Raw genomic sequence first — 110,935 nt, forward strand, 5'->3', positions numbered from 1 at the left:
CTTAGCTCATCTTTTTTTTTTTTTTTTTTTGTGGGAATAGGTCCAAGAAAGGGTTGATTTCACAGCACTCAGCTATATGACTTCATTCCTGGCCGAAGATGATCCTATATGTTGTGCGTGCATACACTATTTTCTGATACTATTATTGAATTCTAATTTTCTGGTTAGGGGTCCCCACCGAATTGCTAAATATATGTGTGGACGTTGAACAACTCCGTCGAAAAGTCTTAAGTTGTTATGTAGAATGAACCTTCATTTGAATTTAGGGTTTATAAATAAGTGATGTTGAAATTTGAACTCAGTCCCTTTGACTATTCTAAAGAATAGAACTGTAATAAAAAAAATTTACTCTAGTTAATTTAGTTTAGATCTTGTTCTTCAAATGTCTAGAGAACATTGGTTTGGATTACAAATATAGGGAAAAATCTCCATTTCATGTTGGATTGCTAAAAACATATATTTTACATTGGCTTGCACGAGCTAGTGTCAGATTCCATATTAGGCAGGTTCCTTTTTTTCTTTTTCTTTTTTTTGGGAAGCTATTCCACAAAGTGTAAGTTCAAAAGCAACCTAATCTGCCAAATTTTTATTCTTTCCTTGCTTTGTTACTGATCAAGAAACTATAGAGGAACCGCTCCCAGTGCATATCCTAGTGGTGCAAAGGATAAGGACGAAGTATACTCAGCCTTGCCGACAGTCGCAGTGTGAAGGTTCGATTCTTGAAATATGGATTGAGACTATTTGTGGGCACCAATGTACAGGCAGCTCTTGTTTTCTACTCTGTTAGGACACATCTCGCGATTAACTTCTCTCATAATACTCCAATGGCGAGGCGGTGGGAGACCCTTAAGGTTGGGGTTCAACCTTTTTTTTTAAAGAAACTACAGAGGAACCAAATCAATTTCTTCTTCAGTAAGTTAGATTCAAGCAAAGACCATCTTTGATCATTATCTTACTTGTACAGTTACATCCAACTACTAAGAGAAGAAGTAGCTAGGTTGATGAGTGATCGATTTTGACGACCCAAAATCAGATATTCTTTGTATGGTTCGGCTTTGTTTGAGTTTTACGTCGTTTTTCTTGTTGGGTTCTTTAGTATCACTATAGCTCAATTCCAGCTATTACCAATAAAATGTATAGGGGTTATAAGCTATTTTACTATATTTGTAATTAGAGACAAAAATCAAGTTTTTGTAAAGCAAGTGCCTACTTATTTTCTTCCTGTAGCCACTTAAATTGAAATTGCAAGTGCCAAGAATATTGTTGACCAAGTATTTGTCCTTCTATTTGCTGTTGAGATTTGATGTGGTTTTCAAGATGGTGAGGGGATTCTTGTACATCCAAAAGATATGATATCCTATCTTGGCAAATTACAATTGTACTATGATAATAATGCATTATATTGGGCATCATTCCACGAAATCTGGCTAAAGAACACAGTGTAGTTTTGTCTAATATCGTAATTCGAGACTCAAGCTTTCTCGAGTAGCGATATAAATTTGTTCATGTGGGGTACAATTAATGAAACTTTGGTTATAGAGTTCACTGGTACCTGCAGTAATAAAAATCGTTATGATTTTTAGATTTATGCAAAAATTTAATTTCGAATAAAGAGAAGTTTATTAAGAAATTTTGAATGCAATTAACAAATTAAATCCATTTAAATATCTATAAATTGAGGTGTAACGTCTGATTTTGTGCTTTTACATAGACAGTAAAGAATGACTTGATATCAAATACTAAAGTTGTCTGTGGACTGAGAAAGTCGTAGCGGATATCATAAAAGAGTCTATAAATTATGATGTTCGCAAATCTTCAAGCAAACCATTATTATTAAACCCAATATGAATACAACAATGACCAACACAATGAAATTTTAATATATAAAGCCTAAAAGTCTTGTCTAGCGTCCTAGATTCCTAGCACTAAAATATACCAATATGAAATGAATATGATAATATGCTTTTGTGTATTAAATATACTAGTGGAATAGTCGAGTTTGACAACATATTATGTAATTACGAGGATCATACAACATAATAATGAGAATGTAGAGCAGTGTGAAAGGATAATGTACATTATTATTCTACATCTAAGATATATAGTTATTAATCTAATTCCTACTTTCGTTATAGTGAAATGAGATTTAATATACTATTAGAGCATCTTCAATATATTTTATGGCATCAGTTAAGGTAAAATTTAAACTGAAAGACTTACAATCTACATGATACAGACAATTTAATTCAAATTTCATCTTCATCTGATTCTCTTTATAATTTAAATTTTGTTTTTGATATTTATTTAATTGGAGAGAGGGGGGGGGGGCGACAAACAAACATAGGGAGGGAGGGAGAGAGAGAGAGAGAGAGAGAGAGAGAGAGGAAAATGAAAAGGGGATAGAAAAAGATAGGGAAGTATTAAGAGCCTGTTTGAGAGTAATTTTGAGAATTAATTTTTTGATCGTTAGGAAAAAAGTGGGTCTACCTGTGAGAGAAGAAGTCAAATATGACGGCTGAAATAGTGAAATAACGGTAAAAAAAAAATCAATTTTTTGAGTGATAAAAAAGGTCCTAAATTTTGGTGACACTCTCGATATAGATGGTCCTCGTCGAGATGACTTTTGACAATGTCTACATTTTCTTTTCTTTTTTTCCCCTCTCTTTATCTAGACATAGTCTTGAACATATTGCACTGAAAATGAATTTTTGTCAACATTGTCTATTTTAGCTTATATGACAATATTTTTAGTACAATCCGCATAAGCATTAGATATATTCTTACAAATGAGTGTCTTTTAATCTACCCAAAACATCTTCCAGCCACTTATTAAGCCGTCTTGTAGAATTTTTTAATTTTATTATCTCACAAAATTCTTGTAACCTGTCTCTATTTTTGTGCATTATATTCCTTCCACAAATATGTTGCAGAATGGTTCAGATCCAGGGCCGAGGTGGCATGACCTCGGCCCTCGATCTTGCAGCACATTGGGCTCGCAATTTCAAATCAGGGTCACCTCGGCTCTTGGCTCCAAACACGGGCTTTAATTCCGGGATGAGAAGCATTATTCTTCCTTCCAGGGACATGTTTCATTAATAATCGAACCTAAATTTCTCAAAATTATTATTTTATGATCGAAGCGAAAAAGTGAGAACTTGAGTCCCTACTTCTGTACATGTCTATGGTGATTGAAAATTCTTTACTGTTATTGTCTGTACATCTTTTTTTGCTTTTTCATCGTGTTGATTTTTGGATTCAATAAAAGCCCTTGTGTCATATCAAGTTATCATGTTGCAAGACTTGTTTATGGTCCATTTTCATTTGTTTTCAGAGGCTAACAAATATTTATGGTTGTCATTTCTCAATATCTTTTTCCTGTTTTAGAATATAATTAATGTCAATATTCTTTGAGGCATTCATGCCAAATTTAGGAAAGGCAATTGTTTTTCAACATAATTCACTACTTTCATTATTCTTTACGAGAAAATCTAACATATATATACAAGTTGTAATGAATCCATATATTCTCATTTCGAGTGATTAGTGTTTTGCTTTTGAGATACAGAAATCTTTAACGATACCCATTATTATGAATAGAAAAAAAATAAAATTGTTTAGCAGTGCTTAACATCCACTACTTGAAAGACTTATGTCGGACCATAACCCTTGACAACATTATATCATTTTCATTTAATTAATCTTAACCACAACTTTGTCTTAATACAATGATTGTTTCTGCCCAAAATCTCTAAAATGGATGGTCAGTTTAAAGTTTCCTTGTTCGCCATCGACCAATACTACGAGCAAAATTACTCACTATAACTATTAGATTAGATATAATTGAACATGATTAAAGCAACGTAATATAAAATAGTTTTCATATTATCGTATAGTGCACGATAACTATACTGATAAAAATTATTTTAACTTCTGTTTGATACTTAATATTATTATTAAACTATCTTATCTAACTTGTTAAACATATTATTTGTGGTTTTCCTTATTCAACAAATTTTTGTTCGTGTGCAACTTGAATTCAAGCAACTAGGGGAAAACAAAAGGCCTTGGTACACGAATTGCACTAGCAATACAATGTCAACCATGAACGTGAACACATATAATTAGTAGCTTTTGATTGGCTGCACAATTAGGATTTTGAATCAATTTAAATTCTGTGCAATATCGTGTAATTTTGAATAATATCGTACATTTTTTGTACGCTTTCATATAATTTCGTTCAATTTCATGCATTTTTATCCAATTGCATACAATTTCGTATATTGGTGCACAATATCGTACATATTGTAAATGTGAGTATAAGTAACACAAAAATTATGTGTTGATAGGTCAAAAAATGTTGGGCAAAACTGTGAAAATGTCAAAATGGAGGCCAATTCTATTCTTAGCTTTAGTAGCATTTGACTATGATGTTGACGTCATTCCTCGGCCTCTTTGTGACCGTAGAATACTGTTGAACATGGTGCTTACAAGAATTGAATGATCGGTATTTGTTAGGAATTAATAAAGTGCGTTAGTACAATTATATATTTTTTGTTTGACGCACCATTTGTCTAATGCGCGCAATTATGTGTTACATATTGGCATATACACAAGAATATATTAATTCTGGTGAAATAAAGAGAATAACGTCGTTGAAGTTACGTACTATAAATTCTTAACGTAAGATGAAAATGAGAGAAATTGAAACCTAAGAAGAAACTACATATGATGAGAATAAGAGCTTGTTTTACTAAGTTGGAAAATAAAGTTACTTTTTTTAAAGTTTTTCTCTTGTTTTTAAATATGTTTGAATAATTTATTTTTTTAACTTTTAAGTATTAGAAAAATCATTATTCTCAAAAAAAATAAAAAATAATTTATTGACAACTTATAAGTAAATTTACAAAAAATTAAACTTTTGAGAAATCCTTATTATGTTCCCCTTAATGCTTACATTATGCTGATTATGTCCTTCTGTCCCTAGCTAACTTTTACAGTAAGCCTTTAATTTCTTATGATGCATTATGCTCATTTTGTCAAACATGTTTTGCTTAATTTTTTAATCTTGTTTGTCGAGGAAAACTAGGTTTTTCTTACTTATAATATTTAGGTGCATTGAGTGAATTAATTAGTGCCTTAGATTAAATATTCTTCAACTAGAATCATTAATAAGGAATCCACCAAATGCAAGAGCTACTAGATATTCAAGTTCTCCAAAATTGATGTCAAGGTAGAAATATAATATTGCAGTTTCAATATTACAATTGATACACACCTTAAAGAGTATAGTATGTTAAATAGATAATAGTCTCTATAAATTAAAAGCATTCAAAACATATAAATCAATTAATTACTTGAGAATCAATATTTATTAATTTATTATAAAGATATTGAATGTGCATTGTATTTCTTCCATTTTGAATGTCCATTTCACTATGCCTCCATTTGATTCCAATATTTTAAAACTTTTTTTTTTTAAAATTCATTTTCAATTACACGTTTTATGAGATTCATAACTTTTATCCACTTTTCAATTATAATTTTCATCAACTTTTATAAAAATCGAGTAAAATTTTGATTTTTATCCAAACCAATTAGGGGTTAGGTTTGATATTGTTACGTTTAGAAAATAAATTAATTAATTTTTGTTAATTATTAAGACATGGATGCAATAAATTTGGAAGTCAAACTTTAAGAAAGCATCTAGTTCAAACATGTTCGACAAACAACATTAGAGGTGACAAAAGGGCCAAATAACTCCTTTGCTCAGCTCGTCAAAGCTCGGCCCACGAATGACTTAGACTTGTTTCGGGACAAGCTTGAGCACCAGCCAAGCAGGGTGAGCCTAAAGTTCACGAGCCTATAAAAAATGTGAACAAAAAATTAAACACGAGCTTGTGGTTCAAGCTTAGCTTACCCATTGCCATCCTTAGAAAACATCAAGGTACGTAGTGAGTTTAAACCGTTTTTAAGAAACTAAGTCCCTGTTTCTCGCTCATTATTTCACATTTTATCACATTATTTTTTCTACAGTATTCATTTTTAACCACATTCTTCATTAAAATAATATTAATGCAAATAAAAAAATTTCCTTCTTTTTAAATATACACTCTCCATCAATCTACTATTCTATAATATATTTTTCAAAATTAAAGGGGCTCAAACACACCCAACAGCACAAAAGACAAAAATTGGATTAATGAAGGTCATGTCTAATTCTTGATATTAAGTCTCAATTTGGTACAAATTAAAATCCAAATTTCAATTTAAGTCAAAGCCAACAACTAATTTTAATCATACATTTTTTGGGACCACACATTTTAACAACTTTAATTAAAATTTATTAAAATTTGATTTTTATCCCCTCCAAATAGGGCTTAAGAATGATGTGACATTGTACCAAACATCCTATTCTGTGAACCCTAGAAATCTTTGGACTCTAATAAGGTTTGTAATGAACTATCCACATCTTCAATAACATGAATAGACATTGAGACCACTTAATTTTCAGTGTCTTTCACGTGACTAGATAAGGGATACAATGTGCTCAAATTGAATTTATGCTTAGAAAGTTCCCTTAAAAAATGGCTTTTAGAGCACGCATGTTTTTCTTTCAAGACTTTCGGTGCCACTCTTTATATATCTATTTATCTATGTATATAAATGTGCACATACACTCTAAGATCAAGTCTGACTAGCACTCCTTTAGAAAGTATCTGATATTGAGGAAAAAAAAAAAGAGTGATTTATGTGTAAATAGATTATCAATTAACATTAAAATATAATTCAACAATAATATAAGCATAAGAAGGGAGTTAGAAAGTAAGATTTAGGGAATCACATTAAAAATGTTGTTCTAAAATCGTGTTGCCTCCTCTTTGTATGAATATTTTCGACACTATGGGTCTCTAAAATAAAATTCATATAGCTCATAACTGATTCTTCTATGAGCATGATAACAGAAGGATAAAGGACGGATTTTTATTAAATTGTCAAAAGTATAAGAATATAATATGAAAATATAGCCATTCAACACTCACAATTAATCCATTCAAAATAAGTTACACTTAAAAATTAAGGGTTTTAAGTTTATATCAAACATTATTTCAAAATCAAAATTCAAAATTCAAAAGGTTTTAATTTTAAAATTTAAAACTTTTATTTTTATGTTACAACAATTCCCACAAGTCTTAAATTATCAACATAGATAACTTATAATAGTGACAACGTTATAATGTATAATAGGTGTATATGTCTTTCGAATTTTAACATTACCTGATGATCATACACTCTTATTTTGACTATACTTAGAATCTACAGGGAATAGCTTGATCCCATAGTCACGACTTCATGAAAACTCTTATATTGGTGAGTTCTCAAAGGGTGCATGCATCCGCACCTTATGAGAATTCTCGCAATTGTACTCATTCAAGGTTTAACCCTTCATGTCGTCACATCATTAGTGTTATCACCATAAGGATGAAAACAAATAAAAAAGTTCTATTACGAGCTATTTCTATTACATTAAACTTTCTTCATGAAATCACCAATAATCACAAAGATCGGATTACTCCCAAAGATGACTCTCTTATGAGTTTAAGGCACATCCTTCTCAATGATTTATTTATGTCAACCATGGATTTCAATTTATTCATGTCCTTTTTGAACAATAATATAGTACCATCAATTTGCAAAATTTTTATTCTCCATCTCCACATTTGCTAAGTTTTCTAAGAAATTTTTGAAATATTAGTATCACATATTTAAGTATAATAAAATAAACACATGAAATTTCTAATATTGATATTTTAGAATATGCATCCATTCAACTCTAATATTTCATGTGCAGGTCTAATACTTTTCAAGAGTCAGTTATACATCTAATAATAATAATAATAATAATAATAATAATAATAATAATAATAAGTGTATCTACCTGAAATTTTAAACCTCCAAATTCCAAAGATATTCGGCTTGAATTAAGTAAATATATGATCTTCACTATTGCAATTTATCTTCATACCGCATACTTACATTTTAGAAATTAGACTAACTGGGAAGGTCTTACTTTGTAGAGTTTACTTGGATCCAAAACCTTGAAGGCAAGTCAATCAATATCTTTACTATACAATTCTAAAAAAGGTTGAACCCCAACCTTAAGGGCCCCCACCGACCCTGCTCTGGGCCATCGTGGAGGAGGTAAATCGCAGGATGTGCCTCCCAGGAGTCAGGGTGGAGAGCACATGGATAGGCCAAGGTTGTTAACCCATATAGTAACTCCCGCTTGCAACAAAGCCAATTCCACCTTGCGGGGAATCGAACCCTGCACACTGCCGCGCTGAGCCCTATCCGCCCTCCCCTTTGCCACTGAGAGATATGCCCTGGGGGCGTTTACTATACAATTCTAATTTTTATCATGAGTTAAATGTATATTTTGCTTTCTTACACCATATATAATCATCAATATGTCACTCCCTTCTCTCTCTCTCTCTCTCTCTCTCTCTCTCTCTCTCTAGTTACTAATTTTATATGTAAAGCCTATTAATATATAGATCAACTGATATGAAATAAAAATATCTCCAACATTAGAGTGTCAATTAAAAATATCTCCAATTTTCTAACATCAATTATTTAAGTGTTAGTTACAATATTTTATACTAGCTAAATATACAACTTCTCTTTGAAATATTGGCTCATAATTTTATTACCAATTGACTAATTAAGTAAATAAAATTTAAAATGAACAGCATGTTTTAGCATAATTTGTTCAATAAATTTCTATTTCCACACATATGCACGTAGGTAATTTCATAATATCGTTAACAAACTTATATCACGATCAATGATTTACCTTGACATAAAAATAATTGCAAAAAAGACAAAATTATTACATGCAAGGAACACAAGAAAATACCACTAATGATTGCATAAATCACATAATCTTACCTTCAACTTCGAGCAAATCAATTTGAAAAATATATTTCCTTTTAGCTGTCTTCAAGTAATCAACAACTTGTAATCAAATGGTAAATAATGACAGTCTGTATGTGAAAACATATGTCCGTGTACACCTCCTCTTTGCTTCTGGAGACAAAAAATCAATTGCATAGTTATATTATGAAAAGAGGTCTAAACGATGTGAATACTTCATTGTGCACATTACACAGTCGTGTGGATCTTAGGATAAATACTAAATAATTAATACACGATACCATTCAGGAGATGTATACTCAAATCTTTTTTCATGAGTTTTTCCAATTTGCTAATTTTTAATTAATTCTCATTTTGAAAATTTCTTTTGGCCATTACATGTCAAAGCTTTGCTTATTGAAATGGAGTTAAATGCCCTTGCAATAAGCATAGGTCACATGACCTCTCCACTATGACTTGCCTATGACGTGTCCTACATATCGTTTTAGTCATGTATTTGTAATCATTTATGCATTCAAAAAAAATTAAGAAACGGGAAGAAAAACAAAACACCACCTGTTTAGTAGAGGCACCACAAGCAACCGGAATTATTTACATAAAAACACCATACGAAAAATGAGCGGTTTGTATGTAGATAAATTATCAATTAAGACAACAAATTTAATAACATAAAAATATAATTCAAAAATAATGTAAACATAAGAAGAAAGCGAAAAAACAAGTATTAGTAAGTCACGTCAAGGACGTTGTTTTAAAGTTCGTGTTGCCTCTCTTCGTGCAAATATTTTCGACACTACATAGCTCACAACAGACTCTTTGTTTATAGGCACGATCATAGGAGATAAAAAAAGAGTCATTATCGAGTTGTCAAAAATATAATAATATAGTATGAAAATATAGAAAGTGTTCTATGGAGTTGTATTTTCATGGTTATGACTATAGCCATCACTCCATTTTACAGGGATATATTCAACCCTCACAATTGATCTATTCAAAATAAGGTTACACTTAAAAATTACGAGTTTTAATTTTTTATTAAATCTGATTTTAAAATCAAAACCGAAAATTAAAAAGGTTCTAATTTTGAATTGTAAAACTTTTGTTTTTTTATGTTACTAAGCTTCAAACTATCCAAAAATCAACTATAATTTGCCAAGCTAGAAAGTTCCAACTTGAGGCATGAAAGGAGAAGAACGAGCTAAATCGATGCTACATAGTGTGCTAAGCTTAACATAGAGTACCATATAAACCCCATGCGTGTGCAACATGCACAACCAAGTCAATCTTCACTACATCCAAAAACTTCAATAAGTAATAGTACTAGAAACTCTAATAAATACGTTTAAAATATTCTTTTGAAAATCATTTCGAGCGAACAAGTTACAACATTTCTTTAATAATTAAGAGAGAGCAAAACAATATATAAAAATTGCAAAACCAACTTATAGAAGAGTTTCTTTTTATTCTTACTTTTCATTCTTCGTCCTTGGCCAAAAAAAGGGGGGAAAAGGAGAATTGTTCATGGAGTCACATTTATAAAGATATGAGTGGGAGACATGATAGGACCCCTAAAAGTGGAAGAAAAATATCCAATTTGGGAGGTTCAAATCATATCATACATATATTAACCACATACACATAATAAGGCATATCAAGAATTTGTCGGTAAATATGGGGCCGTTGCTATTGAATGAGTTATGACTACAACTTGAGGGTTAATATCACGACAGGTGGTTGGATTCCAAGGTGCTATCCTATTATCAATGATTAACAGGCTGCCCTGTTGAAGAACGACCAAAGATATGGTCTATGATTCTTGTGTGTATTTGCAGTTATGGAACTTGGATCATCAAATATTAAGCAATTCAAATAAATTTTGGCTCGGGACGTTCTAGTTTTCTGTATATTTTATGGAAGTAACGGTAGAATTATCGCGAAAATGAGGGATTGGGTGGAAAACGAAAATTTCTTGAGCACGATTAGATCTTCGCCTTAATAAATTTCTCATTGGACGAGTACCCGTACACCACCAGCATATTCTCTTCATTTCCTAAAGAACATGTTCAGCATGCACCATTAGACAACAGCCCACAGAACAATAAAAAAGATTTTAACTTTTTTTTTCTTCCTCGATGATAATATACAATGTTGTCCAACGCTGCACCACCAAATATGCCACAAAACAAAAAGAAGAGCTTTACATTCCATTTTTCAGTGCACATTACATAAAAAGATTATAGATAGCACGTTTGGGTCATGTGTTCATTCATACATGAATTATACAGAACATGATAAGCGAACACAACATTCAGGAAAACATCTGAAGGTACATTTCCACATTTTATAGAAGAATTATTTAACATGTCGTCTAGTTGACTCTACTCCACTACAGCAGCAAAAAGCTCCTCGAGAAAACCACCTCGAGTTCCAACAGGTGGAAAATTTTCCAAAATAAAACTGAGAACTAACTCAAAACTGGGAATCCAATTATGATGGAGCAGCAGTTGACGACTTCACCTTCTTTGGTGCAGGATTACCTCCAGATAATACCACGTAAAAATAGAAGCACAGCATTGCAGCACTGCCACGTAGTAATGCAAAAGAAAAACTCGTTAAAAGAAGGATAAAGCATAAATTGTCGAATGTCCAACAAGAAATGCAATGGCGACATCATAATATACCTGATGCTAGCATTAAAGCCTGCTGGGAAGATTTTCCTGGTCTGCAACCATGTTAACATTTTTCAGTTAATTATGGAATATACGAGGTAGAAGTTAGAATGATATAATCTCGACATGTCATGTATTACCAATGTATAGGTCTGAAAATTCTTCCACAATAGGGAGGCAGAGAGTACTGCATAGTGAGAAGGAAAAATATTAAAAATTACTACTCAAAAAAAGAGAAACTAATTTAATGTCGAACATTCTACATGGATAATTCCTATTTAAAAATAAATAATTTCAACTAGTTTTTTCTCTAAATCTAATAACAAATAAGAATCGACATTTTATTACCTAAACAGATTAAAGTCTCCCTTTTGTCCCTTTTTTTCTCGGGATGCACATCACATTGGATCATTAACTTAAAAAATTTGGAGCAGTTATTGTTTTCTTCATTTTTATGCATAAATGGAAGACTCTCACCCTCAGGACCATTAAAATTGTAGAACAGTTCAATCGGCATAAACAAAAAATCATATTTTACTTGCTCCATATAAGTGGACATGTGTGAGCTTGCTCGAGATTCCTAAAATTACTACAACCCGAATCCCAAGTGGTTTTGAGAATACAGCAACAAAGTTCGAATTTAATTTCTAATTTTGATAATCAGACAGCAGATCTCAAGAAACTAGGCATTATGTAACATATTTGGCTGAAAGTTGTTGATAGGCGAATATAAATATATGCAGCCTTGGCAGAGGGTACTGAAGATAGTAATGGTCCAAGTGAAGATTATTTTGATGTGCTAATTCAAAAAATAAATATGCCAAATTTACCAAAGATGCTAAATGGGTGATAGTAATCTATATTTGACAATGGAGCAATCAAAAAAAAAAAAAAAAATTCTCCTTCATTTTACTGCGATCCTTCCCTCTTCTATTCTTAAACTCTCATGTCATGATGTGTAGCACTCCAGCCAGAGAAATTTCATAATGCACATGGAGTCGCGGAACGATTTGGTTATTCCCCGGCTCCAAACGACATTCCTTAATTTTGATGTTAGAATTCGGCAGGATTCTACAATAGTTGCTAGGTGAACCAACCCATTCATTAACCTTTTAGGTGCTTGGGAGTTTTTTCCCACTAGTTTTGACCCTTTTTGGGTGACGCCATTTATGAGACGTAGAGAAAACCAATGCTTAATAGTTTTTAGGGCACCAAAAACCAAGATAGTATAATTTGGCTCGTATTTCTCAACCCACCGAATCGTTGGTTTTTGGTTGTTTTTCAAACTTTCTTCCAATTTTATCCTCTCTAAAATAATTATTTTACAAGAAAAAAATTCAATTATAAGCAAAAAAATTGCTTATAAATAGAAAACACAATAACTAAAAAATTAATTATAAGCAAAAAAATACCTTTATAACTCAAAAATTACTTATGAATAAAAACTCACTTATAAGACAAAAGTTCACTTTTACATTAATTAAAAAAAAATGAAAGTAGAAAATATTACTAATAAGACAAAAATTCACTTATAAAATATAAAAAGTTACAAATGTAAAATTAACTTATAAATAGAAAAAATTACTTATAAATTAAGAATTTAATTATAAGTAAATATGTTACTTTTCACGTTAAAAATTTACTTACATGTCAAAAATTACTTATTAAGTAAAATATCACTTATGAGTAAAAAAAAATTCATACAAGAAATTATAAATGAAAATTTCACTAAGTGATGTATACATTTGCTCAATATTGTTTGCACATACCTTTTCTACATATAGGCATATATGTAATTTTATTCATTTAAATTTTTTTTAGAACCAATGAATGATAAACTTTCAAGTATAGGTTGGACTATTTAAAAATACTACTAAAAACCACAAAAAATGGGACCCTCATAAATGCCGAAAAACAGTACTTTAATAAACCCCATAACTAGTATCCAAAACTCTCAAGCAAAGTTCCCAATTTTTCCTACGGATTCTGGCCTTCTTTTAGCTTTAAGGTTTTTCATTTTTATGTTGTGTTTTTTTACATTTATTTCTTTTCTTTTTTCTTATTTTATTTCTTCTTCTTCTTCTTATTAATATTTATGTTTACCTTTTCTGGGGTGGGGGTTCATAAGATGCTCAATAATTCAAAATAGTCATTAGGTAGACCTGTAATCAATAAGAAAGCATCTCTCCAGCTTATATAAATGCTACAGTGTGCCAATCACAAGATGAAGACAATATTCACTCTCCCTCTAATTATTTTCTATGAGACAGTTCAACAAGGTTGTGAGCAAATAATGGCATTGTATTCAAGTTTCACCACTAACGATAATACGTATTAGGCTTTGAATGAAATAATTGAATAAGATGGAATGTGAAAGTATGTGCTGAAGATAAAATATGATGAGGTAATTTGACATAGTATAAGAACACGCAAATGTCAAGTTTTAAGTTCTCATCATCACCCATGTATAAATATTACATGGTCAGACCTCCGCTAGAAAAGACTATTGCTTTTGACAAGGCATGTTCAAACAGAAAAAATGAAAGAAAGAAGATCTCCAGCTCTCTGATAGTTTTAAGCTTTTCGATGAGGTAGTTTAACGTTGTATCAAAGGAGATAATCAAGTCTCACTACCACGTATAAGAAAATTGCATGCATCAGGCCTTAGAAAATGAAATGACTCGTGCCACCTTGTGAGGGGCGTGATGGTAAAAAATAAAAAATAATTAAATCTTTTAGATGAGGTGATTCAAAATTGTATATAGTATTAAGTATGAAAAAAAGGAGATTTGACTATAGTAATATTCTATTTCAATTCGTGAAATTGCAATTTTTCGGATAATTGTCATTGAATCAACCAAAATTTGGAGATAAAGACATTTCATTGAAGACCTCGCATCAGACAAGTATAATCCTATAGTAAGTTAGCCAAATCAAACAGCATCCAATGATTCACAGATATCTCAAGTGGTCCAACAATAGAGTTAAGAAAAGGAGGACTGATGATGGAAAATCAGTGCATTCACCTGGTTTGCAATAAGCCAACTCGTTTAGACCCAATTTAAGAAATTAAATAAACTGCCAGTAGAAAGGACAATGCCCATCTCACACTTGAGCTGTACAGTAAGAAATCACAATATGGATGGTACTAATAGTTAAAACCATGCAGATACAGATTAATTTCCTACGACAATTGTTGTCTCGACAAAAGCAAACAAGGGCCAAGAGAGAAAAAAGAACATCATAATACATTAGAGAGAAGTACACCACTGGAGACTTGCAGCTACATTTCAGCAATTGGAAATTAACTAGAAGAAATGAACTTCTACTGGATGAAACACAAAAACCAGACATTATTATCATTTTTTAACAGGAAAAATGTAATTACCTGCTTGACCTAGTATGAACGGTAAGCTGGATTTTCCTTGTCTCCACACCTTCATGCTAACAGTGCTGAGGACCAATAGAGAAGCCCCAAAGAGAACAGCAGTACTTAAAGTAGCAAGGTTTCTGCTAAAAATAAAGCCAACAAGCCCTCCACCCAAAACAAGCCCACCTGCAGTAAATCAACAAAAAGGCATGCTTGAGTAGAAAGAATATTGTTGACTAAATACCAGTAAATAGTTAAGAAAGAAAAAATTGCAGTTCAGTCCATAATTTAATGGAAAAAACGACAAATCTACACTAATACTGGACGACCAGATCAATGTGTATCAGTTCAACCTTCCTGCATTTTATGCTTTGAAAAGATGAGACTCATCAGTTAGAATTCATATTAGAAAATGCTTTAACCATCTGAGCAAAGACTCAAGCGCACAAAGCATAGAGTATAACACACATTACCCATGAAGAAAATAAAATGGTACTCAATACAGAGTTTTTATTAATAAAAGATGACGAAAAATAAATGCAAGCACATTCATAAGAACACACGTATCGAGTTTCATTATTCTATTTAATTTGCTTATCTTTATTTTATAATTATTTGTTTGAGGAAAGGTGGGAGGTTGAGGTTTCAAAAGATGACTCATTTTTGGCATGGCAGTAGGGTCTAAAATTTATCTCAATGCATATTTAATGGATATATCAATAGCCTGAACACACTACAAATGAATGGTTAGTCCTAGATAAGCTAACATACGTTAATATCCACATCATCAAGTAAACTTAATGCATTCAATTAATCAATTTAAATAGTAATTTTGGTCTATTACTTCACAAAAAGTAACCACAGTAGTAGTCATATCGAGATTATTGAAAGGTTTGGAGCTAAATTTTTTAAGGTCATCGATGCTCAAGAGAAATGAAATATAAGCCAAAATAAGAGGCTGGATGTAGGAGAGCCCAAAACATCTTCAGTTGTCCTAAATTCTAAGCTTCATTAACAACTGGATCATAAAAAATATGCCAAATAATAAATGTAAGTCCTGTTTGAGCCTCATTCTACTAAAAATTCATTTTTTTCAAAACTTATTTTCAACCATACATTCTTCAATAAAATAATATTACATGTAAACCCAAAACTTTTCCTTAATTTTTGACCACACATTTTTCATCAATCCACTATTCAAAATGCATTCTTTTCCCAAAAATGGGGCTCAAACAAGGGCTTAATGTGCCCATTGGATGACTACAAAAAGTTTTTGGAATATCATTTTAGATGTAAAAATGAGAATTTGGAAATAGAACACCTGAAAAGGCTTCTGGTGCTAGGCCAAGGCATGGTTTTGAAAAACTATTGGAGGCTCGCGTCTTGAATCTCGCCTCAGGTGAGTTATCATAAAATGCCTCAAAACCAGCACCTTATATGCTATTTGTGAGGCTTAAGCCTCAAGCCTGAACCTCAAACAAACTAAGGTGTTCCCAAGTTTACCTTGCATTTTTCAAACATTTAATTATTGACCTTAGCTCTTTGAGTTATTTATTTATAACCTAAAATGATGTACAGGTTCTAGTATTTTTCTACCTACATGTAAGGAAAATACATTAAATTTGAGGATGATGACAAAGAATGAAAAGAAACTTGTAATCAGGTTGATGACAACGCGATTCCCTTAAAAAGATCAGCAATGATATGAGAAATTTTGAATTGTCTCCCCTTTTAGTAATAGATTAAAATTTTGTTAGATGATTAATATTTTTAAACTTATTATTTTCTACTTTCTTGATCTATTTTATGTTTATCTGCAAGTTAGACCTTTAATTTTGTAATTATTTTATTTTGGATATTTTTAAAAGGGTTTATGAATACAAATGAAGGCAGGGAGTAGCACTAGTCCTATCCAATAGTGAAATCCTGCAAATAAAGCAAAAAGGCTCCCACAGAAAGTACATAATGGAAATATGCAACCACATAACAAGTTACTGCTCTATACTGAGGCTTACACCTCAAGGCTTATGCCTCGCCTCATAGCAATAAAACACCTTAGTGCCCAATGAAGCATTTTTAAACATTGGGCTAAGGTACAAAGCATATGACACGTCTTCCAACTCTTCTAAATAAAGAAAACTCAAAGTCCGGATACTCACCAAAGGGAATCCCAAGACAAAAATCATGAATCTTTGCTGCCCTTTTCGGTTGACTGACAACTTGTTCTTTTGTGTGCTCGTTCATTGCTTCTCCTGCAACATGTTCTTGTGTAATGGGATGTGATTTTTCCATACATCCATTAAGTGATTTAGAGTCATATGCTGTGTAATGTGGAGCGGTCTTAGTCTCTGAGTTGGATACATCTGTGCTATGTCCATCAATGCTCCTAACAATAAATACCTAAAGACAAAAACATCTGAGGTTGACATCATTGTCAAGCGATTATAGCATACATATTCATTCACAGACAAGCATGTACATATAACATGTATAAATGCATAAGCACAAACTTGATAGGACAGAATGAGCTTGTAAAAAATTGTTTTACAATTTTAATGGATATGATCCATAGATCTCGAAATAAATTCAGAGGTAAATGTCATTTTGCAATGAAGGGAACCAAATTCAAAAAAACATTGAGGTCCAGTTAGACAGGAGAATTTAAGGACCAAGCGAATTTCTCAAGATACAACTCAGAATCGCCACATGTTTCCATTGAAACATCAAATCATGTCCATTTCAGAAAGATATGCAAGGAGGTGCGTGGAACCTAAAAGATTCTCCACAATAAACATTTATCAACCCTGACTAGAAACAATCACTCTGAACCATGGAAACTATTAGCACGAACAAGTGATTATAATCATAAAAATAGGTTTCCCTAAAATATATCCCTAAGGAGTCGCTCCTCCAGAATCAAGGAGCTCAATTATATCCAAAGTTATTACTTCTCCATTGCATTTCTGAAACAGTCCAAAGAAGTTTTCAAAAGTTTCCAACTTAGCTTAAAAGTTTCTTGGGTTCAAATCTCCAAACCACTCCGTGGCCTTAAAAGTGTGCAGTATCAGAGTAAATCCTAAAATGGTTTCATTTGATACACTGTCAGCTTACATCACCACCATTTAAGAATAGTAAAAATACTAATAGCAATTTTAAACTTTGACTGGAATTACTGTTTTATAATCAATGCATTTACAACCAAGGAATCATGTACACATCAAAATTTGTTCTATAATATAAATCACCTGGAAGTTTTTATACCATGACCCATTACTCGCTGCAAGCTTCACGAACCCGTGCATCGGCACATGGGGACTAAAAAATGTCAAGGCCGACACCGGTACTCTTCATCCACCCAGGGGTGGGGGGAAGGGACGGAAGGTCTGCGCTTTAGCCCAGGCCTCCCAAGCCCAATTAAAATTTATAAAGATATTTAAAAAAAGAAAAATGAAAAATCCCCCTGGCTCTGCCCCAGCATCCACTAACCAATACCAAACAAGTCTTTTACTTTCTTTTTCTTTTGAAGACAGACTTATAATGAAACGGATCATTCGATTAAAAATGAGATCATATAAAACAAACCCACCAACATGTACAGTAAAAGCATCAGTAAACTCTACAATTCAACTCCGACCAAATACCAAAAATCGAAAGGTTCAACTTTTCTTTTATGCTTTTTCCGCAAACCCAAAATAGAACATAGAACAAAATACTGAATATTAAACCCGAATCATGTTAAACTCAATTAAGCATACATACCCATAAACTTTCAACAAATTTCCGCTTATTTTCTCATTGAATCAACTACAAATAAATAAAACTCACGTTCCGGGAAGGAACAAACACAGGAAAAAAATAAAAATAAAAACTGTACCTTGTTAGAGCGGGCGTAGGATCTGGTTCGGATCCGTACACTGCGGTTAATGGAAGAGAAGCATGACAGCTGAGAAATCGCCGACGACATGATTTTCTTCTTCAATCTTTGTCTGGTTTTTCTGGGAATTGAATTGAAAGTGAAAGAGAGAAGAGGAGGAAGAAGCAAAATTGTCCCCCGTTCAACGAAAGAAAATTTTCTTACAATAATTAACAACGTGGTAAGCACGAGGCAAATTGGACTTGGACTGAATTTTGGGCGAATTACACTTTACACCCTCCAACTATGACTCATATGATTGCCCAGTAAAAAATTCGTAATCTCATAGTACAGAGTGTTCAATACTCTCCGTCACGATCTAACTTACATGTTTAATTTAATAATCCTTAATTGAGACCAAGACTATAATTAAATAATAGCGGAGAATATAAGTTTTGCGCTCCAAAATACTATAATTTTTCCCCATTTAAAGACATATAAGATACAAAGCATAATTACCTCGTGTTCGATAAAAAAATATTGAGATTATAAGTTGGTGAATCATATGAAATGTACAAGTGAGAAATGAAAAATAGTCATGAATCCAATAAAAATGTGTAACCTAAATAAAGTTTGACCAGTTTAAAATTCCAAAAGGCTTTCTCAAATAAGGGCTTAGCTCCCCAATTCATGTTGTATAAATAGGCCTTGTAAAGGGGTCGGCGGAAGACACAAGTAAATGTAATCGTATCCATTATGTAGATAATCGAAGTTTAGAATGTTTTTTTATTTTGGTTATTCAAAATGTCAAAAAGGTAGAGCGACACATGAAATATTACAAAAAATTGCCAAAATTTCAAAGATGTTATATGTGTGTGTGCATGAGCACGTGTGTATTAAGTAATGATGATGATCTCCTAAATGATTGTATACATATGTGTGGACGAGCACGTTCATTCACATTATACATCATTTCTAAAACTTTGCTTGCAAGATGTCATCTTAAAGCGAGGTTTTAAAACTCATCTTAAAAAAAAAAAATGTTGAACCCCAACTTTGAGGGCTCTCACCGCCTTGCTCCTAAAATTTTGTGAGGGAGGTAAATCGAGGAATGTGCCCCAACAGGCCAGGAAACAAAAGCTGCATGTACACTGCGCCTACAAGAAGTCCAATTTCATATCTCAGGAATCGAACCCCTATACTGCAGCTGCCAGCAAGACGTGAAATAACCTGACTCTTGTCCTTTACACCACTGGGCTATGCCTTGATTTTAAAACTCATCTTATTCTTATGACACGTTATGCATCCTTATCTATTGTCAAAGGGTTGAGCATCTTCAGTAAATTCATTAGTTGCAGTCGTATATAGCTTTGCGACAAACTACCAATTATTTTTATTCAATTATAATTATGAGGATTATTATACTTTTATTTAGAGTAACATGTCTTATTAGCTATCAGAAAACTACTTATTTTTTAGTATTGGATATAATAATTTTAAGTTATCACTTAAAAATTATGATTGTACGTGTGCTATTTTATATGCCATGTTAATTATAAACAAGCCACGCTCTCTTATAGCTCATTCTTGTATGTTCAAAAAATTAGAGGTATGTACTAGTCATGTAACAAAACATTGCAATGTTGGACCATTCTTCGGCCAAAAATAAAAGCTCAATTAACACATCCATACCTATAGCATTTATTCTTCCAGCTCATTGACCATCCTGCCTCTTGGTGGGGTGGGGGGGGGGGGTAAGAGAGATTTCTTATATCTAGCTTGAAATTCATTAAATGGACAAACAATAGTTCGCTTGGTGTTCGAGTGGGGAATGTAGTAGTTATTTCAACTTTCCTAGTCAAGTATGGTCGAAGTATAGAGTTTTAGTAATTCGACATATTTATAGTAATATGTAGTATTTTAAGTTTTTAATAATTTTGTCGAGTCGGTTTTATTTTTTGATATCGTATTTGATCAATTTAATTATTCTTTAAATTCTTATCAGATGTCATGGCAAAATTTAGCAAACGTTAAAATCAATATATTTGAAGTATGCGCAAAGGTAGACTTGTTTCTTTATTTAATGGTCGTTATACCCTCATCAACATGCAAGATTGAGTAGCATCTTGGATAGTTGAGTCAACATTTTGAAAAGTCTTTTAAATAAGTTTAATTTACTCTATGGTTGTTATAGTATAGTCAACGTGCAATATTATGTGACATCTTGAGTTGATATAGATAACATATTCAACATTTTGAAAAAGATGATTACCGCCTTAAATTTAATACTTGGTTAAATTAAGTAAATAATGACAACATGATCCTTCGACAAAAAACTCAAGCATTTTTGTTAGTTTCCTAAACTCAAAAAGGGTTTTCTACTAACACAACATCCAATAGGAAGAAAACTATTATGCAGAGAGCTCTCAATTAAGGTTAGAGAGAGATGCTCTCAACTCTAGTGAGAGAAACTCCCACTTTGAGTGCCTTGACTTGGATTGGTTTTTCTCTTGGGATTCTTCATGTATTTTAGTTTGATTTTAATCATTAATGGTGAAAATTGAATTATTACGTATTGATTCTGCTTATGGACTACTCTTTGTGAGTATTGGATTTCGTTTAGCTGCCATTTTCGTCTTCTACAAAGCTCCAAATTCAGGTACTGTTTTCGGCCAGGTTAGTTCCCTTCCTTTCGGTTTTGGGTTCATCGTCCCCTGCTGGTCGGCTGGGGCTAGTTTCTGGTCCTTTGGACCCCAGCTGGGTTCTATTCGGTTCAGCTTGGTGCATTGCTGTTCGGATTCTTATTGCTGCTGGAGTTTTCTGTTTTGCTGAGTTTGTTTTCTGGCCAGTTGGGGTTTAGTTTTCAGCATGCTGGATTTTTGAATCTTGTTTCTAGTTCAGTTGACACCCCCATTGGTGCTGCTTTTATTTGTTTGTGTTTCGTGCTGGGTGTTTCTTGCTTGCTGGTCGTACTTCATCCTCTCCATCTCCAGTTGGTTTTCTGTCCAGTTTTGGACATTTTTCTTGCTGGGTATTCAGGTCAGTTTTGGTTTTGCAAGGATTTCATTGCTGTTTCGTCCAGTTAGTTGTCTTGCAGTGTTGTATTCTTCTTCAGTGGACCGTGTTCTTGGTGTTCATGTTGGCTATGGAATTGTTTCACGCGGGTTCGTCGCTAACAATTAAAAAGGGATCAGATGATTGTGTAAGGGACAAACCTCTTGAAACAAAGTCTCAAAAATGGGTGTTCTTTATTGGCGATGACTTTACAATCGAAAAGTAAAAATAGAATGCCTCCAAGGGGCGCAAGCACACGAGTTACTGAAAGAAGTGTTTAAATCTAAAGTAAGAAATTTAAAATTACATGTTCTCTGTTCGAGAGTTTTTTGATTCGGGCCTTTTGCTCTATGTCTTTTCTTCCTTTTATACTCCCTGGATGATCTCTTTGTGATCAGCCGCCTAAAAACTGCTTGATCGTTCTATAACTGCCCACTTTCCTCGTAATGGCCAACTTGTCATGGAACTGCCTTTTCCAACTGCTGCCATTACTCTTTGTCGTTCAACCGTCTTCAATTGAATTCCTTGAATCGTGGAACGTGATAGGGCTGCTTTAATAACTGCTTTGATAACTGCGCTTCTTGATAACCACAACACTTCATGTTTGCTAAGACCTTGGGCGACTCGAAGATTTGGGCGAGAATAGAGTAGCAGTTCTGGGCGACTGCATGGCACTCCATTCGCTCAGATCCTGGGCGACTTGCAAGCTTGGGCGATGGTGTTACCGCGTTCATGGGCTTCCCTATTTGGGCCTTCATCCTGAATTGTCTGATTGGGTTTCGTTCTTTGGGCTATCTGATTTGGGGATCCTCCAATTGTGCTTCATTCCTTGGGCCGTTCGATTTGGGCTGAATTTTTATGTGTCTACAATTACCCCCCAATATGGCAGAATTAGTACCAATTATTAAATTTTGCCATATTCACTTTGTGTTTCGAGCAACATTCGAAATTCCCAAGAATTTCAATCATTGTTTTCTTCCATAGCTTGAAAAGGTGCGACATTTTGCAAACCCTTATAACCCCTAAATATGCAATTTCACTGCACTATTAAATTACGCCTCACTTTTTTCACGTTTCTCTCCCACAATTTACTATTCATCTATTTGCTTCCCTGCTACGTAACTCTGAAAAACTCCGTTTCGTCCCTAATGGCTACTTCACAATCTCAATTTGGTGACTCCTTTAGTTTTGATGACTATCAGAAACTCCTTAATCGTCCATACATAACTCCAAACTTTCTCGCACCTACCAATGTCGAACTCAATGAGTTCTACCTAGGTCCTTTCTTCAACAATGCAGAGGCAGTCGAACAAGCGATAGTGGGCCAACTGTTTCCTTGTACTCAAGGCCCTCCATTTCTAAACTCTCTGCCGCTGGGGCCACTTCGCGAAAGAGGTATTTGCACTTGGCCTAAATCTGATGTAGTTTTCCATAGGTGGCATGCTCGCCTTATGGACCATGGTCCTACTAAGGCACTTTTTGATAATGCTAGGATTTTTGATTTGTTAGAAATCTCTCTTCAACCCCTTACTTTTGATTCAGCACTTTTTTCGGTCGCTTTAAGTTTTTGGTCTTCCGAGTACAATACCTTTGTTTTCCCTCTTGGCCCCATGTCTATTACTTTAAGGGATGTTGGGGCCCTAGTGAATCTGCCACCTTTGGGCGATACCATTTTTCCTGGTATCTTGGTTTGTGGTGGCGCCCCAAAGTTTGGTAAAAACCTCACCGAGTCTTATTCAAGCCTGCAAACCCTTCATAACCACTCGAGCGCTGAACCTTCCCATACTGAGCGAGTGGCATTTCTTTTGGTTTGGCTTTGTAAACATATTTTATGTGTACCAAGGATAAAGCCTTCCCGGAACTATTTACCCATAGCACACGAATTGTCGCGTGGTAGGCCTCTGAATTTATGTTCTTTCTTTTTGGCTGCCCTCTATAGAGGCATGGCTTCTCTTCAATCTCAATTGAAGAATGGTGCATCTCCCACTGGCAGTGGACCTCTTTGGTTCACTCAAATGTGGTTGAGATCCTATTTTCCATCGCTTGGTGTTCCATCATTTTCTCGTCCTTCTGCTAGCTGCTATGGGCTAGCCATTGAGCCCCTGGCCCCTGTAAATATGTCTAGAAGGGACATTTTTTCATTCTTTTATTCTTTGGATTCAATCCCTTCTTTCTTTCCTTTTCCTCCCCTTTTGACTCCAGACTATGTGCATCCTCCCTCCACTATAGACAGCACGAGCACCTCTCTGCTCATTTGGATCCAGTTTTTAACCGGGAGGAAGTTATTTCATGATATTTTGACTGGGACCAATGCCAAGGCTGGGGTAGAAATATATGCTCCCCAATTTTTTGCTCGCCAACTTGGTTTCGGCCAAACCTGGCATGTTCCTCCTTGCTATTCAAGAAACTTGATATACCGCTTCCATATCATTAATAAGGCGGAGGCAGAGGTAGAGGCTATAAATGCTCACAATCTTCTTTTGACGAGCCATTTTTCATTAGCCCCCTTCAATTCTAGTTGTGCCATCCATCCCCTTTTTGAACAACTCTGGCCGTCAGTGAAGCGCAGATTATTTGCGACTGATGCCAATCATGCCTTTCATTCACTGGACCAGCCACGCATTTCTTCCCCTCTTCCTGTTTTAGTCACCCCTTTGTCCATCCGGAGTCATCCTCCTCGTCGCGCTAAACAGTCTGCTCGTCCATCTTCTTCTCTTCCTGCCAAGCCTACTGCAGCCAAAAGTGCCTCGAGCCGCAAACTGCCAGCCTCAGCATCTCCCATTCTGGAGGATGATGTTGATGATGATGATGACACCCCTCTTATCATCAGGAGGAAGGTTATTAAATTGGTTTACTCACAAGCATACTTTTCCATACTTGAAACTTTTCTATGTGCTGATGGTTTATTTGGACTTCTTAGAAAAGTTCAGCCTCTCATTTGAAGGCTTTGGTATCGGCAGCTCCTGCTCCATCATCCTCCGCTGAGGCTGCTTCATCCATACCAGCTGATGAAGGGACTACGCTTAAAGAGACATCTTCAGTCCCAGAATCCTCATCACAACCAATGGATGAGCCACCTTCTTCCCAGGGCGTCAACCCCCCAAACGTCGAGGCAGAAGGTAATTCAATTTTTTGATGCTTTACCCTTGCTTGTGCTGTTGGTTTCTGATTTGTTGCTTTTGAGTTCTGCAGATGCTCCTATGAGTCTGCCCGTTGTGACAACATCTTCTCGCTCAGACAAGGGAAAGTCCTCACGAATGGTTGAGCCACAGGTGGCAGACTTGGCTGAGGATATGCCATCTTCCAAGATTATTGATGAGGTAATCTTTGCTTCACTTTTATTTCCATCTCGTTCGTTGTAGTGAGAATCTTCAATATTGGCAATTTTCTTTGCAAGATGCTGATAAGATTGTGCGTTCCATCCAAGACTTGTTCGCTTCCTGGGGGCAAGTCAAGACATCTCGCCCTGCTCCAGCTGGTCGTCCTGCTACTTCTTCAGAGGAAGATATGAAGTTCCTCAAGCAGTCGATATTTGAGTACGTGTCCTTCATGGATATGGACATTGGTAAGGTTAGTGCTGCCAGACATAAGGATAAGTTTGAGCATTTGAATGCGAAGTTGGAGCAAGCACTGACACTTCCGTCGCTCAATCTTTCTGCTGATTTTAAAGCGACGTTGAAAGTTATCCATTCCGAGATCCTCTCCTTGCTGTCCAAGAATGTTGAACTGAAGGTCAAAAGTACTCAATGTCTTCGCGGCGTATCTAAAAAAGAGTCTTTGCATCTGGAGATCAACAAAGCTGAGGATGAGTTGAAAGAAATCTCTTCCGAAGTCATGATTGAAGACTCTTTGATGGCTAGTTTGACTGCTCAGATGAAGGAACTTCAAGCCAAAATGGACGACTACAAGGCGAGAATGGCTGCTAAAAAGCGTAACGCCTCCCAGGAAATTGAGCGAACTAAGTCTTTGGTCGAACAGTACAAGAAGTTGGAAGTTGATGATGATGTCGTGGCCGAATTGAACATCACTTCCTCTCGGCAGAACGAGGACTGGGAAAAACATAGGGAAAGAATTCGTTCGGTATGGGGCGGATTGTAATTAAGACATATAACGCTTTAACTTTTTCTTTTTGTAATTTCGCATTTGACTTTCTTTTTGTAACCTTGTTCATCATTAATGAACATCTATGTTAACTTCTTGTGCATTTATTTGACGTTTGTCTTTTAATCGCCAATCCTTCAAGCATTTAACTGCTTTGTGCTAAAAATCTTGAACATTTTCTCTTGATATTTTCACCTCTTTTCCCAAGACTTTGGGTTACTTAATTCCATTTACTAGGCAAAATGTGGCTGCTCATATTCTGTCTCTTCATCTCCACCCCCCTATAAATGCGCGTATGCTTCGCACTTTTCATCTTCCATCTTCATTTTCATTCTCTTCTTCAAAATCAATTTGCTGCCATTGTTTGGCATTCTGACAATCAATCCAAAACCTTCGTCTTCTATAAAGATGGATTGTTTGGTCCGCCCATTTTACTACTTGTCTTGATGTCACCTTTGGTATGGAAGATATAGGAAATATTTTTTGGCCAGCAGCGAAGTTTTTCCCATCAAAGTTTTTCCCATCGTCTCTTTGTTCTTTACAAGGGGTTCGATGATAGAGACAATTTTTGGGATGCTTGCGGGCCACCTTGCTTGCTGAGAGTGCTTCTCAGCCTCTTTGCCCGCCATTGCAGCGATGCATTTAGAAAGGTGGTGCGAGGCCAGTCCACCCTCTTACTCGGCGATCGACCGGGAGATTAGCTTACTTTTAATTATAGTTTGTAGAGCATCTATTATTTGTATTTTGCATCTTTGTAATGAACGTTGGATAATAAAGGATTTTATTTGAACGTATTTCGCTCTGACGTTGTTATCCTTAATCGTTCAACATGTTTTGATTACGCTTTTATCTGTCCACTTTCCCATAAAGAAGGAACATATTTTTTCAAATATTTGCCGTTAATGAATCTCACGTGCTTGGTACCATCTAAATCTTCCAAATGATATGCTCCATTGCGCAACACACTGTTTACTTTGTATGGTCCTTCCCAATTGGGCGACCACTTTCCGTACTTTGGGTCCTTGCTATCCAAAGGGAGTATCGTCTTCCAAACTAATTCGCCCAACTGAACGACTTGGCTATGACTTTTTTATTATAAAACTTAGCCATTCTTTGTTTTTGAACTTGCAATCGATCTAAGACGTCCAACTTTAATTCGTCTAACCCCAATAAATTTTGAACTAGTGATTCGGTATACTCATCATCATTTAACTTATATTGCAAGCACACTCTAATCGATTGCACGTTGATTTTCATAGGCAAAACGGTCTCCTGTCCATAAGTAAGTTGGAAATGAGTAATTTCGGTACTTGACCGAGGTGATATTCTATAAGCTCATAAGGCTTTATTCAGACATTCGTGCCAATTTCTGGCATTTTCATCTATCATCTTTCTGATGATATTTTTTAGAATCTTATTAGAAGACTCTGCTTGCCCGTTGGATTGAGCGTAATATGGTATGGAGTTTACTAATTTAACCCCAAACTCGCTCAAAAATTTGTTCACTTGATCCCCATTCAAAGATGTTCCGTGATCTACCATCAACGTTTGTGGAATTCCAAACCTATAAATGATGTGGTCACGGATAAACTCTATGACATTCTTTTGGGTGATCTCTTTCAAAGGTACCACCTCTACCCACTTGGTGAAATAGTCGGTTGCAACTATAACAAAAGTATGTTGTTTGGACGATGGGGGATAAATCTACCCTATCAGGTCTATCGCCCAACCCTTGAACGGCCAAGGTTTAATAATAGGTGTCATCTCTCGTGCTGGCGCCCTTTGTATTGGACCATACTTTTGGCATGCTAAACAACTCTTTGCATACTGAACGCATAATTCTTCCATCTTTGGCCAAAAATATCCACTCCTAATAATTAACCATCTCATCATTTGGCCAGCTTGATGAGCTCCACATATCCCTTCGTGCACCTCAGTCATGATCGCTCTGGCTTCTTGCAAACTTACACACTTTAGCAATACACCATCAGAGCGTTTCTTAAACAACTCTTCATCTATTAGTGTATAGTTCAGCAAACACAGCTTCATTTTCCTACTAATCCCTCCATCAGGTTCTTTAAGGAACCTTTTAATCTCTATTCTCCAATCCATTGTATCTCCATCTTGTATGCAGTGAAGTTCAATCCTTCTCGCCCTTCTTTGAGTCACGGGCAATATGGTTCCATACTCACAAATAGACTTCCAATTCAAAACCTTTGAGTACCCTGAGGCCATTTGGGCCAACTCATTTGCCACGTCGTTATATATCCTATTAACGTATTGAAGTTCTACTTGGTCGAATTCTTCTAACAATTCTTGGGCGATCTCATGTTGACTTATAATGGAATCACTTTAGCATTTAAAATCACCAATTAATTGGTGAATTACCAATTGAGAATCGCCCCTAACGATCACATTTTTTACTCCCATATCTATCATTAGTTCTAGGCCTACGATTAAGGCTTCATATTCGGCCTGATTGTTGGTGCACATCCTGTCTAAAGTGAACGCGAACTTGTAGCAAATCCCTAAAGGATTAATCAATGCTACTCCTACTCCTGCACCTTTAGAGATTTTTGACCCATCAAAATACAACACCCAAGGTTTGAGCTCGAACGAATTGATTTCTAATTCCATTTCTTCAGGCATGTCAAGGCATGGATGATCGGCTAGAAAGTTAGCCAAAGCCTGATTTTTGACTGCCTTTTGAGGTATATATTGTAGCTCGAATTCTGATAAAGCTAATGTCCAAAGGCCTACCCTTTGGTGTAAAATAGGGCGCGAGAATATATACTTAACTAAATTTACTTTAGAAATTAAATAAACGGTTACGGGCCGTAAATAGGCCCTTAATTTTGTATATGTGAAATACAATGCAAGACATAATTTTTCGATAGCAGAGTAATTACATTCACATTTTGTTAACCGTCTACTTAAATAGTAAATTGCCCTTTCTTCACCAAATTGGTCTTCCTGTGCGACCATTCCAGCTATTGATTTTTTTCAGCCGATACGTTCACTTTCATTGGCCGTCCTTGGATTGGTAACACTAACACTGGTGGACTTGATAAATATGTCTTCAGGCTTTTAAAAGCCTTTTGATGTTCTTCTTTCCAGACGAATTCGTCCTGATTTTTCAGCTTTAAGAGCGGCGAAAAGACTTTAGTTCGTCCTGCACAGTTAGAAATAAAGCGTCTTAAAAAGTTTACTTGGCCTAGAAACCTTTGCAATTCTTTTTTGTTGCTAGGTGGTTTGGCCTCTAAAATGGCCTTCGCTTTATTTTTTTCAAGTTCAATCCCTCTTTTGTGTACCAAGAAATTAAGAAAGTTCCTTGCATTAATACCAAATGCACATTTCAAGGGATTCAACTTTAACTTATATTACTTCATTCGCTCAAACGAACATCTTAACTGTTCGAAATGGTCCTCTTCTTTAATGGATTTGACCACTATGTCATCTACATATACTTCAACAAACTTGCCTATATATCATGAAAGATTAAATTCATTGCCCTTTGATAAGTTGCTCCTACATTTTTTAGGCCGAAAGGCATGACCACCCATTCAAAACATCCTAGAGACCCAGGGCATCTAAAGGCAATTTTGTGTATGTCTTCTTCAGCTATATAAATTTGATTGTATACTGAATACCCATCCATGAAAGAATACATGACGTGTCCGACAGTCGAGTCTACTAAAGAATCCACCGTGGGCATTGGATACTCATCTTTGGGTGTAGCTATGTTTAAATTCCTAAAATCTATGCGCACCCTTAGTTTACCATTCTTTTTTAGTACTGGTACGATATTGGACAACCATTCGACATACCTGGCTGTTCTAATAAAGCCTGCTTTCAATAATCGCTCTATCTCTTTCTTAATCTCAGGGAGTACATTAGGAGCAAAACATCTAAGAGGCTGCCTATGAGGTTTAAAATTAGGCTTAGTTGGTAACCTATGTTCCACCAAGTCTCTATCTAAACGAGGCATTTGTTCATATTCCCAAGCAAAACAATCTTTATACTCCTTTAGCAAAGCGATTAATTTATCACTAACCTCTTAATCGAGCATCTGGCTGATGAATGTTGGACGATCTTCTCCTTCATTGTCAATATTTACTTTCATCAGAGGGTCTTGTGCTTGAGCGTATCCAGGTTTGATGATCCGCATCACTTCGTCGTCCAGTTCCCTTGTAAGTACTTCTTCTTCTAAACAGTTCACCTTGTTGATTTCTCGGCCAATATTTTGTTCTAACTCAAATACTGCTAATTTGTCTTTCAGCGCTTTCAGGGCTGTCTCTTCTTTCACCTTGTCATTGCATTCCTTATTGAAAGCTATTAATTTGGCTTTAAAGGCCTGAATATCGACCGTTTGCTCTTGTTGCTTAGAACTCATTCAAGACTCCTTAATTATTCTTTTGCCAATTACTGACTCTTCTAGGGCCACTATATTTGGCCTCATCTGTCTGAACATTTCAGTGAGTGCGTCCACTGAAAATGGCTCTTCGCTTTGCACGATAACTTGAGTTTATTCCCCATCTTGTACTACCCTGACAGGTCCATAGTTTCCTTCGTACATGAATTTTTCCACCGAGTTTGCTTCTGCGATAAAAGGCCTATGATCGGCCTGTACCACCTCTACTTCGCCCTTGTTATTCAAAAAAATCAGGCATTGATGGAGCGATGAGGGTATACAGCGACTTCCGTGTATCCAATCTCTTCCTAGTAACACATTGTAACTAATAGGACCATCTATTACAAAGAAGACTGTGGTCCTAGTAGTTTTCCCTATTGTTATGTCCAATGGCATAACTCCCTTAGCTGAAGTTGCTCCTCCATTGAAACTCGTAAGGATGACTTCTGTTGGAATTATGTCACCCTCTGTCTTTGCAAATTTCCTCATCATCCTAGATGGAATGGTGTTTATAGCTGCTCCATTGTCGACAAGCACTTTTGCCACAGGGATGCTGTTAACTAGAGCTTTAACGTACAATGGCCTCAAGTGTTTAGTCATTTTCATGGCTAGCCGTTTAAAAATAACCTTTTCGATAGCTTCTATTTCTATGTCATGCTTGTTTTCTGTCGAATTATCCCCCTGTGATAAGTCGACGTGCAACATATCGCGTTGAGCCTCTGTCTCCTGAATTTCCTCCTTACTGTTTTCTAATGCTTCCTCATCAGTTACCCAACCTATGGGAGGAGGCATTATTCTTGGAGGTGATCCATACTTTTCAGAGCGAGGCACTCTCTTCTTCCTTTTGGGCGTCCCGTACAGTACGTAGAAATCGAAAGGACGCCCAGATGGTTCTCCCAACAAGTCTACTTCGTGAACTCCCTCTCGATGTAGTTGCTTCAACAGAGTATTGTGCGATACTCCTCTCCTTCTTCTTTCTATTTCTAGGTTGATTTCTTCTTCGATGTCTGTCATCTCGTCGTCTTCTTCATCATTGTAGGCCTCTCTAGAAGTCTGGCCTTCTTCACATTCCAGCACGCAAACATCTCCTTCTATGTCCTCCATTTCTTCTTCTTCTTTTGCTTTATTCTTGAATTCATTGGCCAGTAAGTAATTATTAACCACGACAAGAGGTAACATACCGAACTGGATAGTAAGGGGTTGATCTGGATCTTCTCCATCCCTTCTGTCTCGCTCAAACTTTGATCTCCCAGAAGAAGTTTCTGACAGTTCTTTCATTGATTCATCTGTACCGGTCTCTTCACTATCTTTGAGAACATTTTGATTGGCTACCTTGAGTAGTTTAGGCGCTTTAGGATGTGGCACTCCCTGTTGCTGCCTCATCATTCGTCCATAGTTTCGTTGGAAACGCCTTTGTTGGGTCCTAGTCATCTCATCGAAGGGTATTGCCCTTCCTACGTTATACTGGAATGAATGCCATACATTTGGCCGGCGAGGTTGCAGCCTGAATGTTCTCCCATTATCTACTGGCCTGAACTGACTCTCAAAAGGCGGTCCTCTATAGAATGATGTACCTCGCCCTCTACCAGGCTGAGTGTTTGGGAAGAAAGTAGGGCGATGGGGATGCTGCCATATCCCTGGTTTCTCCGTGTTCCCACTCACTTCTCTTTTACATCTTGCACACAGGACGTCTTCGTCCTTTTTTGGCTCTTTCCCCTTGATTCGTTCAAAGACACTAGGATATGGTCCAGGGTCCTCTTCTCCATCATCTATAACCAACTTGAATTTTGGCAACTTGTTTTTGAAACCAGACGTCACCATGTTCACTCCAAGTGGCTGTGGAAAAGGATTTTCATCCATTGCCATCTTCTTCTTATCGTCGAATGTAATTCGTCCTGATTCAATGGCATCATGCAATACATGGCGAAAACACAAGCAATTGTTAGTCAAATGTGACCATGCATTATGTCACTTACAATACTTTTTACCTTTAATTTGTTCAGGGTTTGGCAATTTATGCTTATCGCTCAGTTTTATTTGCGTATCCCTATATAATTTATCAAATATAAGGTCAGCTTTGTTACATCGAACGAGAACGTTCTAGCCTTTATGTTTCCATCTTTCATGGGCTCATCTTTGCCCGATGGTCTAGGCTTAGCCATTATAGGACAAGTATACGTGTCTCCTTTGACCAATTCGGTCAAACACATTTCGGCTTGATTGTATGACTCGTCGCTGATGGTATGAACGTCAAAATTTGGGTCTTTGTAATAAGTCACTTTACTAGAATTTTTCATCTACTCTTCTTCTCTTATCAGTCGTTCATACCTAATCACATTCGCACTCAACTGAAAAAGGTCAGGAAATTCCTTGTCTTGGAATTTCTTTTTTAAATCAAAGCTCAAACAGCCCTGAGCAATTTTGACAAATTCTTTTTTGAGCAGAGGTACAAAACACTTGCTTCTTGCTATCTTGAACCTTTGGAGAAAACTTTCTACCTATTCGTTTGGCATTTGACGTAGATTCGCCAAATCAGCTAAAGTGACTTCAGACTCAGTTTTATAAAATTGAGCGTGGAATAATTGTTCCGATTGTTGCCATGTTTGAACAGAGTTCACTGGCAAGTTGATGAACCAGGAAAAAGCTACTCCTGTTAATGAACTAGGGAAAAACCTCATTTTATGGTAATCAGTTACATCACCACTTTGCAATGTGAATCGCCCTATGTGTTCTAGAGTAGACACCTCTCCTAAACCGGTAAACAGTGAGAATTCTAGCACTTTATACCCTCTAGGCCATGGATATGCTTGGTCTACCCAATCAGGATATGGCTTTGTGTAAGTCGGCCTAATGACAGGACGCATCCAAAAAGCCATCTAATCCTGTACGATTTCCATAATCTGATTCCTCAACATGACGTTGGGGTCATATGAAATTCCTACAGGTTGGTTGACTGGTTGATTTGCATGAGGCCTGATGTTTGGTCCTTGATTGGCAACAAAGTTACCATGATTAGGGCCATTACCATTAGCCTGAACATCTATTCCTTCATTAACAAGTGGGGTATTCTGTCCATTGTTTAGGACATTATCTCTTACATTTGGATTATCCCCCAAGTTAGGCGTACCACTACCATTGTTCTGATTTGGCACTGCACCACCCCTTTGGTTTGAAGTAGAGGGACCAGAAAGTGGTTCTATCCCTTGATTCGGATTTAGAACTGAGGGATTATGTCCCACAATTGTCCTAGTTTGAAAGTGGTTTGCAAGAGGCATAACCGGTTGACATATTTGGCCTACTAACTTATTCATTATTTCGTTCAAAGTGTTTAGTTGTTTGGCCATGTTGTCATAATGTGCATTCCCATTTTGGGTAAATCTTTCCATATTATGAATACTTCGAAGATTTACCTGTTCAACGACATCTTGTATGAGTTCTCCAAGTAGCGCACACATAGTTCGAGGACTCAACTCTGTCATTGGTTCGTAACGACTGTTATTGCTCTGATTCTGCCCATCTGTTCGTGGAGAGGCATGCTGCTCCTCATATCGCTCGATCACAGACTGGATTCCTCCCTGACTTGCTACTTCCTTATCGAATCTCTGAGGCATATTGTTTCACTTTTTGTATTTTCAACACCAAATACCACTGTCCAACTGGGCGTGCCAAATTATTTCGCGCGGGTTCGTCGCTAACAATTGAAAAGAGATCAGACGATTGTGTAAGGGACAAACCTCTTGAGACAAAATCCCAAAAAAGGGTGTTCTTTATTGGCGATGACTTTACAATCGGAAAGTAAAAACAGAATGCCTCCAAGGGGCGCAAGCACACGAGTTACTGAAAGAAGTGTTTAAATCTAAACTAAGAAATTTAAAATTACATGTTCTCTGTTCGAGAGTTTTTTGATTCGGGCCTTTTGCTCTATGTCTTTTCTTCCTTTTATACTCCCTGGATGATCTCTTTGTGATCAACCGCCTAAAAACTGCTTGATCATTCTATAACTGCCCAATTTCCTCGTAATGGCCAACTTGTCATGAAACTGCCTTTTCGAACTGCTACCATTACTCTTTGTCGTTCAACCTTCTTCAATTGAATTCCTTGAATCGTGGAACGTGATAGGGCTACTTTAATAACTGCTTTGATAACTGCGCTTCTTGATAACCACAACACTTCATGTTTGCTAAGACCTTGGGCGACTCGAAGGTTTGGGCGAGAATAGAGTAGCAGTTCTGGGAGACTGCATGGCACTCCATTCGCTCAGATCCTGGGCGACTTGCAAGCTTAGGCGATGGTGTTACCGCGTTCATGGGCTTCCCTATTTGGGCCTTCATCCTGAATTGTCTGATTGGGCTTCGTTCTTTGGGCTATCTGATTTGGAGATCCTCCAATTGGGCTTCATTCCTTAGGCCGTTTGATTTGGGCTGAATTTTTATGTGTCAACAGGAGTGTATGTATTGTGTAAGCAATTATGCATGTCACTCTTGATTGATTTTTGAATTTGGTCAGACCCTCACCAAACTCCCTGGCCGTTCAGAGTAATTCTCTGCCTTGCGGCTTCCTACTTCCGTTTTTTTTCTACTTTGGTGAAATATTTTCAGGTGGTAGGTGGCTGACCCGTTGACTGCTGCTTTGGGCCGGGTTTCACTTGGTTTCTGGTCGGGTTTTAGGTCCCTCTTTGGGCCAGTGTGTGGGCTTTTGTTGGGTGGGTAATCTGATTGGTTGGGCCGTGTTCTCCAGCTCTTTTGTTGCTGACCCGATTGACTCCTATCTGGGCCGGGTTTCATTGGTATTTGGACGGGTTTTGGGCTGCTCAATTTTTGTTGGATGGTTGGCCTGTGTTGGACGGTTGGCCTGGCTGGTCTTTATTTTTTCTTTCTGGGCTGGTTATTCATTTATTGTTCGGCCTCTTTGCTGGACTCTCTTGGGCCCCTCTTGGTTGGATTGAGGTGCTTCCTTTGGGCCTTGTTGGGACCATTTTCTGGGCCTTTGCTGGACTTTTTTTTGGATTTCTTTGGGCCTGTAATTGGTCTTCTACTTGGGCCTTTTTTTTCCCTATTTGGGCCGTTTTCCTGGGATTTTCTTTGGGCCTTTTCTGGGCCTACTTTTTGGGCCGTTTTGCTAGATTTTCTGGGCTACTTTGGACCTTCTCTGGGCCTTTTATTTGGGCCATTTTTGCAGTGATTTCTGGGCTTCTTTGGACCTTTCTGGGCCTTTCATTTGGGCCGTCTTCGCTGGGAATTCTGGGCAGTATTTTTGGCAGGCACGTATTGGGCCATTCCTGCTGGATTTCTTTGGATCAGCCTCTATCTTATTTTGATGTCAATTTCCAGGTTTGTGATTCTGCTGGAATCATTTTTGGCTTGCTTGTCCATTTGATCTTCCCTTTGACGTCTAATTCATTTTGGCTGGGTATTCATTTCTGCTGGGCTTTTATTTGACGTCAAATTCCTTGGCTGGGTGATTATTTTTGTTGGTTTGCTGGGAAAAATTTCTGGATTTTTGCTTTCGAATTATGGGTAAGAACAAGGTTAAAAGTGGACGTCCCCCTCTTATTATTAAACCTGGTCGTATGCCTCTTGTTGAGGACATTGTTGGTGCATCCCCATCGAAGGTTTTATTGGGGGAGAATAAGGTGACAAATTTGCCTTCACCGAGCGTTTCTTTAACTCTTGGTGAGGAGGATACGGAATCTGACCAATTTGATTTTGAATCAAATTCGGTTAAAGTAATGAATAACAATGCTGAAAATGTGAAGAGTATTGATGGAGGTATCGAGAAAAAAACCCCATGGGTTAAACTTTTCAAGGATAACCGCAAAATTGAGGAAAATATCAAGTTGGAAACCTACCATAACCAATCAAACAAGGTTGTGTTGGGGGAATGTGATGAAAATGATATTGAGAATGCATGGGGATATGGTTTGGTTGGATACTTTGCCGGTAGGTTTCCAGGGAAAGTCGCGTTACTCAAATTATGTGATTCTTGGAAGGTCGACTATAAATATTACGTTCATGCTAGTGGTTGGTTGGTTTTCAAGTTTGAGACCGCTAGCGAAAGATTAAGTGTGTTACATAGTGGGCCATACTTAGTCTATGGGAGACCGCTCATGCTTAAAATGATGTCGCGTTACTTCGATTTCGACAACAAAGATGTTAGCACAATGCCGGTGTGGATTAACTTGCCGGGACTTCCCTTGGAATTTTGGTACACTAATGCATTGAGTAAGATTGTCTCTATGGTTGGGAAACCAATCTCAATGGATAAAGTGACCGCTACTAGGGGTCGTATCTCCTTTGCAAGAGCGCTTGTGGAAGTTGATGCTTTCATTGATCTTGTTCGGGAGGTAAAGGTTAGACTCCCAAATGGAAAGTTGAGGGAGCAAGAAATTGTATTTGAACATGAACCAAAGTTTTGTGGTTCTTGTAAGGTTTTTGGTCACTCGACCAAGTGGTGCAACAACAAAAATTCTGATGGGGAGAAAGGCAAAGGAAAGGTTGCTGTTTCCTATCTAAAGAAGGTTGGAAACGATGGAAAATCAACCCTAATTGCTCAAAAATCAGTTGTTAGTACTGCAGGTATGTCACAACAAATTGGGGAACTAAATGACTTGGCTAGGGAAGGCGAAAATGACCACCAACTTGGTCGAAAATCTGGGCAAAATTCTGGACAGCATGTTCATCGAAATTCTGGGCAGATTGTTGAGCAGAATATGGGCCAGAATGATCATGCTGGAACTTCTGAAAACAGGCAGAGTTTCGGCCCTCCAAATCTGGAAAATATTTGCAGCATTCCGGGGGTAAATATTGGTGAAAATGGGGCAGCAAATGATGTAGTAAATCCCCCTTTTATTGAGGTTAGAAACAGGAAGAAAGGTGCTGTCCAAAACAGCAAATCTGTTGTGAATAACCCCCCTTGCTGTCGGAAAATCGCAATGCCCTGCCCACTAAGGGGCCGGCTGTTTTGGAGGGTGGAAATCCTATGTCCATGCTGGTTTCAAACCCAAAAGAAAGGCTTAAAGCTAAAGTTGATGATGATGGGAAGTTGGCGAAAAAAACTGGTAAGAAGAAGGGCATTGCCCTCCCTTCATTAACATGAAGATTGCCTCGTGGATATAAGGGACTTTAACCCGCCCCTCAAACACAATGGGGTTAAAGACTTGATGAGACGTAATGACATTGACGTCATGGGGATTTTGGAAACAAAATTGGATCACTCGAAGCTTTCAAGAGTCATGAGAAATAAATTTGGTGGTTTCAACTTTGCTAATAATTTCGCCTATCATGATGCGGGGCGGATTTTGATTCTATGGGATTTCTTGAAGGTTGATTTGGATGTGGTGGAGACCACGGCACAACTTATTTATTGCTCTATTACTTGCAAGGTAACCTCGCGTACCTTCTTTGTTACTTTTGTATATGCATTCAATACTATTGTGCCTCGTAGGCCCCTTTGGCATGATCTTCAAGTTTTTGGTCTCAATTGCTCTTTGCCATGGTTGGTTCTTGGGGATTTCAACAATGTGCTTAACTTTGATGAAAAGAGTAATGGGCCCGATGTCACGCCTTATGAGATTAAAGATTTTTACATGTGTTGCCAAAATATTGGACTTTCGGACTTGAGATCGATTGGATGCTTCTTTACTTGGACTAATAATTCCGTTTGGAGTAAACTTGATCATGCTATGGTAAATGAGGCATGGATGCTTGAGAGCTTTGATAGTTTTGCAAACTTCCTCCCCCCGGGATGCCTTTCCGATCACTGCCCTTGCATTGTCACTTTGTTTGGGGAAGTAGAAAGAAAGAGAAGGCCGTTTAAATTCTTCAACATGTGGACTCGGCATGAAGAGTTCCTTGATTTGGTGTCTCTTGGTTGGGGTAAAGCTTTTGTTGGCACAAAGCAATTTTTTCTTTGCAAGAAACTCCATTGCCTCAAAGGATTGCTTAAGAAGATGAATGAGAAACATTTTGCTCACATTTCCTCTAGGGCCGAAAATGCTTCCAAGAAACTTGATTTGGCACATGTTGAATTGCACAATGACCTAGAAAATCCTCATCTTAAATGTGAAGTTGTTCGTTTGAGAAAAGAGGCAAATACTCTTTGTGAAGCGGAAAGGAGTTTCTATTATCAAAAAGCAAAGTGTGTGCATTTGAAGAATAGTGACAAATGTACTAAGTATTTTCATTCTTTGGCCAAGAGGAATGTCAAGAGGAATTTCATCCCGGCTATACTTAAGAGAGACGGGTTTTATTCTACCTCTCTTGAGGAGGTTGGCACCGAATTCACACATTTCTATAGTGAATTATTGGGGAGAAAAACTGTTGGACAGCATGCTAATGTGGATGTTATAAGGAACGGACCGATGTTGTCGGAGGAGAATGCTTCTTTACTTGTTCGGGATATTATGAGGCAAGAGATCAAAGAAGCTCTTTTTAGCATTGGGGATGATAAAGTCCCGGGCCCGGATGGATTTACTTCTTGTTTCTTCAAAAAATCATGGGACATTGTTGGTAATGATTTTATGGATGCTATTGAGGAATTTTTTGTTTCGAGATCTCTTCGCAAGCAAATTAATCACACCATCTTAGCCTTGGTACCTAAGGGTACTCACTCCTCTTCGGTGGGGGATTATAGGCCTATTGCATGTTGCAACGTCTTTTACAAGGTAATCACTAAGATTCTTGCCTCTCGTTTGAAGCCTATGCTTGACTCTATTGTGGACCAAGCTCAATCCGCATTTGTTGAGGGTCGGAGTATGATTGAAAATATTCACTTGGCATAAGAACTTTTGAGACAATATAACCGTAAGAGGGTTGCTCCACGGTGCCTCCTCAAAATTGATCTTACTAAGGCCTTTGATTCGGTGAATTGGGAGTTTCTTGAAGAAGTTCTTAAAGGGTTGGGGTTTCCCAATATCTTTGTTGATTGGATTATGGAATGTGTGACTTCTCCATCTTATTCCATAGCGATAAATGGGGATCTTCATGGTTTTTTCAACGGCAAAAGAGGTCTTCGACAAGGTGATCCACTCTCCCCTTACTTGTTTATTCTTTGCCTTGAATACCTATCTAGATCGTTAAAGGTGGCTACTTCGAACAGTAATTTCAACTATCACCCCAAGTGTGCTCAATTGAAGATCACACACTTGGCTTTTGCGGATGACTTGATGTTATTTGCTAGAGGGGATGTCATGTCTTTGGATATTTTATTGAATTGCCTTTCGGATTTTGGAGGCATGTCGGGATTGAATATAAATGTTGGGAAATCTTGCATCTACACCGCGGGTATTCATGATAAAGATTTGGAGGATATTCTTGCTCTCACAAATCTCCCTATTAGCTCCATGCCGTTTAGGTACTTGGGAGTACCACTTGCGGCGGAAAAATTGAAAGTTGGGTGTTATGATGTGCTCACAAATAAAATCTCATCTTATATTGGTTCTTGGTCGACTTCCTCTCTATCATATGCAGGTAGGACTGAGTTTGTGCGAGCCGTCCTCCAAGGTGTGGAATGTTTTTGGCTTTCTATCCTCCCTATCCCGGCTACGGTAATTTCTAAAATCAATAGTCTTTGTCGTAGCTTCCTTTCGGGGGGGGGGGTAAGAAACCTTTTGTTGCTTGGAACACTATTCTCTATGATTCTCTTGCTAATGGTGTCTATTAGTACTTTCATCATTGATCTTTTTTTTTGCACGTTTTTGGACATTGATTTGCCCGGGTATGCCCGGAGTACTTGTATTTGATTATGGACATTGTCTAGCCCGGGTATGCCCGGTGTATTTGTACATGGTACATTTTTTATCTATACATTTACATTTACCGATAAAAAAAAAAAAACTATTATGCAGGCTTGATATTTGAGTCGAAGCCCGTACTAAAGGCTGCAATCACCTCACATTCAGGATTATATAGAATGCATCTATTACTTTTTGAATGGTCCAACATTGCGATGTTTTGAAAGAAAAAAAAATAAAATAAAACTAAACTCTATCGAGCATTAGGATTTAGGCACTTTGAAAATTCCATTTATGTAGTGACTTTTTATTGCAACAAGCCAAAACAACTTTAACAGTTTTGGGTCAAAATTTCTATAGGTGTAGCTACATTTCCAATTGTCCCCACGTCTTAAGAGGGAAAAGAAGAAGAAGAAAGCAACATGTGAATTAAGGTCATTTTTATTGGCTCAAATATAACTATAGCAAAAAAGAAATGGGTACTTGAAAACGTCATTAGGTGTAGATCGAACTGAATAAGGATTATATAAAATGCATCTATTACTTTTCATTTCAAAAATGCTATTAATTTATTTGAGACTTGATACAATTCATAATAAACTTATTTGTCAATTGTACTTTTGGGGGTATAATATGAATAATATTAAACTAAAAATTATTTTATTGATTTATAAATACGAAGAAAGTTATCAAATAACTAAGAAGAAGGATATCCTTCCCCTTGACCTCCGACCTAAAGCATTTTCGGTGAAAAAAATATTATTATAAACATCAGTAGGTCAGTGTCCTTGCACGTAGTCCAAGGCGATATCACCGTAGTGATGCCATATCACTCATATCTTGCATGGCTCCATATGTTTATGCCGCCATTTACTCATGAGCCACGACTTTAAGGATCGAAATTCAACCATCTCGATCATGGAGGCTATCGTTATGAGCCAGTTTATTGAGAGTCCAATTATTGCCTTGAAGAAGGAAGGCGATGAACCTACAAGAAGTTAATTTGTCTTCCAGGCTGTCGTCGATGTGGCATTGGGTTGTTTTCTAAAAACCTCAGAAGTTGGTGATCATTGAGGTGGCTGCATTTTACTTTAATTAAAAGAAATCTAGATCCTGCCTGTTTTCAATAAGTAGCTAATAAAAAAATGAAGATGCCTGGCCTCCCTTTAGTTCATAAACTCCTCTTTCTTTATCCTATTTCGTGTATTAAACAACTAGCCTAGTCATCTCATAGGCATTTGTTGACAAGGTGATAGGATGTCATTGCATCGCATCAACACACAGACATTTGTGGAAGGCGCTCCCAGCTCATTTTTTGACGTAACATTTTACTTAACTAACAATCTGTTGACCTGCGTAGATAGAGACTAAACAATTCTCTATTGGATATGTTACTAGGAAGCTCCACGCTTCACAAGGCATTGAAGAATTATGGTAAAGAACTTGGAAAAGAATTAAATGCTGAGCAATTGAGGAATTTTTTTCTTGAAAAGCATAACGTGAACCCATATGCTTGGAAAATGTTCCTCATAAATATTTGCCAGAAGTTAAATCATTTTTCTGAGTGTTTGAGCGCCATTTTTATAAAATAATAATAATAATAATAAAATATATTTTAAAATAGTAGATTGATGAGAAATGTGTGATGAAAAATAAGAAATTTTTGTTGATTTATGTGTAATATTATTTTAATGAATAATATGTGGTTGGAACGAAAAGAGAAAAATGTATTTTGGGAAGAATAATATATCTACATATTTTATGAGATTCATAAATATTATTCACTTATTCACCATTTTATTTCCATATATTTGCAAGTGTATTATTGTTAATACCTTTTAGATGAATCAATCCGACTTCTTCATGATTAAATTGACTTAAAAATTCATGAAAGTAATAAATTCGAAGAACTATTTTCATGTCATGATTTGGTAAACATCAAGTTAGAACAATAACGAAAGAACCCTTAAGGTTATATTTGATATGCTAGATGACTAAACTAATTAGAAATAAAGATAACCGAATAAATAAATAAAACACGTGAAGTGTTTGTTAGTTGTGTAGACTATGACTATCTAACTAAATCACACACAATATATTTCAAAATTTTCTCTCGACAAGTATCTTTTATATATATAATGATGGATTATAAGTAAAACTTATAAAATTCAAATTTTTCTTTTTATTTTTCCGATAGAGTGAGAATCTACTTTTTAAATTGTCCTCTACCCAATACAATACCCTTTTCCGATTCTCATACGTTTACCTTATTCACAATAGAGTTGCTACATGTATTGAGGATTTTGTCGAGGTTTATACGGGGAGACATTTGTTATATTTTTTTATTGAAAATTGTAAAAGAAGTTTTGCCGATTAGGTGCTGTCGTCTGACAAAAAATCCCATGTACAAGGAAAACAACTGTATTCACAAACCGATACGAAGACAATCTTACTACTACCAGCATAACAACCATGCCATTAAAATAATAATTTCACAATCACATGTCAAAGTGTTTAGTCCTTATCAAAGAAGAAGCGGACCAATATCTAATTTATTCACAAAATCGGGGGCCATAAATGTAAACAAAAACAAAACAGTAACAGCTGATTATCTGTGCTGTTTTGCCAGTCTAGTTTTCTGTGTTTCTCACAAAACACCGTTTTGAAACGTTTTCCTAGTTACCCTTTATGATCACTTTTTGAGACCCTCTCCCTCCCCCTTCCCCTCTCCCTCTCTATTTAATTCTTTCTCAATCACACCATTTTAAGGTCTCAAACAAGAAATTTTCGATTCCTAATCCAGATAAATATCTTTGTATTCAAATTTTCTGTGTATTTTAAATAGAAAATAACTAGGCCAAAATATTTGGAACTGCGGCTTCTGTGGATTAAACACGCCTTTTTGGCTGCTTCTGGAATCTTGAAGAAAAATCTCAAGTACCCGTTTGTTTTTCCTGTGATTTTAGTGCGAATTTTGTTCGTTGGCGGTTTAATTTCTTTTTGTGGTTTTTTATTTTTTTGAATAATTAACGCGTAAATTTTTGTTGCTCTTTGTTTTAGATTTCTGGATTTTGCCGATGGAGAATTGGCGGAGTCAAAAGTGGGATAATCATAGACAGGAACCTCGCAGAAGCAAATCACCGCAGTATAAGAAGCCACCCCGTGGTTCGTTTAACATTTTGGTTTTGAATTTTGACTATTTTTATTTTTGTTTCTCTGTTTGCATGTTATGGTTTTCAAAATCAGGCACAACCTGTGAGCTTCTTGAACGGTTTCTTATATTGTTTGAAAAGTATTTTTCGTTTCTTTGTCTTCTCGAAGGTTCTGAAATTTGAAATTTGCCTATAGTTCATGCTTTATAAATAAGACGATATACCTAATTCTTTACATACACTCACAATAGGGGTGTGGGACCACATGTTGGGATTATTTTATTCACGCAGGTCCACATGCTTGTGAGAGTAGGTAAACCAAATTATGTACACTTAGAATTATCCTAAAATATCAAGTCTTTTTCTGGATTTGTATCCTGAGTTTCTTGCTTTCTGCATGTGCATTTTTTCGTGTCGTATTTTGGTTATGAAATTGTGTAATTTGAATAGCAAGTTTTCTAGAATTGTTTCTTTGATTTCTAGATTGCATTTTTTTCATGCCTTATTTTGGTAATGAGGTCATCTATTCTGTTTATTGCTCCTTTTATGCACTATTTACCTCATTTTTCATACACTGGTCCTGGTTAGCTTGTTAAAGGAAGATGTTTGCAGCCCTTCGGGGTAAAACTTTGTCAAATCTTATGGAAATGCTAGTCTTACTGCCATATGTGAACTATGATGGTCTTCCACTCTTTTTAGTCCATAAGAAATTTAGGATTTATGGATTACTCTTGAAATTTTTGGCGTTTGCTGCCAATTGGCCTTTTAAAATTTTAAAGTTGCCAATAGTTTGTTCATAGATTCGGAGAATATATTTTCTGATTTAAATTTGGCATGTTATAGACTCCTGCACGACTATTATAAATTCTTGGATGTAAATTGGTTATTTTATACTGAGAAACTTGTGAGGTAGCTTGAAATTCCCTTGATTTTGTAAATTATGTATTTATTTTCATAGATTCAAATTAGTAAAACGAGGCAGATAAAGGGTGAAGATGAAAATATTATGCTCAAATGTTTGTAAAGCATGAATAGATACCCCTGCATTTGTATGTAATGATAAGCTATTTTGTCTTTGGTATAATTTCTGCTTATTCCTTTAATGCATTTGTTACTATAAGTTCTTGGATTTAATATGTCTATTTTAGGCAATAGCTAGAAATTTTCCAAGATTTTGTGAATTATGTATTTATTTCAATAGATTCAAATTAGTAAAATATGGCAGGTAAAGTGCGAAGATAAATCATACTCAAATGTTTGTAAAACTCGAATGGATACCTCTACATTTGCACGTAATGACGAGCTGTATTTGTCTTTGGTGTTATTTTCCTTGAATGCATTCGCTAGCTCTATTTTGCTGTTCCATTGTTGTCTATTATGCTTCAAATGTATCTATATCAATTTCTTAGTTAGTAGGAAAAATTAAATAAAAGAAACTTCTATTTTCATACATTTATGTGTGGAGTTGGTCTTTCTTTATCTTTTCATATCTGAAATTCATATGCTTTACACTACCTCCTGCAGGTAGTTGGCAGCCAAGAGTGCCTTTATGGGAGAAAGAATTCTGCAAAGTGATTGGTTCAATAGATTGGGAAACATTTTTGCACATGAAGAAATTCATTCATCTATACAATAATGTGCTTGAATGGAATGATTCTGCTGGGGAAGAGGCATTTAGAAATGCCAAGAAACGATTCTGGGCAAAAAGGCAGGGCCTCCCCTGTGATGCATTGTTACCGGATCCAGATCTTTACATTGATGAAATAAATTGGAGTTTGGAAATTGATGCGGAGGTGCTATTGGAGTTTGAATGCAATCCCGAAATTCCCAAGGCAGGTGAAAACCACGAGACAGTCGTAATTTTTGGCGATTCTTTCCTTGCAAACCAAGCATTCTTATCGACTGGCTGGGGTGACAATGAAGAGAATTTTAAAATACCAACTAATGAATCTCCTGCCAATTATGGTATTTTAGAGTTGCATGACTGGGATGGAACTGCAAATGGATGCACTGATTATCGCAATAATACATGGTACGTTAGCGATGTCAGTGGAGCTGTTGGACATATGCCGTGGGAAGGTGATTCGAATAATAACTGGGGTTGGAATCATTCGAATGGTCATGACAATTATGAAGTGAAACCTGTGAAACCCATTAAACCCAAATATTTTGAAGACAAGAAAGCAGACAATGTTCAGGGATCAAGGGACGACAACAATATGGGGAGAGTTGATGATGCTGGTAGATACTTATCAAGATACAGAACTCCAAGATTCCAGGTCAATGAGCACCATAAAAATCACCTATGGTGGAAGGACAGAGGTCGAAGAAGATAACCATTTTTTGAGAGAAACATTCAGCTTCACATAAAGGAAGGAGAAAATAGTGGAATATGGTGAATATATAACAGCTGAGCAAACATGGAGTCGGTTGAACCCTGTTTTCTTGAATGCAAAATAGACTTGATTTATTTCATTTCATTTATTATGCATCTTTAAGTAGTGTATATAGTACTAAACTCAGCAAAGTCTGCTGTATAGAGTTTCTTTTGGAGCGTGTTCTGTCATGTAGTTTCCTACAAAATTTTGAAGATAATTTTCTGGTATTGAGGGAGATTGTATTACAAGTCATTACTGTTTTGTCTGTCTATATATATAATTATACTATTTCCATCTCTAACAGTAATAGAATATTTTGGTGTTCGATGTAATAAAATATATTGATGTTAGTAATGGAATATTCTGGTGTTCGAAATATGTCTTTTTCTCCTACTCAAGGTCATAAGCACGACTCTTCCGGCTGGATACAACAATATAGGAAGAGATCGTTCTTGGGGTCGATAAATTTTGCATGAGGGTTGTTTGGCACTTAGGATAAAGTTTCTATTAAGTTGGATACCATCAATCAATTTAAGAGCCACTGGCGAAAGTAGGACTTGACTTTTAGGATGAAACGGAGGATAATAAGTATGTTTTTGTACACTTATTTAGGTTACAAACATGACTTAAATACGAGCAAAATGATTGAATTACGACTTAATCTTGTACATTTGTGAATTGTAGGAAACAACGATGAACATGGTGAAATTCAGGAGAAAACACGCGAAAAAGGACTAAAGTGACGCAAAGTAAAAGTTCAGGGACCAAAAGTGCAAATATTCAAAAGTTGATCCGATGAACAAATCGAGAAATCAATTAGGCCAATTACCAACTGATGATATCGTGGGGTGATGAAATGAAAAGAATGAAGAGGAGATGATAAGAAGTGAAGGATGCAAGTTGGAGGACCAAAACACAATTTCTCCATAGTTGATAGTACTATGCGACCGTATAGTACTATCCTCTATGTGGTTGCATAATACCATACCGAAACAAAATATGGTTGAAAAAATTCTTCTATGCAACCGCATAGAATTGCTTTATGCGGTCGCATAGAACAAAAAATTTAAAAAAAATTTGGTTTCCTTTTTTGTTTCGAAACTCTTATGAAAACAAGATTTTAGGGTCCTATAAATACAAAAACTTGACCAGAACGAAGGGGACGTCGATTTTACATGTTTTTGGAAGATTTTGAAGAAGAAACAAGAGATAAACACTGTGCCAATTGAAGATCGAAGTGAATATTGATTCGGGTGATGTCGTTTTTTCAAATACTTTTAAGTTCTGTTCTTTTTAGCATGTTAGGCTAAATTTATTACTATTAGGAGATCGATGAACCTTGTAATACCACGTTTAATTATTGTCTTGGATCTTTGACGTATGTAAACACCAATTCCGGAATTGATTGATTTATTTCGTTTTTATTTTCATATAATTATTGTGCACGTGATTATATGAATGTGGTGACCTGTTTTATACATTCGAAAGAAGGAAAATAAGTTCGACATAGTATAAACGACATAGTATAAATCGTCATAGGGTCCGATAGAGGATAGAAATATACCTCTATGCCTTGTGTGAATCAATTGATATTCGTGAATTATAATGCATGTCGTTATATTAGTATTTATCATAGAAATATAGTCGAATCATATATTGGGATAGGTTTGGCATTGCTCGAGAGAGATTGCTAAATTAAAATAGGAATATCGATTCATCTTTTGTGAAATTGTGTGTCAAATTTGCATAAATGACTATTGAACAGGTATTATTTGGGGATTCGTGATCCTAGTGAGTTAGAACATCCATTAATTCTATAAAATTTTAGTTAAACTGCATCCAAGTTACTTTGAATTTAGTATAATCCTTAGTCAATAATTGCACCAACGATTACATTTTGTTAGTCAAAGTACAAAAATGCAATTTGCTTGTCGTGTTTCGGTTAAGGTCATAATAGATTAATTCGAACTAATTCAATCCTTGTGGGATCGATACTTGGACTTATAGTCTATTTTACTACTTGTTAACGAACCGTACACTTGCGGTAGATTTAAAATCGAAACAAATAATTTAGCGAACAAGTTTTTAGCGCCGTTGCCAGGGATTGAAATTTAGTTTTAATTTTATCTTTTGTGACACTAATTTGAACTTATCTAGATTAGTAGTAATTCGTTTACTACGTTTAGTTTATTAATACTTCAATTTAATTTTGTATTGATTTTGTAATCTCAGGGCTTGTATGCAAGGAGTACCTGATCAAGATTTGGTTTCCATAAATCCAGAGATCGAACGCACATTCCATCATAGGCAAAGAGAAGCAAGAGCGGCACAACAAATGGCTAACGAGCAAAATCGATCGACAATTCCACGCAACGAAGGCATGGCAGTTGAAGATGATGGGAATATAGTACTTGGGGACTTCATGGCTCCATTGGTGGTCCAAAGTCAATCTAGCATTGTGTATCCTCCATTTGGGCAACCGAACTTCCAGCTGAAAACAAATGTGATTCAAATGTTTCAGAATGAGCATCAATACCACGGGATGGCTAGTGAAAACCCACATACACACATATCCCGATTTCTAGATATGTGCCAACACTTTAGGTACCAGGGTATCTCGGACGATGTTATAAGACTGCGGTTGTTTCCATACACCTTGCGGGATAAGGCACTTGAATGGCTGGATTCGCTTCCCGTTGCAAGCATCACCACTTGGAGCGAGCTAGCCCACAAATTCTGCACCAAGTTCTTCTCGCCAGCAAAGGTAGCAAAAATGCGGCATGATATCTCTATTTTCAACCAAGGTGAGTCTGAATCATTTGAAGAGGCATGGAATCGTTTCAAGAATATGTTAAGGAAGTGCCCGCAACATGGTTTTAACAAGAAGACACAGATCCGATCTTTCTACACTGGACTACTTTCATCCTTCAAGAGCATGGTGGATTCCTCATCTGACGGGTCTATCTCCACGAGAACAATTGATAGAGCATGGGAGCTATTTGAGAGAATGGCAACAAATTTAGCCATGTGGTCTATAGATCGAGTGGTTCAGAAGAGATTGCCAGGGGTTTATGAAGTAGATACTTATTCTGCACTATCTGCAAAGATAGACTCTTTGTTCCATAAGGTTGAGAGCATTTCACAAACCGCCACTGCTAAACAAGTCAAGAAGCTGAGTTGTGAAGAATGTGGAGCAGACCACAATACTGTTAATTGTCCAATTCTCGCACAAGGGGTCGAACATGCAGATTTTGTGCAATGGGGTCAACGCCAACAAAACAACCCACATTCGAAAACCTTCAATCAGGGCTGGAGAAAACATCCAAACTTCTCATAGAGCAATCAGAATCAAAACAAACCACAAGGTCAATATCAGCAGCAGGATAAAAAGCTACCATTGGAAGAGATGTTTGAAAAGTTCATGGTAACAACCAACCAGTATATGGAAGCCAACAATCAGTTTATGCGAAAGACAGATGCAACTCTTCAAGACCAGAGTGCAGCAATCAAAAATTTGGAGACACAAATGGGACAGATGGCAATCTCCATTACGGGTAGAGTACCAGGAAATCTGTCCAGCAACACTGAAATCAACCCTAAAGAGCACGCAAAGGCTATAACAACCAGAAGTGGAGTACAACTACCGGAGATACATGTCAAAAGATCGGTAGCTAGCAAGAAATCAGCACCAACCTCGGATAACGAAATTGTGGAACAAACTGAACAAACAATAGGGAATGTGGGCAAAGAGAATTCCAATACATCACGGGATGCCATTTCTATCACCCCTCATAAGCCTCCTATTCCGTTTCCACAGAGATTGAAAAAGCACAAATTGAATCAGCAATACAGTAAATTTCTTGAAGTCTTCAAGAACTACATATCAACATTCCATTTGCCGAAACACTTGTTCAGATGCCAAGTTATGCAAAATTCCTGAAGGATATCCTCTCCAACAAGCGAAAGATAGAAGAACACGAAACAGTAATGCTAATTGAGGAGTGCAGTGCCAGAATCCAGAGGAAGTTGCCTCCAAAACTAAAGGATCCAGAGAGTTTTACTGTACCTTGCACTATTGGAAATTGTCACTTTGATAAAGCATTGTGTGATCTAGGAGCAAGTATTAATTTAATGCCTCTCTCTGTTTTCAGGAAACTCGGCTTGGGAGAAGCTAAAGCCACAACGGTTACATTACAATTACCAGATAGATCCCTCACACATCCAAGAGGGATTATTGAAGACATATTGGTCAAAGTGGAGAAGTTCATATTTCCAGCTGATTTCCTTATCTTGGATATGGAGGAAGATAAGGATGTTCCACTTATATTGGGGCGACCTTTCCTGGCTACTGGAAGAGTGATTGTTGATATTTAGAAAGGGCAGCTTATATTGAGGCTTGGCAAAGAGCAAATCTCGTTCAACGTGTTCAAGGCAATGAAATTCCCGACTGAGTCAGACAGCCATTTCCAGATCGATGTAATTGACAAAATAATTCAAGATACATTTCGGCTACATCATCCTTCCGATGCTTACGAGGCGTGCATTGCACATTTTCAATCCACTCACACTGATTCGAGTGAGATTGAAATATGTGCACGATTCTTGGAGACTAATCCGCCATACATACGCAGACGTTACTTCGAAGAACTGGGAACCAGGACTACACAGTCAGTGCCATCTATTCAGCAACCTCCCAAATTGGAACTCAAGCAACTGCCACCACACGTGAGATATGCTTACCTGGGGGAATCTTCTACACTTCCGGTTATTATTTCAAGTACTGTCAGTGAAGTGAAGGAAGAGAAATTACTTCGGGTGTTAAGGGAAAACAAAACAGCCATTGGATGGTCAATTGCAAATATCAAGGGGATCAGTCCGTCGCTATGTATGCACAAAATACTCATGGAGGAAAAATTCAAAACAAGCATTGATGGTCAGCGGAGATTGAATCCACACATGAAGAAAGTGGTTAGGGCTGAGGTATTGAAGTTGCTCAACGCAGGCATCAGCTATCCAATATCAAATAGTGCTTGGATCAGTACAGTACAAGTTGTTCCCAAGAAAAGGGGTATCACAGTGATAGAAAACGAGAAAAACGAGTTGATTCCTACATGGACAGTGACTGGATGGAGAGTTTGCATTGATTACCGCAAACTAAACGCTGCTACTCGAAAAGATCACTTTCCACTACCATTCATTGATCAAATGCTGGAAAGACTAGCTGAGCATTCACATTATTATTTTCTGGATGGATATTTCGAGTATAATCAGATTTCAGTAGCACCTGACGATCAGGAGAAGACAACTTTTACTTGCCCCTACGGTACCTTTGCATACCGTAGGATGCCGTTTGGTTTACGCAATGCTTCTGCAACTTTTCAGCGCTGCATAATGGCTATCTTCTCATATATAATTGAGAAATTCATCGAGGTCTTCATGGACGATTTCTCAGAGTTCGGGTCTTCATTTGATGAGTGCTTGGAGCATTTGAGTCTTGTGCTACAGCGGTGTACGGAGACTAACTTGGTATTGAATTGGGAGAAATGCCACTTTATGGTGCAGGAAGGCATCGTGCTAGGACACAGAATCTCAGCAAAGGGTATTGAAGTGGACAGAGCAAAGATTCAGGTGATCGAGAAATTACCGCCACCTACATCTATGAATGGTTTTTGTAGTTTCCTCGGGCCTGCCGGTTTCTACAGAAGGTTCATCAAGGATTTCTCAAAGATTACTAAACCGTTGTGCGGTCTGTTGATGAAGGAATCCACATTTGAGTTAACAGATGAGTGTCTACTTGCTTTTAACACCTTGAAGGAGAAGTTGATTTTTGCACCAGTGATCATTACGCTAGATTGGAATCTACCGTTTGAATTAATGTGCGACGCCAGTGATTATGTTGTTGGGGCTGTCTTAGGACAACGAAAAAATAAGATATTTCACGTGATTTACTATGCAAGTAAGACCTTGAACGAAGCTCTACTCAATTATACAACTACAGAAAAAGAGCTCCTTACCGTAGTCTACGCCTTTAACAAATTTTGGTCATATCTCGTGGGATCAAAGGTTATCGTTTACACAGATCACGCAGCTATCAAGTACTTAATGGAAAAGAAGGACGCAAAGCCCCGTCTCATTCGTTGAATACTGTTGTTTCAAGAGTTTGACTTGAAAATCAGGGATAAGAAAGATAGTGAAAATGTAGTGGCAGACCACTTATCTCAACTCGAGACCACAGAATAGATAGAAACAGTGGAAATCAACGAAGTCTTCCCAGATGAACAGATTTTTGGTTTGGGGGAGGCACCCTAGTATGCCGACATCGTTAACTACTTAGCCAGATCTATCATGCCGCCTGATTACTCCAGTCACCAGAAGAAGAAATTTTTCTCTGAATTGAAATATTATTTCTGGGAGGATCACATCCTATACAGGCGAGGTGCAGATCAAATTGTTCGTCGCTGTGTACCTGAGGAAGAAGTAAAATCCTTCAATCAAGTTTTTATTGGCCTACACTATTTAGAGATGCCTTTGAATTCATGAAAAGGTGTGACCGATGTCAACGCACCGGAAATATATCCAGGAGAAATGAAATGCCTTTGAATAGTATCCTGGAGGTGGAACTATTCGACGTCTGGAGGATCGACTTCATGGGGCCATTTAACCCATCCTTCTCTAACCAATACATATTAGTGGCTGTGGACTACGTATCAAAGTGGGTAGAGGCCGTTGCACTACCTACCGATGATGGGAAGGTGGTGATTGAGTTTCTAAAGAAACATATTTTTACCCGCTTTGGAACACCTAGGGCTATAATCAGTGATGGGGGCAAACATTTCTGCAATCGTCAGTTCGAACAATTGTTGGCTAAATATCATCCCCAAACCAGCGGACAGGTCGAAGTGTCCAATAGACAATTAAAGCGAATACTTGAAGTCACAGTAAGTTCATCACGAAAGGATTGGTCTAAGAAATTGGACGACGCCTTGTGTGCCTATAGGACTGCATTCAAGACCCCTATAGGAATGTTACCATATCGACTGGTTTTCGGGAAAGCATGCCACTTACCCCTTGAGATAGAACATCACGCTTACTGGGCAATGAAGAAATTGAATTTGGATTTGAAGGCTGTGGGTGAAAAACGTCTCCTACAACTTAATAAGCTGGATGAACTCAGAATGAAAGCCTACGAGAATTCAAGAATCTACAAAGAGCGTACCAAGAAATGGCATGACATGTACATTCAGAGGCGTGAATTTATGGTGGGGCAGAAAGTACTACTCTACAACTCTAGGCTTAAGCTGTTTCCAGGAAAACTGTGATCGATGTGGTCTGGTCCGTATACTGTTACATAGATTTTTCCACATGGGGCAGTTGAAATCATTCACGACAGCAAGGGGACATTCAAGGTCAATGGACAGCGTCTAAAGCATTATTGGGGCGGCAATTTTTCAAAGGAAAAGTCTACCGTTCATCTTCGATCATCAGAATGAAGCAACACGGTAAAGTCGAGCTATCGACCATAATCTAGCGCTGGTGGGAGGCAACCCACTGTATCCTTTTATTAGCTTATTTTTCACATTATTTTTTGAAATTATTTCATTTCTGCATTTGCATTTTTTTTAGGGTCATGAGTTATTCATGCATGTTAATTGGATTGAACTATCATCCCCATAATTTTCTAGGCATTACATACATGGTAGTTGAGTTTGAAACGATGTTGGGTGTTTGGGAGCATGGTTCACGCTTTTCTAGATAAATAAATAAATAATTTTTTATGAGGAAAATACTTTTTTTCTGCATTTCAGTGTTCATTAAAAAAAAAAAAATTGGTCTATGCGATCCCATAGACATAATGTCTATGCGACCGCATAGATAGTTACCGAACACAAAAGTGGGAATATTCTTACTACTATGCGACCGCATAGCTTAGTACTATGCGGCCGCATAGTAGATCTCAGTCATGGTTTTAACCCATGACCGAGACATTCTTCCCCATTTTTCCCCTAATTTCCTCCCACACCATCCTCTCCACTCTCCAACACACATCAACACGCCGAGCTTCACTCGATTCCTCACCCCATTTACTCCATCAATCAACATTCCACGCATCCCGTGCGAAGGCTAGGTACGTTCCTCTTTTCTTCTTCTATGTATTTGTTTTCTCTAATTTGTTTCGCCATGAGAATATGCTATTTAAGCTTGTTTGTGGAGAATGGGCATTAGGTAGTCGTTGAATTTGTGAATGTTGAACTTGATTTGTGTTTTGGATGGGTGGCACATCACATTTTAGGTATTTTGTAAGCTTCCAATGCATGTATGTTATATGTTCGATAAAATGTCTAGTCGAGCTTTGTAGTGCATTATGTGATATCTCGCAATTGTTTTTCCAAATACGTACCCTATCATGCACATTGTGATCAATTACCATCAAAATTGAGTCGAAACACTCACGCACCAACCACTCACACATTAAGGCACACGTGTTAGGTTCACGTCACCTCATCGCACCCACTTCGTCCCTTGCGTTAGATACCCGTACGACATCCAATGATGAATATGTGTTACTCCACACTACATACTTTCATATGCCCGGAGGTTGCTCGGGAAAACTTCAACTTTTCTCGATGATGTCCGGGGACGAACATGCACACTTAATCATCGGGTTACTTGATCCATTTTGGTTGTTTACACTTGTGTTTGTGTGTAACTTGTCGTTTTGCTTTCCCTGGACGTTCTTGAGCATGTTTTTCTTAACATTTGCATGTTATTACTTTCACAACCACTTGAACGACCATGCATCACATCACTTCCACCTTGCAACGCATAAGCACATGGCATGTCACAGCACCTTACGTCCCATACTTTCTGCCATTAATTGGCATACCAAACGAAGTCCATTTGCTTTGAAATTTGAATATGTGATAGATCTCATTGAATACTCTCATATGCCTGGAGCTTGCCTAGGGGAATATCGATATTTTTCGATGATGTCCGGGGTCGAACATGTGCACTCGATCATGGATATGATTTTTTTTACATGTGTTTGTTTCGGCCTAACTTTCCTATTTTTTTACCTCAACATTCTCTTTATACTTCCCTCTTTGTCATACTTTGATACGTGCACACCATGGTATTCTATATGCTCGTTGAAGCAAGTTTGGGGGGTTTGTAAACTATTTGTCTCGCTTACCTCATTCCCCCTATCGTTTTTTATTACTGCAGTTTACTGACTACTGTACCTCTAACTTTGCAGGATGCCCCCAAAGCGTACATCAAAGGGAAAGGAGAAAATTGGTTCCACATCTGGCACAACCCGGACTAGGGAGCCCGAAGGGGGAGTCCGGCGTTTTCTTTCTTCCGACCAAGCAGCACGCTATGCCAATATTATCCGGGAATGGGCACTTATCCCCGAAAGACCAGTTAAATTGGATGATTTCCCAAGTTTTGAACCGGTTTATCTAGTCCACAACTGCGGGTGGGAAAAGGTGATTGAAAGACCACACCCCGTCTATGAAAACTTGGTGCGGGAATTCTATGCAAATTTCAATGCTGAAATAGACACACCGGGATCCGACCATCTGCATCAGACTACTATCATCTCACCTGGACAAATGTAGTCCCAGTCCCGCATGATTTCAACTGGGTTGAAGTGGTCGAAGTTTTATTGGGCCGAAAAAATGCTTGGCCGCTCCCTACTGCTGATTGGTATCAGATAGACCTCACTCCGTCTATAGCCATCCTTTGGTTATTCATCTGCCACGTCATCGAGCCAATCTCCCATCGGACGACATTCACCGATCAGAAGGCAGGTTTTATTTACCACTTAGTTCGGAGGAACAAAATTGACTTGGCCACCTATATTTACAATCAGATACACGTTATAGGCGTATGGGGTGACAGGCACACATCACTGATATTCCTGAGCCTGATAAGTGGAATTTGTAGAGCAGCTGGCATTCAAGTTCAGCCAGGGGAGGCATCGGAGAAACCAAGTCCTTTTATCAAACACCTCACACTCGAGGCCCAGGATCGCGCCAGGATTAAACATCAGCAGAAATTGGAAAACGAGCGCCGACGACAGCAACAGGCTACAGAGGGACAAGCAGCTGCGGACTTTGAAATGCCACAGGCTCCACCACCACCAGTTGACGTGGACACCCAGTTATTACGGCAGATGTTTGCTACTATGACTGGACACGGTCGAGACATGCAGCAGCTCCAGCAATCCTTTGGGGCACTGACTACCACAATTCAGCAGGTACAGACAGATATGGCATCTGCACGAAACTTCGCATCAACTGCCAGCAGTGAATCCATCGCAGCACGCCGATAGATGAGTACCTTTGATGGGCGTTTGGGCATGTACGTTAGTCGGATGGACGGTATACAGTGGCAGGTGAACGAGTTTTGGGACCGTCTAGGAAATTTGGAGACGAGGGTTCAGGCCATGTAGATAGAGCAAACCCAGCAGTCTACCATATTGAGGGAGATCTTGTCTCGCCTTCCCTCTCCTCCTGGCGATGATGATGCCGAGCCCAACTTTCCATCCCAGCCGCCGTTTTGATCAGGTGAGTATTGTTTATCCCATTTAGATTCTTCATCTTCATTTTGTCCTTAAAAATTATGTCGTTAATCTTTTGTTAATCTTACATTGAGGACAATGTATTAACTAAGTTTGGGGAGGGTGACATAGCAATTTATTTCACACCTTTATCTGTTCATCATTATCTGTTTTCATTACTGCATAATGCACGCATGATGAGTGAAAAAAAAATTGGATTCTATTCAGTTTGTTTTAATTCTCTTCATGCATGCTTGTGTGGGTTTAATAACCTCGTTCGCTATGATATTATTATTGGACTAGTTTAAACTGCAAAACTTTGGATCTGGTGTTAATTAGACTAACTGATACTTGTTGGTACAACATATGACATTATCTATGCACGCTATTCATGCTTGACATGTTAGGTGAGTTAATGGATTTTGAGCATAAAGTAGGAAAAAAATGATAACCCTCTATTGAGTTAACCCATAAACTACCTAAAGACAGTTTGGTGATGGTTAAGCTATTATAGGAAAGCATTGACATGAGTGGAAGCTCCGTGCATGAAATTTATTGTGTGGACTGTATAGACCAGAGGGGTGAAGATTAGGTGAAAATCTTAAATTAGGGGTTGGTTTTGGAAACTAAATGTCTAGAAAAAAAAGACAAAGGACACAATTTTTATATGTGAGAATAAAACATTTCTTTTCATGCCTTTAAGACTCGAGCAAGTAAGCCTGTAAGGATATTTCAAAATCTGGTGCCCTAAAACCAACTGGTTTGGAATCACCGGCCCAAAACTCGTTATATGGGTCATATAGAAAGCAAGAGGGAAAGGAGTTAATAAAAAGTCATCTTATCAAGTATTTATAACTCGAGTGAATAAGTCTGCAAGGGTTTAAAACCTGGTGCCCTACAACCAACTGGTTTGGGAGTCACCGGCCTAAAGCTCGTTACATGGGTTATATAGAAAGCAAATGAGAAGATGAAAATCAATCAAAAAGTAAAGAAAGGTGAGAAAAATAAAAGAGAGACAAAACATGACAAAAAGCCCTTAGACATTTGGTTGAAGAGACTGTACCTCTGAGGTGAGACAAGTAATCTAGTTTGATCTTGACTGTCAAAGCAATTAAATCTAGGAGAGCCTTCGCTTTTTGAAATGTAGACTTGTGATAGTAATGCTACATCCGAACTACGAAAGGGTGAGGACTACAACTATATAAATTCCTAATCTTAAAACACAACCCTGGGACAATTGAGCGAAAAGAATAAGTTTGGGGGGATTGTGTATCTCTCGAGCGAGTAAGGATATATTTGACCACTTGGGGTTAGGACTCAGATTCATCATAAATATGATATGTTGGCATGAATTCACACACACACGTCAGTTTGCATTAAACAGGTAAAGGTTGATGTCATGTTTGTACAGATAAATTTTTAAATACTCGGTCCAATTCTGAGCCACAACAGGGTATTAAGCCATGTTTGTTCAGAATTAAGTCACTATCTTGTTTGAGAACAAACAATAGTTCAAGTTTGGGGGTTTGATAAGTGTGTTTTTGCACACTTATTTAGGTTACAAACATGACTTAAATACGAGCAAAATGATTGAATTGTGACTTAATCTTATATATTTGTGAATTGTAGGAAACAACGATGAACATGGTGAAATTCAGGAGAAAAGACACGAAAAAAGACTAAAGTGACGCAAAGTAAAGTTCAGGGACCAAAAGTGCAAATATCCAAAAGTTGATCTGATGAACAAATCGAGAAATCAATTAGGCCAATTACCAACTGATGATATCATGGGGTGATGAAATGAAAAGAATGAAGAGAAGATGCTAAGAAGTGAAGGATGCAAATTGGAGGACCACACGTAATTTCTCCATAGTTGATAGTACTATGCGACCAAATTATGGTTGAAAAATTTCTTCTATGCGACCGCATAGAATTGCTCTATGCGGTCGCATAGAACAAAAATTAAAAAAAAAATCTGGTTTCCTTTTTCTTCCGAAACTCTTATGAAAACAAGATTTTAGGGTCCTATAAATACAAAAACTCGATCAGAATGAAGGGGACGCCATTTTTACATGTTTTTGGAAGATTTTGAAGAAGAAACAAGAGATAAACACCGTGCCAATTGAAGATCGGAGTGAATATTGATTCGAGTGATGTCGTTTCTTCAAATACTTTTAAGTTCTGTTCTTTTTAGCATGTTAGGATAAATTTATTACTACTAGGAGATCGATGAACCTTGTAATACCACGTTTAATTGTTGTTTTGGATCTTTGACGTATGTAAACACCAATTCCGAAATTGATTGATTTATTTCGTTTTTATTTTCATATAATTATTGTGCACGTGATTATATGAATGTGGTGACCTGTTTTATGCATTCGAAAGAAGGAAAATAGGTTCGACATAGTATAAATCGTCATAGGGTCCGATAGAGGATAGAAATATACCTCTATGCCTTGTGTGAATCAATTGATATTCGTGAATTATAATGCATGTCGGTATATTAGTATTCGTCATAAAAATATAATCGAATCATATATTGGGATAAGTTTGGCATTGCTCAAGAGAGATTGCTAAATTAAAATAGGAATATCGATTCATCTTTTGTGGAATTGTGTGTCAAATTTGCATAAATGACTATTGGATAGGTATTGTTCGGGGATTCGTGATCCTAGTGAGTTAGAACATCCATTAATTCTATAAATTTTTTGTTAAATTGCATCCAAGTTACTTTGAATTTAGTATAATCCTTAGTCAATAATTGCATCAACGATTACATTTTGTTAGTTAAAGTACAAAAACACAATTTGCTTTTCGTGTTTCGGTTAAGGTCATAATAGATTAATTCGAATTAATTTAATCCTCGTGGGATCGATACTTGGACTTATAGTCCATTTTACTACTTGTTAACGAACCGTACACTTGCGATGGATTTAAAATCGAAACAAATAATTTACCGAATAGAGGACTTGGTGACGAGTGATTTTCTAAATATCATCAGTCACGATAGACGCATCTTTATTAGTTAATCAAGATGGTGAAACCGATATGAATTGCATGGATTGGGAATAATTGCACGGTTAATACAGAAGCTCATCTATCATTAGCTTCACGTCAATCGAGCACAAAAGTAGTACATACGACAATTGCGACTTCTAAATACTTCTACGCACTACATGATGTCAAAGCAAACATTATACTTTTTCTATCCAATATTTGATCACGATGATATAGGGAATCAAGTGAACTGGATAGTAACTAGTCACGATCACTCTCGCGAAACGATTTGTGCTAGACGTGCCCCATGTTTCACATAATATCCTACAAAATCTGATGTGGCATCAAAATCAAAATATCGCTGAAGAAATGTCAAAATATCGCTGAAGTTTAAAAGGAGATTTTCTTGTAATTGTAAAACCTTAATCCTGCCCATTTGACCGCGATTTGCAATCCCCAACCCCAAGTCTCTTTTCCAAATTCCCCCAGTGATCGAGAAATGGAACGAGAGGAAAATTCTTCCGACCACACCGGTAACATTAATGCCGACGATGATATAATGGTGAACCCGACATGGTTATCTCCATCTTTTGTGGTGGACCCAAGACCCATTTATTATAGAGATTAATATGAAATGGAAGGAGGCAACTCCGACGGCGGCAACATCGATTCTGGCAAAAACATGAGTAACATTTCTTCTTCATAATCTTGATATCGCTGATGTGAGCTCATGTTCTATATGAATTTGTGTTCTTCCCTGAGTTCAGATGAATGATTTCGTATTATGGTGCCTTTCCTTACTACCATAGCATTTTTCTCAAACTTCTGGCAAATCTGGTGCAGATATGACTTCGAACAACACTTATAGTTAAACATTTTTGAGTGAATTTTAATCTTACCTAAAATCTGTTGCTATATATGGTGCTAAAATGGAACAGTTAGAACAAAAATCTGCTACTATATTTACTTTTATATTTAGTTTCTGGGCAATTAGAACATAAATAGAAAATAGGGACAAGAATAAGGGTACGGTTGGTTTCAAAGTTTGGAAGTCTATCCATTGTGACGTGATTGACAGTGGCCTTTAAGAGTGGAAAATGATAATTTTTGAACTGTCTAATTGTTGTGAACACATTCTAAATTGGAACAAAAGCTTTGAAATATATGGAGATGCAAACCCAGCCTACCCCATCCCTATTATCTAATTGTAGTTTATGCTAAATTGACAAGCTGTTGGCTTTATATTCTAATGTCAATGTTGGCATGTTTGTGCAAATACTTGGAAATGATTATTGTTCCTCTTGTCAAAAATGTAGGTTGGAATTGATTATTGTTCCTCTTGTCATAAATGTAGGTATTTTGGAAATCCCTTCATCCGAAGACGACAATCCGAATGACATGAGTTTACGAGAAGGAACTGATATTATTGTGCCTAGTGTTGGAATGAAGTTCCAAGATGAGAATGAGGTGTTCGAATTTTACAAGAACTACGCGTACCAAGTTGGATTTCCGGTGAGGAAAAGAAATTCAAAGAAGGGTGAGGATGGTGTTGTACGTTATGTAACTTTTACATGTAGTCGGGAGGGCCGTCGAACTAGTGGTTCAAATGCAGTCATGAAGCCTCAACCAACAATGTAAATAGGCTGTAAAGCAAGATTGACAGCATGTTCAGAACTTAGTGGCGCATGGCGTATTAACACTGTCCATCTGGAGTATAATCACAAGATAAGCCCATTGAAATCAAGGCTATATCGCTGCAATCGAGAAATCAGTGCACGCGCGAGAAGACGGCTTGAAATAAATGACGTAGCTGGTATACTATTACATAAGAGTTTTAACTCGGCCGTAGTTGAAGCCGGTGGTTACGAAATTATTACGTGCGTTGAGAAGGATTGTAGAAATTTCATTGACAAAGTCCGACGGTTAAGACTGGGTGAAGGAGATACTCTTGCAATACAAGTGTATTTTACAAGGATGCAAGCAACCAATCCTAGATTCTTCATTAGCATAGACTTGGATGATGAGGCCCAGTTGAGGAACGTGTTTTGGGCAGATAACGGGTGTAGGCAAGCGTGTAAGGAATTCGGTGATATAGTTACATTTGACACCACGTACTTGACCAACAAGTACGAGATGCCTTTCGCTCCTTTCGTTGGGGTAAACCATCATGGACAATCAACCCTACTTGGATGTGGTTTGCTATCAAATGAAGACGCAAGGACTTTTGTATATTCCGAACACGGCTTGAATTAGTACTCCAGACCAAGTTAGATATGAGCAAATGTGCAATGCTTTTGCGAAGTTAGCTGACTTGGTAGCACACGACGAGTCACGGTCACGTGGTATCATGGATTGTATTGAAATCCAAACAAATGATTCATCGATGTTGAAGTATAGCAACGTGGGCTCTCAACGCTTGGATGAAGCCGAAAAGTGTTCTGGCGGAATCATCTTGGACCCGAAATAAAAAGTAAGGGAGCTCCTAAAAAACTTCGCCGAAAGAGACATCTAGAAGCTGTTTCCAGAAAATCGAAAATCTGTCGTAAGGTATGATTTCAAGCAAAAATATTTATTTTGATAATCATTGTACATATTGAATTGAGTATATTCTCCATGACTTACAGAATTCGACTACAACGAACGGGCAAAAAGACAAAGTTTCATCATCATTCAATGTTAAGGTATTTTAGCATGAGATTATATAACACCAACTTAGCTAACTACCCTTTTGAAATATTTGTAAATGATAATTGCAATTCCATTTGGTAGGAGGTCGGCACGCAGGAGAGTGTTGGAGATTTTGATGTAGTGGTATAAGGCATCTAGCAGATTTTCAATTGATTTTGATGTAGGCGTATAAGGCATCTACCAGATTTTGATGTGGGTCTGGTGGTGGGGTGGAAAAGAACGATATCAAGATTGTAATGAATCTAATGATGCATATCATAGCTATGGGTACTGTTTTGAGAAGGGCTGGTAATTGTGTTGAGAAGTAGCAAAAAAAAAGGCCCTTTGTTTTGATATGTGTTTATATATCAATATCTTATTAGCATTGTTTTAATTACTGCTCGAAATTTGGATAAGCTCATTTATCAGTTTTGTGTATATGTTGGAATGTTCAGCTGTGTTTTGCCTCAATGCTAATCCCAATTCGCACTCTGGGCAAGTTTTTCAACAGCCCTTCACTATCATATTGGAAGCACAATTTTCTTGGAATTAAGTGATTTTACCACTAGCATAATCTCTTTTTTTGGTTTAGCGGGTTAATGGAGGATTAGTTTGCTGATGTTAATATTAAAATTATTTGATTAATAAAGTGTTTGTTTGAGTTATTAATTTACTAAGTCAATTTGCTGAATCTGCAATATCACTTGTACAACAGGTTCAAGGAGAAACCGCAGCAAGGCCATGAATTTTAAAATTGCATAATTGGGTGTATCCATAGAAATTATGAAAAACTTGATTGAGAACGCTTGTAATAGTTCACTACATACAACACAAACCGTTCTAGATCAAGACATCTTAACAAAAAATTTGCTTCTATGACCACCATCACAGGAATTTTAAGTACAATAAGTTGAATGAAATCTCCACGTTTCTCTCCTCGGTTATTTTTGCACACGTTCTCAACATACGGAACAAATCATCGATCGTTTCACTTCCGTTGGTAGTGCCACTTGATTCACCTTGCAATGGATACTCTTTGTAGAGCGGAGTGTTAGAAAACTTGAAAAGCCTACAATCGCGGGTGCAACAATGGAACAACATCCCTTTATTGTCTTGCCACCCTACAAGAATGACATATTCATCTGTGTATGACATATTCCTCTGTTCTTTTTGGCCATGGAACAATCCTAATCCAAAAAGAAAAAAAAAACCCACTTGTTCAGAAATTGAAAGCACGAACAAAACAAAGGAATAAATCTAACAAGCAGGTTGGTGTGAAACTCAACCAAAAACATGTGCAGTCCCGGACACTGATATTTCCTGTGAATTGGACTTTTATATAAACCCTACAATTTCCTTCAAATTGTGCATATATTTAAAAATTGTAGCTACATATTGTTCCAACCTAATTAACCACAAATTATATCTACATAAGTCCGAAATTGCAGCACCAAGACAAAAATTGCAGCGATGTATCTGGGCAAATTGTACATATACAAAATAGGTATTACATAAATCCTTCAATTTCTAGAATTTTAATTTGTGTCTATATATAAAAGGAAAAATTTTCTCAAATGCACCCTCGGGCTAACTAGCCCTCGTTTGATCCCCATTAAATTCAATTACATCACATTTTATTTTTCATTCTCCTATTTTTAACTACACAATCTTCCATGAAATAATATTATACGTAAATCGAAAAAATTTTCTTCTTTTTCAACCACTCATTTTTCTAAAAAATATTATTCCCCCCATTTTCATTTTCAGGTAATGGGGGTCAAACGAGAGCTAAATCCGACATATAGTGAACATATAAAGGTCCCATGGTTCTATATTTGAGAAGATCACAAATACTGCAGTCAGTAATAGAACAATGAAAATAACTCCTAAAATGGAGGTCAGATTTGAAAATCGTAACCTGAAGGAGCTCTTCGCCGCCGAAGATTTGAAAGTGTGATGCCGTCGTCTTCACCGCTCTCCTCGACTTGTTCGTTCAAGATTTTAACCGGCTATTTGACGGACCTCTTCGCCGCCGAAAACTAAATTAGGGTTGTAGAGAGAGAGATTCGAACCATTTTAGAGAGAGCGTCTGAAAGAGAGAGAGAGATTGTGAATATGGTGATTTTGGTTTGAAATGATTTTTACTATTGTTTTAGAGAGAGAGCGAGAGACTGAAAGAGAGAGATTGTGATTTGTTTTCAAATGATTTTTACCATGTGGAAGATATTTTGACCATATTGAACGTTTTTTTGAATTCAAATTATCAACACATCAACATTAGGTAAAACATTCTGGATAGCATTATGTACGTATAGAATTTTCCTTAGAATAAATATGTTGAATACATCGCAACAAACATAGTGCATGTTTGATTCTGATTTCACCCCAAAAATTAATTTTTTGACCGTTACTTTTCTAAGTTAACCGTCATTTTTAACTTCTTTTTTCATAGATGAAACCCACTTTTCTCTTTAACAGCCAACAAATTAATTCTCATAATCACAATAAGTAGAATTTGAACATGACCACAAAAAGATTTATATTTATATGCTCATTGCTGAATTTTAATGCAATGTATACTTGTATGGCTTGATTTCCAAATTAACAAGTTTCTCAATCAATTCAATAGATTTAGGCGATGTCATTTAATTACTTTACAATTTCATTTTCTTTTAAAAAAATCTCAATTATTTAATGCAATGAGTTCTTTAAATTTAGCTCGAACAATCAACCTCGAACCAACTTCTTAATTGCAGACAACCGGAGGTTTCCATTTTGGGCAGCCAAATATAAAATTATAAATGGAGCAGTTGAAGAACAAGCGTTTTAAAAGACCAAAATAGTGGTGTAAATTGAACAACGTTTTACTCTTGATAAAAAAATTCGTAAATGTAAAAAATACATTTTTGATTTTTAAATGTAAATTTTTTTTTTCACTATCCATCTTCCAATCAATTCTCGCCATATGATGTCTATCAAAGTTTTCTATCAAAATTTTCTATAATTGTAGCATGATTAATTTTAAGTAAGCACTTCATTCATATCATTTCATAACAACCCACCTATAAATATTTTAAACTGCCAAAACGAAAATGTTTCCAATTTTCACATTCCTGAAATGCATTCACATATTTCCAAGAAATTAAAGGGATTCTGCGAATTGAGGGGCCTCCAAATCAAGTTCTTGCCTCATAATACAGTTCATGAGCCACTCACTGCTAAATGTCCAAATCCCTTTCTTTACAGCCAATAGAGCTTCCTCCATGTCCTCTTCACTTGCTATAAAGATAGTTTTTGTTGCTTCATTCACTTTGTCCACTCTTCTAATAACCTGTTCCCCCCCCCCCCCCCCCAAAAAATAAATCAGATTGAGTCCAGTTGAGTTTCTCTAGATGTTACCAAAAGAAGCTGTTAGGACGTGGTATGCCACGCTCAACAAGACGACAATTTTTTTTTACTATTGTCTAGTCATATACCATCTATCTACCCCCACCAGAAAAATAAATCAGATTGAGTCCAGTTGAGTTTCTCTAGATGTTACCAAAAGAAGCTGTTAGGACGTGGTATGCCACGCTCAACAAGACGACAATTTTTTTTTACTATTGTCTAGTCATATACCATCTATCTACGTTATAGAAAAACCTTTGAGATGACTTACATTTCCTCCAGCAGACTTAACAATGGCCGACAGTGTAGCTACTGGGGGTTGCACGTGATTTGCAAGACATATATCAAGACCTTTAAGCAATGCTCGGGGACGTGTTTTAGCTCTAAGAACTGCACATTTGAGCTCTGTTCTGTACTTCGTCTCGTATTCTTCATCTTTTAAAGTGAAGGGCATTTCATCTGCAGAGTAAGAAGTGAAATTCCATTACACATTTAACGTTGTTAGACTATTTAAGTATATACGAAAAGCAGCAAATGTTACTCACCGACAAATCTGCCTTTCCGGAAACTTTCTTTTAACCAACTTGGAGAGACTATCCAAGCCCTGCATTGAAATATATCATGAAAATTAGAAAATAAAATCAATTACTTTTCATTTAGAAAGAATAGTGAAAAAGAGAAAAACTGACCCTGAACGGAGAGCGGTGCAGAAATTTAAAGTTTTTCTCAATTTTCCAGTGATAACATGAGTGCTTACACTTCCATCAGAAGTAACAAGTCCACCAAGGTCTTCGATTATCTACAACAGTAAAATAAATTTTCTATTAAGGAAATAAAAAAGAGAAACTACTGTAAGAATATTTTGTTGTAAAGTCATTTCAGGTTAAGATGATTGCCGGTGAAACTTCGAACCAGATGTGATATTTTTTTATTTTTCTCATTTTGATGTGAAAAAGAGCGAAACAAAAAATGGGCATCAAACTAATTAATAAGGACAAAAACAAATTCCGTGATTGTTCTCAATTATAATGAGCATGGAATTTACAGTGTTTCCCATATCTTCCAAATCGTGATATCTTAAAAACTGTACAAAACAAATCAGAAAATCATGGTATTTTCAAGGTCGTGGGCAGGATAAAGAAATCAAAACATCTGATTCATCCCAGCTCTATATCAATTAATTGCTATGACCTTGACATAAATAAAGAACCATGCTGACAGTAATGGATTTGGCAAAATGTGGAAATCTCCAGAAGATCAGTTTGAGATTGACAAATACAAAATTAGACAATACCTTTGTCAGATTTGACTTCTTGTTATCGTCAGCAATATTCATCAGTATAATTCTAAATGAAAGTACACTTGACGGAACCTCCAGTGCACCACAATCTTCAATAGTGACTTTACAAGCTTTACCATCTTTGTTTGGAAAAATGTCATTGGAGAATTTTCCCCCGGAAATTGCTGGGTAACTATTATTATTAAAACAACAATCATTTCTTCCATCCCTCCCTGGAACAGAATCATCAGAACCCAACTGACAGTCAATTACATGAGCACCCTTAACTTTTTTTGACTTCAGTGAGGTATATGAGGCTTCCCATAATCTTTTCTTGGTTCCCAGCTCCGAGCAAGAGCATTGCTCCAAACCAGCTTCACTTCCACTTTTAATTAGTCCAGAACCATTACCGGGACTATGGTGGCCCACTGTTGGCACAAGATCTGCATGTTTGCAACCTATAACAGATCATAAAATATAGAATATAACCAATTCAGAGCGAACAAATGTTTTAACAATTGCACTGCATAATCAGTATTTGCATCTACAATGAAATAAAAAGCCTTAGTGCCCGACTTTTAAATAACTACTGATGTTTTAGGTTAGAAATAAGTTAATTTACATAATCATCCCTTACACTGGTAGCAAAGTATTTTAACTAAGAGAACAAAGTAAAAGATCTCACTCCCTCACTTATGCTCAAAAAACTGTTTGTGCATTTCGATGTGATGAAACAAGAAGAAAATACAAGTGCATGTATATATTCTTATACACATATTTCACATACCGTCCATAGAAAACCTCTCAATGACCAATTTCCCAGTCTGAGAACATTCTCTCCTATTTGCTTCGTTGGGATAATTATGGCTTTCTTCAATACTTCTTAGCTTTTGGTTTTCAACAATTTTGGATGGGCAATATTCCCCAGGAGGCTTTATTGGGATTGACAGCCTTAGATACTTTGAATAGTTAGGTGAATTATCCTTGCTAAGATGAGTAACCATGAGAGTTGAACCGCCAGGAAAGCATAATGCTCTTCGAATATCTGCTTTAATAGGTAGTCTGCGAGCTTTACCTTTTGTGTCTACCTTACCAATTGCTACAAAACCCTGCAATTTTTTTTTCAACTTCACAAAAATGAAATGCAATAGTGCAAATTGCAAACAGCAACAATAACAACAAGGTAACCCTATTCCCAATAAAATTTGGGATAGCTATATGAATCCTTTTTCTCCACTCCATTTGGTGAATAAAATGCAATGGTGCTGGGACAATAATATGGGAAGCGTGACTACTAATTCATCAGACATAGAACTAACCCTAGTGCTAATGTGTGACCAGCCACTTAATAAATTTTATATAGATGCCAACAAAACTTAGCCCCTGTTTGGCATGGAATAATATTTTTTTGAAAAATGAGTGATTGAAAAAGAAGAAAAAGTTTTTGATTTACGTGTAATGTTATTTTATGGAAGATAGTGTGGTTAAAAATAGGAGAGAGAAAAATAAAATGTAAGGTAATGGAATTTAATGGGGGCCAAACAATGGGCTTATTGTTGATATCCCCACCCAACCCCCTTCCCCAACTCCAACGTGCCTGTGCAGTGTACTTATCTATCTATTACATTGAAGATGCCAGATTATACAACAAATTATAAAGGAAACAAATGATAAAACTAGTAAAAAAATCATACTCAATCTTAATTCTTTTATAAAATGACAAAGAATTACTCCAGAAAGGTATTGCTGATGGGGACATTTGTGCACATTAGGAAAACTAAATCTAGGGATTGGAACAACAGTTCTGGAACCAATTTCAAGCAAGCACCAGTTAATACATACCTGTTTTAGCCAAAATCCTTTGGACTCATCGTCTCCCCAACAGAAGACAGTGTGAATGCCTACACTCTGAAGTCTCTTTCTCAATTCAGTGTATAATAAATGGCCAATCCCCTGAAAGTTCCTCAAATTGTGTCAATGATACAACAGTTGAATAAGATTAGCATGTAAAAAGAATTTAAACGGAATATTTCAAGGATTTAAGTATTTAAGAATATATTTAAATAATACATGTAATCCTTCTTTAACAGTTTAAGTTTTTAAATCAAGTTGTCCAACATAGCATCAAAGTAAATAAAGGTCCTGAGTTCAAGTTTCACAACCACCCATTTATTAAAAAATTGTGCACGTGCAAAGCTTTAATGGTAAAAAATGAACCCAGACACACAAGGGAACATGTTGAAGACAGTAGATACATGTGGCTTCTAGAGGCTTAAGCATTTAGGTCAAGTAATTCAACATTTAGTACAAAGAAAATTTTGGATAATGGAAAGTTATCCTAGTGGAGATTTCAATTTTAAAGAGATTTCAATTTTAAAGGAATTTAAAAACAAAGCCCTAACATAGAAACAATCTCATATAATTCATCACTCAGTCTAAGGTATATTCTGAGATCTCGTCAATACGACAAAAGAAAGTTGAAGTTGCTACATTTCAACTGGCACTAAATCTACAATTGGAAACAATCAGGCAGGGTTGTATTATATGCCAGCAGATTCAAAAATACTTCTTGCCAAATTCTGTTAAAACAAGCAGAATATAGAACAACCTTGCGTTGATAGATTGAACTAACAGCAGCAAGAGGAATCTCTGCATACTGCGTGTCAGCCGGAATTATTTGATAAGTTAGTGCAGCAATAACCTATCAAAATCAAGGAATAAAAATATAAGCACATTGAACTAAACAGCGTTTCCACAATTTTACCTTTAAAATAGCTGACGGATTAAAATATAGACTGAAATTTAGAAACTTGAAGGAGTTGTTAGGAAGATTAATACTTGAATGTCATTGTAATTATAGAAAATCAAATATATACAAGCATTCATAATTCATATAAAGAATTCTGAATCCAATAGACACATTTTATTTAGTAAATGGTACAACTTCATTATTAAGATCGCAGCAGAATTTTTTTTTTTCAAGTGTTGGCATTTTTTGCATGTCACTGAATAGCTTGAACTATGCTTTATATTAGGTCAAATCCCAGGGGAGTATTCCCATAGGGATCATTCAAAAAGCACAAGGTCAGGATGTAGTCCTTCACTTAACAATTTACATCGAATATGGGATTATGAAATGGAAGACAGGAAAGTCAGGAAATTAGAATATTGTATCCTTTTTTTTTTTTTTTTTTTTTGGGGGGGGAAAATAAAAGGATTTGGAGTGTGTTTCAGCTTGATGACCAAGGAATAGTACGCAAACTATATTTCGTAACCAAAACACAATTGGGTCTTATTGAGGACTCTAGGAGGCACATCAAGCAATGTTTGGAAGAAATTATCGGGAAACATAAAAAACATAAAATAAAATGAAAAGGGAAGCAGGAAAAAAAATGAGAGAGATGGGGAAAACAAAGAAGTATGACACATCACTAATCAACTTATGGTGTATCTTACTATACAGAAGTCTTCAAGAATTGATAATGTAAAAGGGAAGAGATTGGGTGCATCTTAGAGACTCAGACACAGAATAAAAATAAAAGATATTGAGATTCCCTGCACTTAATTTTATGCATGTAGTTGCAAATGTAACTTGCACAATGTTTTCTCTTCCCCTCTCGAAATGTATCGTGTATGTGTTATATCAACATGCATAATCTCCCACTAGTTCTTTCGACACAAGCTACTGCTGTTTTAAATATTGACAAAAAATTGATGATAAACCTCGGGTGGAATGTTTTACTATTTAACCAAAGAACTTTAGGTGAGAAGCATTGATATTGTGGCTGAGGATAGCATACCTTTCCAAAAAAATCATCACCCTTCAGAGTCAAAGCTAATGTGCAATACTTCCTGTATCAATAAGCAACCAGATACTTGCTCAGGAGAGAGAAGCTGATTCAACTTGCTAATGATTATAACATCAATATTAATGAAAATAAATAAAATGTTAATTTAACATTTTGTAAATTTGTACAGTTCATATACAGTAGAATTGGGTCAAAAGCATTCCTGGGGCAGCAGTAGTGAGCAATAAGCAGCCTTGAAGTACATTGAATGATGACTATTGAGTTCACAATGCAATTTTAGCCAAGCAATCAGAAGATAGAGCACGGAAAGAATCTTACCCATTTGATATGCATCTTTCGAGGAACATCGATTGCTTGCCGGTATTAGCAGCATAATTCATCGCTGGTAGTTCTTTTGAGTATATTTGCAGCACTTCCTGCAAAAAATGTGCATCATACATAACAAGGGAAATAACTTTGAATTCACAACTTAAAAGTGTTCCACTAAGCACCACTGAACTAGAGAAGGGTATCATAGTTACATTATCATAAAAGACAAAATTAAACAGCTGAAATTCTTGCAAATAAAATATTGCTGAATAAAGAAACCAAGAAGTAAGAATGATATCCGAAACCTCATAAAATATCTCAACATATGCTCTTTTCATTCTATAAGAACAGAAATAGACACCAGAACGAATACATGTCATCTGCATAGATGAGCTAAGCCTCTCTCTAGGTGAATTTACGTGGAGAAAGACTCACATAAGGGTCCATTTGAATGCGATAAGCAGCAGAACCCCCTGTGTATCCTCAATAGACTAGAGTTTAGGTTATTTGAGCAACATTTTAAACATGTATTACAGAAAATTCAATATGACAAGCAAAAAATTTGTGATGAAAATGAGATACCGTGATAATGTCTTATTCACTAAAGCTACACATTAAAATGTATCATAAATCATACATATGCTCAAACACACATGGAATCGTCATGTTAATTAGAAAATACCTGAATGAGAGGCTTGGTCTGAACATCTGAATCTTTTGGATTAACCAGCACGAAATAACAATCACCTGAACAGTTTATATAATTCAAACACATCTTACAAATCATACAAGCCAATAGCATTTTACAATTTACAGAACTCAAAAAGGAAAAAAATTCAAAATATACAAAAATATAACAATTAAATGCCATACCACTTTGCTCTACCTCCTGACACCGGAAATCCATTTTTTTCTTTTTATTATTCGTGTCTTCCACCACTGCCACAAGCAATAACACAATCAATCTCAATCATTATAAAAATGGAACAGAAAAATTATAAATAATAAAATAAATTACTTAAGAACAAATTCATTACCTGAAATTTTGATTTTGGCATTTCTGGAGAGAGAAATTTGGAGACTATTTTCATTCAATTCGGATTTGAAATTTTTTGTTTCCACAATGACTTCACAATTCCCTGGATTATCGAAGGAAAATAGTAGCTAAAATTAAAATAAAAAAATTACATTTTTCTACAAAATTGTTTGGGGGGGAAAAAAAGTGCTATCTTTTTCACCGATTTGGATGGGAGTGGAAGCGGGAAGCTTAGAGGTTTTTCTCCGCGCCATTTCGAAATGTGGAGAGGAAATGAGGAAATGTCTCTAATTTATATGTGGGCTGTGGGCCGGGAACTGCCTCGGGTACAGGAAAAGCCCACCAAAGACCTAAAAACTAACTTAGCCCTTGTTTGAGCCACATTATATTCGTAAAAATGCATTTTTGAATAGTGTATTGATGGAAAATATTTTGTTAAAAAATAAAGAAAAATTTTAGATTTATGTGTAATATTATTTTCTTAAATAATATGTGATTGAAATGATAACAAATCAGTATTTAAAAATATATTTTTTTTTTAAAATGTGAATCAAACGTAGCCTTAATCATTGAAGTAGAAAATTTTCTAGTTAGTAATTCAACTTTTTTTTGTTTCAAAATAGCTTAGTCACTTAAACTGGCAGTTATTTTATTATTTTTTCTTTTTTAATAAATTTATTAACAATTAACTTATTTTTCATTTATAGCCCTTTATTAACGTTAAAATCAATCAAAATTTTAACAAATTTTAATAAAAATTAGTGAAATATATGATTGAAAAGTTATGAATTAAAAAATCTGTTGACATTGAATTTAGTAAAAATTATATTTTAATTTATGTCAAATGGAGATATAGTTTTATTAATTAATAAAAATTAATTAAATATGTGGATAAAAATTTACGAATTAATCATTAACTTTAATTACTAAACTTAAAACAATTTTTTAAGGTGAATCAAATTGAACTTAATATCTATATTTTTATTTGTATTTTTATTGATATAAAAAAGAAATTAGTTACACAATTGCTATATATTACTATTAGGGCAAAAGAAAATGCTGCAAATACCTAAGAACATCATCTACCCAAACATACCTCCAACTCACTACACTCAAAACCCCTACACTCATTTTCTCCACCACCACCTTGCCGCCACTTATTCTCAAGCCCAACCTCAAGTCCGCCACCAGCCCACTAGCGCCGCCGCTCAAGCAACACCCCGGAAGCGGCAGTTCCTTCGAAAACCACCCTTGCAACCCCAAAACAAAATTCCCCTTCCCTCTACATTCCATCATAGTGAACACACTCTCAAAACCCTTCATAACCACATTCCACGTAATTCTCAAATTATCCGTCGGGTCGAATGCCACCGATTTATCTCTCTTGACGTCGATATCGAACCGGAAAACGCCATTCTTGTCCACCTCGAGTTCGCAACCCGGCTTAATCGTTGTAGCAATGCACGAACTCTTGTTGTTAATATCAATAGCAAAGAATATATCTTGTAAAGAAAGATTGGGCTTGAGAGGCTTTCGGACCCTGCGTTTTTCGGACATGTACCCTAAGGTGTATAACTTGAGGTACGACACGGCCGCACTGGCGGCGGCATGGAGGGTGCAGAGAGAAGGATACTGGGCGGCGCAAATGGGTTGCCATAGGTGGTCCGAAGACATGGAAATGGACCATGATTTGCATACACAAGAGGCTATGGCTAGGGTTTTTGGGTCAAGATGATTTGCAACAAGAACAAGAACTTGCCACGGAGGAGACAAATTTGAACTTGATTTGAGAGACATTATTAGCAGTTTACTTCTGCATACGTTGTCTGAATTTTTCCAGTATTTATGATCAAAGGGAAGAAAATTGGTGACATTCATAGCATGTTTTGTGGGTTGTGAGCAAGTGATACGTGTTGTTTCTTGCATGGAATTTTTGTGCCACGTGTGAAATTTGTACACGTGGAAACTGTCATGAACTCCCACGTCTTGGTATAGGTATGAGTGAATGGGCTGTTGAAAATTGAAAACGTGGGGTTAAGCAAAACGGTCACAATATGTTACATTGTTGGTGCTCCAAACAATTTTTCATCAGTTTTACCAAATATACAATAATAGAGTAATAAAGATTTCGAGTTATTAAAAAAACAATATTATTGTATTTTAGTGAGATTGTTGATTATTAAAAATGATGTGGCAAGATTAGATCAATTTAAAGGAAAATTTTATTGAGTATTGTTGGAATCGAATCAAAGTTTAAAAAGTCATTGCATTAAGGCGACATTTGGGCTTGTTTGTTGCTCAATCTCTTAGCTCTGCCTTTAAAGGGGACCATTTGTCCCTATTTATAGGCTGAAAAATCACATAATTTGACGTTTAACGTCATTTTAATTACAGTACTGACCTGAAAATGCGTGCCACCATCAGAGTTACGGTTTCTTGATTGGTCATTGAGGTCGACCATGCAAATCATCACGATGCAAACGTTGCAGCTATGACATCAGGTAATGATGGTTCACGTCTGGATAATCATTACTTGTTTATAATTGGTTGGAAATTAGGTTATGTCATCACTACCATCTACTATGTTAGGAATAATTGGTGGTAATGTGAAGCGCTGTAGCAATGATTATAAATCATCATGTTTCCCGTGAATTACGGTGGTTATGTGTTTGATTTGATCTTATTTTTCATAGTGTTCGATCTTGAGGTTAGTATAGCAACAATATTCTAAAATGTTTATTAATAAAGCGTGAGGTCAAACCTCTAAGTTAAAATGATGACGATGTATAATTATTCAAATAAGAATATTACACTAGAGTATACACATAGAACAACAAGATTTAGTGCCAATAATGGCTTAATAACATCATTCATATCAAGTTCAATTCGTTTAGTACTACTATATTGTATCAGATACCTATATTTAGTGGGAGAAAGGGATAAAACTCTTGCTATGTATTATTTTTATATTGACAAGGATCCCTATTCATTCCTAGATTCTCAAATTGACTGTCCGTACCTAGCTACATGAACCAACAAAATTTAGTGCCTATAATGATTTTATAACATCATTCATATCAAATTTGAACCATTCTTATATGAATTTTCAGGAAAAACAAAAAACAAAAACAAAAATGTTGAATGATATCCAATACTACTAAAATTTCATGCAAACATTGTTTAGTTTAGTGTAAGATGACATTCGTGAATACGAATTTGGGGTGCCCCAACGAGTCAATTAAGAAAAATAACAGGCCTGGCATGGTAGAATTCAATAAATTTTATATTAATTTTTTGGTTAGATAAAAAAAAAAAAATTACTTAGAGTAGATAAAGATTCAAGGATAGCAAAATGTCTTATTCCACTCCCTACGTTATTCGCATAGACTCTTAAATACGGAATTGCTCTTCATTTAAAGTTGAAACAAGTAGAAGAGTGGATCTCTCAATTTCTAGTTCTTTTTTGTTTCGTTCAAATATTGTAAACAGTCCGTGCTACAAGAGGCAATTTGTTTTGTCACTGTTGCAATTCATTGAAGGTTAAGCATATTTTGTTGTCATCAACGTACTAAGGCCCCGTTTGGTACCAATTTTCTTCAAAATGTATTTTTCTCTCTTCTTTTCAACCACACATTTTTCACTAAAATAATATTACATGTAAATAAAAAAAATCCTTATTTTTCAACCACACATTTCCTATTAATTCACTATTTCAAAATATATTTTTACATAAAAATAGTTCCCAAACACCATCTAAAGATTTTAATTAATCAAGAATAAGTAATATTGACTCCCGACAGTCAACCACATTCTAAGGGGGTGCCCCAACCTGTCTCAACCAAATCCCAAACCTAGTCCCCTCGACTCACCTACACATCTTTTAACCATAAAACCGCATCTAAAATGCAAGAAAAGGCCAACACTGCGGGCAAAAAGTCACAGGCAAAATGTCACTCAAAACGCTACATTAATCACCAACCTTCGGTTTCAAAGGACACTTCACAAAACGATATGCAAACACCAAAACATGACATTTGCATTCGGCAGCGATTCTATTCTATCAAGAAATCATTTGTTATAGAAATATTCGCAATGACAAAGAATCAACTGTACTTGTATCAGAGACCTCGCCAGTGAATCATTGCACTTACCATCTAACCAGAACTAAAATGACTTCTTTTTCATTTCTTGTCTGAATACTTGTTCTACATATTTTTTACATTTTCTCATAAGTTTTCATACTCGAGCTAAAAACGGATAGTTAGACTATGAACAAGGCTAAGTAAAGGAGAGTTACAACCTTGCTCTATACAGAAAGTTACAAGAAACAGACACTGCTTTGCTGCAATCTAATAACAACAATTCAACGGGGCTGCTGGATAACACGGGGGCTGCATTTTGGGCTAATGTGCTTGGCTGGCTTCTCCCAGTGCTTTGCAGCTAGTTTCCTCGGAGACCTGGGACCCTTCTCTTTCGATAGGTTTAATTTCTTGATCAATGCCTCAGCATCCTTTCCTAAACCTGACATCCATGCCAAAATTACAGTGAACTACTACAAAATATCATTTAGGCATAAAAATTGCAATAAAATGACATCTCAAAACCGCTTCCAAAAGCTTTCAGACTTAAAAAATTTCAAATTTTGCTCGGTGAACCTTGCTCTCCAATAATCCAGAGAAAGCCGGTAAAGAAAGAGGTCTCGGGCGATAATCAAAAGGAGTAAAAGAGTTATCTAAGAACTGTTTCAAGCAAATCTGTATTCCCATCTTTTCTTTTGGGACAGATGACAAAATTCCTCCTTTTTTTCTTCTAAACTTTCACAAATTTTAAGGTAAATTTTCGTGTTACTACCACACCAGCTGTTGAGCATCAAACAACAACGAATCAGCAAGCACAAAGAGCATCTAGCCCCCATTTGGCAACAATTTTTCACCTTAAAAAATCAATTTTCTTATCGTTATTTCACCGTCATTTTTAACATCTTCACTCACGAGAGGACCCACTTTTCTATCAAAGGACAAAAAATAATTCTCATAATCAGTACCAAACAAGCCTTTAATATGTATAATCACTTTTTTCCACTTCATATATAGAAATTTAGCAAGTCAATATACTGAATGTTATTATCATTATGCTCCACGACCAATTAATTCATTGGCTTTAATTTGTAATTTAATCAAATTCACTAAATGAATAACCAAAAGGCATATATAGATATAGGAAGTACCATTTTCAGGCATTTCCTCGAAGGCAGAGTGAGCCGAGAAATTCCCCTGCCCATACTCGGAAGACTGGAGAAATTCCTCAAACTGAGCTTCCATATTGAGGATATCCTCATCAACACCGAGGTCAATGGTATCAGGCAACAAATCAGCAACATCATCACTCTCCTCGCCGAAGATATCATCTCCCTGGTGCTGGCTAATCCAGTAGTCACGGAACGAAGTTGAGGTTGTCACTAAATTCCACCACTCCGGTGAGAAGTCCTCCACGTGGCGCATTGATGCCGGAATGAACACAGGAGCATTCGGATTAAGTGCTGACCTTCTACCAGATACCAGAGCCATTCTTGTTTTCTAATCAAATCCAAACTAACTGATGGAGAAAACATTACCTTGCATTAGTATTCAACATTAAGACCCTACAAGAATACTGAATTGCAACAAAGACAAGGAAGATGTATAGTAGAAAAAGGTATACATATCCCTTGACCAAGCCAGCATTCAAATTCCAAAAGTTTCAAATATAATAACCATCAAAATCGTAAGCAAAATGATATTTGTACCTCAATTTTCCTTCATTATTTAGGTCAACCGAATTTCCAAATTCGTAAGACACAATTTAAAAATCATCAAAACAGAAAGAAAAATAATGTTTGGACCTCATTTTCCCTAATCAGGGTTGGGATTCGACTTCAAAGTTGTTAGATCATAATTTAAAAATGATAAAAATAGAAAGGAATTATTGCTTGAACCTCATTTCTCCTAAATACGTTTCTAAAATAAATTTTCCATTTGCAACTAAACACAACAAATAAAATTTTTTCATTACTTGTTCGACATCCTACCTTATAGATCTAAATTTTTCTACAAATCTAGAACCCAAAAAAAAAAAAAAGCGAGAAAAATAAGCACATAAAATCACAGATAAACATTTGAAAACTCTATTTAAATGAGATTCTGGTTTCGTTCTCAATAAAAGGCGTAGTTTTTTTTCACGAAGTTCTTGTTTTATTCCTACAACAAATTCAGGATCAAAAAATACCATGGATAACACAGATCTCAAGCAACAATTGTTAAGATCGGAAGTTAGTTTTCTTAAATCTCATTTTCTAAACAAATATCAAATTTAGCGAATAAAATCAGCGTAACGCTCAGATCAGCAAAACGAAGTTTAGCAAAATAAAAATCAAAAAATTGAAATTTATTAATCAAAGACTGAACCTGCTAGTAAAGAAAATCTCTGTGTTCGTGGAACCTCTGGGGAACGCGTTAGGAGCAATGAGTCACCTTGGCTAGGCATAAGCTTAATTTATAGGCCAGCGTACAGGCCTACAAGGTTCGGTGACCGAGCCTTAGGCGCGAAAGTTTACCCGAACCTGCCCACTGATTGACTCGCCTAAAAGCCCCAAATTAAGGGATTGTTTGGAATCTCACGCTCAACTTTTGTTTTAAATTCAAATATAAAGAACTTTTCTTAGTGTGCGAGCACTGTAGCAAACAAGCCTTAAAACTTCCCCATCCAAATCATTGTACATTGCGCTGTAACTGTAGTACAATATCCATAACTATGGACTGTAGCTGGTGGGCGGCCAGTAAGGATAAGAACAGGTGTTGGGTCATAAATGGTGGGCCATTGTAGGCCCCACCATTTAAATTCTTATTATCATTGTCTTTTATGGAAGGAGGAGATCAACGGCGGAAGAATCGGTTATGATGATCTTTACGGTGGTTAGTAGGACACGGAATTATGATGGCGTGTTTGTGGTGGGGCCAGTGGGACATGTAAATCCGCGTCAATCACATGTTAGGTTGGTCGGTAGACGACCATTATTAAAAAAATAAAAAGTTAAACCCTAACCTTAAGGGTCCTCTACGACCCCTACCCTGAAACATCGTGAGGGTGGTAAATCGCAGGTTATGCCTCCAAGAGTATAGGGTGGAAGGCCGCTTGTACACTTGCACTTACCCAAGAGTCAAATCCATATTTCAGGATTCGAACCCTTAATGCAACAGTCTCAAGTAAAGCTGAATTTCTCCACTCTCCCCTTTTACCACTTGGAGATGTGCCCTGGGGGCGGTAGACGACCATTATTAATCAAACGTGATATTAATTATTATGTCTAAAGTTGATTCAAATAATACGAATTAATTTTATTTTTCTATGTATATTGGAAAATTTTCGAATTTTCCTGTGTTTTAATATATAGCGACGTGCTTTTAGATAGAAATTGGACTTTGTCCATCACTTTTTATTTTCTTAAATAATGTCTATTATTTCAAAGAATAAAGCTACTCGCACAGGCTGAAAAACAGGGTTGAATATAGGCTTTTGAAATTGCCAACTTGGCGTCAATATTGGAGGGAAAGCCTGCAAATGTGGACCACACTGACAGCCCTACTGTCCTGTTGGATGATTTTTGTGAATAGTGACGCCGAAATAAGTATAATGATGGTGACAAAGCCGAGACAAGAGTTGGACTCTTTGTCCTTAAGTCGAATTTGCCCCGCAACGGTGCTTACGGATTTCGGCAATCGACTCCCAAGATACAACGGCTACACTTGTGTTTGTAGCACTCCAAAACACAAGTACAACGAACCAAATTTAAGCTTATGTACTCCAAGGATGAAATGAAAGAAAATCAAAATAAATGAAATGATTTTTGATTTTGGACAGAAGAGAGGATGAGAGACGTTTTGCATATCAAATTGTGTGGAATAGGACACCCAAAGGGTCTTATTTATAGACCATGAAAGGGTGTGGACGAAATGGTTGAGGCCAAACCATGCACCCTTTCCAAACAATGCACCTTTATGAAAAGGTGTCTATTCACTAATTTTCGTCCTTTTTCTTTATTTCTCATTCATCCGATATTGGTTTTCGAAATGCCAAATATACCCTTCAATACATGCCAAGAAATCAAAATTCTCTTTCGGGGGCGTTGCCCCCGACCACCCACGAGGGGCGCTGCCCCCTCAACCCCCGCGACCTGAACGAGCAGGTCGATCCCCGTTTGTGGGCTCCGAAGAGACGAAGTGGCAAATAATTTTGTTTAAACGGATTGAGTCGAGCTTTTGAGTATTTGACCGAAGTCGATACGAACTTTAATCGATTTTTCAATTCTCGATTTATTTAACCAATATCCAACATGTCCCCCCAAACGTGCAGGTGTTTTGGAGGGAAAAAGAAGCTGGTATTGACCTGAATGACCAGCAATCTTATTTCCACGCCTCTATTCAACTTGTAAAATATTGTTCCCACCATTTTCGTTTGGGAAGAAAATCATACGCCGGGTGTAACCAGAGGTTCTTCGACTCATTGCCAGAACCCAGTTAAAAGGTAAACTTTGATTTTCACTCGTTTTCACATTTTCGAGTTTTTCCCTGAATTATTGTGGTTCCACTGTTGAACATATTTGCTGGGTTTTAAGAACATATTTGGTGTTAAGTGCTCTAATTTATAGGCGTTTCGTTACAGTTCAATCATCTTCAAAAGATTTTTTTATTTCCAGTATTTACATTATTCTATAGAACAATTTTTTAGCAACAAGGGCTCTAAAAAGGTTGCCTAATCCAATACGATAGTTACAGTCATGTACATGGAATTTATATTTAAAATCGATTTCAAAAATTATTTTTATCTATTAATAACCAGCGATGTTCGAAAAGGAAAGGCTTATTTCTTCTGGAAATTTATAATTTTATTGCCAATTTCTTCTTCCCATTGCCTCTGTTTTGTCAACATGAGAAAGTTAAATTATCCTTTAGTTTTGATAGAGGTCCACTCGTTTTCTCGATGGGGCTAATATAATCAAAATAAAGAATGCGATAACTAGAGTTTAAAAGAAGAAATAAGACCAAGTGAACTATCCTACTGAAAATTAAAGCAAATCTTGTTTATTGAGTGTACATTTGTTATTAAATTACCAGAACTAAAAAGTAGGAAATTAGTCAATTTAATTTAAGAGATCAATTAATATTAACTACATTTATTTAAATTAAGAGTTTTCCATATACAATATATTTAGTAGGGTATAATGTTATGTCTAGTTTTCTATGAGTGCACGTTCTCCCTTCTACAATGATTATCGGCTGCAAATTTCATCCATCCACTCACAAAAAATGTTATGTCTAGTTTAGAAGGTATAACTATGTGTTCACTAATGAGTTTGAACGTTTTTTGTTTTATGAATGCATCACTAATTATTTCATATGGTAATCGATTGTAGGTCCAGGGTTGTCGTTCTACCATATGAACTCGTTTGATGAAACTGGCAGAGGAGTGTGATGAGGCAAGTTTCCCCTGCAATTGGGAGCCATCATATATAACTCCATTAATTCTACTATGATTTTTATCCCTTGTAATTGGAATTCATGTATATGCAAAATGGTAGTGTCCCTTTGTGTTGATTTAAGTTACAGGGTTGTTGCTACTGATATTGCCAATATGTGGTTGCTTTATTTTATTTTTTTCTTTGATATAAAAGTTTTTTAATGTTCATAGAAACCGCAGTACCAATGATCAATATTTTTGCCCAGTGAATGAAGGGAAACAAAATGGAAGTTCCAAGTTTAAATCAATGACATGTCCTTTTAGCAAATCTGTATTTCAAGTGATACTAGGAATTGCTGTATTGACCTTCTCTGGGCCTTTTATGACTAGCACTCAACATGCATCAAATGCCATTGTTGTCCATTTTAGCAATATAGGCATACTCTAAGCATACACTATGATTCCATTTCAGCAATATATCCAGCAATCTAGGCATACACTATAATTAGACTCTACAATGTCCAGTAGAAATCAAATGTGAAACTGAATAAATGTGTTTTGTTGGAGGCCTTATCAGTAACCCAAAGAAGAGGTATTTCTGCTTTCAAAACTGATAATTGCTAAGAACATGTTCGGTGGAGTGTATAATCTATTTTATCAAATATGACATAAATATGTGGGTTACAGATTCATTTAGAGATGGAATAATTTTGTTACAACTGCAAGTGCTCCCATAGGCTAATCAAAAGTGAACCTGGGAGTCTCAAAATCCAATAGCTAATGGAATACAACACATTCAACAGATAAATACTGGAATACAACACATGCAACACATTGAGACGTTTCCCGTTTTGCATTGACTTCTACAGGTTATTTTCCCACTCGGACGCTCACATTCACCCATATTTGGAGCTCTTCTTTGTCACTGATCCGAACTCTAGAATCGAACATGCGTAAGATTTCTTCCTCTGGGCCGTTCATCGCATTGTTAAGGAGAGTTGAGCTACGATTAGATTCGCCTCTTTTCTCTTCTTTAACGACCCACGATTCCTTCCAGGCATTGTACCAACACAGACCAATAGCCAATTTCAATTACTGCCAATCATGAACTGATAGTAAATCCACCAAATACAATGGATTTCAGTTGTTCCATTTCATAATCTTTTCAAATGGAAAAGAAAAGAACATAATGTGATAAGCAATTCAAATATTTAGATCCATGAAAGAAACAAAATATAAGCAGCAACATTAATTGCCATATTTTTTCTCCCATAGTTCAATTTTTCAGAAGTAATTCATTAATAAATTTAACTGATGTGACCACTAGAGGAACACATATTAGTTATCATCACTAAATTGGGGAGGGGGTGTTAATTGAAATGGTGGAAAATCAAGAAATTTGGAAACGTCTTTCATACACCACTAAATGAAAATTTACATGAGTCAGGGGATCAGTCATTTGTTTTACATGTATACCAGCAGAGGAAATGCTTCCTGAGTAACACATCATTCAATTGGTAGAGGTCCCAAAACTTCAGAAATTTCTTCTTCAATTTTTAGATTTTCCTTTTTTCTATAACAATCAACAAGCTCTTTAGCATCTGTCTTGAGACCCGTCCAGATGCAACTGGAGTGCGGTGGCGTGCAACTTCCATGCGGTGTCCGAATGTTTGACGACGACCAAATGCTGTGGGTCGTGCGAGTTTAGCAACAACGAGTGACGCGACCGAATACTGTGGGTGGAAAGCCTGGGATGATTTCAAAATTCCGATTTTTTCAATTGAGGGATACAGAGAACTTTTTAGTGTTGCCCCCTTCTTTTCACGACGACCGGGGACCGTTGGTCGTGCGACGACGATCGGCGAGATGTGTTGTAACTGGCTGTGTGTTGTTTTGGGAAGGTAGAGTTCGATTTGGGAAATTTCTTTCCTTCTGGAGAGAGATGTTCGTGTGCTGTTTTGAATTTTAAAAGGCATACCCCCCCCCCCCACCCACCTTAACTGCCACGTCGGCCTGTACGTTGGCCTGTTTTTGAGAAGCCTGGCTCAATAGCGTGATTGCCGGTACGAACAAGATTTTAAGCAAGATAACCTCTTCTTGGTATAACTATAACAATCACTTTGATTAATTGATATCAAAAGCCTTGACAAATCTACTATGCCTCTAAAATATTTATAAATATAAAATTAAAACAGAAAAATAAATAGTATTGTAGCCAACTGTTTATCTTATGGGAAATTTTCAAAAATGTCACAATATTAACAAGGTCCAAAAAGTTGTCATTTTCACTTTATGAGAGCAAAAATGTAACTTTTGCGTGAAATGTCCAAATTACCCTTAATGACACATTTTCATTAGCATTTAATGCTTGATTTGAAGGAGTTGATTATATTGATGTGATAATTTATTTTATATATAAAAAATATGGATAAATGTGTATTATATTGATTAATATGAATTTGTGTTAATAAAAAAAGGTAAAAGAAATAAAAAATGAAATATAAACAAATATTTCTTCTTCTTTCCTTACAAACCCTAATTTTTTTAATCTTCTTCATTTTCGTTGATCAAGAAGATTTTTTTTCTTGCATTCATAATCCATTTTGAGATGTTAGCTATTAGAAATTATTTATATATTACTTCTACAACTTACGGTTTTATAAATATTAAATACAATCTGGTCATATTTATTTGAAAATTTTAAAACTATTATTCATTGATTTCTTTATTTTTGAATCTTTCACAAATGTGATTATTACCATTAACATTTTGAGTACTTTCTTCCATTCAAACCAATTACCATTAACATTTTGAGTGCTTTCTTCCATTCAAACCAAATAATGTTTTCATTAAATGTCACTTCAATGATAAGGCAAACATGACCTTTTTCATTTAGCCCAATACTAATGATCATACTTGATGTGATGTGCTGAAGAATCTGTTTCCTACACTATCGTTTGCTTCTCGACATTTTCAACGGTTCAACTGTCGAACCCGACATTTATAAACTGTTGGGATATATAGTTTTACTGTCAAATTGAACATTTAAAAATGATGGAAAGCCTTGATTTGACATTTTGCTATTGTACGGATTTACGTATTATGCAGTGCCACTTTCATTCTATTAAATGTCAACATATTGATTGTGCAGAATTTTTATCGTTGCAGTCCCAACATTTTGGGTATAAGTAATCATTTGCGATTCATCTGTCGCATGGGGGAAAGTTTGTTTATGCAGATGGCGAATAGAAGTAAAGAGAGGACAAAACTACTTCCATTATGGTTTTGACAAGTAATACCGTAGTCGGACTTTTGTTAATGTTGAATGACAAACTTGATATTCTTGATCCCTGCACTCAAATTGAATTGAAGTTCAAAGTCTTTAACTTAAATATATCTTCTGCCAAAATACACGATGATGAAGACTTATTTTCATCATATCTCAAATTGAATTTGAAAGACAATTAGTGTGATGATTTTAAAGTCTAAATGTGCTTGTATCACCCACACTTAGTCTATCATTTATGAAAATTGTGTACATTAAATCATATGTACCATTTCATCTTGATTGAAGCATGGTACGCACAACATTTTAATGCAAACAAAGAAGTGCTCGTTATGTTTTGCAAGAAAATGATGTCCAGTGATATTACCGTGATTCATGAATGTTTTCGATTGAAACAAATCATAATATTCATTTTGGTCATGCTTATTTTCATTTGGATACCAATTTTAATTGATAAATCGAACAAGTTACGGAAGCAAGAAAATTATAAAACGCACCAAAAACCATTTTTATGTACACGACCTTGCTCAAGTACTAAACTTGATGTGACCATTGTTTTGTACTGTGGAGTAGCTCCATGACCCTATTTAAAAAACAATCTACTACTCATTACTATTTACTATTCCTTACTAAAAATATTTTTTGTACGAAACACAAACAATTTCCTCTATCAATATCACATAAATAGAACCAAAAAAACGCAAAATTATATACATAAATAGAAAAAAAGTTCTTCCATGCAGTTGCCACAGTCATCAAAAGTGGACCATTGTAAAGGTTGTTCTTTCTTTGACAATGAAATCGATTGGTTTCACCTCCAATTACAACAAGAGTGTGTGCACCAACACTTTGAGGATCGTTCGGGTAATGAGTATGAATCTGCTCATATGTCATCATACACTGGTAAAATTAGTATTTCGAGGTAAAGCACGTAGAAAGCAAGGTGAAGAAATGCAATAAAGTTCACCTTGTATGCAAAAACAATCCGTTCACAGTATATAATATAACTAAATTGATTCAGGCAATTTATCGTAATTTGAATTCATCCATATTTGTCAAACAAGCAACTTTCACAAAAATAGATTTGAATTGCATGTGATCCGAAAATTATGAAAAATGAATCGTGACGGTGGTGGCATCGTTATACAAATAAAAACGTGAAACACAAAAATATAACCACATATGGATAAATCAGTCACACGTGATATGTTTAGATGGAAAAAATATGACCACATACGAACAAATCAATCAAAAAAGTGAGATCATAGCATTTCATATATGTTCATGCAAAACATTCGTACAGTGTTAGGATGAACCAAAATTTAACTTGTGAAACTGAGCGGAGGGAAGGACCAAACAGTCGTTCTCGACAGTTAATCTGTCGAGAATTACTGAGGCTAATGGTCGAGAACGACGGTTAGGCACGATAGCATTTCTCTACATTAGTGAACTGTCGACGGATGAACTATCGAGAAATCTACTTTTCACTTCTAAGCAAATATGTATTATTGAGAATTATTTCACTTCATATTTGAGCATGACGAAACATTAAAACCACAGGTATGATGTCAACTGTCTAGTAAGAGTTCAACCCAAATACGAGTACCGCCCACAACAAATGGATTCCAAGCAATAACAGTGTTATTTTCACATTACAAAAGTACCAAAAACATTGAAACGAAAGATATGTCAAGTGTCAGTCCAGATTTCCACCCAACATTAAAACATCCAAAATGTTTGAAATCTAAACTTTTGAAAGCAAAGGAAGAGGATAAAAATTAAACTGGAACCCTAGATAATTCTCCCTCAACATTAGTGTTAGTACGTGTAACGTGTGCATATATGCATCACTAATAGAAAATGTATACAAAAGAGAAAATTAAAATTTATGATATGAAATTGCAGAAAGTAAGGGAAGAAATTTCCAACCATGACACAGCCATAAATTATTCTAAACGTCCAAAAAAATTACAGAATATTAAAAGGATTTTTACCTCTTTCTAATCCAAACTTCAGCTCTTATTTTAAACTCAGCAAAAAGCTCCATTTTTTCTCATAAACTCTTTACAGGTGAAAATATTATAAAAATTGACTAAAAAAACAAGATTTTTTTCGTCTGGGATCGAAGCCCGTAATGAGAGAAATGAGAGAGAGTTTAAGAGAGAGTTAGGGTTGTTTGAATGAGAGAAATAAGATTCATCTATTTTTTTTCCAACTTTCATTGCTGACATTGACAAGATTTTTGTCAAATTTCTTCCATTAGGTCAAATCTCATTTAATTAGGACATTTAGGGAATTTGAAATTATGTTCAATGGCAAATATGTCTTAAATTGACACTCTTGCAATGTATAAAAAAAAAAGTGACATTTTGTAAATGTCTTGTGAAAAATTGACATCCCTTGCAATTTCCTCTTATTTTTATTACAAAGAGGAGGGTGCAAAGCTACTTGTGGGAAATGAATTGGTTTCAGAGGCTTGCTTTTGATGATTATCTGCTGTTTAGAATTATCTCTGCCTTGATTGGTGTTGATCGGAGGAGCCTAGCTGTGGTTGACGGAAGAAATCTGTAGGAAAAATTTGAAGTCCAGCCATGGAAGTTTAGAAGAAAGCTAGAAAATGGAGACGTGTGTGTACCTACTTTCCATATATTTGTAGAGCCAATACATGGAGATGTAAAGAAAGTTGTGTCAAATTAGATCGAGCAGATAAATGTGAAATATAAAATATTTGTACCGATGAATTTACGAGAGGGCCTACATGATTCGTTTCTTTTGACACATGAGCCCAAATAGAGTTATAAATGATAATTTTCCGCTAGTAAACATGAATGATCAAATTGATCCCAATTGTAATAAGTAATAAGTGATATATGCAATTTATGATTGTTGAGGAAGAGGTATTCGTAAACTTGTGATATGACCCCGATGTGTCTAAGGTTGGTGTGTTTGGTTCACTATAATTGGAATTAGTTAATTACTATAACACTATATTAGTGCCGCGTCATGATAAGAAAAGTTGAGAACTGAATGTTCAACTAGACATTGTTGTGATCTATTAATTGCCGAATGACTTTCTATTTCTTTTTAATTATTTATTAGTATAACTATAATTCCTCGTGCTCGTCTTCAACTAAGATTGTTTATTAGCCCCATGTTGATAGGGATTAAATTTAAATTTTTAGTAGACTTTGATAAATTTTGATAAAATATGTGATTGAAAAATTGTGAGTGTCATAAAATATTTATTTAAAATTAATTATTAACTTCAACTTAGATTGAAATCTTGATTAATTCATACTAAACACGAGCTTAGTTTACAAGGTAAGATCTGTAAATGTTATGCCCTAGATCCAATCGATTTAGGTTGTAAACACTTTTAATATGTTTAATGCATTTGATTTGGCAAGATCTATTATTTATTTAAATTAATTTTGCGATAAATAATATTAAATAATAAAATTCGAAGATCTAAATTTAAGTGATTTGTTAATCACAAGGAGTTGTGATTGTGAGATACAAATTACATATGATTGGATCTTGAATAAACTGTTGTCGTAAGTAATGACGAGATACAGATATCGTTAATACAGTTAGACCATCACGTGTGGCATTTCTTACTTGTAAAGTAAGTAGTTGATCTCACGAGTTAAAGTGTGGTGACACTTAAATGAACACGTGGATGTTTTGTTATAGAATAAAACATTGGAGACCCGCTAAGAAATTCCACATGGATAACTATCTGAGTGTCAGTGGTAAATCTCTAACGTTCGGTAGTGGAATTGGTCCTATGGCTTGAGCTCATCATAGTACCTTGTACGATGATAGTCATGCTTTGACGGTATTGAATGTTGCTTTGCCAAGGGCCGCTAATACGACATCGTTCGGGTATGTCAAGAACGATATGAAAGTTGTGAATGACCAATAGAGGATTCTTCACTCTTAGATAGTAAGAGACTATGATCTGCATTTCATTCAATTAAGTCAATAACGAAATCCTTGGCCAAAGTATACATATAAGTCGAAAAGGAGTTTTCGACTCATATTGGCTTAATAGTAGAGCGAAAGATATAATCGATAATCGAGATTGACACACTTCCATATCTCGTAGTTGATCGGATCATATTAACGAAATGATTATAATTTCATAGTAAACAAACAGTTTTGATTTTGTCGTACCACGTGACATTTCTCGTCACATGTATTGCCCTGATACATTGCTAGATGTCAATCTGGGACGGCGAGTGTGAATTTGTGATAAATTAAAAGAATGTTTAATTTATCAGTTTTGATTAGATCAAAATAATATTTCACGTCGTTAGGCATCGTGGTCGGGAACCTGATGGGTCGCACACAAAAGAGAATTGGAAGATTGCAAATAGCCAATTAATTAATTCATCCAATCGTTGGATAAAATTAATTAATTAGATTGGTTATTTATAGCTCCGAATTAATTAATTCACGAACCAGATTTAATTAAATGGATTAATTAAATATTGGATTGGACCGGACCGAGCCCGTTTGAGTTTATATAAATACATGGCTAGAGTTTAAGATCCATAAGATTTTCATTATTCTTGCTGGCACAAGAGGAAAAACTCTAGCAGTTGTAGTCTATTTTCTGTGTGAATTCCATTGGAAATTGGACAATTGGACAGCTGTGGGAGGCAGATTTAAGTTGCTGAAAAAGGATAACGCAAAGGAGTTTGCAAAATCAAGAAAAATGTATATTTCTCATCACAGTTCTTATCTAAATACAAAACTGAATTCTGGTGGGAATTGAAACTGTTTATTTCCACTGTGCATGTTTAAGTAAATTCCCTACAGTGGTATCAGAGTCAGGTTTGTATTTGTTAGGAATTGATTTACATAATGATTAAATTAAAAGTAAAGTTAATCATGTTTATCCATGAATCTAGCAATTGTAGTTTTAATTTTATATCTTCAGAATCTGATTTTGAAAAATTTAAAAAAAAATAAAAAAAAAATTGGGTCGAAGCGAGGGGTGGCGACGCACCACCGGCACGCATGCCGCTACAGCAGCGCTACGCGATGGTGGTGAGCAGCGGGTCTTAGTTTCCAGTTGGGCGGTGCCAGTCAGGCCCCACCACTGGAGAAAAAAAAAAAGAATCTTCTCAAACCCTAGATGAAGACGGGGGCCTCTCTTGAAATTTGTGAAACTATGGGGACCCATCTGCAATTAAAGGAAAAGGGGTCAATCTGCAATTTTGATAGGAGGGCTTTCCTGCAATTTACGAATATGGAAGCCCTTGTTATTAATTTTTCAATTGGGTCAAATTTGTAATTTTCAAAAGTGTTTTGTATTTGATTTTAAAATTATTTTTAAAATTAAATCTTAAATGGGTTTGACCCATAATTTTAATTTTGACCCAGATTTAAATTTTTATTTAAAATTGACGACTTTTATATATTTGTTAAAATTAGATTATAACTTAAATATTTAATTTCGACCCTTAATTGAATTTTTATTATATTTGGGAGTTTTGTCCTAAATTAAAATATTAATTCAATTTTATTGGAGTTGGACTCTAATATTATATTAATTAAATTTTGATTTCAATTAATACCACTTCCCAATGCAAATTAAAATTTAGAGTATGACTCTAATTTAATAATTAATTAAAATTCGATTTTGATTAAATTACTTTGCCCAATAGTTATGGAATTAGAGTTGGACTCTAATTCGGGATTTAGTTAAAATTTGATTTTAATTAAATAGGCCCGCCAATTAAGTTAATTAATTAATATGATTAATTAATTATTTAATTATTTCGATCCAAAATTTTGAATTAGTTTTGATGACTATAATTGCTAGATATATGAGACATTGCATAAAATATTAGATATTATACATAGGAAACATTTATGTGATGAATGTTTATGAATGATTATGGACTCGATCACATGGATGTGTTGAATGGTTGATTTACTTCTTGTTGTTTTATGGGCCTGCGAGCCCTTAATTATTTTGGACATGTGAGTCCGTTGTTATTATTGTTGTTATGGGCCTGCGAGCTCTTTATTATATTGGACCTACGAGTCCGTTTTTATTGTTATTATTATGAGTCTGTGAGTCCGATTTCTTTTAGGCCTGCGTGCCAACTAGTATAGGATACATGTTGCAGTTTGACTAATTGAAGGCGCAAAAAGAGGTGGACACCATGGAGATCGTGCATTGGTGTTGATCCAATGTTGTACCCCTTCGGAATTGACCAACTAGTCTTCCCTTTGACTCGAAAAAACTAGATAGAACAAGTTCATAATCATCCATACTATTATTTATATATATTTATTCGCATATTAGATGTATGTTTATATATATATATATATATATATAATTACTTAATGAGACCATTGCACGTTAAATCCCTCGTTAAAATATTAAGTTAGTATTATTTGTCTTCCATCATTATAGTGAAAAATGAGAATCCTAAATCGACCTTAACTTGTTGAGTACACTTAAGGCTGGTCTATTAAGGATATGTTTGACACTATGAAATATTTGATACTTCTGAATGATGGGTTTAATTTAACTAAAATTTATCTTTTTTTGAGTACACTCAATAAGATAAGTTTTAGAGGCATGTTAAGCTAACACATAAAATGTGTGAAGACAAAAGAGTTGTCAGCTTAATGATCTAGGAGTTGTATGGAGATACAATTAATAATAATATCTACTCAAATGTTTTATTAAGATTTGCTGAGTACACTCAAGATCTTGATACAACGAATGGGATCCCAGCCCACTGAGAATCAAATGTGGATTCAAATAATTTATGTATAAGAGTGATGAATTTTTTTAAACAGTGGGAGCACGTTTAATTAAAGTCCATATTGAATTTGTGTATATGCATTGTAATACATATTAATTCTATATTTTTCTTCATTTACAATTTTTGAATCATGAGTAATCATATGAATTTGAGAGGCATACTGGATGCCAACAAACTGATCGGACCAAATTTTCTCGATTGGCACCGTAATTTGAGAAGCGTTCTCAAGCATGAGAAAATTGGATATATCCTTGAGCAGCCCTTTCCAGTGGTGCCTACTGAAAAATCCACTCAGGAAGAGGTGGCTGCTTACAACAAACACAGTGATGACGATAACAATGCAGCATGTGTGATGCTTGCAGCTATGTGATGTGAACCCCGTAACAACGTTGACTACAAAACCCACAACAAGATTGACGAAACTAAGAAAGCCAAATTAATCCAAGTGTTTAGGATTAACTCAAAAGAAAGTTGAACCAAAAAATCCAACAAGAACGACGCTTGAAAGACCCCTTGATCACGCAATCTAAGAATTAAATCCGGTTGTTTGAACGCCACAAGTTAACACTTGATGAGTTCGAAATTGTTCAATGAAGAACAATGAAAAGAAGACAATGCGCCTCACTTTTATATCAATATCAAAAATGTCAAAGGTCTTTCACAATTGAATGAAAATTCGTATTTATACTAAACCTAAAACTAGGTAAAAATCGTGCAAAAGTCGATTATAATCTCCAAAACATGGAAAAGAATAAAAAACTAACAAAATATGGAAAATTGCCAAAATTAGAAAATTCGCCAAATTTTTGACCTATGCGACCGCGACGTTCATTTCTATGCGGTCGCATAGTTCAAGCAAGTTTCGCCCTTTGAGTTTCGGTAAGCCTCCATGCGACCACAAGCCTCTCAAGCCTATGCGACCACATAGGCTTATCATTTTCCACCATCTTCGGCCTTCAATATTAAATTGATCCAAGTTGATTCGGCCTTCGACCCGAACATGAAAGTTGCTTCATTTTGAGTCCCGAACATGGTTCCATCAATGGTTTCTTGAACGAGCAATCACATTGCTTGTTTCACTTACTTTTCCCTTGATCGCGTCATTGGTCCACCATCGACTATCAACGGGTCTCGTCTCGCACTTGCCTTCGTCGGGCTCAACTCCTAGATCATATCATCCCCTCCCTCTTCAAAAGGATTCGTCCTCAAATCTGAACCTGCATCAGATAGAGAGAGATCAGATACATTAAAAGTAGTCGGAACATTGTACTCACCTGGAATGTCTAACTTCTAAGCATTTTCATTTATCTTTTCAATCACTTGAAATGGTCCATCGCCCCTCGGTTGCAACTTGGACTTCCTTTGCTCCAAAAACCGCTCCTTCCTAAGGTGCACCCAAACCCAATCTTATGGCTCGAATGTCACGCGCTTCCTACCTTTGTTCACTTGCGACGCAACCAACTTACTTTTATTTTCAATTTGCACTTTTACCTTTTCATGGAGTGGCTTAACCAATTCCGTCTTCTTTTTGCCATCTAAACTACCACGTTCATTCACAGGTAAAGGAATTAAATTCAAAGGAGTTAGTTGATTAAAACCATATACAATTTCAAATGGAGAATATGACGTAGTAGAGTGAACAACTCGATTGTATGCAAATTCAACAAATGGTAGACACTCCTGCCAACTCTTCAATTTTTTATTGATTACTGTGCATAACAACTGTGTCATAGTCCTATTCACTACCTCGGTTTGCCCATCCGTTTGAGGGTGACAAGTTGTGGAAAATAATAACTTAGTTCCTAACTTACCCCACAAAACTCTCCAAAAGTGACTCAAAAATTTGACATCCCGATCCAACACTATGCTTCTAGGGACCCCATGTAAACGCACAATCTCTTTAAAGAATACGTCAGCAATGTTCGTGGCATTGTCAGTTTTGTGACATAGTATAAAATGTGCCATTTTGCTGAACCTATCTACAACCACAAAAATAGAATCCCGACCTCTCTTAGTCCTAGGTAAACCCAAAACAAAGTTCATCAGGATATCAACCTAAGGCTCACTAAGTGTAGGTAAAGGTGTGTACAAACTTTGAGGTAAAACCTTAGACTTAACCATTTTACAACCTATGTATCGACTACAAATTCGCTCGACATCACTTTTCATCTTAGTCCAGTAAAAATGATCCTTCAATACATCTAAAATCTTTTGAACTCCAAAGTGTCCCATCAATCCACCACTATGTGCCTCCCTTACTAACAACTCTCGAATAGAACAATTAGGAACACATAACCTATTTTCCCGAAATAAATACCCCTCATGCCTAAAGAACCTATCAACCACCCCCTTTATGCATGATAAATAAATATCCAAAAATTCAACATTTTTTTCATACAATTCCTTAATATGTTCAAACCCAAGTAGTTTAGAATCAAGAGTAGTTAGCAATACGTACCTTCGTGACAACGCATCTGCCACCACATTTTCCTTACCTTGTTTATACCGAATGACGTATGGAAAGATCTCAATGAATTCCATCCACCGTGCATGCCTCTTGTTCAATTTACCTTGTCCCCACAAGTACTTTAGTACTCATAATCGGTGTGTATTACGAACTCCTTCGGCCATAGATAATGTTACGAAGTCTCCAAAGCTCGAACAAGTGCATAAAGTTCTTTGTCATATGTAGGATAATTTAAAGCAGCTCCACTCAATTTCTTGCTAAAGTATGCAATAGGCCTCCGATCCTGCATTAAAACTGCTCCAATCCCTATTCCTGATGCATCACACTCAATCTCGAATGTTTTATCAAAATTAGGTAATGCCAAAACAGGTGCTTCACACAATCTACCTTTAATAATATTAAATTCAAGTTCCTATTCATCACCCCAATAAAAACCTACACTTTTTTTAACTACTTTCGTAAGTAGTGTGGTGATAGTGCTAAAATCCCTCACAAGACGCCTATAAAAACTAGTCAAACCATGAAAACTCCTAACTTCCGTTATGCTTTTAGGTGTCGGCCAATCTCTAATAGTTTTTATCTTTTCATCGTCTACTTCTATCTCATTAGCACTAACCACAAATCCAAAAAATATAACTCTATTCATACAAAATGTGCATTTCTTAAGATTAGTATAGAGTTGTTCTTTCTTTAAAACAATTAACACACACTTTAAATGTTCCAAATGCTCTCCTAGGTCTTTGCTATAGATTAAGATGTCGTCAAAATAAACCACAACAAATTTTCTTATAAAAGTATGTAACACATGATTCATTAAACGCATAAAAGTGTTAGGTGCATTTGTGAGTCCAAACGGCATAACCAACCATTCATATAAACCATATTTAGTTTTAAAAGTCATTTTCCATTCATCACCCTCCCGCATACGAATTTGATGATACTTGCTTTTTAAATCAATTTTAGAAAATATGCAAGCACCATGTAATTCATCAAACATGTCATATAACCTAGGTATAGGATGTCGATACTTTACCGTTATGTTGTTGATAGCCCTACAATCCACGCACATTCGTCATGTTCCATCCTTTTTTAGCACAAGCAAAATCAGTACCACACAAGGACTCATGCTTTCTCTCACGTATCCTTTGCTCATTAACTTCTCCACTTGCCTTTGAAGCTTCTTAGTCTCCTCGGGATTATTTCGATAAGCCGGTCGATTTGGAATGACAGCTCCGGGTATGAAGTCCATTTGATGTTCAATGCCTCGAATAGGCGGCAATCCACTTGGTGCATCCTCCGGAAATACATCCTCAAATTTCTGCAATAAAGACTTAGCCAAACTAGAGAGGGATGGGTTAGTTTCCTCAAAATTGAGGAGTGATTCCTTTTAAACGAACAAGATCATCTCTTTTCTCTCAACTACCGCCTTCCTCAAATCACTCTCTTTTGCAAAGAAATTCGCTTGTGTTTTCTCTCTTCTCTCGGAACACCCCCTTTCTTTTCTTTCTTGTGCTTGCTCTCTCTTTTTCTCTCTAATGGCTATCTCAACATTTTCTCTCTTCTTCTCTAACTCACCACTTTCTCTCTTTTTTCTAACTCCTTGACTCTCCTCTCTTCTTCACTTTTCAATTTTAATTGGTCCTCATAGACTTGCGCCGGTGTTAATGACACAAAAGTAATGGTCCTTCCATCCTTAACGAAACTATATCGATTTTTGTACCCATCATGCATAGCCTTCCTATCGTATTGTCATGGTCGCCCCAATAAAATATGTCTGACTTGCATTGACACCACATCACACACTAACTTGTTCTTATAACTCCCAATTGACAAATTAATTAGCACCCTTCGATTCACCCTCACCTCGCCACTCTCATTCAACCATTGCAATTTATAAGGTCTCGGGTGTCTCAACAATGTTAAACCCAATTTTTCTACAAGAGATACGCTAGCTACATTAGTGCAACTACCACCATCAATTATACATACCGTATTGTTGAGATGGCATCGAGTGTGGAAAATGTTCTCCAGTTGCAACTCCAAGTCATCCGTTTTGACGTAAGTAGTGAGAGCTCACCTTGTGACTAGTAGATCCCCAATCGGCCCTTCAACTTTTTCTTATTCACTAACATCCTCCAACACCGGCATGTCATCAAAGTCGCCATTACTATCACTCACAATCTCTCCATTATCCCGCAACACCATCGTCCGTTTGTTTGGACATTGAGAAGCAATATGTCCCGTTCCCAAACACCTAAAACATTTGATGTCCCGATTGCGCGACAGTTGTGCCTCCTGTTTTGATATTGGTTTGCTAGAGTTTTCATCCTTGCCCTTTTGCCAATCATTTTTACCTCTAGGTGCAGCCCCGTTTTTGTTAATTGCCTCTCGACCTTCATTGCCACATGTCCTCGATTTCCACATAGTGTTGCAACTCTACAATATTTGCAATATCCTGATTTAACCCATTCAAGAATCGTGCCATGGTAGCTTCCCGATCTTTCTCCACATTAGCCCGAATCATAAGAATTTCCATCTCCTTGTTATAATCCTCTACGCTTTTCGATCCTGGGTACAAACCTTTGACATTTTTGGTATTGAATTAAAAAGTGAGGCGTATTGGCTTCTCTTCATCGTTCTTCATTGAACAACTTCGAACTTATCAAGTGTTAACTTGTGGCGTTCAAACAACCGAATTTAATTCTTGGATTGCGTGATCAAGGGGTCTTTCAAGTGTCGTTCTTGTTGGATTTTTTTGTTCGACTTTCTTTTGGGTTAATCCTAAACACTTGGATTAATTTGACTTTCTTGGGTTCGTCAATCTCGTTGTGGGTTTTGTAGTCAACGTTGCTACAGGGTTTTTTCATCTTAGGTCAATCATTTTTACCTCTAGGTATAGCCCCATTTTTGTTGTTGTCATCCCACTTCGATTTTCATGTTGGATTAGGAGTTGAAGTACCTAACGGTTGCCTAGACGTCCTCTTCCTCTTCAATTGCCTCTCGACCTTCATTGGCACATGTAACATGTCCTCGATTTCCACATAGTGTTGCAACTCTACAATTTTTCCAATATCTCGATTTAACCCATTCAAGAACCGTGCCATGGTAGCTTCCTGATCTTCCTCCACATTAGCCCGAATCATTAGAATTTTCATCTCTTTGTGATAATTCTCTACGCTTTTCGATCCTTGGTACAAAACTTGCAATTTTTGATGGATTTCCCTATAATAGTGACTCGGAACAAACCTCCTCCTCATCAACACCTTCAATTCATCCCAAGTGCTAATTGGTCTTTCCCGACCCCTACACCGTGATGTAAGTACTTGATCCTACCAAGATATCGCGTAATCCACGAATTCAAGCACCGCCAATTTTACCTTTTTCTCCTCCGAATAATTATAGCACTCAAAAATCATCCCAACCTAACTTTCCTACTCTAAATATGCTTCCGGATCGCTTCTCCCTTTAAATTGCAGAATAGTCATTTTAATACTCCCCAAATTTTCATCTACTTCATCTCCCAAGTTATTCCTACCCTGTCTTTCCATCCTATCGCCCCTATGCCTCACTCGACCCATATCAATGCCATTTTCATCAAAATCATCCTCATCACTACGATACTCATCCCGCCTTCCTCTCCTAGATTCACGCTTGCCCAGCCCCCTAGCATTAGACATCTCCACTTGTCCCCAGCTAAGATTAGCAATTATAGTACCTATTTGAGCCATCCATTCCCCTTGTCCATCCACCTTCTCCCTAACATCATCAAGTACCCTTTCAAACCTCCTTATCATGTCCTCCGATGCATTGTTGTTATTACCGTTTTAGCTTGAATTAGAACCTTCTCTTTTTGACATTATATCACACAATTTTTTTTATGCCTCACAAAGACTTCACTCGAAAAACACTCACTATGGCTTTTTCCCTCTATTAAACTCACCACTCGGTCTTTTACCACTCAAAGTTTCCCTCCAAGCACTTCAAAGAACCAAGTGAACTAAATCAATTATTTTACCGGGAATTCAAACAAACTGAATATTAATCGAAGAATACGAGACTCAAAAGACTTGAATAAGTGGAATAGATGAATGTTTTAACAAGAATATGTGAATAGACTTAATAGAAGATTGAAAAAATCGAACCCAATTGAATATTCCCAAGTCAAACACAATGTAGGAATTATTGTTGGTAGAAAAACAAAATCAAACAATAATAATATCAAATTTTTTTTTACTCCTTGATGAAAGAAGATGATTAAACTACCAACAACTCAACAAAACAACGAAAGAAAAACAAGAACGAAGAAGAACTAAGAAAGAAAAATTATAATTGAGGAAGAAACTAAGAAAACAAAATTAACGACTCAAACAAATAAAGAAAAGATATAGCCTTCAATTAATTTGAAGTCAAAACTCTGATACCAACTGATGCGAATCCCGTAGCAACGTTGACTACAAAACCCACAATGAGATTGAAGAACCCAAGAAAGCTAAATGAATCCAAGTGTTTAGGATTAACCCAAAAGAAAGTCGAACAAAAAACCTAACAAGATCGACGCTTGAAAAACCCCTTGATCACGCAATCCAAGAATTAAATCCGATTGTTTGAACGCCATAAGTTAACACTTGATAAATTCGAAATTGTTCAATGAAGAACGATGAAGAGAAGATAATACGCCTCACTTTTAATTCAATATAAAAAATGTCAAAGGTCTTTAACAATTGAATGAAAACTCCTATTTATACTAACCCTGAAACTAGGTAAAAATCGTGCAAAAGTTGATCATAATCCCCAAAATATGGAAAAGAATAAAAAACTAACAAAATATGAAAAATTTCCAAAATTAGAAAATTCGCCAAATTTTTGGCCTTTGCAACCGCGACGTTCATTTCTATGCGGTCGCATAGTTCAAACAAGTTTCGCCCTTTGAGTTTGGGTAAGCCTCCATGCGACCGCAAGCCTCTCAAGCCTATGCGACCGTATAGGCTTATCATTTTCCTCCGTCTTCAAACTTCGATATTAAATTGATCCAAGTTGATTCAGCCTTCGACCCGAACATGGAAGTTGTTCCATTTTGAGTCCTGAACATGGTTCCATCAATGGTTTCTTGAACAAGCAATCCCATCGCTTGTTTCACTTGCTTTGCCCTTGATCGCGTCATTGGTCCGTCATCGACTATCAACGGGTCTCGTCTCGCACTTGCCTTCGTCGGGCTCAACTCCTAGCTCATGTCACTATGCCACTGGAGTTGCAGAAGCAACATGAGGGTATAGATGTTTACACTATGATTTTTCATCTCAAAGAGTCGTATGATGAACAATCTCGTGTGGAGAGGTATGAGACCTCTAAACAACTATACCGGTGTAAAATGGCAGAGTGATCTTCAGTCAGTGCTCATGTGCTGAAGATGATTGGTTTCATTGAAAAACTGGGTTCATTGAGTTTTATCATGGATCACGAACTAAGTATTGACTTGGTTCTGCAATCTCTGCCAGATAGTTATTCACAGTTCATTATGAACTTCAATATGAATAAGATTGAATGCACACTCCTTGAGTTGCTTAATATGCTTAAACTGTGGAGCCCAATGTCAAGGCTAGCACTGGGCATGTCTTAGCTATTCATTCCTCCAAGGGCACTAAGAGGAAAATCAAAGGTAGTTTTGAGAAAACATCCAAAAAGGCTAAGGGCAATAACAAAGTAGTCAAAGCAAGCAAGGACAATACCAAATCTGATGACCCATCCTATCACTGTGGAGTGAAAGGTCATTGCAAGAGGAACTGTAAGGCTTACCTCGCTAGCTTGAAGGGAAAGAAGTCTTCTGAAACTTCTATTTCAAGGACTAAAGAGAAGTAGACCACTGCAGAAAAAAGAAGTTGACCTGCGTGTGGAAAATAGAGCAAGAGTTGCTGCATTAACTATAGGGACATACTTTTTACCACTGCCTTCGGGCTTAGTATTAAAATTAGAAAATTGCTATTTTGTTCTCGCCATTACTAAAAACATTATTTCTATTTCATGTTTGGACATGATTTTTTTTCAATTAATGTTAAGAGCAATTGTTGTTCGTTTTATAAAGTTAAGATCTTTTGTGGTTGTGGTGTGTTGCAAAATGGAATTTATATTTTTGATATCGAGTCGTCTATGATGAATAGAGAAAAGAAAAGGCATAAAAGTGATCATCTAAATAATACATACCTCTGGCATTGCAGACTGGGTCATATTAACGACAAACGCATTTTCAAGTTACATAAAGATGGATACTTGGGGTCAACTGATTTTGAATCATTTGACAGATGCGAGTCGTACCTGTTAGGCAAAATGACCAAGTTCCCTTTTACTGGAAAAGGAGAAAGAACCATAGAACTGCTGGGACTAATACATACTGATGTATGTGGACCCATGTCAATAACTGCTAGAGGTGGTTTCTCTTACTTCATCACATTCACTGATGATCATTCTAGACATGGTTATGTGTATCTGATGAAATTCAAGCATGAAGCACTGGAAAAGTTCAAGGAATTCAAACTTGAAATAGATAAACAGACTGGTAAAAATATTCTCACGCTGAGATCAGATCGGGGTGGAGAATATTTAAGGGGAGAATTTTTAGATTATCGAAAAGAGAATGGAATTCTCTCGCAGTGGACTTCGCCATATACACCGCAACATAATGGTGTATCTAAACGGAGGAATCGCACTTTGTTAGACATTATGCGATCTATGATGAGCCATGCAAATATGCCAAAATCATTTTGGGGTCATGCATTAATTGCTGACACACTTAATCGTGTCCCATTTAAATCGGTCGACAAAACTCCGTACGAGCTATGGAGAGGAAAAAGACCAAACTTATCTCACTAAGTTTGGGGTTGTGACGCTTATGTAAAGTGAAATGAATCAAATAAGTTTGAGGCTAAATCTGATAAATACGTATTTGTGGGATATCCAAAAGAGACAATTGGATATCAGTTTTATAATCCCGTTGAGAAGAAGGTGTTCATCTCAAGACATGCCATATTCCTAGAGAAAGAGTTTATTCTAGGATAGGGTAGTGGGAGCAAACTAGAACTTGAAGAAGTTCAAAAATCCAAATATACTGTTGATCAATTAGATGAACCTGAGTCTGATCCCACATCTGTTGATGGACAGACTCTTGATCAGGATGTAGAGAACCCTGAGAACACTCCAGCTCAGCGTAAATCAAGTAGGATCATTCAACCTCCCAGAATGTACGAATTCACGATTACTAATCAAGTATTATTAGTCGAGGATGATGAACCTACAAATTACGCAGAAGCGAAGTCAAGTGTTGACTCGAAGAGATGACAAGAAGCCATGGAATCTGAAATGAACTCAATGTATGAGAACAATGTTTGGACCTTGGTCGACCTTCCAGGTGGGATAAAATTGATAGGTTATAAATGGGTTTACAAGAAAAAGGTCAATGTGGATGGAAACGTCCATACATACAAAGTAAGGCTAGTAGCGAAGGGTTACACATAAAGACAAGTTGACTTTGATGAAACTTTTTCACCTATAGTCATGCTAAAATTCAATCGAATTTTGCTTGCAATAGCTCCGGACCATGATTATGAGATATGGCAAAGTGATGTCAAAATTGCTTTCCTTAATGGAAACTTACAAGAGGATGTGTACATGACACAGCCTGAAGGTTTTGAATCCAAAGGAGCCAACAAAGTATGTAAGCTAAATCGATCTATTTTTGGATTAGAGCAAGCCTCTAGGAGCTGGAATCTTTGTTTTGATGAGACAATCAAAATGTTTGATTTTATCAAAAATGAAGATGAACCATGTGTTTACAAGAAGACAAGTGGGAGCGCGGTCGTATTCCTAATATTATTGTCGATGACATATTATTAATGGAAAACGACATCCCAATGCTTCAATCGGTGAAATTATGGTTGTCAAAGAATTTCTCCATAAAAGATATGGGAGAAGCAGCGTATATCTTGGAAATCAAGATCTATAGAGATAGATCTAAAAGATTACTAGGCTTATCCCAATCTTCGTACATAGATAAAATTTTGGGAAGATTTAATATAGAAGAGTCTAAAAGAGGTTTATGTCCCATGTCGCATGGGATTTACCTCTTAAAAGATATGTGTCCTAAAACACATGATGAAAGGAGTCGCATGGATAAGATTCCTTATGCTTCGGCGATAGGATCTATCATGTATGTGATGCTATGTACGAGACCAGATGTTTCATATGCTCTAAGTGTTATGAGCAGGTTTCAAGGAAATCCTGATGAGAACCACTGGATAGCGGTTAAGAACATTTTTAAGTACTTGAAAAGGACTAAAGATGTGTTCTTGATCTATGGAGGAAATGAACTGAAAATTCATGGGTATACTGATGCCAACTTTCAAACTGACAAAGATGATAGCAAGTCTCAATCAGGATATATGTTGACTCTCAACAATGGAGCGGTTAGTTGGAAAAGTTCCAAACAGGAGACAACCACTGATTCAACAACAGAAGCCGAGTACATTGCTGCGTTTGAAGCAGCGAAAGAAGCTGTCTCGATCAAGAAGTTCATTAATGAACTTGGAGTTGTTCCTAGCATTGTTGATCCCATACCTTTGTATTATGATAACAATAGAGCCATCGCACAAGCGAAGGAACCGAGGTCTCATCAACGATCCAAACATATGCTAAGGTGACATCATCTCATTATGGAGATTATACAAAGAAATGATGTAACAATAGAGCGAGTTCCCACAGATGACAATATTGCAGATCCACTGACAAAGCCGTTGTCACAACAAAAATATGATCGTCATGTGGACGCTTATGGTATTAGATACATGAGTGATTGGATCTAGTGCAAGTGGAAGTTTGCAAGTGTTATGCCCTAGATCCAATCGATTTAGGTTGTAAACACTTTTAATATGTTTAATGCATTTGATTTGGCAAGATCTATTATTTATTTAAATTAATTTTGTGATAAATAATATTAAATAATAGAATTCGAAGATCCAAGTTTAAGTGATTTGTTAATCACAAGGAGTTGTGATTGTGAGATACAAATTACGTATGATTGGATCTTGAATAAACTGTAGTCGTAAGTAATGACGAGATACGGATATCGTTAATACAGTTAGACCATCACGTGTGGCATTTCTTACTTGTGATGATCTCACGAGCTAAAGTGTGGTGACACTTAAATGAACACGTGGATGTTTTATTATAGAACAAAACATTGGAGACCCGCTAAGAGATTCCACGTGGATAACTATCTGAGTCTCCGTGGTAAATCTCTAACGTTCGGTAGTGGAATTGGTCTTATGACTTGAGGTCATCATAGTGCTTTGTACGAGGACAGTCATGCTTTGACGGTGTTGGATGTTGCTCTAACAAGGCCAGCTAATACGACATCGTTCGGGTATGTCAAGAACGATATGAAGGTTGTGAATGACCAATAGAGGATTCTTCACTCTTAGATAGTAAGAGACTGTGATCTGCATTTCGTTCAATTAAGTCAATAACGAAATCCTTGGTCAAGGTATACATATAAGTCGAAAAGGAGTTTTTGACTCATATTGACTTAATAGTAGAGCGAAAGATATGATCGATAATCGAGATTGACACACTTCTATATCTCGTAGTTGATCGGATCATATTGACGAAGAGATTATAATTTCATGGTAAACGAACAGTTTTGGTTTTGTCATACCACGTGACATTTTTTATCACATGTATTGCCCTGATACATTGTTAGATGTCAATTTGGGACGACGAGTGTGAATTTGTGATCAATTAAAAGAACGTTTAATTTATCAGTTTTGATTATATTAAAATAATATTTCACGTCGTTAGGTATCGTGGTCGGGAACCTGATGGATCGCACACAAAAGAGAATTGGAAGATTGCAAATAACCAATTAATTAATTCATCCAATTGTTTGATAAAATTAATTAATTGGATTTGTTATTTATAGCCCCGAATTAATTAATTGGACTAATTAATTCACGGACCGAATTTAATTAAATGGATTAATTAAATATTGGACTGGACCGGGCCGAGCCCGTTTGGGTTTATATAAATACATGGCTAGGGTTTAAGATCCATAAGTGTTTCATTATTCTTGCTGGCACAAGAGAAAAAACTCTAGCAGGTGCAGTCTATTTTCTGTGTGGATTTCATTGGAGGTTGGACAATTGGACAGCTGTGGAAGGCAGATTTAAGTTGCTAGAAAAGGATAACGCGAAGGAGTTTGCAAAATCAAGAAAATGGTATATTTCTCATCACAGTTCTTATCTAAATACAAAGCTGAATCCTGGTGGGAATTGAAACTGTTTATTTCCACTGTACATTTTTAAGTAAATTCCCTACAAGATCTTTTATACATTTTCACCCCTGATTTTATTAGAATTGTAAGTCGATAAGTCTCTTTCTTTGACTCTCAGTCTAGTGCCCAAATAATAACTAGAGTAAAATTTGTGAGTAATGTCATTTAAACACAAATACAATTGTTATTTCATTATTGAACCAACCCAAACTCAACCAATGTGTACTACTTAAAACCGGAAAATCTTCAAGGTAGAAAAATCATTAATTTTTGTTTCTTTTTTTCTTGGTATGCTTCATATCTTTATTTTGTCTCAGATGATTACGGCGTGAATCGAGCGGAAGAGTGGTTTTTCTTTACATCAAGGGATAGAGAACATGAAAATGAGAAAATACAGAATGGAGTTACAGTCGATGGATATTGGCAAGTAATAGGGGAAGATGATGAAATCATCAAACAAAACAATGAAACTCTTGGATTTCGAAAGATTCTTGAATTCTACAAGGGAAACCCACCAAACGGTGACAATACTTCTTGGATTATGCACGAAATTAAAGTAAACGACCAACACACTGTAGCTGCAGATGATACAAAGGTATGTAATTTAGATATTTTCGATCTTTGCACCTTTTTTTGGTAGTGTGTTCGTTAGACATGGAGTTCTTTTTTCTTGCAGTTGGACGATTGGATTGTGTGTAGAATATATCGCAAGGATAACAGATGGAAGGATGAGACATGGTCGTGATGCAGAAGATGAGATATCGAGTGATGATTCAGAGGATTTGATGTGTTAAATTGGATATGACAGTTTATACTAGATGATTGGTCGAGGTAGATTTTTATACTACTAGAGAAGTATTATGAATTTGTAGACAAGCCAAAATTTGTTGAGCAACGAATCTCTTTGATAAGTTTCATTGTCAATAATGTCAAACATGCTTTTTCTTTGTGCACTTACCTAGACCTATTAAAGCACCATTACGCGTATGAGTAAGTGTTGTGAAGAATTGAATTACATAAGTAGTGATCCTCCTCCACAAATTTTCTTGTTAAATTTGTTAACGCTCAGTTTCAAAAAACTACTAGAGAACAAACTCCACAGTGTTTTCTGGCTGCTTACAATTTACAGGCTCAGTGAGAGGCAGCTTTTGAGAAAAGTTACTAACATTATTTTAATTATTGAATTTTATAGACACATAGATATATCGGATATTTCTTGGATGTATTAGGTTGTCTAATTAAAGATTTATAGGGACGGTTTCAAATGCTTTTACTAGCAAAGCAATTTTTCTTTCCTCAGTCGAAGAAAACCGACTTACTGCCTTTTGAAGTACTGCATGATCGAGCATCCATTCTTCGCCTCTTTTCCTCTTATCTGCCGTCTGAGGCTGCAGGCAGCAGGTTGACCTTTTCTGCTTCAGGGTCGGCTTTAATGGCATCTTTGGATTCAACTTACTTCGCCTTTTCCAATTCCTAGATGAATCCATTTCTTAAGATTACTCCAGTGCTTCGATGCATTCTTCTCAGGTTTTCGTCAACGGTTTCTTTGTCAAACAAGATTGTCCTTTTTCCTTCCCCGTCATCAGGGTCGTGCGGTATGTGAATTTCTCTAGCACGAGCCATAAAGTTGAGGGATTGATTTCCCTACCTGTTTTCAAGAAAGAAAAGAGAGGAAGCAAATAAGTAACAGATTCATTTCTCTATGGAGCCGGCCGCTCCATCATGATTCTAACCCCGCATATACATAAAATATAAGCAACGTAGTCAACACTTTGAATCCTCAAGAGTGGACGAACACGTCACACTATCAACATTTACATCCTCAAAAACCAGAGTTTAAAACTAGTTTTTTTTTTTTTTTTTTTTCCCTAACAGAAAAAAAATCCTTAAATTTTTACTACTTTGATCACTATTGTCAAAGCTAAATTCAGAATTTTAAGGACCTAACTGAAAACGCGATTTCCTTTGAAAACACCTTGTTGCCTTCAAATAATTTGGAGTTGCACTGGGTTCTTCGAAGAAAGATTGATTTGAGATGTTATTGCATCACCCATTGGACCTCTTTGAACGAAACCAAGCACTAATTCTTGTAAAAACTGGTTTTCAAAATGTTTCTCCGACATGGACTTTTTTATAGATTTGTATGAAATTAATGGAAATTTTTCGTAGTCTTCGACAAGTCATTTTAAAATTTTTATAGACTTTTATAGAATTCAAGAAACTTTTATTTAAAATAAAATTAACATGTATTACAATTAGGCCTAAGCATTTTAATTAAAATCGAACCTTTCAAACTGAAATTGAAATCGAAATCGAATCGAAACTGAAGGTTCTAATACATTTTTTTTTTAAATTAGCAATCAAAACCAAATACAGGTCAGTTTGTTTCTTCGTTCCTGAATTAGAACAGTGGGTACTCGAATGGAGCCATTTTTTATATAATTTTTTATTTAGAATATCTAATTTGGGTAATAACGTCTACACTTTGAGAAATCTCCTACATTTTTTTTTTTTTTTTTTTGCATACTGCCTCACATTAGAATGTTGTATTTCAGATGTTCGCACATGTTAATCTTTACAATTTAGGCTTTTTATGATTCAAAAAGTTCAAATTAGGTTGTGGTGTAAGTTGATAAATCAAAACGTTCATTCTTTGTAGTTTGAATTTTTTACTTTCTGCATTTTTTACGAACTTAAATGATTTCTAAATTTTTTATAACACTTGGCAATTGAAATTAATCTATTCATATCTTTTTAATTATCGAAGTTCGTGATTCTATTTGAAATATAAATTTTCATTTTTTATTCGAACAAAACAATTTCATGATACTATATAGTGCATCTAATTTTTTTTTTTTTAGTCATTTTAAGAATAGAAGAATTATTTTAGTTCATTTTAAGGATAGAAGAATTTAATTATTTTTCATAATTAAATTATAGGCTTTAACTTGTCTCACTTGTGGATCGAGTAAGATTTATTAAGAAAATATAATTTTTACTCAGACTGTAATTTAATTTGTGTTCTAATTTTCTCATTTTTTTCATCAATTTTTGTCTCCACTATTTTGTTTCTTGAAAATATCTTAACTGAATTTTCTCTCCAACACAAGTATTTGTCGATTACTATATATCGTGTTAAATATAACTATTTAATGGGCCTATATGAAAATATTTTAAATGTATATAAGGACAATATTATGGGATAACCGAATCCAAAGAGAAAGCTAACGATTTTGGATTGAATTTGGTTCTAACGATTACAAGGACCCGAATAATTTCCATTTACAAATAACAGAAATATAATGGATGGTTTCGAGTATTGAAATACTCAGATTGACCACACGATGGTCATGTTGAATTATAACCAACTAAAAGTGGTCCATATATATCTCATATCCCACACGTTCAGTAACCGCCCATGATCTGAAGAAGTGCATAACCGCTCTTTGATGGAGGGAGCAATTATAAAGACGTTAAGATTCATTCGGAAGGTCCCTAAGCCTATTTTTCACGTTCAGTTTTGCATACACCATCTAAGCAGTGAGGAAGAGGGCTTAGAAGAGCCATAACCCGAAGATAAACACCATCTACAAACCAGAGAAGGTGTGTGAAGAACTCCAATGGCGGGAGGTATGTTTTCGATCCAATATTATTCCGCATTGATCTAAATGTTGTTATGTTGATTAAAGCATATTTAGATCGCTTAACATGAACTTTACATTTGGTATCGGAGCACCGATTTTGCCTCTGCCTTGTTTGTTCTCAACCTGTGTTCTTTCTGTTGAAAACGTGATTACTTATTTAATCATTTTTTTAGAAACTGATATTAGGAATCATTAGGAAATTGATTTATGAGAATTTTGATATAAAATGCGTAAAATTTGGTCGTCGGAATCATGAGATATGTCCGGGTTTCTATTCGGGTCTAACCGGGTCAAAATGACCCGGCTGAAGGTTGAAGACGACCTATTACTGTTTAATATATATATATAAAAAAAAAAAAAACTTTCAAATCAGTTTCATGCATAGAGTAATTGAATGTAGAACGAATTATTTAGCGCACTTGCATGAATTGCATGAAAATGTCATGATTACTGCCAACTTGCAATTCATGAAAATGATTACTGCCAACTTGCATGAATTGCAATACTGCCAACTTGCATGAATTGCAATAAATGCTGTTGATTTTATCATTTAGAAATGGAATGTTGGACAAAAGCCTGTATCTGTGTCAGTAGAAATTTCAGCTATTGTATTATTTCCTGGAGGCATGTGCTGAAAATTAATGAGAATTATTTGGTGATTTTGTTTTCACATGTAGTGAACTTATTTATTTATGTTTTTTTCTATGTATAAATTTTGTGGTTTATTATACATACATTATTAGGGTAAATAATTTTGCACATTAAAATTAATTTTAATTAAAGGCTCCTTATGACTTTAATATGGATATTTATGTGCTTATATTATTTATTTTTGTTATTTGTGTGAATAATTATTGTTTTATTATTCATGCAATATTAAGTTGAATAATATTAGTACATTAATGTCTGATTGCATTGCATATGGTTTAGCAATAGTTTGAGCTTAAGAATTTAGTTAATGTTTGGTGATCCATATGGTTTTAATTAATTAAGGAATAGCCACAACATCTTTAATTAATTGAAATTATATATTAAGGTTCATTTGGGATCACATTTGGAAAATAAACATTAATTGTGATTAATCATAATTGATATGGTAAATCTTATCCCACAGGAATTTTTATCGTATTATATATGATTAATTAGGATAAAATATCAAACTATATTTTCTAATTTGCCCACAGGTATTAAAAAAGGGAACATAATTTAATAGTTTTATTGTAAAGTTAAGATGAATCTAATTGAATTAGAATTTTAGCCCACAGGCAAGTTTTATGTCGCTAGATTCATGTTTTGCATGTTTTTACATTGGTAAAACATGTCATATGTTATTTTAGCTTCAAATTTTGTAATAATGAGCATGTATGTTTGAAATGTTGCAGTTATTCAACCAATTAATTTCTCTGATATAAAATGCGATGTTCCTGAACTCAAGGGTGACAACTATAAGGTTTGGAAGGGAAGGATTCTCCTTCACTTAGGGTGGATGGACATTGACTATGCTATTAGAAAAGACGAACCACCTAAAATTACTGAAACCAGCATTCCAGACCAAGTTGATCTTTATGAAAAATGGGAGCGATCTAATCGTCTTTCAGTCATGTTCATAAAAACCAAAATATCTGCTGGGATTAGGGGTTCTGTCGAGCAATACGACAATGTTCGAGAATTGCTGAAGGCAATTGATGATCAATTTGTAACTTCAGACAAGGCATTAGCAAGCACCCTAATTATGCAGTTCTCATCCATGAAGCTCACCGGGATTAGAGGCGTGCGTGATCATACCATGCGCATGAGGGATATAGCGGCTCAACTGAAAGCGTTGGAAGTTGAGATGTCAGATACTTTCCTGGTTCACTTCATTCTGTGCACTCTACCCCAACAATATGGTCCCTTTAAGATATCTTATAACACACATAAGGACAAATGGTCAATTAATAAACTGTTGACCATGTGTGTTCAAGAGAAGGGAAGATTGGCAATGGAAGAGAGTGAGAAGGTGAACTTGACAGTTCTTGGAAAGAAAGAGGATCAAGCCAAACAAAAGGGAAAGGGCAAGATTCCTCCCCAGTCGGACATCAAGAAGGAGTTAAAGTGCTTCTTTTGCAAAAAGAAGGGGCACATAAAGAAAAATTGCTCCAAGTTCAAGAACTGGCTTGACAAGAAAGGTACTCAACTTTTACTTGTTTGTTATGAATCCAATATGATAGATGTTAATCATAACACTTGGTGGATTGACTCTGGTTCTTCAATCCATGTGACCAATTCCTTGCAGGAATTACACGACCTGCGGAAGCCAGTGGGAAGTGAGCAAAGTATCTATTCTGGAAATAAGATGCCCTCACATGTGGAGGCTGTTGGAACGTGCAAGCTAGTTTTAAGTAGTGGTTTCATTTTATCTTTAGAAAGAACCTTTTATGTTCCTGATTTTTCTAGAAATTTGATTTCAATTTCCATACTTGTATCAGTTGGATATTCGTTTAATTTTTCAGATTCTGGTTTTAGTTTATCTAACAAATCTGAAATTGTTGGTTATGGTACTTTGTCTGATAATCTTTTCCATCTTAATTTACAAAATGATGAAAACTATGCTACTATGCATGTTCATAGAAATGTTGGTATTAAACGATGTGTTATAAATGATGAATCCTCTATGTTGTGGCACCGGAGATTGGGACACATCTCCATTGAGAGAATTAAAAGATTGGTAAATGAAGGGGTACTTAGTACTTTGGATTTTGCTGATTTTGAGACTTGTGTAAATTGCATAAAGGGTAAGCAAACTAACAAGTCTAAAAAGGGTGCAAAGAGGAGCACAAACCTATTGGAAATCATACATACAGATATTTGCTGTCCAGACATGGACACAAATGGTCCGAAATATTTCATCACCTTCATAGACGATTATTCACGATATATGTATCTCTACTTACTTCGTTCCAAGGACGAAGCTTTGGATGCCTTTAAAGTTTTTAAGGCTGAAGTAGAGAATCAATGTGGAAAGCAAATTAAGATCGTGAGATCAGATAGAGGTGGAGAATACTATGGTAGATACACAGAGAGTGGACAAGCGTCTGGTCCATTTGCAAAGTTTCTTCAAGAACATGGGATTGTTGCCCAGTACACTATGCCTGGTTCTCCAAATCAGAATGGTGTGGCGGAAAGAAGAAATCAAACTTTAATGGACATGGTGAGAAGTATGTGGAGTAACTTGAAACTCCCTGAATCTTTGTGGACTGAAGCTCT

At 36.1% G+C, this 110,935-nt stretch overlaps 8 protein-coding genes and 2 long non-coding RNA genes across 12 annotated transcripts in view; 5 read left to right on the forward strand and 5 right to left on the reverse strand.

Moving 5' to 3' along the window:
• The window catches only part of LOC111370311, a 15,311-nt gene extending 12,019 nt beyond the window's left edge, over positions 1-3,292 (forward strand). Inside the window, exon 2 of the mRNA XM_022991987.1 lies at positions 2,931-3,292. Within this exon, the coding sequence (XP_022847755.1) occupies positions 2,931-3,096 (166 nt within the window). The 3' untranslated portion in view covers positions 3,097-3,292. The remainder of the gene's footprint in view (positions 1-2,930) is intronic.
• A 7,812-nt stretch (positions 3,293-11,104) lies between these two features.
• LOC111370322 (protein FATTY ACID EXPORT 1, chloroplastic-like) lies at positions 11,105-19,069 on the reverse strand. Its single transcript, XM_022991999.1, has 6 exons — positions 18,845-19,069; positions 17,130-17,370; positions 14,989-15,156; positions 11,741-11,787; positions 11,613-11,653; positions 11,105-11,512 (listed from the first exon to the last, which is right to left on the reverse strand). The coding sequence occupies exons 1-6, from the start codon at positions 18,932-18,934 to the stop codon at positions 11,419-11,421; spliced, it is 681 nt and encodes a 226-aa protein (XP_022847767.1). The 5' UTR covers positions 18,935-19,069; the 3' UTR covers positions 11,105-11,418.
• A 23,679-nt stretch (positions 19,070-42,748) lies between these two features.
• LOC111370333 lies at positions 42,749-45,946 on the forward strand. The gene is made up of 3 exons (XM_022992007.1): positions 42,749-43,056; positions 43,180-43,284; positions 44,796-45,946. The coding sequence occupies exons 2-3, from the start codon at positions 43,197-43,199 to the stop codon at positions 45,605-45,607; spliced, it is 900 nt and encodes a 299-aa protein (XP_022847775.1). The 5' UTR covers positions 42,749-43,056; positions 43,180-43,196; the 3' UTR covers positions 45,608-45,946.
• A 2,476-nt stretch (positions 45,947-48,422) lies between these two features.
• On the forward strand, positions 48,423-51,790 carry LOC111375292. The gene is made up of 5 exons (XM_022998096.1): positions 48,423-48,776; positions 49,089-49,571; positions 50,024-50,125; positions 50,258-50,534; positions 50,652-51,790. The coding sequence occupies exons 1-5, from the start codon at positions 48,423-48,425 to the stop codon at positions 51,788-51,790; spliced, it is 2,355 nt and encodes a 784-aa protein (XP_022853864.1).
• A 7,785-nt stretch (positions 51,791-59,575) lies between these two features.
• On the forward strand, positions 59,576-62,332 carry LOC111370346. The gene is made up of 4 exons (XR_002698385.1): positions 59,576-59,893; positions 60,562-61,754; positions 61,832-61,888; positions 61,977-62,332. It is a non-coding gene; the product is annotated as an uncharacterized LOC111370346 (long non-coding RNA).
• Positions 62,333-62,641: 309 nt separating this feature from the next.
• Positions 62,642-64,032, reverse strand: LOC111370342. The gene is made up of 2 exons (XR_002698384.1): positions 63,793-64,032; positions 62,642-63,061 (listed from the first exon to the last, which is right to left on the reverse strand). It is a non-coding gene; the product is annotated as an uncharacterized LOC111370342 (long non-coding RNA).
• An 857-nt stretch (positions 64,033-64,889) lies between these two features.
• On the reverse strand, positions 64,890-71,964 carry LOC111370352. 3 transcript variants are annotated; one of them, XM_022992031.1, is made up of 14 exons: positions 71,897-71,964; positions 71,696-71,797; positions 71,532-71,597; positions 71,341-71,405; positions 70,668-70,765; positions 70,341-70,392; positions 69,149-69,241; positions 68,383-68,493; positions 67,328-67,649; positions 66,556-66,983; positions 65,951-66,060; positions 65,807-65,865; positions 65,533-65,720; positions 64,890-65,205 (listed from the first exon to the last, which is right to left on the reverse strand). In XM_022992031.1, exons 1-14 carry the CDS (start codon positions 71,946-71,948, stop codon positions 65,017-65,019), a joined length of 1,935 nt encoding a protein of 644 aa, XP_022847799.1. In that variant the 5' UTR covers positions 71,949-71,964; the 3' UTR covers positions 64,890-65,016. The 3 variants fall into 3 exon arrangements, with proteins under 3 accessions (XP_022847799.1, XP_022847792.1, XP_022847805.1); XM_022992024.1 differs by having other exon boundaries at positions 66,556-66,998; XM_022992037.1 differs by lacking the exon at positions 69,149-69,241 and having other exon boundaries at positions 66,556-66,998.
• A 746-nt stretch (positions 71,965-72,710) lies between these two features.
• LOC111376491 (probable F-box protein At5g04010) lies at positions 72,711-73,654 on the reverse strand. Its single transcript, XM_022999453.1, has one exon. The coding sequence runs from the start codon at positions 73,618-73,620 to the stop codon at positions 72,736-72,738; it is 885 nt and encodes a 294-aa protein (XP_022855221.1). The 5' UTR covers positions 73,621-73,654; the 3' UTR covers positions 72,711-72,735.
• Positions 73,655-75,849: 2,195 nt separating this feature from the next.
• On the reverse strand, positions 75,850-78,275 carry LOC111370369 (protein EARLY RESPONSIVE TO DEHYDRATION 15-like). Its single transcript, XM_022992048.1, has 3 exons — positions 78,138-78,275; positions 76,922-77,289; positions 75,850-76,215 (listed from the first exon to the last, which is right to left on the reverse strand). Exons 2-3 carry the CDS (start codon positions 77,259-77,261, stop codon positions 76,058-76,060), a joined length of 498 nt encoding a protein of 165 aa, XP_022847816.1. The 5' UTR covers positions 77,262-77,289; positions 78,138-78,275; the 3' UTR covers positions 75,850-76,057.
• Positions 78,276-86,929: 8,654 nt separating this feature from the next.
• LOC111375301 (NAC domain-containing protein 67-like) lies at positions 86,930-104,790 on the forward strand. The gene is made up of 5 exons (XM_022998102.1): positions 86,930-87,039; positions 103,062-103,139; positions 103,855-103,871; positions 104,363-104,640; positions 104,722-104,790. The coding sequence occupies exons 1-5, from the start codon at positions 86,930-86,932 to the stop codon at positions 104,788-104,790; spliced, it is 552 nt and encodes a 183-aa protein (XP_022853870.1).
• The last annotated feature ends 6,145 nt before the right edge of the window (positions 104,791-110,935 follow it).

The sequence above is a fragment of the Olea europaea genome, chromosome 2 (genome assembly GCF_002742605.1).
Source record: "Olea europaea var. sylvestris chromosome 2, O_europaea_v1, whole genome shotgun sequence".
In the NCBI taxonomy this organism is placed as follows: Eukaryota; Viridiplantae; Streptophyta; class Magnoliopsida; order Lamiales; family Oleaceae; genus Olea; species Olea europaea.

What these genes read in the sequence shown, in the direction of transcription:
- LOC111370369 (XM_022992048.1), bottom strand. Translation starts at nt 77,261, where the DNA reads ATGGCTCTGGTATCTGGTAGAAGGTCAGCACTTAATCCGAATGCTCCT. An exon ending in CGAGGAAATGCCTGAAAATG is followed by an intron (nt 76,216 to 76,921) that starts GTACTTCCTATA and finishes CATGGATGTCAG; the next exon opens with GTTTAGGAAAGGATGCTGAG.
- LOC111375301 (XM_022998102.1), top strand. Translation starts at nt 86,930, where the DNA reads ATGAATTGGTTTCAGAGGCTTGCTTTTGATGATTATCTGCTGTTTAGA. An exon ending in GTGGTTGACGGAAGAAATCT is followed by an intron (nt 87,040 to 103,061) that starts GTAGGAAAAATT and finishes AGGTCATCATAG; the next exon opens with TGCTTTGTACGAGGACAGTC. An exon ending in TAGCTGCAGATGATACAAAG is followed by an intron (nt 104,641 to 104,721) that starts GTATGTAATTTA and finishes TTTTTCTTGCAG; the next exon opens with TTGGACGATTGGATTGTGTG.
- LOC111376491 (XM_022999453.1), bottom strand. Translation starts at nt 73,620, where the DNA reads ATGCAAGAAACAACACGTATCACTTGCTCACAACCCACAAAACATGCT.
- LOC111370352 (XM_022992024.1), bottom strand. Translation starts at nt 71,948, where the DNA reads ATGGCGCGGAGAAAAACCTCTAAGCTTCCCGCTTCCACTCCCATCCAA. An exon ending in GAAAGATGCATATCAAATGG is followed by an intron (nt 70,393 to 70,667) that starts GTAAGATTCTTT and finishes TTATTGATACAG; the next exon opens with GAAGTATTGCACATTAGCTT. An exon ending in CCGGAAAGGCAGATTTGTCG is followed by an intron (nt 65,721 to 65,806) that starts GTGAGTAACATT and finishes CTTACTCTGCAG; the next exon opens with ATGAAATGCCCTTCACTTTA.
- LOC111370333 (XM_022992007.1), top strand. Translation starts at nt 43,197, where the DNA reads ATGGAGAATTGGCGGAGTCAAAAGTGGGATAATCATAGACAGGAACCT. An exon ending in GTATAAGAAGCCACCCCGTG is followed by an intron (nt 43,285 to 44,795) that starts GTTCGTTTAACA and finishes TACCTCCTGCAG; the next exon opens with GTAGTTGGCAGCCAAGAGTG.
- LOC111375292 (XM_022998096.1), top strand. Translation starts at nt 48,423, where the DNA reads ATGCGGCATGATATCTCTATTTTCAACCAAGGTGAGTCTGAATCATTT. An exon ending in ACAGCCATTTCCAGATCGAT is followed by an intron (nt 50,126 to 50,257) that starts GTAATTGACAAA and finishes CGATTCTTGGAG; the next exon opens with ACTAATCCGCCATACATACG. An exon ending in GGGGATCAGTCCGTCGCTAT is followed by an intron (nt 50,535 to 50,651) that starts GTATGCACAAAA and finishes TGCTCAACGCAG; the next exon opens with GCATCAGCTATCCAATATCA.
- LOC111370322 (XM_022991999.1), bottom strand. Translation starts at nt 18,934, where the DNA reads ATGTCGTCGGCGATTTCTCAGCTGTCATGCTTCTCTTCCATTAACCGC. An exon ending in TTGTCTTGGGATTCCCTTTG is followed by an intron (nt 15,157 to 17,129) that starts GTGAGTATCCGG and finishes GATTTACTGCAG; the next exon opens with GTGGGCTTGTTTTGGGTGGA. An exon ending in ATTTTCAGACCTATACATTG is followed by an intron (nt 11,654 to 11,740) that starts GTAATACATGAC and finishes ACATGGTTGCAG; the next exon opens with ACCAGGAAAATCTTCCCAGC.